This window comes from Cinclus cinclus, chromosome 6 (assembly GCF_963662255.1).
Source record: "Cinclus cinclus chromosome 6, bCinCin1.1, whole genome shotgun sequence".
In the NCBI taxonomy this organism is placed as follows: domain Eukaryota; kingdom Metazoa; phylum Chordata; class Aves; order Passeriformes; family Cinclidae; genus Cinclus; species Cinclus cinclus.
The window spans coordinates 28,322,620-28,446,300 of NC_085051.1; the positions used below are offsets into that span (position 1 = coordinate 28,322,620).

At 41.5% G+C, this 123,681-nt stretch overlaps 2 protein-coding genes across 2 annotated transcripts; one reads left to right on the plus strand and one right to left on the minus strand.

Moving 5' to 3' along the window:
• Positions 1-251: 251 nt before the first annotated feature.
• MAP3K9 (mitogen-activated protein kinase kinase kinase 9) lies at positions 252-49,973 on the plus strand. The gene is made up of 11 exons (XM_062494633.1): positions 252-534; positions 5,554-5,967; positions 26,543-26,723; positions 33,944-34,092; positions 37,475-37,650; positions 39,717-39,957; positions 41,067-41,189; positions 41,897-42,050; positions 47,567-47,679; positions 48,338-49,153; positions 49,492-49,973. The coding sequence occupies exons 1-11, from the start codon at positions 252-254 to the stop codon at positions 49,971-49,973; spliced, it is 3,132 nt and encodes a 1,043-aa protein (XP_062350617.1).
• Positions 49,974-87,755: 37,782 nt separating this feature from the next.
• On the minus strand, positions 87,756-114,760 carry TTC9 (tetratricopeptide repeat domain 9). The gene is made up of 3 exons (XM_062495303.1): positions 114,394-114,760; positions 92,949-93,131; positions 87,756-87,835 (listed from the first exon to the last, which is right to left on the minus strand). Exons 1-3 carry the CDS (start codon positions 114,758-114,760, stop codon positions 87,756-87,758), a joined length of 630 nt encoding a protein of 209 aa, XP_062351287.1.
• Between the last annotated feature and the right edge of the window lie 8,921 nt (positions 114,761-123,681).

Sequence of the window (123,681 nt, forward strand, 5' to 3'; positions counted from 1 at the left end):
GGCAGGAGGAGGAGGCGGGCGCGGAGGAGGCGGCGGATGGGGAGGATGCGGCGGCTCCTCCACGGCACACGCTGCTTGGTCTCGCCCCTGCCCGCGCTGGGCTGAGGCGGCCCCGCGCCGGGAAGCCCCGGCAGCGGCACTTAGTGCCGGCGGGCGCCGGGCCGCATGAACAATAGGCGGCGGTCCCGGCCCCGCCGCCTCCCGCAGCGCTCGGCTGCCGCGGGCGCCTCCCCCTATGGAGCAGCCTCGCCATGGAGCCCCTCACCGAGCTCAGCCAGGAGGGCGCGGGCGGCGGGCCGGTCTGGACCGCTGTCTTCGAATACGAGGCGTGCGGCGAGGACGAGCTGAGCCTGCGGCCGGGGGATGTGGTGCAGGTGCTGTCCCGGGACTCGCACGTGTCCGGCGACGAGGGCTGGTGGACGGGCAAGATCGACCAGCGCGTCGGCATCTTCCCCAGCAACTACGTGAGCAGCGGCGTGCAGGGCGCCGGCCCGGAGCTGCGCGCCCGATACCCGCCGCCACCCGCCATACAGCGTAAGGGAACCCGGGCCCGGGGCGGGGGGCTCGACGCGGCCCCTCCGCCGAGAGGGAGGGAGCCAGGCCCGGTCCTGCCTCACTGTCGCGGGCTTGGGGTGGGTATGGGAGGGGGGACGAGACCGGCGGGACTGCCGAGGTTGTGTGAGGAGCCGAGGCTCGGCCCTCCCGATGTCCCTGGGGGGGAGCTTAGCTCGGTCCGACCGGCCCGGCCCTTCGGTGGGTCCTGTTAGAAGCCGGTGCCGCCGCTGAGGGGGAAGGGAAGGCCCATCCCGGTGGCGAGCGGCCGTGGGAGGCCGCGGGCCTGCCATGGCTTCCGGCGGCGAGCGGAGGGGCTACGGTGTTTCAGCCCCCCTCGCCCTGGGGCTGTCCCAGGCCCCCGGTGTGTGCCCTTTCCCACCCGCGGAGCTATTCCTGCTGCTCCAGTGCCCTTCTGTCTTCCAGACTACCGCGCCGCTCCCTGGGAGGCAGAGCCTCGCTCAATGTGTTGTTAGCGTTTCAGCAACGCCGGGAGCAGTTTCCCATTGTTAAGACCTGTATTTCCAGGGGCTGATAAATTTTGATCAAGCGACAGAATCCTGGAGGGTGGGCAGTGGTGGAGTCACCCGGGCTCTGGTCTTTCTGCCTTTAAGAATATTCTAAAGAAAAGTTGCTGGGAGGGAAGCAGTTGTTTTCTGAAGTGTTGGTTCACTACTAATACTTGTTCAGGATTATCCCACTTACTAACCAAAAGCTTACTATTTCTGACTGAAAAATTCCTAAATTTACTTGTGTTACCAGGTTCCTCTGCCCTCTTAAAAATTCTGTCTAAAATACTTGTGAATGAGTTGTATCCACAGTTTGGATATCTGTGCCTGCCTGAGGGTCACTTGACTATATTGTGATGCTGAAGGCACTGAGGAATTGGTTTGTTTCCCTGAATTTCAGTGCAGTTTTGAAGCCTTTATTGGAGATGGAGAATAGGGCTGTTTCATCTCTACATTTTTTTAGTCGCTGTGTGCAGTTGTGGAAAGAGAAACAGCATGGAATGGCTTTCTAGATCCTGTTTATCTATCACCATTGACAATTCAGGCAAGGATACTTTTTTTGGAGGGGCAGGAAAAGATCTTCATACTAGTAGGCTTTTCTAGAAAGTAAAGGAGTAAAAAGATGCTTTCTCCTATCTAGGCCGTATCTCTAAGGAATACAGCTAATAGCTTTTTTCTTACTTTGTGTTCTGCTTGAAAGCATTTAGGTAAAACTCGGTAATTTGTAGCATTGCCCTTGGGCTTTTGAAAGGATTAGGTGCTGTTCCTTTCTTGCATGCTGTAAGAGCATTGGTAAGTTCCCCCCCCCCACGCAGAAGGAGCTGTGAATGGATGCTTATTAGGTTTTGCTTTTTTGGAGATACCAAAATATAAGAAAATAATTTCTATAAAACTTTTTGAATCGTCAGCTCCCATCCTGTTTTGAATGTTCAAGTTCAGGCTTTGTAACTGGATCCTCCTGTCTTGCTGCCTCTTCTATGGTTTGATAGCTCACAAACTGTTGTGGAGTTGTACCTTCCCCCTTTGTCTTTGCCTTACTCTTCCCATGCCCCAACAGAGCTACACTATTTCTCTTCTGTCAAGTCACCAACCATATGTTCAAGACAAAGTAGAATTTATTGCCCTCCAGAGATTTGTGTAATGCTTAAGTAGTATGTTTTTTTTAAAAACAAACAATGCAGTTTGGACAGTGGTTAAAGTTGGTTGCCATTGAATTGGATTTTCAAGCTGAGTATTAGAAATCCTTTGCAAGGAATGCTATCCACTTTTAGAGCTGATGATGTTAGTTTGATAGCTGTTTGGAATAAGAATCACCATCTACTGTTTAATGCTTCATGGTTCAGTAAATCCAGTTTTGCAGGAATGATGCAAAATGTGGTTCTTGACATGCGCCTCGGCACAGAACCTATTTTTACTTGCTTTCCTAAAGTTTATCTATATATTTAATGAAAATTTGGGAGTATAAGTCCTAGAGGTTCTGCTGCTACTGAGAGCTGTACTAGTTAGCTGGCAATTTTAGCCATCTGTGTAGTGTGCTTGAATCTTGCCTTGGTGAGGACACCATGAATGATAAAAGTAAGCTGCAGAGACTGTCAGGAGTGGGCCATCTTGAGGGACTCTCATCTGTGGTGCGGGCTCTTACACACTTCAGTCTGAATTAAACAGTTTAATCACATGGTGTAATAAGGGCTGATTAAACAGCACCTACTTTGCAGTTGTCAACATGGCCACTGGTTCATGGTGTACAGGCTCTGTAATTGCTAACCAGCCCACAGAAGAATGAGAGCACTTCAATTCTTGAATTCTGTACAGTCCTGTACAACACATCTGCCAAATTACACCGGAATTTAGTTTAGTGTGTTTGGAAATTTGAAGAAAAACAAGTTTTTTTGCCCTAATATAGCTGTATAACTAAAACTATGAAAATGAATAAACTAATTCAGCAGAAAATACCTTTTAAAAACCCTGAACAAAGCATTTTATAATGAGGTTTTTTTTTTCTGAATAAGATAGCCACAAGGGTCAGCTGGCCAGTTTGCCTTACAGAAAGTATACATTTTCAAACTCACTAGGGTCTTTCTTCCAGATAAAAGAACATTCAATGTCATGCATTAGATTTCACGTGGAAGCTGAAGTCTCTCGGTTTAATAGGTCTCACCCCTATTAATTTGTACCTCCAGCAGGGATGTGCTTTTTCTCATGGAAAATGGGTGGTGGCACACGATGTGTTCTACTTTCCAGGCCTTCGGTTTCGTTTGCCCGTTTTGTTCTCCTGCCTGCCACCTTCCTGTCGCTTTTCTCCCCAACATCAGGGCGGATGGATGGAGGGGGGAGGCCGGGGCGCTGCCCGCGGGGCTGTCCCGTCCCGTCCGTGTCTGGTCCCCGTCCCGTCCCCGCTGCCGCCGGAGCTGTCCCTTCAGCACCTGCGGCTCGCTCGGCGCCTCGGTGATGTCCTCTTAATCCGTGAAATGCCCGAGCAGAAAACCCGCTGTGAACAGCCCCTGAACGCTGTCTGTCCGGAGTCGGCAGGGCAGGCAGTCACCCTGGTGGTGTGGGGTGCATGTTTGTTCATTTTCAGTCTTTTAACTGACCTTGTCCCTAGGAGCACATTAATTGAGGATTCTAGCAGTGCTGAAACTATTGACTGAAGAGATAGGACTCAACATCTGATTTCTTTAGGCCTTTTCTTAGTGAGAAATACAAGAGTGACTCTTCATGTATTCTCAGTGATGGGGTAGTCTCACATCTGCAGTTATTGTCATTACAGTCTTGTTCTGAAATTTCAGTGTTTCTGGTCAGAATCTGTTCCTTTCATTTTTTCTAGTAATCTCTGTCTCAAGCATTTGAACACCAAGATTACTGCTGTAGGACTGAAATCTTCTTTGTTGTGCAAATCCTTGAAGCTCAGAGTGTTACCCAAAATATGTATTCACAGTAGCAGAAAAATAAATTCTCTTTGTATTCTAGACTGGAAGACACCTTTTCTCCTTCTGGCAGACTTTCTTGGTCAGTTTTCTATCTTGTTTCCCATTAATCTTTTGTTCATGGAACACTAGGAAAAGCAGGAAAAGGCATCCTTATTAAACTAACTCCTAGATTTGACTAACTTACAAAAGCAAGCCAACTTCTAAAAATCATGTTCAGGAAAGGTAGAGCTCAGACAAAATAAAAGCCTGTAGCTGTAGACAGAAGAGTTTGTATTAACTCCATACAGGTTTGTGACAAAATCTTGTACTATAGGCTTATACATAGGAAAGGCATTTGATTAGAATAAGGAGGCTAGTTTATTTAAATGGGATCTAACCTGCCCCCTTACAAACTTAATTTCCTTTCTACTAGACAAAGCAGGGGAACCATGCCAGATTTGGCATTTCAAATGCAGGAAAGTATTAAAAGACTTGGTGACTTTTTGTTTAAATCTTGCTGCTCTTCCTTTAAAACTTCTTAAAATTTCATTGACTGTAATTGGTAACTATGCAAATGTCAGACAGAGTAGCTTCAGTGGTAGCCTACCACTGTTGTAAATTAAGCCATGTCAACATGTTTTCACTGGTCAGTATGTGGAATTTTCATTCTACATTAGTCAGTGTTGGATGGGTTCTTTTGGCCACCCATATAAACTGTGTTTGGTGTACAGTTGTACAGGTTGCATCTTCTCATTGCTTTTGGTCCAGGTGCAATTCGTGTGCTGAACTGAGACAGCTGCATCTGTAGATTTTTTTTTTCTGTATGATTCCAATTAGCCACGAGTCACTGTCAGCCTGTAAAGTATAGGTGTCAGTGTATGGGAATAGGAAGTTTTTGTAACAAAAATGCAGCATGCATTAATCAAGAAATGTTTTTCTTATTGCTTGCTCTGTACACTCAGTATGTGGTTTGATCCATCTGTTTGTCACGCTGTTGTCAGTAATGTCAGAACTGGTTAACAGATCTCTTGTGGGGAACAAATCTGCAAAGCCTGGGGAGGTGTGGAAGAATAAGTGTGATTTGGGAAGGACTAAATGATTGTTGTGACAGTTCAACAAGAGACATTCAAATAAGGGACCAGTGGAGAAGCAGATGCATTTTGTGTTGAGTTTTAGCTATTTTACGTTAAGCACTTTGTTGTGAACACAGTGAAGATTAGTTGGTGAGTGTGATTTTCATTTTCAGAATTTTGTACTGTGACTGAGAGTTTATCCTTGAGCAGGGTAGGGGCAGGGGCATCACTGTTATGAGGGTTTAACTGTGGTAAGAGGAGGCTATTTTATCACTTACAGTGAGTACTTCATACCAGTTTTATGGCACTGCAAGGTCTGCTTTACCATACTATTCAGCACTAAAAGGTTGTCAGAAAGGCCCCCTGTTTTCCTTTGTTTTGTTTTGGAGTGAAAATTTGCCCTTCCTTCTAGTGGAAGGGTGAGGTCGGCCAGCATGGACCTTCAGCTGATGTATAGGCTGCATAGTTGCTAAATGCTTAATTACATTTTTTTTTTTTTTCCTCTTTCCCTAGTTCTGGAGATCGACTTCTCAGAGCTTATTCTGGAAGAAATCATTGGCATAGGGGGCTTTGGAAAAGTGTATCGAGCTGTATGGATAGGAGATGAGGTTGCTGTCAAGGCAGCTCGCTATGACCCTGATGAGGACATCAGCCAGACCATTGAGAATGTCCGACAAGAGGCCAAGCTCTTTGCGATGTTAAAACATCCCAACATCATTGCCCTCAGGGGCGTGTGTTTGAAGGAACCTAATCTTTGCCTGATCATGGAGTTTGCCCGCGGGGGGTCGCTCAATAGGGTGTTGTCTGGTAAAAGGATACCTCCTGACATACTGGTGAACTGGGCAGTGCAGATTGCCAGAGGAATGAACTACCTGCATGAAGAAGCAATTGTCCCCATAATTCACCGTGACCTCAAGTCCAGCAACAGTAAGTGCTACATAGTGAACAGTCAGGGTGCTGGGATATGGTTTTGGGGAAAAAAAAATCATACAAAGAGGGGAGTAATATTAATATTACTAGTGATCCTTTCTTGTGAACCACTGTATCCTCTAATTCAATCCCAGAAGGGTTTATTTTTATACACTATGGTGCTGCAGATCACAGCAAACATATAAATGGTTTCAATCTGTAGAAGCAACTTAAATGATTGTATGCAAAAGCAACTGTGAATGAAGCATGCTTTGCTAGTAGTTCATATTCATATAGTGTCTAGGTTTTATTGGCATTTTATCAGACTTCTGTATGTTAAAAAGCCTTATTGAACTTAAAATGTATATTATTCTTTCACTTTTTTTGAAGGATAAATTCTTCTTTGTGAAGGTAAATGCTCCTAAGCTTTCATTATACTTGCTAGATTTTGCTGTATAGATGAGATGCAAGCCTGTTTTCCTTATGGGAGATTTAATCCATCCCATCTGAATTGGATCTTCTCTTTATCCATCATAGAGCTGGTGTTGGCAGAAATATTAACTGTTTAGCCTTTTTCTCTGTGTGCGTAGATGGCAAGGGCAAACATAGACCTGCATGTTGGCTGTGTTGGTTTGTATTGGTGTGTTAGTATGAACTCATTATCATTTATGGTTTGAGTTAATAAAAAGCTCTATGAACTGGGTGGCTGGGATGCAGGCATATGTGTTTTCCTTTTGTTTTGAGGTCAGGGACATTAGCAAAGGGGTCTGATGGATGGGAATTTTAATATCTTAAATAGATTTGCTAGCACTGTTAACCATTGCAATGCTGTAAATTTCCAGGCCTTGCACTATCTTCCTATGTTTTTTTTTGCCTCAGATCTTGCGGCCGTGAATTTACTGAGTTGGTTGTGAAAGAGTAAAAAACATATATTAGTTCTTGTGAGTGAGTTTGCAAATAGGAACTCCAGGAGCTCTCAAGTTAGTTTCTACAGTATTGTTCTTGTAGTAACAAAGTTTCCCATTTTGTTAGAGTAAGACAGTCTTAATGTTGATAAAGATTTCCTGGTATCTAAACCCCTTCCCTTACACATGGCAAATATATGGGCGTGTTGATAAATGCTGTAAAATTAAGGATTTATTTGCTTAGTTATTGAATGATTGCATCTGTGAATAAGAAATAATTGCCTTTCAGTGTTGTGCCTTTCCTCCTTACCTAAGAAACTATTTACTTGCTTATTTTGCTAACAGGCCATTAAGATTTTGTTACTAAATGCTAGCTGAACATTTTTGAGGTTTAGAATCGAAGTTATTTCTAAGATAAAGGTTGGTTAGCTTCTAGCACTTCACTGTTTTATTCAGACCAGAGGCTTATAGTTGTAAAAGGGAAAAGCATCAAGAGAACCAACTGAACCAGGGGGATACCCAGTGCACAGTGTTCCCATCCAAACAGATATGGATGCTAGAAAACATCTGGAGCATTAGCAGCAAGAATAAAGGTCTCTTGTCACAATGAATCAGCACAGTGCTGTAAATGGTTGGTGAGAAGTTGCTCCATGTATTACTATGATTTCCCTCATTTGGGAGGAAGCAATAGGTAAAGAAAGAGGAAGAATGAGTGGGAATGCCTCTGTAAGGATTCAGAGATATTCTGTGTTTGAAGGGGAAAGATAGAGAATTTACATGGTGGTCGTGATCAAGAGAGCATCAGATCTAGTAGAGAAATGATGGGTATAAGAAAATTCTATCCCAGATAAGGCTGGAGCAAGCAGTATTATATTTGGGAAGCTAAATAAATGCAGGAGCTGGTACTGGAGGAAAGGACTTAACATATTTTAAGGAAAAATTATTGGTTTGTTTTTCTCTTTGAAATAAGATAAATTAGTAACCTTGGGTATGGGCTTGACATATTGAAACAGCTGTTTATTAAACAAAATGGAGTTCTTCATTCTGTGCTGTGTGGTGGAAATTTAGAAATATATATGCCATTTTAAATGTTTGAAATACATGTTTTTTTCTGAGTTTATCTACAGAGCAAGCATCATAACTATTAGATTATGGCAGCGGTGGAGTGTTTTTGTGGGGATAAGGGATTGTAGGATAAAAACTTCGAGCTGCCTACGTCATGTCTTTCTTGATTACTCTGTCACTGCATTGCTGAAATCCCTTTTCTCATATATAGAATAAGCATCTTAGAAATTTCTCTGCTTTGTTTCCTGTGGAAAACTTTTGACTAGTTTTGTAAAGGTTAGTGGACTAAGTATATTATTGCATCCTGATTAATATATAGCTTGCACTTTGTCTGTTTTTCTGATTAATTTAGTTTTCTCAATTACCGTGAGTAATGGAGAGCAGCTTGTCTCCTTAGCTTTGTGCCTGTAGAATTACAAGCTTGTAGCATTTTCTTTTTACAAATTACCACCCACCAGGTGACAGGCAGTGAGTGATGTGTCTGTGGTGAGGAAAGAGCTTCTGCTTGCAAGAACTTGGAAAGGATTCTTGCAGGTGCATTTCTTACATGCACTAAACATCTACAAATGCTGTAGAGCTGTCATGGGAGCATCAGTTTTATTGATCTACTGGTTGGTACTGCCTGCATTGAGTAATAGATTGTGATTCTTGAACATCTCATCTTGCCTTCAAGCACCATCTGGGATGTGTGCTGTGCATCTGAAGCTGCAGGATGAGTTAGTTTGGAAGTTAGGGAACCAGATCAGGTAGTGGGAAAGAGCAGTGTTGCCTTATTTAAAATCAATTTTTCTACTAGAAGAGAAGAAAATCAGAGAATGTTTTGTTGTCAGAGGTCTGCTTATGTTTAGGTGGGCACAGAATGCATAAGGGCGGTACTTTATGATCAATCTTTTAAGCAGGTCACATTACATTTTGGACATATCAAGTAGGCACCCTAATACAAGTCTGGAAATTACCCCATTATATAAGGATTTGCAAAAAAAAATCCTTTTTGATTTAAACTGTTGCAGCTTGGTGGCCTCAGATAGCATGTACCAAAACAATGCTCAGAATAACTGTCAACATTTCTGGTACTGTAATAAAGAACATAGGGTTTTGATTAGTTTTGGAAATAACTTCAGTTTAGTTCATCTGAACTGAACTTCAGATGATTATTTGATGATTCCAGGAGGTGTCTCTTTGTTGAGATACTCATCAGAAAGCACTCCAAATTACTTGTCTGTTATCCAAGTTTTTTGTTTAAGAGAAGGAAATTTTTTCTGTCCTATAGCTTTTTCTTATTTTTTTTCTTCTTTACATTTTCATAACTTCCGATTTTTATAACTTCTTTCATTTTCATAACTAAAAATGGTAATATATTTAGAGTGTAGGAAAAGTGCTCTGTACATTTACTATCATGTTTGTTTGAGGAAGATTTATTGTAAATGTTTGAAGTTCTGAGGCTGCCTGTTTTATTGCTTTGGGGATGCAATTAGGAAGTGAGTACAGAAGGGTCTTTACAGAATGAATTTTAGTTTTAGAGACACTGAAATTATTTTGTTGAGTCTGAGGTGAGCTGGCAGTAAGTCTGGTAGACAAGTGTTCCAATGGCATTACCAACTCATATGTCAGTCATCTAATGACATGAGAGAAAAAAGATAAGTTAGGAAACTATTTAGTACTGCTGTGTGAGGAGATAAGTAGTTCTCTTTTTATTTTGGGCATTTGATTTAAGGGATTCAAGTTATTCCATATGAAAATTAATCTTATTAATTTGACAGAATCCTTAGTGGCTGCTGCTGCTTCTCTTCATGTGGTGATACTTCCAAACTTTCCTTGGTTGGTGAGCCATTGAACATATGTTATGGAATTCTTAGTAGGTTTTTCCCAGTGTGAAAGCACCTAAATAATCTAAATGCTGAGCTATAGAAAAGAAAGCAACTAGAAATGCCCACTGAAGTCAATATCACTGCACTTAGAACAGCTCTTCAGAGTTTCCCTTTTTTTATCTCTCATCTGTGATTAAAGTCTTATTTCTGGCCAGAGAAAAGCAGCTGGCATATTATGCTTAGGATCAAAAAGGGACAGTCCTGTTGGTTTTAGTGAAGTATTGCAAATAATGAAGTTGGTCCTGTTTATCTGTCACTGTTAGATATGCCAGCATTGCTATAGGAATAAAGCCAATTAACTAATACTGTGGAGAGCTAGCAAAAGCATATTTGATTTTTTTTTTTGACTGTCTCAGCAAAACATGTTTGTTATTTGCACTGAAAGATTTTGCTGATTTTGTGTTCATGCCAGTTAGCAAAGATTAGCAGCAAAGTGACATTGCCAAGGCCAAAGAAAGAGGAAAGGACAAAGGTCAAAATAAACCCCAAGAATTCAGATTCGGCCAAGTCAATAGTTCATCCTTTCAAGTTATTTCAAGTCTTTACCTCTCCTACTTTTTGGACTACTGATGTAAGCTTGTGGTGTCCTGAGATTCAAAGCTCTACCTTTCTAAAAGGATTCCAACCTCTGCTATAGCTTTGCTTACTTAATGTAGTTAAGTTTATTTGTTTCTAAGGATGCCAGTAGAAGTGACTTTCCATATGGTTTATGGGTAGTTGTAGTGTAGTATAGATATTGTAAATCCTAGGATTTACAATACTCCTAGTTTTCTTGTTTTAATCCACTCATAGCTGACACTCTTCTGTTGGTCTTTTCAGAGAAGGAAAAGTACTTGTAAACCTCCTCCTCTGTCTGGCAGATGTGTAGAGAACTCTTCCAGGGTCTGCTGAATGTATGTTGGCAGAGCAGTTTTGAAGCCTATGCAGTTACTATTGCTGCTTCTGGTACTCCAGTGTTGCTGACTAACTCTGCAGTGTTGTACCTTGTACCAGAATGGATTTCCTTTGTCAGTGTGATTAAATGACTGAGTAATGCTTCATGTAAAATACAGTGAAGCTAATTTCAGTGATATCTGAATGGTTTTCACAGGGTGAATAATTGATTTGACCTTAGTTGGGTAGTCCCTTGACCTGTAAGAGGAAAGTAGTAAAAAGGTGAAGTTTTTTTTTTTTTGTTTGTTTTTTGTTTTTTTTTTTTGGGGGGGAGGGGTTGGGTGGTATGAAAGACAGCAGCTTGAGATGAATTTTCAAGGAGCAAAGCTCAGGAAAACTCCTTTATTTTTTTCCTTTTTTTTTCTAATTTAAAAATTGTGTGTAGTGGAAACCAGGTCTTTCAAACAGCCTGAATAGACTCCTAAGGCTAATGAAAGATGACTTCAGGTTTTGCCTTTGTGCAGTTACCTGATTCTATCAACAGGCTATAAGATATTGCTGATGGTGCATAACTCCTAGTTCTGGTTACTCTGCTTATTTTTCTCTTTCTCCCCAGAGTATAATCATTTGTGCTGATATCCTGGTCACTTGTATTGTAGTTTAAAAAAGAAAATCCAAATAGCCATAATATTTTGCATGTGGTAATATGATGAGGAAATTGATGCCATTAATACTACACATTTTCATTGAAAAGAATGAAAAAAAAGTATTACTAGGGCGGAAGATGTAAATTATGTGTTGCTAATTTTTAAGATGTTAAAATAACAGGAATTCACAGAAGTAGGGTGACAGTTTATAGCTTGTATTTTGGTACTTCATTGGGTTTTTTCTTCATTAGCTTTTGTAAATTAGTGAAGCTATTTTCTGCAGATGCTTTCATGTTGCATGTTTCATGTCTTAGTAGATTTCTGAGAACTCCAAAATGAAATGCATCTTCTGTAAATGGTTTTAGTTGAATATGAATTGATATCTTCGCTGTTAGGTGCAAGTCAAAAATATGAAGTCTTTATTAAATAAGTTTGATGTCCACAAGAACATTTTGGTGTCCTCCTGCCCACACTAAGTAGTAAAAAGGCAACTTCACACCTGGAATCTGTTACCTTCACAGACAAGTATGGAAAGAGTACCTCTTGTTTTTAATAAGTGAAATTTTGTCTATTACATTTGAAACCCTAGCTAATATCCTTTTCATGTAATTGAACCACTGTGTACATTTTCTGCAGGGCTCTCTCTCCTCCTAAGAAAAAGTAACTTGGAGTTGTGGTGTTAAGCACTTTATTCAAATGCTGCATATGGAAGCACAGAACAGACCTAAGCACTGTCATGCAGCAGGCGTCCTGTAGGCATCCCCTGAATTCACTGTCTGACCATCTGTGACAGAGCTGGGAAAGATCTGTGTTCTTCTGAAATTTCTAAGGAGCCAGTTAAGGGTGAGAACAGTCTTGTGGTATTTCTGGGAAGCTAGAATAGTACTTTGATCACCACTTTTTTTTTTCTTTTTTTTTTTTTTTTTGTGGGGTGTTTCTTCCACATCATTAAACTTAATTTGAATTCTGACAGACTTCTGTCAGCAGCTTCACTTTTGCTTTTCTTATCAAACAATTCCATTCAGAATTTCAACATACCTGAAACAAACTCACTCTTGAAGCATCAGACATTAAGTGCAGTCTTGCTCTTTGAAGTAATGATTCATCACCCAAGATGCTTCTTTAATTTTAAGTAATACCAATTTTGAAGGCTGTGTATATTTCTTTGACAGGACAAGGGGAATCTTAAGCTGTTTGAAAGAATACAGGGTACACCACATGGTTTTAGGTAGTTGCTTTTTGGTATGTGTCTGCTTTCTAATTCTAGGATAGTTTGTTATGTTGGTGTGACTTTGATTGCCAAAAGATTGACAAAGTTGACTGGTGTCTGACCATTGCTTGTTAATTGTTCAACAGCTAACAGAAAGTCATCCTCAGACCCAAGTTTTTTGCAGATATGAAAAATAAATAGTAACAGAACCTCATGCACTGAGAAAATGAACTATTCCAGTGCATAAAATTTCAGAATTACATTGTTTGGTTTCATCACAGTTTCTTAAGTTCAGAAAGAAGAGCTCATGCCCACAGAACAGTAAATCATTGTGTCCTAGCCTGTAGAATTGTCATTGTGGTGGTAATGGCAGTGTGGTGCAGCATCACTTAGGGTCCTCTTGGGAAGGAAGTAGCCAGAGGACACAGAGCCTTCCAATGAACTGTTTGTATTACTGCCGCACACAGCCCTTCCACTTTGCTTTCTAGAGGCACTGTTTTATTGCTCACACATTTATTATAGCACCATTTTTTATTAAAAATAATAATACCTTCCCAAAAGAGAAAGCATTACCTTGTGCGCATATGGATTCCAAATTGTCTCTGAAATTTTGTATGTGCTTTGAATGCTGTATGTCTTACATATGGATGGGATAATCTTTACAGCTACAAGCCAAGCTCCCAGTTTTCTGTACCTCCATCTCTGATACGTTGTGAAACAGGCTGCTGGATTTTGCTTTGGCCATTGAGAAATATTAAGAATCTCCTGTTTGTATTACTACTGGAAACATCTAAAATGCGAGCACAGCTTCCTCCTTGCCTATTTATAGACTAATTGTTGAGATGTGTAGCAAGTGATAGTGTGCCTGCAGCATCATTTATTAGCAACAGGTAAATACTTTTACCACTAAGATTTTGTTTATCACAACAGTTTCTGTGCTTAAACTGGGCATTCCTGGGAGGTTCCTGGTATGCTATGAAGAAATGCTGGTATGAATAATTACTGTAAGGATGATACATATAAGGGCAGTGGGATCTAGGTGAACCAGGCCATATGGTCCACCTACCACAAAAACACTGAATTTCTGTTGTTTTTCCTTTATGAATATGGGCCTATGGAAAGATGTTAGAGAATAGTCTTTAGTTCCTTTTGGACTTCCAAGTTTAAGGATCCTAAGAATAAGAAAAATCCCTTAAATTTGATTAATAGAACTCAATGTTCCTAATTCTGCTTGTTCAAGTGTTGTCAGTCTTGCCCTGCATTTATTGATTAGCTTTTTCTTATTTGATGTAATCACTCACATAATGTGTGGTTTTGATACGATTATGGTCATCTGGTAACCTGGGAGTATTCCTAATACTTCATCACATTATTGTGTAGCTAGAATCTTTAATCACAGGATAAGCTGGGTCAACAAAATTCTAACAGAAATCTAGCACATCAAAAAGTGAACAGCTTTTTGATAGCTCTATTGAATGAGTAATCTTGTGTAGACTTTCATGTGCAGCAGTGCAGGAATGCTCTGTTTCTCAGTAGCTGGCAACTTGTTCTGCTCACCTGAAGGTCAGACTCTACAGTATACAAGAAACTCTTGCATTTTACTGTTGTTAGATGTAGCTTGTTGTTGATTGTACATCTAAGAGCCTTTTAACATTTGTTTGGATGAATGGAAATGCACCCTGCCCCTTTTAAAAATGTTCTAAATTAAATCTGATTTTAAAAACCCAATAAAACACTTCAGCTTCTGGTGTGGATTATGCTGCTGCCTGTGAACTTCTCATGTCTTTCTTACCTTCTAGATTTTGGAGTACCAGCTTGTTTTATGAATGAGTTGGTGTTGGTGTTATTGACTGTTTCATAAAGATGTCTTAATCAGCCAAAACAAAACAATTTGGGCTAACGTTTTCCATCATGAATTTAATGTTTGTATTTGCCTGTAAACAGCTCCCACTGAACCAGCATTATTATTAAATCTCTTTCCAGACAGTCTCGAGTGACAAATGATGAATGTCATTCATGTGATTTCACTTTTCCCTTTCTTTCCTTGTTGTTGCCTAATACAGTTCTTGATTTGTTGCAGGCTTTCAAATTGATACAGTTTGGCAATGCCCTGTGTTGAGTACAGATGTAATTATGTTTTTTCCTTGGAGTGTTTAACTAATTATGAAGAGTGCAGTAATCCATGCCTGAGCTAGAGGTTGTTCCAATGTCAGCAGTATGGTAGGATTTAGTCTGAAACCAGAGCTGAGCAGCTCTATTTTTCCCAGAAACTCACCTGAGCATTCTCCAGGAGCATTCAAAGTGTTTTGTACAGGTCACTAAAGTGATAAGACTTTTTACAGCCTGGCTAGATGAAAGGATCGATTCTAAATATATCGGGGCTTTGGAGGCCCTTCCTCTCCCCTCCCCCATTATGCATTAGCTCTTTAGAGTTACTGTACTGCATGGCTTAAAATCCAAGAACTGCTGTGCTGTCACATCCATCACCTCTTCTAGGTTGATAGAGGAGGACAGTTGTGCAGCTTTATGGATTTGCTGAACCCTGACTTGTAACCAGTAATTAAGAAGGTATTGATTCCAAGGTGTACGTATATATATTTTTTTAAATATACTGTTGCTGAATGGTTAGTAATAAAAGAGAAGATGTTTGCTTATTACTAGAGGCAATATTTGTGGTTTTTGGCTTTGTTTCTAAGATGTGAAATTTTGAGTGGGTCCTAAATTCTGTCCTCTCCAGGATCTTATGCAACACTTACCCTTCTGCACCGCAAACAGATGTTAGAATAAAAATGCAGTCCTACATCATGAAATGAATGGCAGAGTACCCAACAGAAGGTAGGTAAAGGCTACATGTGGAAAGCCCGGACTCATTCCATGTGCAGAGCTGTTAATCACTTTAAGTACTTTGAATGAAGGATCAAGAGCAGATTGCTCATTATCTGGATACTTGTGCAGCAAAGCTGTGCTGGCTGATTGTGGAAGGTACAGCTAAAATTGCAAATTAGCTTTTGGCAGACTGCTACAATATGAGGTCTCATTTTGGAGCGAATTTTTGAAATCCTTTCCCAAATGTTTAGTTCTGTCCTCAAGACAGAATGCCAGTGTACTGCCAATAGGACTCAATAATTAAAAAAATGATTGCCTGGCAACTTCAGTCCCTTATTCCCTTTGCAATTGTACTGCTTTTTTGATTTGTTAGGCAAACTGCAGACTTGATAGCTATCCTCTGTTTCTGAGACAATGCAGCAGCATGAAGCAGTAAGGCTATCTTTTTATCTAACATTTTGTATTTACCACCTCCAGTGTCTTAGCTGATCTTGGGAAGTTTTGCTTATTTATAGGAGGGGAAAATAGAATTGGAACAATCAGATTAAGTTCAGTGAAACTGTCTTCTATGCAAGAATATTTTTGTTTCATCTATGAATACTTGTCTCCTTGAAATAAGGACTGTTCAAAAGCTAGAGGAGAATGTTGAGTATTTGTATTACTATAGTACCTTCTGTATAAGACCCCTGAAGATTTCACACTGCACTGTATTTCTTCTGAGTACAGTGGAACTTTTGATTATTTTTTCAGATAAAAGTGAGTAGAAAAAGCAGTAATTGTCCCATTCAAGAAGCCAAAGATGCTTATCTGATTTTTCTGAATTAGTCTTAATTTAAAAGTATTAAATACACATTTGCATGAATTTCAGAGCCTTGCAGTAGTTGAAAGCATTTGGTCTGGAAATAGACTAGAAGACAGTGAAAGCAATTTATACAAAGTGCAAATTAGACCTATATTGTTGGGAGATGAGTGAAAAATATTGTAGGCTGAAATTGTCTGTCCCAGTTGTGAAATTCCAGGGTCTATGTGTGTCATAGAAGAAATTGAAATAAAGCTCCACTTGCATAAGTACTGTGGTCTGAAAAACATCCCTTAGAAAGCATATGTGGTTGAGTGAAAAGATTTTGTTCAAAACCAAGTTTCCTGTAACAGATTGGCTCAGTCTTGGACATATTATGCGGTGGGTGGGTGGCAGAGTCTGGATCCTGTGATATTACTCAGTCTTTTATCTGCTCTGGCAAACCTTCGACTTCAGTAAGCCTTTAGCTTTCTTGGGAAATTTGTGTTAAGCGATTTTTGGATAAATTTGGATTTGTTTGGAAATGGAAATATTTCTTGTTTCCTTCAACTCTTGCACCTGAGACTTATGCTGTATTGGTGGCAGAGAGAGGTTTCAATGGTAGCATCTTCCCATTCGGGCCTGGATTGCCCTTAAATCATACCACAGAAATGACTTGCATTATTTAGAACTGAAGCCCTGCTCATGTTTTGCATTTAAGGGTCTCGGAGTGAAACAGCGTTGGCTTTCATAAAGGTTTTACTTTGTTCTTTCATTAAAGTTCCTCTGCCTGTGATTTGGTAGACTCAGTATCTGATCCGAGTTATCTAAATGGAGGAAGTGGATGGGCTGATGCTTATTGACCATCTGATTACTTTTGGTAGTTTGCATTTTGGTATTTTGCATTTTGGTCAGTAAAGCCACAGTAGGCTGTTCTGTTTTTAGGATGGAGGAAGAAATAAAATATGTCCAATATTCCCATCCACAATGGTACACCCGCCGGTGGTCTTTCACATTCCAGCTATGACAGGGTAAACATTAGTTCCCTTCTTCATAGTTTCAAGTTGGCCTTAGTGATGTTGAAAATTATGGTTGTACAGTAGCAGATGAGCAAAAGCCTGTAGGAAAACAAATCTGGTGCTAGGCTGTTGTGTCCATTGGTGCTTCAGTTGCTCTGGAATGATCTGTAGAAACACTCAACTTCCAGCACCTTTGAGGGTTTCAGGCCTTCTCAATGCTACATCATCCAGGTGCTGTGTCTGTCTGTTTGGTAGCTGCCAGTCAGGGCCTCACCTGGGACATCCACCCACTTTGTCTTGAGGTACAGGAACTCCCTTTAAGCTCAGGCTTGCTTGAAGTGTCTTTGTAGTCAGTCTTATATTTGTGGCAAAAGAGCTTCTGATACATTGTTCTCCCAATCTGTTTCAAAGCACTGATATCCACTCTAGCATGCTAGAAACACTATTAAATGGTCTCTATGAAAAACTGATAAAGCTTAAAAATATAACAGCAAAATACATGAGTTGAAGTTGCTTTATCACTAGGTAGTAATTTTTTTTGTAGTCTGCCTAGAACTGTTGTATTTCTATAAAAGAATAGTACTCTGACACTAAAATCTGACTGTATTGTCTCTGCTGGGGAGAGGTTATATGGAAGTTAAATATGCAGCCAGCAATTGTCCGTCAAGTTAGAATTATATCCTGGTATACCACAGATGACAAATCCAGCTCTTTTCTCTCACAGTAGGTTTCCTTGTCCTCTAACCTTCTTCCTTACATATTTCTTTCTGTATGCTTTCAGTTTTCATTACACGCAATCCTGCTCTTATTTCTTTTTGTTTCTTCTTCACCTAATTATTGTGACCATTTCCATCAGGCCTGACATTCATTAGCTAATAGCTTTCTATTTTTGTGTGCCAGGTTGACTGAGTAGCATCACGCACAGATAATTGACTTGATGTGAACTGTGAGCTGGACTATGCAAGAGACTGTCTTAAATTTTTGTGATTTTTTTTCACGTTTCTTAATACACACATATGTTCTCTGGACTGGGAGATGGAGCATGAAGCTGTTGATGTAGCTGTTGTCATGAAGTACAGGGGTGATGGGCAGTTTGGTGGTTAACTCTTGCGGTGGTATTGCAGGGTAATCCCGATTTCCTCGCTATTGTTACCAACTTTTGCCTGTTAAATCAGGAACTTCTTTATTTTCTTGGTGTGCTGGGAATACAACAGCAGAATAGTAGCAAAAGCTGAAGCCAGCTTTTGCTGTGCCTGGCTGTTCATACTATTTTGTGCAGTACACAACAACCCCTTTCTTCTACTTTGATAGGTAAAAGTGGGGTATTTTTGCTGTGTAAGATCACACTGTAGTAGTTCCTTCCTGAATGTTGATCTACTTCTGAAGTGATGAGTCAGCTTGTAATGCAAACAAAGCAAAGGAGTATTCTGTTCAGCACTAAACTATGCAGATTAACTTAATCTCTCTAGGCTCAGAAACCAGAAAAAGGCAATTATGACCATATTTTGCTGCCTTGACACTGTGTTGGTAGTTGAGGAGCCGTTTCATACCAGTTCTTTGATGCTGCTAGCAACTGGATCAGAATATGTTAGTGTTTATTTTTCTTTACTTACTGTTCCACATTGCTTTGGCCTATTGGATGCTAAGAATACTGTCCAAACTGTTCAAAAGTATATCTGTAAACTAAACCATTCTAAAAGAAACAAGCAAAAATCTGACAGTGTTGCTGCATTCCAGGGGGAAAATCTATTTGTGAAGGGATGTTATAATGCATTTCCTCATTCTGCTGGTGTAATGTGAGCAGAACAGAGAATTAAAACAGCAGCTGTTAATTTTGTTGCCAAAATTATTTTCTTAATTTCCCTTGTGAAAAATTTCCTTTGGTGAAAGCAATCTACCTCTTTAAACTATCTTTCTTTGTGCATACTGGAGGTAGTACAGCATTGGATTAAGAATAGGAGGTATATGACTGAGGTTTTGTAGTGACCAACTTGAAACCTAAGATTAATTGCATTTGTTTTAGTGATCGTATTGAAAGATTTGCTGCAGATGGTTTTTTCTGTTTGTGTAGGATAGAGGAACATGTTTAGAAGGAGAGTAGACAGGTTTAAGAAGAAAATTAAAGGAAAGAGATGGAAATGTATATATTCTGGCAGAAGGAAAGAAATTCAGGCTTAGATCTTCTAGCATAATTGGAAAGAGGTAATACAAATAAACTGGGTTAAACAGAATCAAGAGTGTATCAACAATGCAGTTATTTGCATTGCAACACTATAGCATAGTTCAAAATATTCCCAAAACAAAATTTGCTCAGCAGTTTTATAGTTCGTAATGCAGTTGCTAGGAAGTAGAAATGATACATATTAGGTATGGTTTACCCAATCTCTTCTGGATTTTTAAAACATAGGTACAGGTAGATCAAAGGATATACAGCTTTATGCCCCTCAAAAGTTATAAATCTTTATCCCCCTATCTTTTATCTTGTTTTGGTGTATTGTATATCTGCTCTGTCATTCTGGTAGATCTGTGAGTAGTGAAAACATAGCTGTATAATATCAGGAAATGACGTCTTACTTGCATTAAGGCTTTGGGTGTTTGTCAGTGATGTGTTCACCATTGACTTTTCAACTGATTCAATGATTATTAAGGTGGGTGGTGCAAGATGCAATGAAAGATGACCTGCAGCTGCTGTTGTGGGCAAAGGGACAGTTTTATTTAAGATGTACTTTACAGTAGTACCAGTTTGGATTACATTAGCTGTCATACTAATAGAACAATATATTTCTGACAACTTAAAGATGTTTAGACCACTGAGGTAATCTTGGAACAATAAGTAAATTGGTTTTCACCAGATGTCTCCCTAACATCTTGTGTATCGGGGAACTTCTGTAATTGAAATAACTTGCTTATACCAGACCACAGAAATTTATGTGGCTTGAGTAAGCACTTAGCATAGATGTGCCTCTTGTCATGACAGGCTACTGTGGAGGGTAATTTGGACATATGCTTGGAATCCCCTTCTGTAGAGGCTTTGTCTTTTCTCTGACTGTTTGGAGCCTGGGAGGACTGCCTTCTGAGATGCTGTGAGTTAGTTTCATGTAAGCCAGCTTTCATTGTAATGATCCACAGCAATAGAGCGGGGAGAACAGGAAGGAGAAGACATTCACCTTTTGAACATGGGAGACTGTGGCAGGTGTGCATCTGTTGCAAGCATGCAAGACAGAATTTCATCTCTATAGAAATGCTTATTACTTGCCTCCAGGGCAACCCCTCTGTAGTTTTATCTACTAATTTATGGCAGAGTAGTAACTTGGCTAGCTTTTAATTAAAGTGTTGATTTTTGTAACTTCAGTTTGTATTCCTTCAGAATTCATTTGGTCCTCTGTTTTGCGACTTAGAACTAACCAGTGCTTTTGGTATAGTATACAATGTCCTTAATAACAAAAATTTGAAGCTGCAGGTGTCAGTATTTTCACTGCAGTGATTTCTCCTTCTGAAAAGCATCTATCTCTGTAGTGACTTGTGATGATGAGACAGAACTGAAGATCCAGCAGTAGGAATTACATGAAGGTTGAAGGATATTATGCCATTTTAGAAATATTATCCAAGCTGGTTTTTGTATTGCTTTGAATACTAAGGCAGATGTTTTTTGTCTTTCTAGTAAAGCATAATTATTTGGAATTTGGTGGAACAGGAGGAAGAGCCGACTCAGTGTGAGATAACATTGTGTCAGTCGTACTTTGGGTGGATCTGTTCCTGTGATGTTTGTTTTCAGTAGAAATCTTTGTTTTAGCAACAAAAGCATCTAAGTTGGCCCTGGCTCTAGAAAAGAAACCCTCATTCTTCTTGAAGCCACTGATACACAGCTGTGGCTCATGAAACTGAGAATCAAAACCTTTGAGATCTGTTTTCACTAGGATCTGTGTGCTTCCACGGGCTTAATGGCTTTCAGTAAGACTGACATTGGAATCTATGGAAAGCCTGCTTGCTATTAATGTACATACAGAATGGTGTTAATAGTGGGGGAGATAAATTGGTTTCACCTGACCTCAAGAAGTTGGTTTCCATTGCTTTCAACTCTGCTAGGAAAAGCTGCTAGCTCAAATCACAGACAAGCACAAGAGTATCCTGGGTACATTATTAAATGGTGCCAGCATTGACAGAGTTACCGTCCTGTCACTCTGTATGGATTGAAACTGGCATGTCATGCAGTGTGGCTCCTGGCTAGAGCAGGAGCCAAAGCATCATATGGATGGAAGCCTCTATCAAAAAGTTCTGAAAATACGACGATCACAAATTAGGAAATTGTTCACAAGAGTCTGATAGGAAAATATATTAATGCTTCTTGTAGGGCACCAAAGATTTCTTGAAGAATATGGAGTAAGCTCAGTAAACATTTTCATTTCAAAGAAAAATTACTATCTCATCATAACCCAGATAAGAGGAGGCCTAGTATTTAATTTCTACCTTTATATCTCAGCTCTCTAATGTGATTTGATTGACTGTCATCTTTCAGGACTTGCTCTCTGCCTGGCTCTCAAGGGATAAAACAGTGGGGTCAAATCAAGGGTCAGTAATGACTCTTGAAAATCCATATGGTAATAAAGTTCTTAGTACACTCTTAGTGACTGAAATTACACAGCTAACTTGTATGTATCTGGATCTGGATGACTGCCTGATCTAAAGAGGGTCTTGTGAAGAGATACAAAAGGAAATTTGATCATATTCATTCTACACTGGGACACATGGAAATATTGAAGAGCTGCCTTGCTGGACAGAATTTCCGTGAGCTGTAATTAATATCTCATTGTCAAGTGCTTATTTTCCTGAGGACAAGTTCCAAGTCTTTCAGCATTATATGAAAATGTACCTGAGCACTAATGGTTTATTACTTCCGTAAGGACACGCATGCATGGTACACTTCACTGAAGGTTGCTGACCATTTTAATGTTACTTTAAGCCATGGTGCTTTCCTTTGCACTTGCACAGTATGTGAAGAACATGGTGATTTCCTACATTAAGTTGTTTTGCTGCAGCAGTTGGAAGGTGAAAGCTGTCTGAATGTGCTTGTAATACACGATTTGCTTCACCAGTCCCCTTTGCACACTGCTGGTTGGTTCCTACCATGCTACCTAAGATCAGCTTTTAGCTGTGCTACAGAGGAAAAAGAGGAGCAGTAATACATAGCAGACCTTCATCTACAATTTGGCTGGCTCTATGCATGCACACAGGAAGAGATTTCTTGCATGAGCCTTGTTGAAACACGGATAGGCTGATCCGCCCCTCCCAAGCTGACACACGTTCTTCATGTTCCTGCTGGTTTGGATCTGGTTCTTCCCTGGTTGCTTGGTCTAATGTCTTTGCTGCCAAACTGTTTCTCTCTTGAAGACTGGGAACATGAAAGATTTTCTGTTACATTTTCTACCTATTTTAAACCTCTGTATCACTTGGCAGATCTTTAAAATCAGGAGACAAGATTGAGCTTTACTTCCTTGGTACATTAGCTGCACTTTGGTGTAAGTGCTCTATATCTGTGCCTGAACTTGTTTTGGTAGTGTATTAGCTGGATTCCTGGCACCCTGGCTGGATTCCAGACACCCACCAAAGCCTCTCTGTCACTACCCCCTGCAACTGCACAGCAGAGAAAAAATATAACAAAGGGTTCATGAGTTGTGATAAGGACCAGGAGAGATAACTCTTCAAATACCATTATGGGCAAAATCAGACTCAAATTGGAAGTATCAATTGAATTTGTTATTAAAAAAAATCAGAGAAGGGCAATGAGAAGTAAAAGAAGACCTTAAAAGAAAACACCTTCCCCCCTTCCCAGCTCTATTTCCTCTTTGCACCAGCACAGGGAGACAGGGAATGGGGCTTATGCTCAGTTAATCACACATTGTTCCTGCTGCTGCTTAGGGAGAGGAGTCCTTCTATTGCTCTGGTGTGGGATCCCTCCCACAGGAGACAGTTCTCCATGGACTTTTCCAGCATGAATCTATCCCACAAGCAACAACTCCAGAAACTGCTCTCTTCCCTCACAGGGTGAAGTCCTTCAGGCTCAGCCTGTTCCAACATGGATCCCCCATGCAGTCACAAGTCTTGCCAGGAAACCTCTCCACAGGTCTGCAGGTGCCTGCCTGGAGCCTGTTCCAGTATGAGCCTCCTCAGGCATCCATCCACCTGCTCTGATATGGGTCTCCTCCTTGTGGTACAGGTGGATCTCTGTGTCCATGTGGTCCTTCATGGACTGCAGAGAAAACTCTGGTGCCTGGAGCACCTCCTCCTCGTCCTTATGCACTGATGCTGGTGTCTCCAGAGTTGTTCCTCTCACATACTCTCACTCCACTCTTCTCTTGATGCAATTAAATCTGCACAATAACTATTTTTTATTAATTCTTCTTCTGAAATATGTTGCCACAAAGGTGTTACCATTAGTTCTGATTGTCTCACCCTTGGCCAGTGGAACATCCATCTTGGAGCCACCAGGGACTGGCTCTGCTGGACATAGGGAAGACTTCTAGCTTTCCACTACCAAATCCTGGCCGTGTAAACCCAATACAGTTAGGCCAGATGACTGTTAGCTCAGCCCTGAGTGATCAAAATCTGTTAAAAGAGGAAAAAGCACATTAAGTCTGTAAGCATAGAGAGCATGTTGCTTGTTTGTGTTTCATGTATCTTGTTTGTTTTGTCATGGACTGATTCAAGTGCAGAAGTAGAACTTGCAGGAGAGGACTTGCACTGAGTATTAAACAAGGTGTAATTGATTGTAGGTAAAACTCAGGAGCAAATGAAACCATGTTGATTAGTGTAAGCCGAATACATTTGCAGTGTCCTAGCAACCTTTTGTGTGTTCACCATAAAATATTTTTTTTTTAAGGAGCAGATTAAAATGAATTAATATTTCACCTGTTTGCAAGTTCTTCATTGAAATTCAGGCTAAAACAAGAGGGGAGAGCAAGGATTTTTGTTTGAAAATCTGACAGATGGGTGAGGGAGACTTCTGGCACTTACTAGTGAGCCAGTTGATACTGAATAATACAATAAAGAGAACTGAAACAGTTGCTGGAAAGAGATACCATTCTTAAAATTGTTTTAAAAATTTGGATTGCACAATTACTACCCCAAGCAATTATTGCAAGGAAATAGAAAAGGAGCCAAGGATGTAACTAAGGAATCAAAGACTTGCAATAAATCCTTCTCTTTTTTTTTTTTTGTCCTTTTCTGTGGACTTTTGTCATGGTAATTTTTCTTACTACCCTGTAGCTGACAAAAGAAAAGTTCTGGATACAAAAGATCTAGGTAAGTACTAATTATTTTGTTAGGACTTAATACAAATCAAGGTAATTTGATTTAAAAAACCTCTTACCAGGAAGGTATGTACAGAGTATGTATCAGCTGTGATACGTGGTGCTCTGTGCTGCTATTGAGCTCATTCAGACAGAATATGATCTGTGAACAAGAAATTTCCTTCCACAGTTATGGAGGGAAGCAAAAAAAACCCAAAATCCCCTAAACCCATACTTTCTTGTCTCAAAGTTTTGCTTTAATTTTACAACATCACTACATCTCTTTAAATGACTGCACTTAAATTTAAAATTACATTTTGTTATTCTGCCAGTTCTTTAGGCAGAATGGGTACAAGCTAGAAAAAGAAACACTATATACATTTTAGGAAGATTTTCTTGCTAGCAATTTCTTTTAACATTTCATCTGCTTGAAAGAAGTAAAAAAGTTAGGCTTATTTGAAGAAGAGGCTCAAAGGAAGGCATCTTCTGTACCTTGGTTTCTTGTGGTGGTTCTGTTGTGCACTGAAGTATTGCTCTAAAAATGCATATATGTTTGCCAAAATGAAGAGAACAGTAACTCTAGGCCACAATCTCTTTTTCCCTGATTAGGAGAATGGTCATGTTAGAAATTCTGCAAAAGAAGCAAGAACCAGGGGCTTGACCATAGGTCTAATTTCTTCACACCCTGAGTTGTCCCACAAAAATCTTTGTAGTAGTATTTTGTGAATTCTGAAGCCTTGTAAAAGGCTTTTTTTTAATTTTCAAAGATCAGGCAATTTCTTTATTACTAAACTAAAAGCAGTTTTTTAACGTTGTAAATGTGTGTTACTTATAATGCATCCTGAAAATGGTCGTGAAGATTATTTTCTGTAACTTTTGCAGCACATTTGCCTTTTATAGGTCTTGTTATAATCCATGATTGTTTGATTATGGAGGTTATGGGATTTCTTTTGCTTGGTTTTGTTTTTTGTTTTTTTTGGGGGGGGGGTAGTTTTTTTGCAATTGGTGCATCCATAGAAAAAGAAAAAAAACATCCTCATGTTTTCTGAGAACCTCTGTCTGTAGTGTCTGTAATGACATTAAAAGCAGTAGCTGCATAATGATGGTGTGCAACTGGCTTGGTGATTTTTGATGTGAAGTCCTTGGAATAATAGTAGTACAAATATTTTTTTTTCTTTGTGATTCTTTACAAAGTGGCTTAAAATAATTTCAGGGGCTTATGGTTCTGTTAGTTCTGTAAGTTAAGTGCCGTCATGTTCTGTTGCTTTATGGTGTATTGTTGGTGCAACTCTGCAACTCGTGTGATGACTTTGCACTAAGACAAAGAGGATGATGAGATGCTGCTAAAGCAGAGTGGATACCTGTGGGCTCTGGTTTACACAGGGTGGTGTAACAGTAAAACTTCCCAGCTACAGAGGAATATGTTTTATATCACAGCATTTTTGAGTTCTGCCTCAGGGTATTTTTAAAGTTCTTGGATAAGTACTCCTTTGCCACTGAAACAGGGCTGAAAAAAGTAGTTTAGTAATGATGGGGGAGGGAGTCTATGGGTGTCTATATGCGTTCTGCAATTGGGCATATTATTACCAATCAAAAATATATTTTTTCAATAGTGACTTTAAAAATATTGTGCATAAAGCTTCTACTCCTAACACATTTACATGAAGGGTATATCTAGCCTATGTGTGTATCTGGATTTACAAAAACAAGTCCTCTAAGCAGTTCAAGAAAAAGATGCTATTACTGGCTTGCTGAGAGAGGATTAATTAGGAAATGTCTTCCCTTATCTGGATTTCTAGAAGTTACAGTGGTTCACTTCCTCTTAGAAGAGCATTATACAGAATGACACTAGGCACTATATTAAATAATTATATTATTACGTGTTTCTTCTCTGGGGCTTGGTGCTTTGGTTAAATTTGAAGTTATTTGCTAGAGAACTGTTCAGTTGTCAAATGAAGGGATCAGCCTGAAGTAACCTGTAATAGGGTATGTTTGAATAATGAAAAGCCAGGGAAAATACTGAAATCTGGGGGAACTCCAGGAAAATCTTTTTTGCATAAATACTAGCTTTACTCTGCATACCTTTTATTCCCCCTTCCCCCCCCCTTTTCTCCAGTACTGATACTCGAAAAGGTGGAAAATGGAGATCTGAGCAACAAGATGTTGAAGATCACGGATTTCGGCTTGGCCAGGGAATGGCATAAAACTACCAAAATGAGCGCAGCTGGGACATATGCCTGGATGGCTCCTGAGGTCATCCGCTCTTCCATGTTCTCCAAAGGCAGCGATGTTTGGAGGTATTGATTTGGCATTAAGTGATTGGGTACTAAAGAGTGACTAGACCTACCAGGAAGTCTCTTTTATGTGTAAGAATGAGTAATGGTGAACCAAATATTAAAACTTCAAGTCCTAAAAAACGTTATCCACCAGCTTTCCATCTGTCAGACTTACCTTAGACTTACTGTAGAAAGTAAGTGATGGACCAGCTACTGCATGCCTCTAAATTTTGTTGTTCTGTAAATTTTCATTCAGATTATTTTGGGATTCATAATCCAAATCCCCTCTGCTTTATCGAAACCAAATTTTCTGTGCTTATTTGGCTCTCGACTGACATAATCAAAGGCCATAATACAATCTGAGAAGTACTTTATTTTTTTACTGTTTTGCATACAAGATAATGTTGAAATATTTTGTTTTGGTAGTAATCTGTCACTTAATGTATGTGTACACAAACACACTGTACTTAATTGAATTCCCCTTGCTGTTTCAATCTGAATACTATGTTTTTCGCTTTCATAATAATTTTATTAATTATTTCCACCCTTCTGGTCTTTCACATGGGATAATAGATCTCTTATCTGGGTCCATCTGAGTATGTAATCCATAAATAGTAACTTGAATGTATATATTATCTTTTTCATTCAGGCACTGGAGTTTTTGTGAATGAGCTAATTTGGTAGGGAAGAGTGTAAGAGTTGGCCCATATACTTGCAGAAAGTGAGTTTGAATACCACTGTTAAGTGGATTGGTAAATATAGAATTTACTAAGTAGCTCCAGGACAGCAACTTTTCTGGATGCTGGATGACTTAGAATTAATACTGAACATCTGAAACAGATAAAAATAGAGAGAATTTTGTTTTTCTTGTGGAGAAAAAGGTGTTGAAATGTCAGGATCTTTGTCTTCATAGCAGTAAGATTCTGTCGGTGGCCACTAATGCTCCTCCACAAGTGACTGCATGCTGTAAAACCTGTCAGGATAAAGAAATAGCCCAGCTGGCAGACTTGTCTAGCTGTTACAGCAGCTGTTGGGTGTGGGGATTTTTCATTTTCCTTGTTCAGTTTTGCTGAATAGATAATGTGTTGCCTTGTGATAAGTCTGTGAACTTGTATTTTGCACTCTAATAGCGTCGATAAAATTCTGACTGTGTAATTAAATGTGGTAGCCTCTGTAGCTAATCTGAGACAAATTGAGCAAGAACCAGGGTTTTGGTTGAATTCTGGCAGAAATTAAAATCTTATGGCTGTGCACCTTTTCTGTGCATGTGGTGATGGTACTGGTTTGTACACAGCTTGTCAACCTTGAACATAAACTTGCTGTTCTCTAAGTAGTGCCAGGAAGGGCCTTCAAGGGTAACTTAAGAGAAAGGGAGAAGGAAAAGTGGAACAGTTTTCCTGTAATTGTAACTTTATTAATTCAGGCATGCTATGAACAGATCAGTAGCAGTATGAATTACTTTTAAAAAAGTTAAGAATTATTCAGTCAGTTAGTGATTTTCATGAAGGTAACACAAGTGCCTCTAATAGCTGTGCAGAAGTACCAGTTTGGTCATTGATTTAAGGACTGTGAATCATTTTGCAGTGATCAAGGGCTGTAAATAACTGAAATTATTTGTTCGTTTTTCAGAGTACTTGATTTCTACTTTTAATATTCCTTCAACACTTTCTCTTGTTACAGTTACCAGTCTTCCCTTGAAAAGAAGTTGAGTTCCTCACAATACTCTCCCTTAAACAGAGAATCACCACGATTAAGAGAACTTAGATACTGTCTCTGAATAAGCCTTTTCTTTCTGGTGGCTGAAACCTCCAGTTAAAGAAGAACAACATGTATGCAGAGGACAAATGCTTGCCAGTGCAATTGCTACTAGTGTGTCAATGATTGTAAGCCTTAGATTTTAAAAATGCGGTCATGCACTTGTGTAATAAATCCTGTCCCCACCTGAGGATGCAACCTGAAATTCTTAACAGGATGAACTTTTTTATCCTATTAGACTTGCCCCTCCTCTTGTCCAGTTCAACCAGTTGGTTAATCACTGGAGACATAGGGTGGGTTTGTTTTTTTTTTTCTTTTTTTTTTTGGCCTAACAACCTTCCAGTTAGTCTATGCAGCATCAACAGAATTGTCTCTAATGTTTACAAACCCTTTTATTTCAACACCTTTTCTTTAAAGCTTATTAGAATAATACTGCTGGCTGAATTGTTGCCCAGCCTTTGAAGAAGGATCTTGTTCTGCTTGTGTTCTCACTGCAAAAACAGGTGAAGATGCTGGAGAAGATGCATGCTAGGACTGAAATTTCCTGAGTCAGTCTTATCATAACTAACTGGTTCACCTTTTCAAAATATGTGTCAAGCTCCATTTAAAAAGTTCTGTTTCTGTGCTCTAGAATAGGGCTGGCAAAGAACAAGAGTGAAGAATGGCCACACATGATATCAGTCACTAGAGTCTGGGGCTCTATGAAGCTTGTTCATAGTAGCAGTAAAGATTTACTTAGTAAATCTTGCTAGTGAAAACTTGTTGCTGTGAATTTTGCTGTGCTGTACCTGCAAGCTCTATAGATATACAGTAGAAGTCTTGTGCTTATATTGCACAGAGGACAATGAAAATACAGTTTTATTTAATTAAGTCCATTCCTGTAAATCTCTTTGTGCTTATATTTGCTTTGGATTTACAGGGGTGTGGTGAAAGCATGAGTATTGTAGCTCATCCAGTATTGTATGCTAATGTTAGTAGGCATATAAATAAAATTTTCCTGTCATTTGGCTGTTTAAATGTATTTTTTGTTTGCTGCACACTACATTTTTTACTTGTGCTGCTTAAAAGACAGTTGTATTGTCATACTACTGGTATGTGGAATATAAAGACACCATATAACCTTCATCTGAGTTCTCAGTGTTCCTCAATTTAGATATTTTTGAAGCTCTGTCTACTCTGAGACCAGTGAAATAATTGGCAATTTAATTTCCATTTAGGAATGGAATACCAACTCTAGCTAAAACCATCAGATTAGCATGTCTGAAAGTTTCAGGCATTTGGTGCTGAGTGTAGAAACTTCAGTCATTAGAATATTTTGTTTTGAGCAAGTGTTGGTCAGGCACTTCCATCCACAACTGCCCACTTGTAGGCTTCTCTAGTTTCCTGTGTGTAATGAAGCACTGGCCAGACTTCAGTACCTGGCAGATAAGTGCTGACTAGCAGTATTAGGAGAAACTCCCCTGGGAGAAGGACATCCTACTGATTGTTGTGAAATGGATAGGAAGGGTCATCTCTGGAACTGCCAGTTCATTAACATGCAAAATGTCAGCTGTTGATAGCCATAAAAATGTAATAAAGTTTTAGGGTTTTTTTTTTTCTTAATGAAAGTCATGTTCTAGTTTCTGTTGGAGCTAGGATCTCTTTGTTGGGTTTCTAATTCCTTCCTTTTGGGAAGTGTTGAACCTGGGGAAATGGATAAAAGAAGCCTGTGGTACATGAAACAGTACCAGTGAGAAAAAATTACTTGTTTTTTAAAAGTTCACAGACTAACAAGGGAGGTGGCAAAATCACATGGGAAATCCTGCAGACCTCCAGCCTTCCTTGCCCTGAAAATCCAGTGAGTAGAATTGAACTTGATGTTAAATGGCTTAAGGGATTACTGGATCACTGAAAGATGGTTAATTATTCACACAAGTGTCAGTTGACTTGGATGTATGGGTTGTGTCACATGGTTCATTTCATAATTAAAATCCAAAAATTACAACTAGGTGCTGGAAAAATAAATGAGCTTGTTCACTTTTTATTTCTCCCCACTGAGAATGAGTAGTGGCCCTTGTTTCTTTCTTTCTATGCCTTTTTTTTGTGTAAGTCTTTTGATCTGGCTTTTTCCTTTGTACTTTCAAATCTTCTGCTTGAGAGTTAATAGGAAAACATTCTGTTCAGCACCTCTCTTGGTGTTTATTCACTTGGGATTATTATTCAAGTGCCACAAAGCAGTATTCCTCAGTTCAGTGGAAGCAGTATTCTCAGTAATGAACTGCAAGTATAGTGACATTGAGTTTCATCAGAAGCAAAGTGACCTTTCCTGCAGTATACACTTCTAGCATCACATTAGAAGAAACATCAGTCTATTCCTTTTTCCTTTAAAAATTACCCTGCAGAAGAAGTGCTTTGAACACATCACTAGTGCTTTATCTAATACTAGTGTTAAAGTAATAATACAACACTTTGGTAGATTTTACTACCTTTTACTATCAACAGTCATATCCAAACTGAAAAGTAACATGAATGATAAATCAAATCTAGATAGTCCAAGTATACATTCAGTTCAGTTTTCATTTTCTTTGAATGTTTTATAAATCCTAGAAGGCAAAAAAGAAAATGGGAACTCTTTAGACTCTGAGATTTTATTTTTTTTAGATAATGCTCTTGAGAGAGAAATAATAAATTATAATATCAAGAGTATGAATTACATCCAAAAAGAAGCAAAATATCATGTAGGTCAGAAAAATATTATATTCTGCTTAATAAAGTAAAATAGCTGTGTTAGCAGCAAATATTAGATCTTTTGTGATTAAAATCCTTTCTCTAAGTAGGAAAAGTACTGTTAAGGGTGTCCAACAAAGGTAGCAGCAGTTACAGTGAATGTTAAAGGTGTGATGGGGGGAAGGGAGATTACAAGAGTACAGTTTGTGATAATGTACTTCCAAATGGATAGGGAAGCTGTTGCTTTGAAACAAGAAAGCTTAATATCTTCGCTTCGGACTCTTTCATGGAGCAGCTATTTAAGAAGCTTGTAGGAAGACAAGCAGTTTTTCACTTGTTCTTCAGATCTGCTAAGGAGGCTTTTAAGGTTGTACAGTATGAAATGGTCCAAATATATATGTACTTAGGATTCATAGCTTTGCAAGCACAATTAAGAAAAGTTAGTCTTTTACAGTAGTGTCTAACCTCAAGATTATTGACAACATTGGGAATTTTGTGTAAAAACAACAAAAGGGAAGATGCAACATGGATATCTTTTAAGGACGCTGTTAAAACCCTGAGTGAATGTATGGGAAATCCTTTAAAAGAATGAAGAAGACAGTGTAGAAAAGCTTACTGAAAGGCATCTTTTTAACAGCTCGGACTGTATCCAAATGAGGAAAATTGTGCATTGACTTGAGCTCTGTCAAGGTGAACATAAAACAAAATAAAAGTGTTTTGAGGAGAGTCTTCTTGAAGCATAAACCCAAATCCCTTGCTTTCAGTTCCAGCACAGGTGAGAACCCTGCAAGAAAACGTAACAGCCCAGGGGTGAGCAAAATGTAGGAGTGTAAAGAAAATAAGGCTATACCAGAAAAAAAACTCATTCACATGTGTCTGCCAGAATACTCAAAGAAGCATTTTAAACTGAATTTTTTTCTTTAAGGGAGTCAAGCCTGGAGGACATATCTTAGTGAAGTAGAATTCAGAGGTGTTAAAATTGACTGATAAAATGAGCAGTAACAATTCCCAAGATTTGCAGTTACACCCAAGATTTCTACAAGAACATGAAAATCAGCTGAGTTAATAGCTGCACTGTGTCATGTGTTGCTTAAAGCTGGTGTAGTACCAGAGAAATGGAAGGCAGCAGACATGGTGGCAGGTCGTAAAAGAGCTTCCTGAGGATTAGCAAGTATGATCTTGAGTTCTTCTCAAGGGTAGAAACAGCACGAAGGAAAGGAGCAGGGAGCTGGTGGACATGTGAGCATATCTGGGGAAGAGTCAGCTTCTGTAGAAGAAGAAGTAATACCTTATGAAAAGTGAAAATGCTTGAAGGAAATACAGAATATGTGATCAAGTGGTGAGAATTGCTTATACTATATTTGGATTTATAAAGACTTTAAGCAGAATCCTTCATCATAAGCTTTTAAATAAAGTAATTTGATGTGGGAAAAGAAGGGCAGGTGTTTTCCCCCCTCATTTAATCAATTCTTAATTACTGAAGGAATAAATCCGTTTTCTTGGTGGGGAATTCTGTGTTCAACACAATCATAAGTGTTTTGAAAAAAAACTATAAATGGTTAGGTAGCATGGTTGATGATACCAAGTTATTCAGGATAAAAAAATTCGTCTGCTGCATAGAGACAAGGAAACACTTTACTATAATGAGTGATAAAATAAATACAAAGTAGTAGCCATGGAAGAATTTCGTATCTACCATTTATGGGCTCTAAATTTTACTACTGTTGATTCAGTAAAAACACACTGGAGCTACTATGGATAACTTAGCTCATTGTGTAAAGAGTGAGGCAACTGGCAAATGAAAATTTAATAGGAAACAAAGAAAACAAGCAATACCATTTGTGCCTCTCCCCATATCTTTAAAATTGTGATTTTGCTCATTCCAACAGAAGATGTCAAGGTCAATGAAAGATATGAAATGGCTTCTGTTCAGGATAGTAACTAGATTAGGATTTAGTTAGATTAGGATTTGGGGGTCTGGAAAGATGATGATTTAGGCAGGATGTATGGGAGCCTCTGAAATCATGGACAGCATGGAAGGAGCTAATAGGGAACATATGTTTACTCTTTCTTGTACTGAAAGAGCTACAGCGAAGCCAATGAAATTATTAAGTGACAACTCAAAGCACATACATGGAAGTATTTTTTGGCAATGTATCATTAAATTTGTGGAGTTCACTACCACAGAATATAATGGGTGGTAAATGAGTTCAGAAGAGTAAGAGATCAATGGAAGAAAAAACTGTCAGGTCACCAAGTATGAAGAAGCAGTTTCTGTTTCAGGCTTCAAAGAAGCAGAAAAAGTATTCTGAGGTTGTTTTTCATTATATACTTTGGGAGTATACTTTCCAGGACTGTTCTCCTAGAACTATTTCCATAACTTCATATTTTGTAGAACATCTTAAGATGACACCTTAATTCTGAAGAAGTATTTTTTACTTATTTTTAAAAACCACAAGCCTCCAAATAAGCCTGCTTCATATTTTTGCGTGTTTTGAGAGATTCTGGTTTGAAATTAGGAGATTTTTGGTTTTCAGACTGTTCTCAGCTTCAAAGAGGAAATTATTTATGCATAAAAGGTGAAAGTGTCATCTTATTTTTGTCTTGTTTAAAAAAAGCAGGTAAAATAGGGCAGATCACTAGTTTGGCATTCATTATAAGCTTGTCCTGCAAACTGCAATTTCTTAAGTATACCAAATTCCCAGCTTCAGGTACCTTGTTGCTTGACAAAAGCTGTGTTAAAGTCCAACACCTATTCTTTTTTGTTTCCTTCCCAATAGTTATGGTGTGCTGCTTTGGGAACTGCTAACAGGAGAAGTGCCATTCAGAGGAATTGATGGTCTTGCAGTAGCATATGGTGTTGCTATGAATAAGCTTGCCCTTCCAATCCCTTCCACGTGTCCTGAGCCTTTTGCCAAACTCATGGAAGGTAAGCCAGCTGTGGTGTGAGTGTGGTTTGTGCTGCTTCTAGAGTGCTGTTGAGCATGGTCTCTTTTGTTGGTTTTGTTACCTAAGAGCACAGATTTCTCCAGTGGCTTTATTCAGTGGTGCGTGTTATTGTAGGAGCCAGGCCTGGCTGTTAGTGTGCTGTGACAGTCAGTTTACTAACAGAATAATGAAAGAGATTTTTTTACCAACTGGCTTTATAAGAGAAGGGGGGCTATTGCTGTCACCACTTAACTTGTTTTCTAGTAGTGAGGACTCACTAACACCAAAACTCCACATATTTTTGTCTTGTTTGAAATCTTTAACTTGTTTTAAAATTCGTATCTCGAACATCTTGCTAGTAGTGTAAGATTGGTTTGAAATTAAACTTCAATTGTTTAAATATGGCTATTCCAAAACAACTCATATTTTCAGTCAGAATTATGTGATTTTCTGCTTTGTCTGTGGAGGTAGTTCATGCCCAAGGGCTACAGAGGTGAAAGACATACAGGAGTTAAGTCATCAGGGCTGCTGTAGTTATTAAAAAAGATTGTGTGGGGTTGTTTTCAGGTATACTTATGTACACTTATGACCTGGTCTGCTGGCCATTGAAACTACTTGCATGTCTCCTGAGCTTCACTTGTTTACTCTCTCCCTCCCTCTCTTCTGCCGTCTCTCTCTTCCATACCTTCAGTATTTTTGTCAGTGTCCCTATTCCCAAGGATTTCTAGGTGTTTTTATGTAATAAACATTTTTACACCTGTCTGACAGAAAGGAGAACAAAGGTAAAGAGAAATCAAACTTGGTTTATAGTCTTGGTGAGCAAAGAATCAGTCTCAACATGGAACTGATAGTCTTTGGCCACTGGTGGTGCTCTTAGCCTCAGGAAAGGAATATAAATCATGAAGCAAATGTTTCTGATGGATTTTTTTTTCTGCTTTTGGAACACTTTTGCATTTCTCTGGCCTTTTCTTTGGGTTACAGACTTCAGTTAATTTAAAGTAAAAAATTTCATGTATGTTCTGCTAAAAAAGAAATATCCTACTGGATAATAAACAATAGAATTGCAGGTAGAGTAGCTTGGAGGCAGTGAGTGAGAAACTGCATCTGAAGGAATTGATGGAACTACCAGCTCAGTGTTATGCCGGGTAGTTTATTTTGACATGCTTTCCTGGATTTCTTAACTGTAAGTGAGGATTTAAATATAATGCCCTCTATTGGGAAAGTTAGGTAGAGGCATAAGGCCAGTGCCTGAACCCAGCAGTGCAGGGGTGAGCACCCACATGGCTTTGGAACACTTGGCTTCTCCGTGTGCAGGGCAAAGATCAGAACAAAAAAAACCCCATTACTTTCTGCCCCTTCACCTAAGCTGTTTTCCAAACAGGCTGTTTCCCATCTAGGGTGAACACTTCTTCCTCTAATGCTGCTTTTACTTTTGAATTACTGCCATGGTGGTCTTCACTGAGACAACAAAGCTGAACTTTCGCGCTCTACAGAAAAGAGCTGTATGTTACAACTGTCCTCATTAGTGCAAATAATGGCTGATCTAGGCCTCGCAAAATAAAAGCCACAGGCCACCTGCTAGTTATCCTGTTCACTCATTCATGCATTTAGCTGGCTGCAGCATTTTGTTTTACTTTGGGTCATGTTTGTTTTGCCATGCTTAAAACCTGAGGTAAAGAGACAGGGATTATGGCACTGACAATCCAGCTGTAACACCCATTGCGACTAATTGGCCAGCGCCAGGGGGTCATCAGAGCACTCTAACATCCTCAGTTCTCTATTTTGATAAAAGAAGAAAATTAAAAGCCATAAACACAAATGCATTCCAACATGGAACCTGTTGATACCTACAGTTTTGAAAACAGAACTCGCAAATGCAAAATTTCAGTAATGCTAAAATCAAAGAAAAGAACTGCAGTACCAAGCCTTGGATGGTGCACAGGTTTTGTGAAGGGATTTTTATTTTTAATTACAACTGTCTCTTGGTGTACTTCAGTCCACAAAATTGATGAATGAACATATTTTAGGATATCACCTAATATTTTTAAGCATGTTCCCTTTTTTCTGACTTCAAAGTCTAGAAAACTTTTAAGACATTTTTATAATTCCTGTCTTATGCTGCAGTAATGTGTGTCTTAAGTCCAGTGACCATGTGGAGCAGTGCTGTTTGATGAGATAGACTCATGTGTTAGTTACTTCCATTCATGCAGGAAAGCTGTATTCCTTACAAATACATGTGAATGTGAAGTTTTTCTGTTTGGTTGCTCTGGAATTTTGGCATGTGGGCATCTAGCAGTAGTAAAGAGAATAAGGACACTTGCTCAACAAGAACCTGTGTAAGTGCTGGTATAGGACAACATAGAATGAGAAAGCGATTTTTTTTTTCCTGTTGGAGTCGAAATGAGGGGGAAGGAAGAAAAGACTGAATAAGTGCAAATTTCCTATTCGTAAGTTTTGTTAAATCAAATGTTTTGATGTAATGATTTGGGGGATTGTTTGTAGCTTGAGGTGTTACTTCATACTATTTTCTGTTTTCTGTGTTCAATTCCCATCTCTGTAAAACATTGCCTTTTGTGCTGTTGCTCATTGGTTTGCCTTATGTGGTAAGATGGCTACCTTCAATTCTGTGTTTTTAGAGCTCTGTAATTGGCTGAATAATTGCATTAGATTATAAAAGAAAAAAACTTGTTCATCTTTGGTTTCTCCTAAAAGAAAAATAAAAATGTCTGATTAATTTTCTCTCAAATTATAAAAAAGGACCTGTGAAAATAGGAGAAATCAAAATGCACAATTTTATGTCATTGTTTACTTGAGTCTCCTATTGTCACACATGTTCAGCCCAGTTTGCTTTGCTGAAGAGGTTTTCCATTCTGAAAAAAAGATTCATAATGACTCAGTATTAAAGTTTGGCAACAAGAAAAACCCTGACAGATATCCTCCTGCAGTATGGCTGTTAACTCTGCAATGTAACTTATAAAAGAAGTGTTTGCAAGAGCCTTGCTTAGTATTTCTACTCTGTGAACACATACATGCATCTTAAAGCAAAATATTTAAGGAAATAATTTGTTATTTTTAAAAAATGCTTTAAGGTGTGAACTTCTGTAAAATTAAAAAAACCCTATATTTTACTTGATATATTATTGCAATAGAAACTAGAGACCTAGGTAGTTCAAGATTTTAGTGCTATTGGATATTGTACAAGCATGAAAGCACAAATTCCGTACTTGACAATATTCAGTGCAAGCGGGCAGTGGGAAAGCTGGGGTACCACAGGTAGTGTGTTTGCTGCTCTTAGCCACTGGGGATCAGTAAAGTACTACCCATCCTCTCAGACCTCCATACTTAGAGATGTTTGACAGTTGTTTGTGTTTATTCTGTTCTAGATTGCTGGAACCCTGACCCACACTCACGACCTTCCTTTGCCACTATCCTAGACCATCTTACTGCCATAGAAGAGTCTGGTTTTTTTGAAATGCCCAAAGATTCCTTCCACTCCCTGCAGGAAGACTGGAAACAAGAGATCCAAGAGATGTTTGATCAGCTCAGAGCCAAAGAAAAGGTAAGTAAAGAGCATTGCTCCCTGCTTGTGCTCTCTGGATTGTAATTTCCCCAGTTCATAGTTCAAATGGGGATTGCTGTTTCGTGCATCCCAGAGCTAATTTTGTCTGTGCTTTACTGGAGCTTGTATTAAGACCCTGAATAAATGACAGGTTATGATGCACACAAGGGTAGAATAATGAGAAAAATAAATATCCACATCCTGAGCTGCTACTCTTTCTAATATGGTAGTGAGCTTCCATTATACTTCCATTATATACTCCATTATGCTGTGATGAGTTGATTGTTTATTGCATTCGATAACTGTTTCACTATTAGCATCTTAATTGAGAAACCCAATGAAAACTATTAACAGAAGATGTAGGAGGGCTATTTTCAGCATATATATACTCTAGTTAACATTGCAGCTTTGGTTCTGCTGGATTGTTTTCAAGGTTTTGAGCACAACCAAAATGCATAGACTATAATAAACATGAGTGCTACCAGGGGAAAGGGTCCAGTAACTGCTGTAACTGAAGTCCATCTGGACAAATAGCAGGAAACAAAAATGCTAGCAGGAATAACAGGAATGGTGACCATCAGCCTCAAAGAGGAGATGTGAAAAAGCCGAAGTTTTCTTCAAGTATGCTTGCAGAAAGCACAGTTTGCTGCATCTAATTTAAGGTCCTTACAGAGGCTGTCTTTAGTTGTTGGTAAGAAAAGCTGCAGCAGAATCAAAATTACTAGAGTAATAATATATTTGTAAGTTCACAGTCTGTTGCCTGAAAGTGAATTCATAATAAGCAGCTGTCTTGATTTGGCCTCAGAGGTTGTGTTAAGGAGGCAGAGAGAAGGAAAAGAAGACCTTGGGTAAGAGGAAAGAAATCAACTTCTACAAGAATAGTTAAAACATTTCTATTCACCTATTTTAGTAGCTTTTGGGAGAAATAAATCAGCAGATAGGCATTTCCTCGCTACTGTTGTCCTATGGCAAAACTGTGTTGGAACAATTTTTGAAAACCAGAAACTTCAAAAGACAAACAGCTAAGGAGTACTAACTACACTGTCCTCAGGCTGAATACTGTATTCCTCTTTTAGCAGTCGGGAAATAATATATATTTTATATTTATATTTTATATGCTGTTCACTTATTGAGTAAAATGTATCAAATCTCCCTGGTGATGACCCAGGTAACAATGCCATTATTAAAAACATTTAAATTAAAATCTGATTATCTACCTGACGTCTAACTTGAATTCCTCTTTTTTGCCTTCTGCAGTGGACTTGGCCATATGGAGAGAATTATTCTGTAATCAGAATTAAGTGCTGAATTCTTTTGTCCTTGTGGTGAGAGGAGAGGAGTGCAGTGGGATTTGGGGATTTCAAGGACAGTATCAGTTAATTCGTTTTGTCATCAAGGGATAGATAGAAAGGTTTGCCTTATGTGCTTTTCCTAGGACCATGTAGAGATGGCTCTTGAGACTCCACAACCTCTCTGGGCAACCTGTGCTAGTGCTCAGTAATGCAGTAAAAAAGTGTTCAGAGAGTGTCCCCTGTATTTCAATGTGTGTCTGTTGCTTCTTGTTCTCTCACTGGGCACTGCTGGAGAGAGCCTGGCTTTATATTTTTTCTACCCTTGCCTCAGGTTTTTATATACACTGGTCAGATCCCATTTCACTCCACCCAAGCGTTCTCAGTGCTAGGATGAACAGTCCCTTCTCTTTCAGCCCTTTCTCACAGGAGAGATGGTCCAGTCTCTTAATGACCTTCGTGGTTCTTCAGTGGAATCGTTCTGGTATGTCAATGTCTGTCTTGTACTGGAGAGCCCGGAATCTGACACAGGATTTCAGGTGTGGCCTTACAAGTGGTTATGTCTGAATTATAATACTGGTACGAGGGGCCTTGAATGGCAAGCATTGAAGTCCTTGAGGATTGTTTTTGGCTCTCAGCTGAGCCTTTAACCAGTGGTGTTTGCAAGCCATTTGTGAGCACGAGCCATTGAAGCTGTGGCTTCAGAGCAGGTAATGTTAGTCTTAACCCACAGGTTGCAAGATAACCTTTTGTTTCTACTTTCTTATCTCCCTGCAGGAGCTGCGCACATGGGAAGAAGAGCTGAGTCGTGCTGCTGTTGAACAGAAGAACCATGAGGAGCTGCTACGACGACGGGAACAGGAACTGGCAGAACGTGAGATTGACATCCTGGAAAGGGAACTCAACATCATCATCCACCAGCTGTGTCAGGAGAAGCCTCGGGTCAAGAAACGCATGGGGAAGTTCAAGAGGAGCCGGCTCAAGTTAAAAGATGGCAATCATATCAGCTTGCCTTCAGGTTAGTGATGTGTTAGGCTGTGCCAGGTGAAATGGAAGCAACCTGAAGGTTTGATAGTTCCTTACTACTGACCCTTATGCATTAGAAAGGATTTGATGAAAAACACGCCTCTTTGGGATCAATAAACTAAATTTACTGCTCTTGTGGCTAGCATTGCCCAAAGTTCCAAGATTAAGGCCAGAAGTAAATTGGAAATGTTACATGTTTGTTAGCCATTGGCTGTATATGGCTTATCATAAAAATGTGGTGTTGCAATTTAACATGTTAGTACTCAAAAGAATCAGTTTTTTAAAGGATGTATGTAGAAGATGATGGGGTTTGTGCTTGGGGGATATTTTGCATAATGCTTCAGGAGAATCTATAATCTACTGGATTTTTTTGGTGTAGGAATCTAAAAATTACCAAAAATACATTGATAGCTCTGAGACTAAAGCCCTAGATTGGTAGTTCATGTGTGAACTCCTATTAACATGGAAGTGACTTCTGGAAGAAATGTCAAATATTAGTAAGGTGTTGGCAAAGTCACTCTTAAGAGTGGAGATGCTCAGAAATACTGAATCCTTAGCATTTCTACTGCAGATCCTTTAAGGAGATTTAAATTTGTGATAAAAACAGAAGTGTGGGGTTTGTAAATCACCTAGTGCTCATTGTTGCCTTAGGGGTGATGACATGCTTCTTTGTTTTCTGGGAGACACTGGCTGTTCAGAAGAGAAATTATTATAAAATGTGTATATTACCTATGCCTTTCTTTAGGTCTGTAAACACCTATTTTTGGTGGTGCTTAAGAAACTGAGAGGTAAAGTGCACGGATTCATGCAGGGATATAATCTGACATGTCAGTCAACACAAGGTCTGTATGTGTATGTGTTTCACACATACACTAAGCAGATACATTTTCAGGGCTGTGAGTGCACATCTTTGTTCTGAATTCTCAGTGTGTACAATGGGCAAATAGCAATTAGCTGTAAAATTTTGTTTTTACATGGATCCTGTAAGTTGCACCCTTTGAAAGTTACCGTAAATTATTATCTGCTTTTTTCTTGTATTTAAAAAGAGAGGATTTTAACTGTGTCTTTCTGCTTTTATTTTTTTCTTCTTTTGCTAAACAGATTTTCAGCATAAATTCACTGTGCAGGCTTCTCCAACCATGGACAAAAGGAAAAGCTTGATCAGTAGCTGCTCCAGCCCTCCTGCAAGTCCTACCATTATTCCAAGACTCAGGGCCATACAGTGTAAGGAGCTCAATGTAGTATTGAATTTGGGAAATGTACAGTCTGTCAGCGTGGTAAGATGCCAAGAGTCCATATCTAGGACAGGACCGTTTGTTTGCCTTGTGCCTTGCATGTAGGCATTTAGAGAGAAAAATGGAGTGTCTTGGAGATGAAGGGACTATTATCTCCTTTGGAGCTAAAATCATGCTTACCCAAGTTCTTGGAATACTGCTATTTCTATAGAAAATACATTCCTTTAGTTAATTTAAAAAAAATGCTTATTTGCAGAGTAGATCTGTAAACATTGCTTTTTTAAGGAAATAAGAACAAGGGCACTTAATCATGCAAATAGTGTTCCCATAATAACACAGAATTAGGCAGACATGCATGTCTTAGAATTAACGAAAGTATTGTTAACTAATGTATAATGTTTGTATTGGATATCACAGCACTTCTGTGTTTGGTTTCAAACTGGTGGTTCTAAAGAGAAACCAGTGATGGGATAAGGCTGGAGAGGCTACCTATACTTGAAAGGATTTGGGAATGCTTAATTTGGCATTTGGTTGTTAGATTTGTGTTGATAAATGGTCAGATTTATGGGAAAATCACTTTTGTTACTATTCCTGTTCTGGCCTATGTTTTATTCTTTATGTTGCTATGGAACCAATTATTTTAATTTGTGTATCTTTTTTCCTTCCCATTTTCCACTGTTCTTTCCACTTGTGAAGTGACACCTGCTGAAAGCAGTAAAACATGGGGACGAAGCTCAGTCCTTCCAAAGGAGGAAGGAGAGGAAGAAGAGAAGAGAGGCCAGAAGAAAAAGGGACGCACTTGGGGACCAAGCTCACTTTGTCACAAGGAACTAGGTGCAGGGGAAGAGGGGTAAGAGAGGGTCTGGAGGAAGACTCGTTTCCAGGTTCTAAAACTGGTCATCTCCTGGCTCACAGGAGATTTACCTTTCTGCTTGCAAACACCTTTCTGCTTCCAAACTTCTTTCCTGTACCAGAGATGTTAGAGATTCAGAGTTTACATATTTGCATTCAGTTCATTTCCTAGCAACTGATGTTTCACTGTCTGCTATTATATTGTTAGGTGTATTTGTAAGCTGACAAACTTCTTAGTTGTGCAAAACTCTCTGTAGTAGGTTTTCTCTGTTTTAAGGCTTAGCTTTCTGTAGTTCTGTCTAATATCTGAAACTGATTCTCTTACAATTCTCAGATATGCTTTTTCTTGTCTTAAATGCTAGTATATAAAAAGTATCTGATAAAGCCAAGCAAATACCTTTTCTTCAGTCTTTTGAAAAGGACATGTACCTTGAGTGAAGCAATCCTGAAAGTGATTTTTGCAGAAATACAGAAGTTGTACCTCTGTTTTTATAGGTTGTTTTTCTGTGGATTCTTTTTTATTTTCCTTTGTGTGTGTGAATTATTTATATGAGGACTCCAATAAATCATTGCTGGAATGCTCTTTTAAACATAAGGCTATTTTGACCTTCTAAAAGATTTGAATGCTTGGTAAAGTTTAGTGGAGTTTGAGCATTTTCCCCCTGATAAATTGGTGGTTTGACTCTTGGCATGTTTTTAGCAGGGAAAATTAAATTAGCTGGTTATAATATTTATCTTTACTATTGTGTGTTCAGGTGTGAAATGCCTGAAAAATTGATGTTTGCATAGTGCATCAGTATTGTAGCCCCCTACAAGAGGGCCTGGATCTATTAAAACTATATTCTCTCTATAAGATACTCAAGACTTGTTGGCAGGACAACATGAAGGAAGCTTCTTTGCTGCCTGCGCTTTACCTATTCTACAAATGAAGGATAGGATAGCATTCTAAGGGGTTAAAACAGATGTCACACTTCACAATCATTAATGATGTAAAAAGATGGGAGATCACTGAAGCTGGAAAAAAGCACTTCTATCTTGAAATCACATTCTTAGAATTCTGGAAATAGACCTCTTCCATTTTCTGTTAATTACTATACAGTCTAAAGCCCTGATTGCTTTTGGGCACAGACAGCTTGAATGGAGTTGCTTGCAGACTGTGGTTGCTCATAAAACTCTCCTGTTCTCTCTACAGCTGAGATGTTCTGTAGTACTCAGAACCTCTCCTAGGGAGACTTGATATGGATATTGCATTTTGCAGAGTGTCTGAAATATGAGAGTGTTGCTGAGAGGGCAGTATGGCAATGAACCACTCCTTGCTGAGATCATGCCAGACTGCAGACTTTAATTTAAAGGGAGCAGAGCTGCACTAAATATTAGTGACTCAAAAGATAGTTTTTGCTATTTTTTAGTATTTTTAAATTCTTATTTTACAGGGAAAGGAGATAAAACTTCATTGAATATTTAAGGTTGGGAAAGACCTTTAAGATAAACCATCTCCCCAAGTGCCACATCCACACACCTTTTGAATATTTCCAGGGATGGTGATTCCACCACTTTCCTGGGCAGCCTATTCCAATGCCTGACCACCCTTTCAGTGAAGAAATTTCTCCTAATACTTAATCTAAACTTCTCCTGGCGCAACTTGAGGCCATTTCTCTTGTCCCATCACTTGTTACTTGGCTGAAGAGGCTGACCCCCACCTGGCTAGTCCCTTCTTTCAGAGAGTTGTAGACAGTGATAAAGTTTCCCCCAGCTTCCTTTTCTGCAGGCAAAACAACCCCAGCTTTCTCAGCTGTTCTTCATATGAGTGACTTTCTATAGAGACCCTTCCCCAGGTCTGTTGCCCTTCTCTGAACATGCTCCAGCTCCTCAGTGTCTTTGTTGTAGTGAGGGTCCCAGAACTGAACACAGGATTTGATGTCCAGCCTTGCTGGCACTGAGTAGAGGAAAATTATCACTTCTCTGCCAGGATGCCTTTGGCTTTCTTGGCTGCCTAGGCACACTGCTGGCTCATGTTCAACTGCCTGTTGACCAGCATCCTCAGATCCTTTTCTACCAAGCAGCTTTCCAGCTAGTAATCCCCATTGATGAGGATGAGTAGCATTGTGTGGGGTTGTTGTGACAGAAGTGCAGAACCCAACACTTCATGTTACTGTACCTTATACAGTTGGCCTTGATTCATCATCGATGCAACCTGCCCAGATCCCTCTGCAGAGCCTTCCTGCCCTCCAGCAAATCAGCGCTTCCACCCAACTCGGTGTCACTGCAAACTGACTCAAGGTGCCCTCAATCCCCTTATCCAGATCATTGATGAAGATACTAAATAGGACTGACCCAAATACTGAACCCTGGGAAAACTGGGGTAAAGTGAAGAGCTAAACTTAGGATAGAGAAGTCCAGTTCAAGTATTCTGCATAATGTCGTTCTGGTAGCAGAAGTGCTACTGTTACTGATGCTTATGGGATTTTGTGATCCAGGGAACTTTTATCTTCATAATTGTTATCACTTTCCATGTATTCTTCACAGGAGGTAATTCCAAGTTTATTCGAGAATAGCATTGTGAGAATTGGAGTGACCTATAATTAACATCAAGTGAAGGCAGTCATGAAAAGATGCAGTGATTATTCACGCTTTTCTATCTTTGAACATAAAGAATATGCACAGCAGCAGAAGGGTTTTGTGCTGAATTGCAGAGACTGGATAAAGCTTTATATTGGACTAGTTCTGTGGCAGTTCAGTTGTGATCTTACATTGTATTCTTAAGAATATACTGTGAAGTTTTAATTGTCTTTAAACTTGGCATTTATTAGTCACAGACTTTGTATGACATGGGTGGTGGTCGCCCTGCTTTTCACACAGGTTACTAATTTTACGGAAGGTGTTAATGAATGTGACTTAAAATCCTTTTAGCAGTTATCTGTTAAAATCTTGCAAGCTAAATAGGGGTGAGCCTGGCAACAGACATTTTTTAATTCACTACAGTATTATATTAATGTCTTAACATGGTATTACAGAATGGTATTGAGACACCAGAGCTACTGTCTTACAGTTGTAGGGAAATCTTTTGCAATTTGCTGAGGAAATAAACCTTGTCATCTTAGCATTCCTAAAAAGAGATGCTTTTGACTTCCCAGTAGAAAAAGGCAACAGAAAAGTGACTCAGTCATAATACAACAAAGTAAGTAAAAACCTTCTGGTTAGTTAATCTCAATAAATTACAGGTAAGAAGTGTTTAGGTTCCCGAGTTGTTATGCTGGTGATTGAAATATAGTTTTAGTGCTAGTGCTTTCAAATCATTCCAGTTGCTCTTTCCTTAGGACAAGAGCAGACAACCGTTCTAGTAGGAACATTCTCTAAGTCAGCATGTTTTGAATTGTTTTCAAATGCACACCACTATCTAATTAAAATGATGTGTGGCAACATTCTGGACAGGTCTTTGAGGTCTGCTTGTAATTTGGGGGAAAAGAGAAGGAGCAAAAAATAAAAGGGTAAAACTTTTATACCCTTAAGACAAATGTAGCAGGCCTTGAAATTATTCTGGTAGCTATTTATCTTCCTGTTCAGTTTGAGCTGCCCTTTGGCAGTAACAGCAAACCTTCAGTCTGTTCTTTGCAAGGGAAGATTGCTCTCAGGAGTCAAAAGGAAGGAAATTAAGTTGAGTATGTTTCCCCAGCTCTGTGGAAATCTCGCCTTCCTTAGTAATTCTTTACCCATATTGTAAGGGCTTGGAGATTCAGTTTTGGATGTGTTCACACTGCTAACATGATTCATTTTCATTCACCAGCTTTCCCTTAATATGCATCTCTATTTATAGTATGTATCCTAGGTGGACATGTTGCATACCTGGGTAATTTAGATCCAGCATGCATTATCTGGTATGTTGTGTTACACAACTGAGTATACTGTGGGGGAATTAAATCAGAAGAGACCCACAGACTGAATGGCATGTCTGTTACAAAACCCTGTGGTTGTTTGTAGTGACAGATAGGGTTCAGTTCTGTGCTGTCTGGATTCGAGATCGCAGCAGGATACTGCATGTGCCACAATGGTTAATGGGGATGGACTTACAATGCAGTTGAGAACTGTGCAGGATACTTTTAGTGTAATGTCTATACCACAGTCATCAACTAACTGATCATGTGCTGCATCAAGTTACGGTCCTGTGGCCTTGCTATTGCTGCAGTATAGTTTGGCAACAAGTACAGCATCTCTGTTGGGTAGAGACCAGAGGAAAAACTCATACCAAGGCAAAAAAAATACCCCAATATAATAAATTTTTAAAATCCTGGTATGGAAGCTGTCTTAGAAATGCAGAATGATTCTGGTGGAAAATAAGATAATACATATGGTTTTATTTCAGTTTCTCTTTAAGGGAATGATGATGATGAATTGCATGTCTTACCAAAAAAACAGTGCAAGTTGGTAGTGGAGCTGGAAGAGATCTTATCTCAGAGTTTTCTGTTCTTTTAATAACAAGTTGATGCTTTTGTGTGTTCTGTTGAGATCATTCAGACTATCTGCAGATCTTTTTATTCCTTGCATGTAATTTCTGCTTATTCTAAGTGTGTGTGGCTTTTCACCAACACTGATGTTTCATGTTGGAGTTTGTAGAGAAAGGCACCAGAAGTTTTCCAGTTCAGACTATGTTGATAAATGAATAATAAAACTTTGAATATCAATATATCAGGAAGTTGTTCTGCTTACCAAAGTTGTTGACATGTCATGATGTCATGAAACTAGTGCAGGATGATGATAATGAAAACATATGAATAGAGATTACTAATAAGTTCAGGAGCCTGGTAACATACCTTTAGACACAGGTCAAAGTAAGGGCTTGGGTTCTTTTCTTGGGCTTTTTTTGTTTGTAAGTAAAAGAAACAATGACATTGTTTATGAGTTTAGTTGCCCTTTTTTCCATAATCTAGAACTTGTACTTTTAACTGTACTTTAATACAGTGTTTTCTTTATAAGAAAAATATTGGGGTTTATAATACAGAGACATGGCCAGGGACTTCAGCTTATCATTTTATTTGTCCTAGTGAGTGATATTTGAGTTTCATTGTTGATTTGTGTTTCACATGGAAACATTTTTGGAGGTGTTTCCCTCTCCCCTTGCTGAGCAATTTTTTTTTTACCTGCCATGGTAAGATTGCAAAAAGAAACGAAGATTTAAAAAGATTATGCCTTGGTGTAAAAATAAAATGTTTCATCTGATTTTTGTAGTGGTGCCTTCTGTTATTCTGCATTCATATCTTGTTAGTTATCAACAAAGGCCTTTTGACTGCCACAGTGTAACAAACGAGGAAGGGATGTTTTTACTTTTTAGGTTTTTTTTATTTTAAAGTGCTGTAAAGATGGCACAAAATTTCTTGCTGTGGGAGGACTTAAGATCTATGTAGTTGAGGTGGATACATGCATGCCTACCCTAAGTAGATCAATACAGAATATATAAGGAGAGAATGGAAACTGGTTGTGAGCATGGTACATTTTCTCACATTCTTTTACGATTTTCAGTCTGAAAGCTCTGGTAGAAGGATGCAAGCAGTGGTCATCCAGTGCACCAAATCTTGGGAAGATCCAGAGAACTGCACCTGCTTTTCCAGGATTCACCAGCTTAGCAGAGATGGGTAAAGGAATTTCCTGAACTTGGTACTTTCATTCCCACTTCCATTCACATTTCAGTGAACCTCTTTCCTGACCTTCACCTGGTACCTTACGGCAATGTTTTCATTCTGTTTGGTATGCATTTTTCTTGTATTCTTTGTCAAGTGTCCACTTTCTCCTTCTGGATTTTCTTCTTGTTCACTTCACTGCTTGTGCTTTTCCCTCTGTCAAGCTAGCAAGCTTCTGTTACTTCTCCTCTAGCTCCATGCTGTTTCTCAGCTCCTTTCCTGAATAATGATATTTACCCGTGCAGCATGCTTACACCTTTACTTGCAAGGAGCAATCGTTAAAAATGTTTCCACCTTTTGCTCCTCACTCACAAACACCTAAGTTTACTCTCGAAGTTACTGAGGTGTAGGTTGCCTTTGAAATGCTGTTGTGCAATTAATCCCAAGTGGATGGATGCTTCACTAATTTCTTTAACTTTGATAGTGTTTCCAGTTACTTCTCTCAGCCTGTCTTCTTTGGAAACAATAGACTGTGTTTAGGATGAATGATGTTTGTGAGGAGAACAGTTATATCTTCTGAGGAAAAGCTTGTTTTGAACTGTATTTGTGAGACAATGAAATTTACCAGTGAAAATACTACAGAACACAAATTCTGTTTTCATTTGCTTTCCAGATGATGAGGACAGCGAATGTTATAATGGAGAGGGCAAAGTGCACCCTTCACCTGTGCACAATCAGTCATACCTCTGCATCCCATTTCAGAAGAATGAAGAGTGGGATGGCCCTTCTAGTGATGCCAATGAGGAGTCCACCCCTGTAAACTCTGCTACCAGTACCCCACAGCTGACACCCACCAACAGCCTCAAACGTAGCGGCTCCCACCACAAGCGATGTGAGGTTGCATTGCTTGGCTGTGGAGCAGTGTTGGCTGCTGCAGGCCTGGGTTTTGATCTTTTAGAAGCAGGGAAGTGTCAGCTGCTGATTGAGGAAGAGCCAGAGGTGCCCAGGGAAGAGAAGAAGAAGCGTGACAGCATTTTTCAGCGAGCTGGACGCCCACGGAGGAGCACTAGTCCACCTTCCCGGAAGATCTTCAAGAAGGATGATCCCGTGTTGTTGCTAGGCGAGCCATCCACATCCCTCACCCTTCTTTCCCTGTCTTCTATTTCCGAATGTAATTCCACCCGGTCCCTGCTGCGCTCAGACAGCGATGAAATTGTGGTTTATGAGATGCCTGTCAGCCCAGTGACAGTCAAGGCTCCCTTGCCAGCCATTACAAACCCACTGGTCAATGTCCAGATCGAGAGGTTCAAACAAGACCCCAACCAGTCCCTGACTCCCACACACGTGACAGTCTCTTCCCACACCCAGCAAAGCGGACACAGGCGCACACCTTCTGATGGAGCCATCAAAGGGAGTGGACTGATTGTCAATGGGTGCCCAACCAGTGGATGCCCTTCCAGTAGCTGTTTAACTGGAGCACTGGGAGCAGGTAGGTTTTCAGCCATCTTCATTTTCCCTTTTCAGGATAAAGACAGAAGCAGTATAATTACTTGTTGCTTATATGTTCATTGAGATGACCAGCCCAGCAAGAATTGCATGTGGAGGCTTTCTTAACACAAATTGCTAACAGAGTAGTGCAGTAATGGTTTTGGTTGCAGCATCTTCAGATTGCCATAATATTCAAGATACGGAGTTTGTAGATTCTGAATGGAGACTTTCTGCTTTGAATATGTTTTTGCACTGTATATACAATAAGATCTGTAGGAACCGCTTAGCAGTGACATCTAACATTTTTTTCCCTCTTCTCTTGCATTCTGTTTTGGATAGGTGTATTAAAAACACCTAGTCCAAGCAGAGATCCCAGTGAGGTCCCTCGCCTGCCAGACCCCAACCTTGTTTTTCCTCCAACCCCAAGACGATGGAATGCACAGCAGGATCCCACACTAGAAAGGCCCAAGACATTGGAGTTCCTGCCCCGGCCACGTCCTGCAGCCAGTCGGCAGCGGCTTGATCCCTGGTGGTTTGTGTCACCCAGCAATGCCAAGGGTGAATCTTCTGCCAACAGTTCAAGTACTGATACGCCAAGCAATCTGGACTCTTGTTTTGCTAGTAGCAGCAGCACTGTAGAAGAGAGACCTGGACTGCCTGCACTGCTTCCTTTTCAGGTGGGTCCTCCCGCAGAGGAGCGGACACTGTTGGACATAGATGCTGAGGGGCAGAGCCAGGACAGCACCATTCCCCTATGCAGAAGTGAACTTAACACACACAAAGCTGCAGCATATGAACTCAAGCAAGAATTCTGGTCTTAATATGAAACCACTGGGGGCATTGAGCTCCTCTAAATTCAATCCTACTTTTTGCACTGAGAATGCACTTTGAAAACATGGAAAGATGGAGGGATGCTACAGAGATCATATGGTGCTGCCTCTGCTGAAGATGTGTTGCCAGCTGCCTGAGTTTTGTCTGCATTTGGGTGAAACTTGGCAACTCTGAGCTGCTGACTTTTGCTGTGGGGTTTTTCTGTAGTCTTCCCTGCCCTCTTATTGCAGTTTAAATCTGCAATGAGCTAAAATTACCATATCAAACTCTTTTGTTACTGACCTTGTAGGATTTGGCACTTGCAGTAAGTACAATGATATCTATCTTGGTATTAATCAGTATTTTCAAATAATATTCAAATATTACACTATGGTAGACATCAGTGTTTGATGTTTTCCCAAGGAATCCAGAACAGAAACAAATATCTGGAGACTGCCTTCTCTGAAATACATTCAGATCATTAGACAGGCCTGGGAATCATCATACCCCCCAGTGAAAGAGCGGAAGTAGCTTTCTTAAGACTTGTTTGTCCTCTTTTGTTCCTGTGACAGCGTAAGGTGGAGCAGATGGCAGGGGAAGGGCGTCTCCACTGGTGGAGGTCTTTGAGAGCAGGTGAACCAGACTGTTGTAAACAAGTAGGTGTAGTTGATCCTGGTTTCGGGGTAGGTTGGATGTACTTCAGTGGTCTCTTGAGGTCCCTCTCAGCCCTAATTTTTTTTATGACCTGGTGCTTTCCAGATGAGGACTTATGGTATAGCTGTTTAGCTTGTTTTTTTGTTTCAGACTTTCATTCCATCAGTCTCTTTTTTTCCCACCCTGTTTCTCAGGCTCATAGTCAAGTTGCCTCAGCTTTGGGAGGGAGTTAGCAGAAACTTTCTTTAAAGATGTGTTGGCTTGCAGAAGTAAGTTGTGTTCCCAAATTTTTTTCTTTCTATTTTTTTCTTCTTTCTTATGCCTTTTAGGAGTGACCCATGAAACCCAAGATTGTTCTTATGTACACTGGTACTTGTTTAAGGCTGTTTTGAAAATGAGGCTTGTTAGTGGTTGGATTGTGCAAACAGGAATCAGAACATTTGGATTCTGTTTTATTTTGTCACTGACTCACTGTGTGACCCTGGGCAAATAATATAACCTCTGTGCCTGAATTTCCCCATCTGTAAATAATAGGAATAATACCTACCTCACAAGGGGAGGGGTTGGGACATATATAATAGGTATAAAGTCCTTTGAGATCTTTGAGTGAAAGGCACTATAAATATGTAGAACTTTATTCTTGTTCAAATATGTAAAACACTCCTAGATCTGGAGCAAGAACTGACCCCTGTCTGGAAGGAGGAAGTCACACAAATGGGGTGTGCCTATGCTCAGAGTTTTCTGTACAAAGACTTCAAGTATATCTGTGCCACTGCAGGTATGTCTTACTGGTTGTAATGAGAGCTTCAACCTTCCCCAGATTTGGCATTATATATAAGGGATGTGGCCTTTATATGAGTGTAATAGGGTAGTCTGCTTTATTGCAGGGTACAGCATGTCTGTTCACTGTTCTTGTGCAGATCTGTGCTTGTTTTGCTAATCTGCTGATATTTGGTTGCAAATAAGTCATTTGACAGTGCTGCCAATGCAGTGCTCAGCCTGTTGGGGCAGTCCAGTCCTGCTGTGAAGGCAGCAGAGCCAAGTACTTCCTGCAGCTGTCAGCACAGTGAACCTGTGTGTTTAGATGTTTGCAACCTGATTTTAAAAACCAGCATGTGTGGGGAAGAACTGTAAGACTTTTTAGTTCTGTGTGAGGACTGAAACCAGCATGTTCCCATTAGTCAAATGCACCTTTTTTTTCAAGCAATTAGAGTATATTTTATTTTGAAAGGTCACATATTTCTTGTTTATCACATTCCATGGAAAATGGAATAAAATGGCAGAATAATTTTCTGCTGCCCTCCCTATTAAATGCTCCAGAGCTAGCCTTAATGGTGCTACACTAGATGTTGAAGCTGGAGAGACCGTTGACTGTTGAGACAAGGTATTATGATAAGGTAAGGTGGGATTCAGATACCTAAAGAAAACTTACATTTCTGACTCTTGTTAAATTTAGACTTTTAGCATTATTGATTTCATAAGCATCCTTTTACTTTCTGTTTCTTAAAACTCAATTTGTGAGGTAGACACTAGCAAAAAGACAAACTCATTCAAAAGATTGCTAATTTTGATTGTGCTATAAATCTACCTTAACGTAATCTGAGTAAGAAGCTGTGTCAGAGGGATTTAAAAGAAGGACATTAAATATTTTTCATATTCTTCCTTATAATTTTAAAAAGTCTGAAACAAAACTGGATCAGCTGTTCTGAAATGTAATGTTTTCTATCCAAAATGTATCATTATAAGTGTCATAAGCAGTATCATCTGCTCTGCAAAGGCATCACCTGAAATAGCTCCATTGAACAGAAATCTTTGAAATCCATTTACTTGCATGAAATGGGAGGCCACCTTTCTAGGTCACACTGATATAACTCAGCCTGCTAAACTTTCTAATAGCTGGCCAGTTGATTTCACCAAATGAACTTTTAAGGTTTCTGTCAAGTTCCCAGGAAAGGCAAATTGTTCTGTTATCTCTTTTGCTTAAAGTTGAGGATGAAGAATTAACCCCCTTCCCTGCCCCTCTCCCCCATTTACAGAATCACCTGGTGAAGGTGGTATGTAGCTGAACTTTGAGGGGTACTTTGCTCCAAAGAATATCTTCCCTAGAGATACCAAGAGAACGTTGCTACATTACATAACTTGGTAGGACTGATGACAAGAGTCAAGGATCCTGGTCAGGGTTGCCAAATTAGATACAAATGTTATTACAAAGCTGCCAGACAGATTAGTTAGGAGCATATTGGTTGGTATGTGTTTGTTTTGTGTTTTTTGTTAGGGTTTTTTTTTTTTTAACCCTTCTTTGATGCAATTAACTCTATTGAATCTAGCATGTGAATTAACCTAAGGCAGTCTTTGAGCATCCACCCATAACTATCTTCCAGTGGCCAACCTGAGGTGTCAGCCAAGAGGACTCAGTTGCAAAAGCAAGGCTCCTGACTTCAGTAGGTGATGGGGTATTCTCTGGCAGGCAGAGAGGCAGCTCTCAAGACAGAGTTGTCAGGTGTTTAACTTTATGTACTCTGAAAGCTTTTGCAGCCAGTGTCCTAAGGCCCTGAGGATGTGTGCATGTTTAAGCTAGGTCAAAACCTCTCTCTATATCCATCTGTCCCATCCTGGCTTGAATTCTCTGCTTTCTTAATCTGTTGGGGGTTTTCCTTCCCAGCTGTGGAAGGTGAGGTGCTCCAAATCTCCAAAGGAGTGCTTGACTAGACAGTGAGAAGGTATGAGCCCGTCAGCTCGGAAATCTTTTTTTTTCCTACTGGTTGCTAGTATTCCCATTTGTCAGGGAAACAAAAATGTCAGAATATTGGTCATTGACCTACCTTTCCAGTAATATTCCTGAGTAAGATGGTGAAAATCTTACTTTAAAAAAATTCTAGTAAATGTATTGTTTCCTAAATGTCTGAATAAGTTGCACATTTTTTTTCTGAGAAAATGAGAAAAAAATAACATGAAAGTCACTGAGTAGTCTAAAACAATGAAAAAAGAATGGAGAAAATTATGAATACAGGCCTTACAAGGAGGAAGTGGCAGTTTTTTAACTGATAGTAATAATGAGATTGTAGCTGAGAGAAATGCTTGTGTTTTAAAAATATATTTGTATTTTTGTTTAGCCAGTTGGCAGTGTGAATCACTAATTTATATAATAGATGTGCTGATTTAGGAAATAGAAGTTTGTCAGCTCTTCAAAGTATGCGATCCTTGTAGCCTGTTTTGTTGTCCTGTAATATTGGAGAGAAGGCACAGACATAGCAACCAGTGCAAAAAATGATAATTTTTAAAAAAATTTCTACTGATTTCATAGAAATTGAGTGTGGGACAAGTAGACAGAAGAAAGATTTTGTGTCAAAACTAAGGTGATGAAATAGTTACGGATTCTTTTCTATTACTGTTGCTTCTTACAGAGTGCAGAGTGGTCTGTTTTACCAGCAAGTAGGTCTTAATCTCCTCTCATTTTCACTTATAAAAATGTAACTTTTTTATACATGATTTCCCTCAGTTTATTATTGCAATGGGTTGATATTCAGTATGGGGCAGGGGACCTCAGTGAAAATACTCTTTTTGTAATAGTTTTCTTACTAAATGAGTATTTTTAAAGTGATTTTTTTGTTAATGATGGGGAAAGACCTCTTCTGGTTTGGCATGGTTTTATGATGAAATATTTTTCTGTACTTCTAGGAATGGGAGTAGTTGCCTTCCTCTTCATAGCATGCTGTTATCTTAAGACACTGTGGACAATACTGCATAGAGATGTTACTTTGGTATGTCAGAAAACTGGATACCTCTCATTCTGTTGAAGGTGAGGCAGTAATGGTTAAGTAAAGAAAGGTCTTCGCCTTTGGAGAGTTTTGTTAAATAAAACATGACGGGAAACCTCTGACCTTGAGCCACCTTTCTATCCTGAGATTAATTTTTATTTGAAACCTAATTCATCTCTGTGGGATGAATATGGGACCTGGAGTTTCATTGGATGTGTGGAACCAAACCTATTTCTGTGTCCCAAAATTCAGTGATAGCCTGTTATTTTTGCAAGTAATTTTAAGCTAATGTAAATAGGTTTGTTTCTTTTTATTTTTTTAAATGTTTCTCCTTGGAAAACATGCTTATTCCTTTCTAACCTTTTCCATGTACTTTGGGATACTCTCAAGAACTCTTATTAACTCAATGGTGAATAAGGAGGATTGTGTCTTGCAAAGTGATTTAAGTCTTCCTTTTGGCTTTTTTTTTTTGTTGCTGTTGGTTTTTTGTTTGTTTGTTTGTTTTTTGTATGAAATGAGGACATTTAAGTTTGGAAAGATGTCTGATCCTTATCCTGTCACTGAAGAACAGTTTCTTAGCTTCCATGTTTAGAACTCATTTAAGACTGCAATGTGGGTAAAACTGGATATTAAAAGTGAGGGGATAAACATGTGTTAAAACATACTTGCAAGTAAGCAATAAATGCAGCAAATACAAGAACCAAAATATACTCTCACTATCACAGAGCATAACTGACTTCATAGGTCTTTGGTTGATGATATAATTAAGGTATCTATAGGAAAGAATGCCTTCTTACATTTTTTCTTAAGTTTACTATTTTAATACTAGAATACAGTGGTTTGCACAGACAGCTAATATGGTAGCTAGCTGGACAGAAAGGATCTTTAACTAAATTTGCTTTTTTTCTGTCTTATTTTCAATACTGTTTTTGGTTTATATTTTATTTTTTTCTCTCTTTTTTTTTTTTTTTTTTTTTTTTTTTTTTTTTTTTTTTTGCTATTTAACAAACAATACAGTCTTAAGAAGAACTTATTAGCCTCACTTTCACAGTTTCAGGAGACATTATGGAAGTGAATCTGTGGCTTATTCTGGTGTTCCCTCAGTGGAACACATTAGCAGAAAGTCATTCTGCAGTTAAAATGTGCATTTGCTTTTGGTTTTTCCCATGCTTGGCTTTTTAAAACAGTTTTGCCACTGGTCAGAGGTCAACACAACTTCTGAAATTACCTACATCAACTTTATTTTTTTACCTTGGAAGAAATCACTCCCAGGCTAAGAGGTATGTGCTTGATTAACAAGTATCTTGCCACTGGTGACTGGGTAGTGGGTCTGATGTAGCTACTGGAATTATTATCGTTCCTTTCTAACAAGGACCTCCCATTTTTTTGCAACTGGAAAGATTTCAGCATTTCATCAATGTTTGTATACAAGAAATGCATATTAGCTCATTTTGTACATAAGTGAAAAATCTTCCTTTTCTAGTCAGGAATATAATTTTCCTACTGAAAAGGGCTTCTTGAGCTCTGTGGGGTCTTTTTGTTAGTTTTCTTTTTGGGGATATTGTTAATTTTGGGTTTGATTTTTAAGCCTCTCAAACATATATGTGTGTTAGGTGCATCCTAACACATCCTGGATGCCAAGGTGCCTTCCATCTCACATGTCTCCTTGCTGGGGCCTGAGGTTGGTTTTTTGGAGGGACCTCCTAGTTGTAGCTTTCAGTACTGTGTTCTCTGCACATCAGGCCAAACACCATCACAGGAAACATTTTATGTCCTCCCATTTACACCTCTGTGTTGAACCACATGCTATCACTGCCTCTCCCTATTTCTCCATTAGGGTTTTGGCCCCATCCCATCTTGTTGGTTATGTATTCTTGTTGCCATAGTAACAAGTGTAAGGCAGAAAACCATACACATTTCAGGTGTGATTTGACCTGAAAGATTTCCAAACTAAAAGCGTAAGATACAACTGGGTGAAGTGGAAGTGAAGGTTGACAGGAAATAACACAGTGAAATCATCCTTCTTAATGTAAGTCAAAGGACAAAGGGGTACTAGCTACTTGGTAAATTGTTGGCATCATAGGTAAGTTGGGTCCTAAAGAAGAATTTGAGGAATGTGCAGTTATTTAATTTTATAGAACAGTTTGGGTTGGAAGGGACCTTAAAGGTCATCTAGTTCCAGTCTCCCTGCTATCGGCAGGGACGTTTTCCAGTAGATCAGGTTACTCAAAGCCCCATCCAACTTATCCAGTTTCTGATTGGTTTGTTTTGTTTTACCCTGAACTGCCTCATTTGTAGAGATAGAATGGGCAGAAAATCTAAGTTTTGGTAAGAATTGGTATGCAAGAATTGGTATTTGGTAAGAATTTAAGTATGCAGTTAAGGTTGGAATGAGATGGGAAGGCAGAGGCAAACTTGTATTTGCAAATTCCTGATGGAAAAGTAAAACCAGCTATTCAGTTTATTAAGGTTATACTTGCTGTAGATTTTTATGTCTCCAAAATAAACAATTGAGGACAAAATGGTGCATTTTTCTTGATGGTTTCTAACCTGTGGAAGAGCTGATTGTCCAGAGCCAAAAAGGTGGAGTTTTCATATTGGTCACTACAGCTTTTAAAAGTGATAGTCTCTTTTTTCAAAACAGATTTTTTTTTTTAATAATCTCATGTGCTCTTAAAGTGGAGCTGTACACGGTCCTGATTGTTTTCCTGTATTTGTAGTGTTGTTTTTCTAGTGTATCAGCTCCTAATACAGTCCTTACTGTGTCTGAATTCTAATAATGTGCAGGCAGCCCAATAGAACTAATGTTAAGGAACTATGACAGATTTTTAGTGTGCAGTATAGTGGATTTATTAACCCAGCTTGAAGTGGGCTACTGTTAGGTCTGTAGCTGATGGGTCAGATGTGTGCACAGCTAGAGAACAGGGGCTTAGAACAAATCTGCACGAGCAATTCCAAAGTTGTATTTGCTTAAAATAAGCAATTTGAAAAATTATCATGTAGGGAGGCAGGGTAAAGGCCCTTCATTAATGAGAAGTACGTCTATAAGATCTTGTCCATCCTCAAAGTTTAGTTGCCAGGATAGCTAGTGAGAATCTGCATTGTGTTCAATGTAGCCGAAACCTCAACATTAAGACAAGAATAATTCATTTTATATATGCTATTTCAGACTGATTAACACTGTCTCCCATTCTACCTTGATTGTTTTGATTCAGCATTTTCTGAAGAACAGATGTTGAGGTTGGCTAAAACTGGCCTTCTTGTCTTGGAGAGGCATATAGGTCTGAGAGACAAGAAGCATTGCTCTAGCCACGTCCTGATCTTTTGTCCTGTGATCTTAGCTGGAGAGGTTATAATGGTGCAGGAAATCATTCTGGTGTTTTTCCAAGCTTCATTGATAAGAATGCTGCTAGCAGCAATTAAGTTACAGAACAAATCCAGCCTCTGATTACTGTTTGGCATAGCTCAGTTGCACACTGAGCTTCTTGAGTCTAACTATATCTGGAGGTGAACAGAGCTTCTTCCTTGAGTTCTGCTGGAATTTGTAAATGTTCTCACCTTGGGTAATTTGTTTTCTCCCAGGCCTGGTCAATATCACAAAATCAGAGCAGCTAATACCTCTGAGCTGACTTTTCACACTGCATCTCAAGCAGTTGTTACTCCATCAGTTCTGCCATTGCTGTATTTTCAAGGTTATCTTGACAACTATATCCAGGTACCCTAGACTGCAAAGAATATAGCCACAGTAAAAAAAGTAATAAAGAAAGCATACTTAAGAGTGTTTGCCAGTTTAACTGGTTGAATTTGGCCAGTGCTCTTGGAAGAGAGTAGGATCCATTCTTTTGCAACGTAGATCTCTTTGGGGGATGGTTAGGTTTGAACTGCAGAATTTACCTAGATCCACCTAAAGTCCATAAGCACCGGTGCCCGTCATGTTTGGCAGTTATAAGAAAATACCACATAAACCAAAGAGCATCTATTATTACTATTATAGTAATAACAGTTTGTATTTAGGGTAATTAACTTTCAAGGTAAAAGGGAGGAGGCCTCAATTCAGAAAGCTCTTCATCACATACTTAAACGTCACTGAAGTCAGTGGAATGTATTTGTGGGTCAAAATGCACAAAACCCCAGTTGAGCAAAGCTCTTTAAATCTGAATTGGGGAATTGTCCTGTAGATGAAGGACCAGGTTCTTACCTTGATTGTCAGTGTAAGGAGTCAATTAACCTGAGGAAATGTTCCTCAGAAAGCCCCTGGGTAAATGCTGGTTTAATTGCTGACTCTTGTGGCCTTTCCATGGCTGCACATGCCATGCCTATTTGACTGCTACTTCTAACCATAAGCGGGGTGAGCTCTGAGAATATTTTGGGAAGTGGAGTAAAAGGGCAGCAACTTCTGCATTACCAGATTGCTACCTGTAAAAGGACAGTAAGTGGTCACTGGAGGCCATGTGTGCAAATGGCAGTTTAACCTGAGGCCTATCCTCAAGTGTTTCTTCTCATTTTACAAATGGATCCCTCCAGGCTGGTGGACAGACCTGACAAGTTCAGCAGTGATCAACATCCACCACTTTTACTAGAGTTCTAGAATTCTTGTCTGTCAGCTGTCGGCACAGTACATTGTGCTGCTATATTTGATTTCTTTGTCATAAATTCAGGACAAGCTGGAAATATCTGAGATATTTTGCCTGACTTAAGTTGAGAGGCTTATATGGAGTGAGCAGGCAACAGTGGTGGAAAAATCAGGGAAAATACCTGTGCTTTTAAAAATGTTTCTTCTGTGGCTTTGGAAATCCAAGAATTTCTCAGCCAGAGAATGTATTTCCTCCTTCTTTTTATAAGCTACTTCTTTCTTTTGCCTTATTAATCGTGGATCTGCTCCTGCTTCTATTTCAAGCCAGATGCAAAAATAGGTGACCTGACTTTCCTAGGTACAATGTTGTAAATCTGAATAACCAGGTGAGTAGATTTCTCTAGTGTAAGATCATGCCCCCATGTCTGATCCTTTGAGATATGGGATAGTTCCTGCTTGTGTTGAAATCACTGTGTGGAGGGTGTTGGGTACTTCATAAGGAACTCCAAACTCTGTAGGGCTGGGATTCATCTTACAGCTCAAGTATTTCAGTCTGGTTTTGGAGACCTCTGTATGTCTTCTCTTCCGTTTACGGTGTTCAAAAGTCTGTTGCTATGGAAGTAGCACCTGAAGGTATGTTTTGCCCGAAGAACCTGCAATGAAGCAGTTCACGTTAGCAAATGGCAATGTATCCCAGAATTGAGTAAAATAACAGAGGCCACCAAGTTTTTCTTGTTTGTGTGATGAAATGTTGTCAAATTAAGTGATTTGTTGGAGCCTTCCTTTAACTTCTGTACAGCAGTAAGCTTAGAGGAAAAGAAGATTGCATTATTTTTTAAAAAGCTTTATTTGTGACCTGGACTTGTTGCCTCTGACCTTCTTGGGCTTAAATAGTTAAATTATATTAATGTCCAGTTTGTTTCACTGTAGGTAACACATCAGCTGAATACTCTTGTGCATAATCTACTGTATCTTTCCTCTGTTCTGTGTCAATGTATTATGTGTATTTGGATTACAGTTCTTTTTGTATTAAATTATTTTATGTTATAGAACAATATTTAAGTGAAGCAAAGAGCTAATGGAAGTTGTTGATGTTTTGGGATTTCTTTTCTCTTTGCTTTTTTTTGGATGTACTGTAAATTGTAAACCAAGGATGCCAAGCAGGCTTGGTTCAATGGCTAAAATTATTGTATTACAGTGTAATGCTGATCTAGGCCTTGTCTCAACACTAGAGCACACAGACTTGAATAAAACTGTTATAAAAGTGATTGTCTTTAGGCCTTGAGTTCTTGGGTTTGTGCTGCCAATAATTTCAAGCAGATATTTAGAATAACAGTGGCCTTAACTTGCTATGAGGATTTCAGAATTTTTCTGAGTACAAGAAGAAGTTTGTTTTTCTTTACTAGGTACCTCAGTCCTGATTAGCTATTCCAGCTCTGGGTTCTCCATAGGGCTTTGAATTGTTTTTGCAAAAACTCAGTTTTGTTCAGGCCTTGGCACACAGTACCTGTCTGCTAAACTCCTTTTGGCTTTTCTCTGAACCAAAGAATTAATTGCATACCATTTTTATTAAGGCTAATATTTCTTTTCTGTTAGCTTGAGGTTTTTCTACTCTTTATTTAATATCCCAGCTAGCATATTAATCTAAATCCCTGGATGTGGAGCTTCTGCAGTAACATGTTTTGTGCATGGTGACATTTAACAGATGGTTTAGATTCACTTGTGATGCTGTGCCTTTGTCCCTGCCACATCATTCAGTGAGACACAGTTGCATGAACAAGGATCTTTCCAGGCTGTTTTCAGCTGCTATCAGTGTGAAAGCCAGAACAACATGGTTTTGATTCCTAGGTCATATATTTGAATCCTGTCTTATACATATGCTCTTCTCTGCCACAAAGCCATCATTTCACATTTCTCTGCTTTAAGAAATGTAGCTGTATTGATGAAGGACTATGCACTAGAAGAACTTATATTCCATAATTTCCTTTGGAAAAATAGTTTTTTCTAATGCAAGTACATGCAAGAAATCCTTCACCCTTCAAACTGGTACAGAGACTGAACAATGCATAGGGTAGGCTACCTTTAGTCATATATTCCATTCAAAGTGCTGTAATGCCATTTTGTGATAAACTAGGAGGACAGTGAACAGACAGTCAACTAAGTTTATTAGAAATAATAGCATGCAAGATTAATTGCTTTTTCACTTGTTTTAACAAAATATATCTTACAGTGTTTTGTTTTTCAAACTTTTTTCGACTCCTCCCCAAATTCAGACTGTCTCAAACTAAAACAAATATTTCTATCTCCTGTACTATTCTGCAAAGTAGCATTATGACCTAAAAGAATCAAATTTTCTAGCTGAATTTACTCACCTGTCACAATGACAAGGTTACCCTAATGTTCAAGCTGGCCTCATCAGCATCAGAAATCTACATGCATCATGGCAGGTAAATTTCTGCCAGGAACTGCAGCCTCTGCAGAACTTGGCAGGAACTCAAAGCACCGGAGCAGAAGAGGAAAATAAAATAACAGTTTTCTAAGCAGGGGAATCTAGCTTCTAGCAGAGAAGGAGCATCTTAAATGAAAACCGGTGGGGTCAGCATAGGTGCAGCACAGATGTATCTGCACAGCAGCAGATGCTTTAGGCTGAGAAGTTTCAGTTTTTCATTTGTTGGTGTGTAGGCAAGGGTTGGATGTGCAAGTTCTACAGTGACGGTGAAAATTATATGTGGCCTTTAGCTCTGAATGTGCTCAGGTGAGGAAATCACCATGTATTACATTATATTCAGATGGCACGTTCTGAAATAGTAAATGCAAGTGGTGCTCTGAAACTCCATACCAGACCTTGATAAAACTTCTAGTAGCCTTCTAAGGCTATGCATATTAAGGGAGAAGAGGGCAGGCTTTCCTCTATCATGCAGCTCATATATTTTGATTAATTCATCTCTGTTTCTAGTGAAATTGTGACATTCTTGGTCCTTCTGACGTGGAAGTAAAGGGAGAAGATGTCCTACTAAAGCTAGGCTTAACAAGAGCGTAATTAAATGTAACATGAAAAGTTTGTAAGCATATTGCTATCAGGCTTTAACAGACTAAGCTTTTGAAAAACATCTGGAGTGAACATGACACAAACGTCAGAGTAGCTTAACAAGGATTAACAAGCTTTGTCTTCATGCTTGGGCACAATGGACACTGCAGTTTGCTTTGGCAGGGAAAGGAAATAATTGTAACTAAGGATGAACAAAGCTCGGGTGTTTTCAAGTAGACTTCAACATGCTTTGTGCCTCTTTGCAACTTCATTTGAAATCTTATTAAATGGCATGTGATTTACTTGCTGAAAAGTCCTCATTAATTTAACAATGAACAAATCTGAGTGGAATGAAAAGAGGCAGGATCAACTGATAGCACTCCAACACAAAGTAGAACAGAACTATAATCGCTTTACTAAATATAACCGAAGTCTATATACTTCATGCCTGCAAAATTTACTCTGAAATGTATTATTTTCTCCCCAGATCTAGTATCTTAACTTTATACCAAATCATGGGCTTTGAATATTTTTTTTAAAAGCGTGAATGGGGTTACCTGTCACAGATTGCAGCCGGCATTAAAATAACCAGCTCTCGTGGATGTGAACGTCTTACATCATCATGTTATCCAGTGGGGCCCTGAAATAGTAGTTGGAGAAATGCTCATTGTACAAAGAGCTTACTATTTCTGCAGCAGTCTGACATTTTTGCTTTTGGTGATCTTCTTGCAATTGCATCTGGCTATTTACTTTTGCTACAGGTACCCCCAGACCTCGCAGGCCTTAGTTGGAGGTGAAGAATCTTCTAACTGGTGCATTCTAAAGGAGAATTTCTTGATAATGATTTATGACTGTAGCTGTTCTGTAAGGGAAGATGAACTAGAGCAAAGGGTGACAGTAGGGCAATGGCCTCATGGATATTAGTCCCAGAGTACCTGAACAAGGTGAGAGGAGCAGGTCCAGTGACAGTAATGGGGGCCAGTCAGAGTCCAGTGATTTTTTCAGGCAATTCTGTAGTGATAAGACAGGTCCAAGGTCAAGCTAGGAAGGTAGAAAGGGGCCTGGGTGAGCAAGGTACTGGGCAAGTGTAGCTATAATAATCTAGCCAAGGCAGGGATTATGGGCAAGAAAATGGTACGGTACATCCAGACTGTCTTATTTTGATGCAGTGCTTATGACCTTGGGCTCCATCTCAAACAGGTAGTCTTAACCTTGCATCAGACCCTTTGTAAACTTACTCTTCTCCAAAGGTTTTGGTGTGCTTCAGGATGTTGCCACTACATAATCTGAGTAACACCAGCTGAGAGGAATTGCCCCTGAGCAATATCCCCATTAGCCTCTCTCTTGTGACTGAAATACTATGTCAGCCATTACTTGAAGTGCCAGGGGCCTAATCTTGTAACTCAAATAGCCATTTTCTTTGCCAAAGGGTCTGCTTCAGTTTGCTGACACTGACTGTTGTGATCTGCCATGGGAAAGCAGGAGAAGCTAGGAGACATTAAAGATGACCGTGCACTTGGCTTCATCTTCCCGATGTGTTTCCTGTATGGCTCATTACACCCCTTCTTTTACTGCTTTTAGAATGGGGATGTTTATTATATACATACGTCTCCATAGGCTGCAGCACACAATAGAAAAGACTGTTTTATTTACTCTGTGTGTGGGAGTAAATGTTAGATTACACAAGGTTCTCACCTTTCTTCAGTTTTGTTTTATCTAAGGCAAACATTTGCTAAATTGACTAAGATGATAGTTGAGTGTGTCTCTGGATGGGTAGTTAAAACAGAAACTGTATGGGTTTGTGTCCTGGGAAGACTGTGCATATGGGGAAGGAAACCTCTCTACTGGCACCTGGGAAGCTTCTGTGGTTACTACTTGAATCTACCTTTATAGCCAGGTACCTGGTGGACATGTCTAAACTTTTCAGTTCTGGCACAGGAGCAGAAAAGCAGCAGAACTTGTCCAGAAATGTTTGGTAACCCTGGAGCAGAGCCCTTATTTTAATCACCCTTCTCCAGCCAGAGGTGAGTCAGAAGTGCACAAATTCTTGGCCTTCTCCTCTGTGTCAGTCTGACACCAGTCTCCTGTCACTCAAAGACCTCATTTATCTGCACTTATAGTTAGGTCCCTACCTTTGGCTTTTAATGCAGCTCAGTGGATGTTCCATACATTTGTTCAGTGATAGGCACGAACAAGGTATTCATCTAGGTCCTGGCATCAAGCTGAAGTTTGAGGGGCATATAAATTCAGAGTTAAAAGGACAGACAAAACACATGCGTTTGAACATGAAAGGTGTGCAAGATTCTTCACCAGCTATGCTAAAGTGTGGATTAATTTTATCTTCATGACATGCTGGGGAAAGTCAACACTTCATCTCCCTGAAAGCTACCATATGGCCTGGCTAGTTTTCTTCCTTTCTAGAAGGAAGGGTTTTGGCAAACACAGTGCTACTGCAGCTGGGAACAGTGCTTAAAATAACACCAAGACTCCAGCTCAGATTGGTAGCCTTTGGCAGCTGCACTATGGATTGCCAGGAAGAAACTGTTTGCATCCTCAAACTGCAGGGGATGTTCCTACTGGTGCAGAAATATTATTCATTTCTAAATGCTTTGTGCTGTGACAGGCTGTTAGGGAGGTGGATTTACTGTAAAAAGGCAACCCAAGATGTAGACAGCAAGTTCGTGCTGCTGTGAGGCTGAATGACTCAGGATGTGATGGTCTGTGTCCTGCTTAAGGACTTGAAGGACAAAATTTGCTGCAATGACTCTTTCATTTCAGCACTTTAATGCCTGAGAAAGTTTACCACATCTGCATCTCAGTGCTCTGCTGTGACAGGCTGAAAATAAAAGTTTCTTTTATTGCATGAGCATTGGACAATATGGCAAAGAAACCTTGCTCAGAGAGGTCACTGGATTTGATATGCTTTAGGTCCTGTGGTAGCCAAAAGTCATGCAGTCCTATGCTGTAGAGATTTTCATTCCCCTTATCAGTCTCATCACGGAAGCCACTACTGCACTCAAGACCTGTTGTACACCTTGTGGCATTACAAGCAGGTCATTGCACAGACCTGCTCCCATCCAATGGCTTGGCAATCCATGGTTAGCACACATACTCCTCAGTTTTCTTTCTTGTGAGAAAAGGACTCCTGCTCACTCCACGAGGCTCATGAGGACAGACACCTCTCTGTGGGAGTAGAGGACATTTTGTATGAAGCCCTTCCCTTTGCTGGTAGATGGATTGGAGCTGGTGGGTTTCAATTGCAGCTGATTAGACGCTCTTTTTGCTGCTAGTTGCCTCTCTCCTGGGCAGAACACGAGGACACTACCCAGGGAGGCTGTTCGGGCACCTATTCCAGGGCTGAAAGCTTCTTGTCTCCAAGACTGTATTAACTCTAAACAGCAGCACAATGTGGATGTGAGCAGGACCTTACATAACCTTTCTGGAGCTTGTATTGGAAGATCTGGGAACACGTGTACTTTCCTGTTTTATTGGTTTAGTTATATTCCTTGTCCCATTCCCTCATCTTTAAGAGTACTCAGCCCTTTTTAAAAAATAGATTGCAGGTTTCTTGCATGACTATTAGGCAAGAAGCAGTGGTGATATAGCACTCTCAGTGCCAGTTCAGAGCAGTTGAAGGGGAAGTGGGAAGAACCACCCTAGCACTGACAAGTCACAAGGGTCCCCACCGTTGTCACAACTCCCTTTCCATTCAACACTCCTTGTCACTCATCGAAGATTGCTGGCAAAAAATCAAGGCTGTGCCCAGGCTGTTAGGCAAGGCAGCTCTCAGGGGATCTGGGCAAGACAATGATCATCACCCTGGACACTGTGCAGGGTGAGGGAGCAGTTTGGGCTCATCAAAGGGCCACACAGCTCCATCCGGGTAGATAAGGGCTGGGAATGGGAGTGAGGCTTAGACATGGCTGTGTCCCTGATGTCTCTGGCTGATAGAGAGACTTGCTGATTGTTTTCCTGTCAGGGTCCACATGCCTCTTTGGCAGCTGAAAGATAAAAGAGCTTCTGTGGATAGAAAGGGAAACATCCAGAGCTCCCATCTGGGTTCTGCAGCCTGAACCACACTGGAGCAGAGCCCTGCAGAGAAGAGATGATGCTATAAAGGATCTGTGGGATGGAGTAGCGGAGCTCTGGCAGGCTGGGTGGGGACCCAGTCTGTGGGAAACAGGTGTGCATCATGTTCCTGCACCTTGCTGCCCTCCCTTTGTCCAGCATGCTGCTTGTGCAGAAACCACATTTCACCGAGGGCTTGAATTTCACAGCAGGCATTCAGTGACTTGACAGCACGCTGTTAGTACCTTCAAAAGCTGCAAAATGGCAGCTTTCTCGGGAGCCCCTGGGCTCTAGGCATTTTTTGCCAAGAAGCCTTACACATAAGTCAGGAGTGAGTCGTCAGATATAAGGATGCCTGTACATCCAAGTCTGCTGACTGAGCACCATGACACCCTATCTCTTGTTCCTAATTCTGGGAGCAATGACCCCCCTATATCCTTCTTTTCCTCCTGCTGCCATTCTCTTCCCCAATTCCCACCTGACCCTCTTGGATGTGTTTCCAGAGCCTCCTCTGCCAGCACTCAGTTTTGCAGTTTATATAGCTGTGCCTTTTTCTGTATTTTTGAGTGGATAAGATATTAATTGGTGTAGAGCACACCTATTTCCAGCTAAGATGACTCTTTGCATTTATAGGTACCAATCACAGGTTAGTAACAAGGTACAAAATAATAACCAAGATGAGTGTATGACCATCGCAGAACTGGGCTTAGCTCGTGCAGCTTCTTGCAGTTGATTCTGTAATGGCTTCTCAGATTTTTTTTTCTCCATTTTCTGTCTATCAAGGCTCATCAACCTTTTGTCATTTTTGTCCCAGGTACAGGCTAAGGCTTGTGCTGATTTTATCTGGCAGTGAACATCATGATTGAAGTGCAAATTACGTGCTTCCACCTCCCCAAAATGTGTTCCTGGCATTTTTGGTTTCTGTAAATTGTTCACTGGCTAAATTACCCCAATGAACTGTGAATTGTGTTTTCAGCATCTAGTAGGTGGTTAGAGCCATAGCACACCTTAAAACCAACAACTTTTACTTTCTCTATATTCAAGGAAGGAGACCGATAAGTGAAGGGAAGTGCAAGTACACATCAGCACAAGGTCAGACCCTTTGACTCTGCAAGGCTGTACAGCATGTCCTCACTCCTGGCCTTGGGTGCAGGAACTTGTGGAAGCAAAGCAAAGCCACACACTAAAGGATGAGAGGTAACTGGTGTGCTGCAGGCAGCACAGCTGAGAGGCAGCTGTAAGGACATGAAACCACAGCAGTGCACGGCTATGACCTCCTTTCTGGCCGCATGGCCTCAGGACCAGCAGCACTTCTCAGCTACACAGAGTAACTGTGAAGCAGGCATTTCCACATGTTCATTTCCTTTCCTTTAACTACATTATTGGGGGAAATCATCATCACCTCACTATCTTTCCTGTTAGAATTGCTTTCATAACATCTGCTACAGATGTCTCTGGCTGCAATTTAAATGAGTGCACATAACAGCCAAAAAGGTGGGTGTCTTGATTTGAAAGACAGGTGTCTGCCAAGGAAGGTGGGAACCTCCCTTGGAATGGAAAATATATGATTCCCTTCCCTCCGAATTATAATAACTTTGAAATTAAGGGGCTCTCAGGCAACAATAGGGGAAAAGGAATAACAGTTCTTTACTAGTATGTATAAGGAGGCCCACAAACAACAGTGGCAGCACAACAAACAGAACCAGAAACCCAACCTCAGCCTTCTCCTGGCTGTCGGGCACTTTCCCCGTTGGTGCAGTTCCGCTCACAGCCGCCAGGGGCGCTGCTGGCTCCGGGCAGGGCAGGGCAGGTGCTATGGCTCCCCCGTGCCTGCAGGGGGCGCTGTGGTGCGGGCTCAGCAGCCTCTCCCTCACACAGCAATGGCGAAATGGGCTGGAACTTGGAACGTCAGGGACCAGCAGAACCCGGTGTAGCATGTGAGATGTATCAGAAACTCTGCAGATTTAGCAGGAGCCCTGAAGTGTCCTGGCAGGCAGGGGGTGCAGGGTTACAGTACAGCAAAAAAACCCGGAGCAGTGGCAGAGTAAGGGCAGGGCTGGGCAGTGGCAGCCGGGCTCCCCAAGGTAGCCAGAATGGCTCCCTTGGAAGGGTTTTCCCTTGAGGCACCCGAGCAGATGGTGAGGGTCATTTCCAGTGAGGTAGGGCTTTAATAAGGGCCCAGTTCAATGGCTGCTCTTAGGAGCAAAGGCACACCCTTTGCAGTAAGGAAGAAGCAGTACAGGGCTGGGCTCTGGCGGTGGCAGTGAAATCTCCCTGCCATAGGCAACAGCTCCACTCTTCTCAGATGCGACAGCAAGAGAGCAAGAGGAGCCGAGCCCAGGCCCTCATCCCCGACCAAAATCTCATGGTATCTCTGCCCTTCCAAAGAGAAAACTGCCCAGGTAAGAGAGTAGCCACCTGCACCCTTTCCCCCACCTTGGCCGTTTCTCTCCTCTCTTTAAGTATCAGTAGTTTTTGTCTCATAGCAACAAATGGGAGAAAAATCCTTAGGAAAAAAAAAAAAAGAAGAAATCCTAGTCCCCAACAGAGAGAAAAACTTATAACAAGGAAGAGTTGAAGAGTTGAGGATGGAGAATGGTTGAAGGAGATGGGTAGAATTGCCAAGTTAGGTTTGGAAAGTGGTGTGATTAAGGGGCACAGGAAGTGTGGACCAACGTTTTTGTGATTGCACTTGGTACCTTAAATCCTGGTCTTCATGGATCATTCAACAGTTTAGAAAGTGGGGCTAAAAGAAGGTTTAAAAAAATCTTTCCAGATGTGTAAGCTCTAAGCAGTAGATCTAGGAGTCCTGCCTCTTAATTCTCTTCTCTGGCCACAGCTCTCTTCTTTGGTTTTCTGCAAGTGTTTTTTGCTGTAGGTGTACATTAGCTTGCTCTCTTGGACAATTGCATTCAGCTGCTGGCAAGGATAATAATATTAAAACAAACTGTCTGGATGTCTCTAGAGGTCTACAGGGAAGCACAAGATGCCCTAATAAGAGCAGCAGCACTAACAGGAAAGAGATAAATGCTATAGCTAGGTACAGAGTAATGTAACGCAAGAATGAGCCTTTTAATGGCCTGCTAAGAAGAAAAATGACGTACAGAAGTTGAGGATATTTTTTGTTTTGATAATTGTTTCCTAAGAATATGATGCATTCTACCCAGAGGATCAGTCAAATGTTTTGTTGTGAGTTTTGAAGGCTTTAGCTAATAAAAGAAGATTATTGGTGTGTGAGTGAAGAATGATAAAGCATTTCTCTTGGTCAAAACTTAAAACACACAGTGAGTGCCAGGATCCCTCAGCAGGGGTGTATGTTACACAAAGCATTGCTCAACAGCAGTGCTGAGCCCACACAGTCTGAGTCATGGGTCCCCTTATGTGTGCCACCAGAGATGATCTCTGAGCTGTGTTTGCTGTCTCCTGACCTGTTGGGGATGCCAGGGTCTTCCAGCCCCTCAGAGGTATGCATTAGGCTTCCTGAGTCCCCCAGATTCAGGGATGCAGGCAAGTGCAGACAATCAGTGGCAGAGTGGTTGTCTGCCACACAATCTATGGGGCAGGAACAGTGACCCAACCTTAACACCAGTGAGTCCTGAGGGGAACCAAATCATTTGGGGATCAGAGTACATGCAGTCTTTGCTGCTTCTGCTTTTCACTGTATGTGCTAATGCTTTTTAATCCCTGTTCCCATTCTGGTCATATAAAAACAATCAAGTCTTCATGGCGGAGTCTCTTCCTCCCATTTTGCCCCTTATTTTGCTCACATTTCAGGGGGACAGTCCTGAACTTACAGGAGATACCTCTGCAGAAGTCAGTATTGGTACCCCTGCATCAGTGAGTGTGGAGACAGTGAGATGGGTTGGCAGATTGCCATAGGATGTATAGGGAGAGGATGTAGAAAGTCTGAAGCTTTGCTGGAGAAGAGCTGTCATTTTCCCTTTTAGTGCCCTCCAGGAGGCCACCTCTATGCCTTTCATCCTTTTCCTGCTACAGAATGGCCTTTTGTTTGATGAGATCTTGACAAGCCTGGACTCAAAGTGTCCTTTTCAGGGCAGGTACAAGTCCTTCAGTGTATGCTACTGGGTACTTCTTACAGTAGCGTGTTGTGCTGATGTCCTGGGGTCAGCACTCAGAACCTCTTCTGAATAAACAACACTTTTAATAACTTAGGTAGAACTAATGTGATTGGATATGCTGAGAGGTAAGGAGCTATCTAACTTTGCATCTCAAATGCCCTTTGCGAATATAAGCTGGGCACATATTTTAATTGAGAACATCTTCCTTCCTGAGGATTTCATGTGGCTCTGATCAGAGCTGCATAAAGGACAAAGCTCAGCAACATCAGCATTTGAGGGGAGAGGAAAAGTATGCAGATGTGAAGTCTCTGAGATGCAGAAAAGATGAGGTTTGTTGAAACAAAGTGTGATTGAATGTTTTGACTTCATGCAATATTTATCGCTTGCAGTACTTTGTTCCAGATACAGGCCATGATCTGGAGTTATTCACAGACATTTTAGAATACAGTTCCTATGAAAGATGCCATCCTATATAAAGCTGTATTGATTCAAAGAAAAGGAATAAGATTTACAGACATGAAAGGAGAAGGGAAATGCTGGTTGAGAATCAGAACCTCAGAAAAGGATCTGAGGCTGGAAATAGAGTTGCCTGTGGATTAATATCAAATGCTAACATAGAAACAAAAATGGCAAAATAATGTTTGGTGGAGAAAGGAACAGAATTTTCCTCATAACTAAAGGAAGAAAAGTCCGGGAGTTCTCTCTACCCCTTAGGACCCAGCATAGCAGCTAAAGGACGTGAATGCTACAGGAAATGTGGACTGAAGTCCTGAGCTGTCATTGTATGTTACTGTCCTCCACTGAGGGGGAAATGAGTGAGGGGACAGGAGCCTAGGGAACTAGAGGTGCTTTTGCTTTTGTGCACAGAATATCCTGGAACTGCCCTTACCCTGGGAGCTTGTCTTTCATGCTCTTCCACTTATTTCACTTTGTGAAGTACCAGGTGTTCCTAACAGCTACTTGGTGCTGATTTTTAAGTCTCAGTTCCATTTAATGACCCTCTGATTGGCACTGTGGGCTGAATACATCTTTCTCATAACCAGTCTTTGCTGTTCTAGCTCCAGTGGCAGATAAGGAAAGTAATTCCTGACCTCCTCCAAGGTAGGTGTTACATATGACATACTCTCCTTGACAGATAAGAGAGAGAGAAGTCCAGACCTTGACACAACTTTAAATTCCTTCTCTCCTTATGCTCCTGCCCTCTCCTATCTATGTGCAGTCCACAAAGACAGATGATATTCTGGGCATCATCCAATAAACAACCTCTTTGTACCAAAGAACAACAAAATGTAAAAGCTTTTACATGCAAGTCATATTGCCTAGGGTAAGACTGAGGGAAAGATGGGAATAGCTGAGCTGGTGAAAAATAACCAAGGAGGGATGTGATTTTCTGAGCTGGTGAGCAGGTGCCATGTAAAAGACCAGGGATCTCTTGGTATCATGGGATAACGTATGTCAAAGCAAAAATTGGTGAAGTTAATCTGCATGAGGGGAAGTCTGATGTGGAATCAAAATCAGTTTCAGTGAGGGAGAAAATAGCCAGGGAAAGGCTGGAATAGCTATGCACTGACCATCAGAGGCTATTATTCAACAGTCTCCTTTGGCAAGTGTGATATGGTTGAGGGAAATATAAAATACCCCTAAAGTGCCTGTGCATTCATGTCCTTTTTCACACATGCACCCAAGTATGTGTGAGTTGGGGGAGGCACCCAAACCCTGCTCAGAAAAGCACATCCATTCTTTGTAGTTTTCCAGTGTTATATCTGGCATTGCAGCAGCCACTGGAGTACAACTGTGGTGTGCTTCTCAAGCATCATGAAATCAGGAATTTAAAATCAAAACACCTTCTCACTCCTAATGATATTAGCACTCCTACTAACACTTGCTTGTTATTGAATATAGTTCTAAAAAGGTGTTTTACTTGTGCTGAATTATCTGCAGTTCTAAGGAATATCTGCTTTTTGGCTGTAAGACTTGATTTAGATTAAATATGATGACAAATGAAAAAATAGAAGTAAAGCCTTTAGCTGCTGTCTGGATCATACTGCAGTAGATTACTTTCCTAAGATGGCAGGTCCTCCTATAGCTAAAAAGATGTAGTGCAGAGAGGATATGATACAAGCTAAGATGAATTCACCATTTCTCTCTTGTTCCTGCTAAGTCAGTAGGGTTCTGGCCGAGCTTTGGAAATAAAAACTGCCATCTATTTTTGTGATAAATTCTGGATATAATGCAGAGCATGAAATTGGGAAGGAGGTTACAAACCTGATAGAAAGCCCAAGGTAGCCTTCCCTGTAAGAAATACTCCAGCAGTGGAAGGAGAGCTTGAAGGTTTTTGCTTTAGGAAGGGCAGGGCTCTGGCACCGTAGGCAAAATGTGCAAGGAGCCCAAAATGTTTCTGTATGAATGAGGGGTGCTCTGAGAAGGAACATGTCACGCTTTCTGCCCTCAAGGCTGTGGGCTGCAGCATTTCAGGAAGCAAAACCAAGCTATGATCAAACATATTCCTTTTATTGCAACCGATCACAAGATGGCTTTTCAGTAGACATTCAATTATTGCACAAAATAGATGGTTGCACATAAAGGGAAAGTTCTTTTTTTAGACAAAGCTACTCTTCCCTTAGAACTCCTGTAATCAGAAAATGTATTTGTAGCAGCTGGCTAGTCCTGCCTCTGCAGGCTTTTTGAATCTACATCAGACTTTCAAAGGTACAGGTTTCTTAAAGTGTCTCTGAGATACTGGACTCTAATGTCAGGCTAAAGTATGTAAGATATTGCAGTGCAAGTAAATAATAAATAGCACCTTTCCAATGCTGTCACCTTCTTAACAGGAACACTAAAATAATGGTGCTCCTTTCCTGCTAAATTTATCATCCATCAGTGACTGCCAGGTGAAATCCCTTGGTTATACAAGAAGTGACAATTTACACTCCCACCACCCATTCTTCCTTGCCCTCTGCCTCCTTAGCTGCCACTGCCAGCCTGGCTCTCTGCCCTGGGAACAGCCACCATCCTGTGGACTTTTCTCCAGCTCTGGAGCTGCCATGGCAGAGCAACACACCCCCTCGGGACACTTGGCACCGTCTGTGCACTTGTCAGTCACTTTCAGGCTTCTCTTAAAATTTGGCAATGACTCTTTGTGCCATGTTGAAGCCTCTGATTCAGGAAGCCATGTCCCTGTACTTTGAAGGTCATGCTGGGATTGCCTGCCTGTGCTCCTCCAAGGGGATTCCCTGCTCACCCCTAACCCCTCTCTGTCCTAGAAGAAGAACCCTGTTTCGTATGGTTAGAAAAATGAAAGAATTAACCCTTTCTTGGTCGTTTGGTTATGTGCACCTTCCTTTCCTCAAATATGTAGTTGGGACACAGGGGATGTCCAAAACCTTCATGTCCCATAAAATGTTCCATTAACTTCACTACAAGCCTGCCAGGGATATGGCAAATCCATGACTAAATGCAAGTGGCATCAGGATGAATAAGTACAATGACAGTGCTGAGCAAGGCAGATCAATGTTGACCCAAGAAAGCAAGCCACTGCAAGGTTCCTGTGTTAAACAGTGAGGCGTTTTAAGTAAAAGTCTCCATAAAGAAGTACCTGAAAGAGAATTAATGCAAAATCTTTGCAGTGATGGAAAATACAGAAGGTCTGGAATTCTCTCTATTGTTTGTGGAATTCAGCAGTAGAAACTGGGGTAGAGTTTGCATGGAATTGAAATAAAAAGATGTTTAAAGTATCTCCTGCAAGCCAAATCAAACCAGATTATTTATCATAGTTATCATGCAAGTGTATATATGTGTGTGTGCGTGTGTGCCTATCTGCCTATACTGATAATATCTGGGATGTTAACATGGAAAAATATCATTGCAAAAGAAATCTCACTTCAAAGTCAAAGTTTGTTCAACCTGAAATATTTTGCTCTGCTGATAGACCCAACGTGGGCTGAGTAGGCAGTTCTACAGCTGCTACTCTATGTCTGCATAGCTTCAGTAGTGTCACAACACAGGTACAAAATGGGCTATCTCATCTGTAGCCATCCTGAAAGACAGACTGGGAAGTTAACTTGGGTTCAAGTGTCAAGGAAATAAAACTATCACAGTGTTTCCTGAGGCAGGAGCATTACAGGCAATGGTGTGATACGCTAATTTTCTGTTGTCTCAAAGGTGACTATAAAAATGCCATCAGAGGGTTTCTGGTTTAGTCTTTCTCACTTTGTGTCTCAGAAGGTAATGGTGGCAGGATGGTACCTCAGAAGGTGAAAACTTGTTCCATCTGTCTCTGTCATCAACAATACAATTTCAGCTGTCATTGCTTGTGTGACCAGATAATGGAGCTAAATCAGGGTGTTGGAAAACTAAGAGTCAGTTTGCTGTGTTGCTGAGTCTACCTCTGTTTATTGCTACTGTACTGACTCCTCCAGGCAGAATCTCATGGAGAGTTGTTTGAATTCTTTCCTATTTAAACACATATGTAGGTAAGAGTAAATGGAATGGATTTTCACCCTGCAGAGCAAACCCACACCTGCAGAAGGGCCTTTTCTTTCTCTGATATCTAATCCTTTCCTTTGGCAAAGTAAATAATGAGACGCTTTTACAGATCTGATTAAGCCCCGAGTCCCTTTTTAAATGACAGAAGATCAATACTATTACTAAATCCATTAAACAGTTCTTCACACTTCAGTTATGCTCTCTCTCTATGATATATGAGAAAGAACAGAAGGATATTTTGGCTATTATAAAGGAAATGAATGATAAAGCCTCTTCTCATGTTCCACTGTCTCTCCCTGGCTCCAAGCCATCCATATATTCCTAGCTCCCCATCCCTTCAATCTGGTTTACAGGTCAGAAATAGCCATAGACCTGGGAAAAAGGAAGGATTTTGTCTTTCAGTCTCTCTAGCCAGGCTTGAATCTGTCAGTAGTATCTGGAAGTTCTGGTTTTTTGTTTAATTCTGATAACAAATTGGCTGAAGTAGGTACCAGTTTCTGGTTTAGTTTTTAATTTAGTGCCTGTGTTTTGCTGATGCTCCAGCATTCTGGTCAACTTCATGGCCCTTCTCTGGACCTGCTCAAACACGTTCATGTCCTTCTTATACTGGGGACTCCACAGCTAGATGCAGTATTCCAGGTGGGGGCTAAAGAAAGCAGAGTAGAGAGGAATTAATTTTCTTCCCAAGCCAAGGCAAAGGAAGCTTTTTCTGTGTGATTTGATGAGGAACAGAGACAGCTCTAAAGCTCCCACACTGCAGGCTGGGCTCTGTGGATGCTGGTATCTTTTTGCAAGCAGCAATCTGAGGCACGAAATCTCCTTCCAATTTTTAAAATCTGATGCAGGAAGTTTTGGTGTCCACAACATGACATATCTGTGGGGAATTAGCACCTCTGCCCATTCCTTCTGTCAAGAAAACCAGTATTGATGTGACAACACAGTGCCTCCCACCCAGCAGTACTTACTACTTCTAGAGCCTTATCAATAATGGTAAGTACTAAAAAAACTGGGGATACTGAAATCTCTTTCTCCACCAGAAATGGTCCCTCCAAATGAGGTAGTCCTTGAGTATCTCAAAGGTTAAAGGCAAAGTGATACAATAATTCAGAAATTCAGAAGTATGCAACGCGACATACATCTGTGTTTGTCCATGCTCTGATGTCATCAGCAGCCAACCTGAGAGCTCCATCTGCATCCTGCTCTCCACAACCACTCTGTAATTATGGCTCATTGTACATCATTTTTGTTCACAACTTGCTGGCTGTTTTTCATATCAGATGAATTATTCAGCAGCAGACTCTGTTCTTAATCCTAACAACAGCAGTAATAATACTTCATGCTCATAGGGTCCCTTCAAAAGTGTGCTGGAAATGTTATTTGTTGAGTTCTTCCATACCCTGCAACAGAAGATGGGGCTTGTTCAATGAAGTGAGAAATGGGGCTCAGCACACCTCTCTGACATGGGCTAAGTGAGAGTGCAGGACTAGGAGACAAGTCCAGCCTCTATTACCCTACACAATTTTTCTTCCCCTCTGAGCCACTTTCCCGCTCTGTACCCAATCTGTCAGATCCTCAGGTACTCTAATTAGCACTATTTCCTTCAATGTCTTGGGGAGATACCAATATTTGTTTCTTATGTGCTGATTAAAGACAGAAGCACTGGAATGTGTTCATTCCAACCCATGACCTACCAAGCCAAGTCCTTGGTTGCACACACTTTCTCTTGATAGAAAAGAGCAAACAACATGTCAGACATTGAGAATATCTTTCTGGATGTCACTGAGCTACTCACTACTTGTGAGTACAGAATAAAAATCTTATGAAGAGGAGCCAAGCCATAATCTTCACTGAAACCTCTACGAACGTCAATTAGCAATTTCTTTCTTTTTTTTTTCTTTTTTTTTCTCCATCTTTCATCCTCAATTTTCATTTCTGCTGACAATCACCTGGTTTTCTGTTCATGGTCAAGTGCATGAGGTGCTAAAAAACCAAGACTCACAGGAGATTTGGTAATTCAAATCTATGGGCTGCACTGCCTGTGACCTTTGCTTAGAAGGTTTTGAAAGAAACGTGAATCTTCTGCCTTATTTTTCCAAAAATTAAATTAATACAAAACAAGCACACTGGGGTAGGCTGGGGAAAGAGCTTGCAAGGTGTGCTGAACAACACGTGATTTTTGTGCCATTTGTTCTTCAATGTTCCAATCTTGCTCAGGCATTATTAATCCACTTATTTTAGAAGATCTGAATGTGTCTGACTCTACAACATAGTTTAAAGTAGTGAGGAGTTGCTTTGCATGATGAAAGGCACTGTGAGTGATGATCCCAACAGTCTGTGACTCTCAGTACTTTATGCTGAACCTTATTTTTGCTTTTCTTAAAATTTGACCACATACATCCTTTAAAAAGCAGACATCTGTTTTTTCTATAGAAAAGGAATTGTATGCTTGATTTTGTGCAATCCAACTGCTTCTCAGCCACATGGGATGCAATTCAGTAAGGAATGTTGGCTGCAGAAATACAAAAGGACATGACAGCATATAAGAAAAACTGGAGTGAGTCAAAGCAGTCTGGGGTGAGACTTGAACATGAGTCAATAATGTCTTGCTAGTACAGCAAAAATGTAAGGAGGCCTATTATATATCAGGCTTCTGAAATAATGCTTCTGCTCTGTCTTGTCCTGGAAGGCCATAGCTAGAGAACTGTCCTGCTTTCAGCACTGCACTCCAATAAAGATGTAAACCACCTGGAAGAAATCAGTAGGGGAATGAGTAGAACAAGCAAGGAGCCATAAAATTTGCTGAATTGAAGAAATCTTGAAGCTGAAAGATCAGTCCTAGATAAGAGCCTTTCACAAACATAATGACTTACTGCAAAGACAGAGACTAACTTTTTGATCATATCTACTGTAGCTGAAATAAGACGTAATTGGTTTAAATCACTGCAAAGGAGACAATTAAAGCTGTAGTAAGTCTCTTAACTTTTCATCTATGAAGGCAGCGATATTTTGTCATAGGAGGCTTTTGAGAATATGTTAGATAAACATCTCTCAGGAGCAGTTTAACTTGATCTGACCTAATTGCCTTAAGGTAATGGGGTGATATGCATGCTCTTTTGAGGATCTATTCAAGTCTATTTTCAGAGCTGGTACTTCCTCAGATTTATGGTGTGAGATGACATGGCTTGGTTTGGCTTGCTCATCATGAACAGAGCTGTGAAGTCCCTGCAGGGACTTTGTGTTTATGCTGCAGATGAGTGAAAAGGAGAGATCTCATATTTTATTAGACAGCCATCTTTCATTAGTGAAGTGAGTCCATCTGACATCACAAAGATGTAAACATCTGGGATCCCTAGAGCTCCACACAAGTCTGTAGACTAATAACAGGTGGAGTGGGACATTGCTGTCCCAGAACACTGAAAATAATAGGGGTGTCTCTCAACAACAGCATGTCTTAGAAAGAGATTCATTGCCTGAGAAGAAAAATGGAGCTCATATTATAATGGGAACCAATACTGATGATACTGTGGGGTTCTTAATTTTTCTGTTTATTTTAATTTTGACTATGTGCTGTGGTTTAACTCCAGGCAGCAGCCAAGCCCCATGCAGCCACTCAGTCATACCCCCACCACTGGGTCAGGGAGAGAATTGGAAGGGTAAGAAGTAGAAAACTCATGGGTTGAGATAAAGATAGTTTAATAGGGAAAGCAGAAACTGTTCACACAAGCAGAGCAAAATGGGGAATTAACTGAGTGCTTCCCATGGGCAGGCAGGTGTTCAGCCATCTCCAGGAAAGCAGGGAGTAATGTAACATGTAATCACATGTAACAGTGCCTTGGGAAAACAAACACCATCACTTCAAATGTCCCCCTCTTCCTCCTTCTTCCCCCTTTTCCCCCCAACTTTATATACTGAGCATGATGTCATATGGTCTGGAATATCCCTTTGGTCACCTGCCCTTGGCTGTGTCCCCTCCCATGCACTCCCAACTTCCTCATCACTGTTGCTGTATGAAAAGCAGAAAAGGTCTTGGCTTTGCATAAGCCCTGCTCAGCAATAACTAAAACATCTCTGTATCATCAACCCTGTGTTGAGTACAAATCCAAAACACATCCCCATACCAGCCACTATGAAGAAAATTAACTCTACCCCAGCTAAAACCAGCACACTGCGTATGTTGTAAATTACAGGACTTTCCAAACTGAGAGTGTTTTATTCTCAAGTACTGATCTGAGAGTCAAACTATGCAGTTACCTGTAAAATGCAGATTCAGACTCTATTCCTGTGTACAGCTTTTTGTCTTCTGTCATATGGAAATAATTTTTCAGACATCAATCAAATCTCCCAAACTGGCAGCCTGTAGAAGAGTCACTTGAGCTTGCGAGGCTGAGGTGATAATTTGAGTTTGGGTTGCTGTGACATGTTGGTTTGGTGATGCACAAGGCAAGGCTTTCTCTTGCTCAGCCCTTCCATTTTGCTGGGCCACTGGCAAAGTAACTATTTTTCTGTGTTTATATGGAAGCCCAAGCCTATGTGATGCAAAGCAGGCAGGCTTGTCTGCCACAAACATTAAGAAGTGATGCGCTGAGCCCTTCTGAGCTCCAGAAAAACCTCATGGATTTTTACAGTTTATTTGCTGATGTTTGGAGTCCTTAATACTGAGGTTTTAAAGGGCTTTTAGAGAGGCCTACCTCTACCTCACGGTGACAGTACAGGCCCAGCACCAAACCCTGAGAGTTGTTAGCAGTGGGGATGTGCCAGTCAGCTGGCAGACCGGGCTTTGTGACACCCTCATGCAGCTTGGGGAGCTGATGTGAGGGCCTGGCCTCTGGACCATGAAAGGGTCACACATCTGTTCTGCTAAGCTGATGCCAAGACCTTGCTTTTTGTGAGCACCCAGGCTCAGCCCCATATCTCGCTCAGCCAGAGGCCATCCAAGGGACCCCAGGAAAGGGCTGGCATCTTGGCTTGTGTCCTTGGGCTCATATGCTCTCCCTGAGTCAGTGCTCAGAGCCTGCCAAGAGGCAGCTGAGCCTCAAAGACAACCTACTGAATTCAGCAAGCTGTTAGTTTGGATCTAATTCAGCCCCAACAAAGTGCAGGAGACCACCTCTGAGTGAGGAATATGCCATTTGTATGTGGCCATTTCTCTAACCAGAAGTTTGTAGGAACTTCATATAGAACATGAAACAGCTGGGGGTTTATCTGCTGCCAGAAGTTCTGCTGGAACCCAGTACTGCTGCTGTGTGATGTGGAGGAAGCCTGCAGAGGCTGTAGCTCTATCACCTGCTCTTTTCAGGGAGCCAAAAAATATGGTCCATCCTGCACATGGCTTTCTCCTGAGGCTGTTTGAGGCCATGCTAAGTTGCTTTCTTTGGGCTGCCATCACAAAATAACACTGACAGCTAGATCGGCTGCCAACCATCCATTGCTGATTAGGTGAAAATCCTTTGTTCCCAACTCTAAATTCCACAGCAGTCTTTGCTAAGCAAAATCAGAGAAACATTTAGTCCATCTGTTTCATCGTGGATAACTGGAATATGTACTTTTTTCTTGTGGCCATTAAAACACATTTTAATTTTAGTATCACACAGACTGAACAACATTTAGAACATGAGATAAAGATGCTGCTGCAGGAGGAACCAGGTGCAACTACATCTGAGCTTGGACCACTGCTGAAGCAGAAGCCTTGAAAGCAATAGCTCCCCCTACCAAACTGGAACAGCAGCCTGCATTTATGGACAACTTTGGCATAAGAGCTGGAATTTGAAGTTATCAAGAAAATATCAGCCTTGGGAAAAAAGCTGTCATTTGCTTTGTTTCAGGGCTTAGAATAACTCTGTCCCCAAAAAACATAATGAAGATGGCTTAGCACTTCCTGCTAAAATAAGTCTAAAAATGATGACCCTATTATCCCTGTCTCCCCAGCCCTGATGCTGCTGCCATGTATTAAGAAATACATCAGGATAAGGCATTTGGGCTGTCTCTTGGTTCATGATATTGAAAGCAATACAAAGGCAAAAGAAAGGGATCAGCATTAAAAGATCCAGCAGACAGCCACTCTTGAGGTATCCTCCTTTGTGTCCTCAGGATGATACTGGCCTCACTTTTCCTCCCTCTGCCTCCAGAGTCTGAGCTATGGTAGGGTCTGATTACCCAGATGCCCAAGTCCTACTGGGGTGGGAAGACTTGCTATCAGCATTATCTTTTAATTTTTCTACCACATTCCATTTTTTAATTTCCTCTTGCATTTCACTCTTCATGTCTCCCATTTCAAAAACCCCTTCTCTGCCCTGGAGTCAGAGCTCCCACCAGGTCCTTCAGACTTTCAGATATGGGTATCTATGTCTTTTTCTCCTGTCTTCCTTTTCCCACATAAACTCTCATTTGAGATACTCTCATTCTGCTTTCTTGCTCAAACAGGATTCCAGACTCTGAATTGCATGTGCTTTTATTGATTTGCCATGAGAGTTTTCATTCAGGCTGGTTTTCACATTCAGTGAAGCTCTTGCTTCCCCTGGAATACCTTCTCCTTCCTCTCTCTCCATGGGGAGCATGTGCAAGCCATTATGTTCACGGCAGATTTATGGCCAGAGAAAAGCCTGCAGAACTGGTAACTGGTAATGGCAATAATTGGCAACCAAGCGTTTGCCCGGCTTTCATTTCAAGAGAGTCAAGTAGTTATCTCCTGACAGGAGATAAGTTTGGCTCCTGTGGTGTGAGGAGACTTAAGTCAACATGATAGTATGTGCCAGAAATGGTTGAAGTGGAGCAGGTCCTGCTGTGGGATGGACTGGGCAGCATGATGTGGTCAGGTTCAGCTCTGTCTTGTACATTTCTCCCCCTAGGGCAGCACCCCATGACCCCCTCATGCACCCACCCACCCACATGGACATTCTCATATGCATAGACTGAGGAGTGTCTCCATAAATGTTGGGAAAAAATCACTGATTGAGATGATTTAATATTAAATATCACTTCTGTTATTAGTAACGAGGTGGTTTTTCTTTTGTTTGGAAGTGATATTTTTCTTGGCAGAATTCTTTATAGAAAGATATTCTGTCTTCTTCATTGCTCATATTTTGCATATTAGATGTGAAAATTACACAAAGTTAACACCACATCTTTACAGTACTGAGGTAAGCTGGGGTCTAATACCAAAAATGTACAGTTTCAGATTAATCACAGTTTTGATTTGAAGCTGTGACAATAGACAAGAGAACATATGCTCATATGCTTCTGTTAGCTCAGCTCTGAGGAGAAAATAGTACAACGCAGAGAGTACACGGTGATTCACCCTTCCTCTGAGCTCATCTGCCATCTCCTCTGTAGGCTGTGGAGTGCAACAGGCAGCTCTCTGAGTGCCTGGAGTGTGGCTATACAGTGGTCCTGGGCATTCTGCACCTGGGCACATGGAATCACTGAAGATCTGGTGGCACTACTTGTATGAGAATCTGTGTTGGCCCCAAAGCCCCAGCCAAATTCCTCTTCTTATTTCCTGACTGTCCTTGCCAGTTCCACCTGGCTGCACTACAAATTATTTCCTAACCAGTGATGGGGTGCTGCCAAAGGTAGCTACCAGCTGGCACAGGCTCACGTTCCCTCCAGGCAAAAATGTGGTGAAGGGGAGTGCTCTGGAAGGAAAAGCTGTGAAAGTTGGTTTTGCAGAGCTGCTGTTGTGTATAAGACTTGGCTGGCAGTAAAGGAAAAAAGGAGGCTGTGGTAGGGCCTGTGAAGACTCTCTTGGAGAGCAGCATGTGCCCCCTTGTCTGTCTTGTAGCAACAGGTGCATAAGGAGTGAGCATGAAGGTAGAGTAAGAAGGTAATTTCCTGGGCACTACACAGTCTATTTGTTTCCTGATTCCAGACCACAACTGCTACTGGAAAGAGTTTCTGTAGGCACAGTTTTCTGGGCTGAACAGTTTGAGCTGGCCCATGCCATGACAGAGGGAGCATATGTCTCTGGGAAGCGAAGGAGAGGGAAGGTTTTTCCCTCCCTATCTCTGTGGGACCACTTACATGCCCTTCAATCTCACAAGCTGCTAACTGCCTTGAAGTTACATACTGCCGTGGGTTTCTTCTTACGTTTTTATCATGTATCCATGAATTTACCTTCCTTCAATTGCAGCTGTGTGAGGAGCCAGGACAGTGCCTTGTCTTTTCATCACCTTCACTGAGGCAGGATCAAGGCTGTTGTTGGGGGGGAGGAGGAGGGGGTGGTACAGCCTGCAGCACCTTAGTAACGGAGGAACTTCTAAAGAACAATCTCTGGAATCCACTTCTTACCAGCTGCAGTGATCTTAATTAACTGGTTATGCAAATACATGGATAGTATTAAGAAACCTGATCATTTACTGCACCCTCCCAAGCATCCCACCTGGGGGTCAAGTTAGCCCACCACTGTTCCTCCTTATTTAAATAACTCCCACCCAAGCCTCTAAAATACTGTGCAGATCAAGAAATTTCAGCATAGAAACTTGGGAAGAATATCAGTGTCCTTCAGGGTGCAGAGGGAAAAGTGAATAACCAACCAGAGAAGATGGATAGTCAGCAGGTCCTGACTTAGTGAATTTAGTTTGATTTCATCTTTACCCAGTGCGTACCCTCCCTCTTCCCTTCTCCCGCTCCTAGGAAAAAAGCAAATCAAAATGGCATCATCAAGGGACTGAGCATAAAAAATCCAGTGCAGATAAACCCTCTGGAGATGTTATATGAAGCATGAGAACACAGCCACTCCTGGGCCTGCTGGCTGTATTTTGGAGAGAACATTTACACACGTGAGGCTTGCAGAGGAATTCTGGGGAAGCTAAATGGAGATGCACAGCTAAAGGTATTGCTCTGCACTCAAGACCCCCCTTTTCATCTTAAGAGGCTCCTGGATTTCACTAGTAAGCAAAAATATCCAGACCTTTGCCTACTCATCAGTTCCAGAAACTAGTCAAACCCTCTCCCTAATTTTAACAAAGATTTCACCACCCTATTCAAGCTACTTTTACCAACAGCAACTGTTAACACATATTTGGAAAACTTCCACAGCCAGCATCTGTTTGTCCTCTCCCTGCACTTTCAAAAACGATTGTGCAGCAGGAAGGAAGTCTCCCCCTCTTTTGCCCCCTCCAACTGGAAAAATCACATCTAATCTTGCTGTCTTTTTTCCCTGCTGTGTATCCTGCCAAAATTGGGCATTGTTATGAACTGCAAATAGTGTGTCTAAGCCTTTGGTCATTATTTTTTCTAGTTCAATTATCATTCTGCCCATGAATCTGGATTTGGCTCATATTTTGTATCCCATGATCCTCTCATCCCTCTCTCCTTTCACCCTCAGTTCCTGCTTGCTTTCTTACTGTTCTGCCTGGCACCTGCCATTTTGTTCCTGCTGTTTAACCATGAGATGGATGAATGGGCTCACTTCACATGTCACTGAGGACACTTTAGCCTTGCTGGGTATAGATAGGGGCCTGTGTTCATTCCCCTGTGGACATACAGATACACCACCTGGCTGAGCTAAAGCTTTGTTTACTTTTTTGGGGTTCCAGGATGTGTATTTTCACATTGCTACTTGACTGCTCCGCAGAAATATACCATCAACTTGTAGTGGACATGGCTATCTTGAACAGTGTGTCTACAACTCCCTACAAGGCTTACCCTACAAGGGTGGAATTGGGTGGGCTCTGCCCACACCTCCACATCTGGCTGTTAAAACCACTCACTGGAAAAGGCACGTTCATAATTCTCTTGAACTCAGTGTCACTGGATGAAATGGTTGCCAACTCTGTTCTCTCTTTGGTGACTTCCTTCTTCCAGCCTCTGGTGTGAGTGTCACTGTCCGCAGGTGCTCTGGCTGTCTGTATGTAAGGACAACAGTTTTCTGAAGAAAACAGGTTGTTGTGTAGCACCTGAAGGCTCTCTGAAATCTTTTTTTACGCACATTCAAAAACTTCCCTCTTTCCCCACCCTTTGCAGTGCTCCTGGAGGCAAAGATGCTGAAAACTGAGGAGATTGGAGCCTGCTGTGCCCTTTTTTATATTAATATATACATGGTACTGATGCAGTGACAGTACATCAGTGAAGCCATTGTGAGGGCTAAAATTGTTCCCAGACAAAATGACAGTCATCATCCTACATCTCTGGTGACTGGAGAATGCCCTTTCTCTTACATTAAGGTCATAAGTAACAAGCCTGTCTCTGCTTGCATGAGCTTTCCTGGGGCAGAGACCGTTTGCGTAGGTGGTGTCCTCTTCTGCATTGCCTGCAGGATGAATCCTCATTTCACTCCTAGTGAAGAGACACATGCAGCTGCAGGATAAACTGTCATCAGCAATATGAAGTAGGGGAGAGTCACCTCTATTTGAATTTTTCATGTGCTGCGATGTATTTAGAATATTGAAGACTACATGTGCCTGAGAACAAGAACCTTACTAACACTACCTTTTATGCAGTACTAGGTACACCTTACAAGCACCCAAACACATCTCTGACTAACCCTTATTTTCTGGTCTGGTTCACAACCACTTACAGAAACATCCCCATTTGTCCTCCCTGTCTTTACATTGTTTTCCTAGCAGCTGTAGTTCCATTTATTGCTCAGATACCTGTAGTAATGGGCAGGGGTCCTCACTATTTGTGACCCAGATGTGTGAACCAAGGGCCATCTGAAGGTGACTGTGCTGCCTCCAGCAGCCCTTTCCTTTACAGTAGCTGCACACTGTTTCTGATTTTGGGAAACAGCTGCTCTTCACTGCCCACCTGACAGTACAAACTTCTGGTGCCATCCCAGCTTATCATAAGTTTTACACAACCTAGGTATCTCTGTCTTATTTCAGGCACTTATATGTGACTTTTAGATGGTCTCTTCCCCAGCCCCAATGTGAGCTGGATGTGTTCCTGTACTAAAGAACACAACTGAAGTTTTTTCAGAGACTATGACAGAGATTTCATAAAGCCATAGAATCATAAATTTCCTGAGCTGGAAGGCATCCACAAAGTTCGTCAAGTCCAACTCCTGGCCCTACACAAGGCAACTCCAAGACTCACACCATGTGCCTGAGAGCCTTGTCCAAATGCTTCTTAAACTCTGTCAGGCTCGTGCTGTGACCACTTCACTGTTCCAGTGCCCAAAAACCCTCTGGGTGAAGAACTTTTTCCTAATATTCAACTTAAACCTCTCCTGACACAGCTTCATGCTGTTGCCTTGGGTCCTGCCACTGATCACCAGAGAAAAGAGATTAGTGCCTGCCTCTCTGCTTCCTGTCGTGAGGATGTTAGAAGACAACAAGGTCCTCCCTCAGTCTCCTCCAGGATGAGCAGACCAAGTGATCTCAACTACTCCTTACAGAGCTTCCCCTTAAGGCCATTGACTGTCTTTGCAGCCCTCCTTTAGACACTTTCTAGTAGCTTCTTACCATTTTTATATTGTGGCGCCCAAAGCTGCCCCCAGCACTTGAGGTGAGGCCGCCCCAGTGCAGAGCAGGGTGGGACAATCCCCTCCCTTGCCTAGCTGGCAATGCTGTGCCCAGTGCCCCCCCAGGACACAGTTGGCCATCCTGGCTGCTAGGGCACACTGTTGGCTTATATTCAAATTGCCTTTTCTTTTGATGTTTCTCTTGAATTTTGGCTGGAGAACAATGTGGCCAGATACCACAGCTGGAGTGTGGGATGCCATAGTCAACTGTCTGCAGATACCAATGTTTGCTGGAACCAAAGCACACAGCACTTGGCTGAACTTTGTCTGTTCAGCTCTGTTTCAGTTTCTGTGTTTCAGCTGTTGACACTGACCACCATGGGATGGAACCACTCATGTATACCCTGCAACTGGGAACATGTCCTACTGCTGGGGCAAGTCACACTGAGAATATGTTTGTGGCACTTACTGATCCCATTACTGGCAGTTTCAGAAAAGGACCTTTGAGCCAAAGAGACAGAGCTCTCAGAGAAGATCAGACTGTTGGAGAAGGTCTAAACAGGCCCTCTGGGCTGCCAAAATAGGTTCCAAAGCTGTTGGTCCTGCCCTGTTGTCAGCACCACATTCTCCTACAAAAGAAAAAAACAGGACACAGGAAGCACCAACACAAGGTGGGAGAATCAAGACCTCAATCCAATGTCCTAATAATACTTAGCACTGTACATCACTGTACTGTTACTTACAAACATTAACTGATACATCCTCACAACACCCCTGCGAGGTAGGGAAGTATTACTGTCCCTAGTGTACAGATAGGGAAACTGAGGCACCAAGAGGCTAAAAGTGACTTGCCCAAGATCACACAGCAAGGCATTGGTAGAGCCAAGGTAAGAATGGAGACATCCCTTGTTCCCCACCCCATGCTGCCCCCTCCCTAGATAATGTTCTCTGCCTGGACACAGGGAACCAAAGAATCTCTTTTGAAAAGCAATGCCCAGACTTGTTGCCTATGAATAATTTTTATTTGCCTTTAATGAATTATTTCACAGTTTTTCCCTCACACTGTACACCATGCTTTCACAGTTGGTTCAGCACTCTGTGGTGGCCCACAGCCTTCTCCTCCAGCACTGGGACAGCTCAGCAGGGGGTTCATAGGGTGCTCTGTGCTTTCATCAAGAGGATGTTTAGAAAGAGTTTTCACTGACAGTAGACTGGGAGCATGTGAGCTCTCACTGGAGACCAATAACACACACTGGAGAAGCAGGCAGAGGGAACCGATGGTAAAACGGTATTTGCTGTCCCCTGTGGAATGACCAGTGGCTCTCTTGGTTTCTTAGCTCTTCCAAGCTCCGGTGATCACTCAGAGCAGAAACCCTCTGTCTCCAGCTTGCCTGGTCAGGAAATCGTTGTTCTGGGGGCTGCTTCCCTAATAGGTAATAGGCAGTCAGTTCAGGACCAGACAGGCCCCCCCAGCATTGCCTACTCCAGGTATGTGACACTGTCTGGGAACAAGGCTGGCTGTAGTTGTTGTGCTCTTTTGCCACGGGTAAGGGGTACTACCATGGTTGGCAAGCAGCCATATCCAGCGTCCAAGTCTCTTTCATTTCAAAACTGATATTCAATGAAGAGCAAGGGAGAGTGGATGGATGAGGAGATGAAGATGAGGCCGAGCAAACAGGAAAATCCACCAAATGAACTTCTAGGAAGGAAATTTTTCCCCTTGGGCACTTCAGCTGAAGCGGCTTAGTTTTCACAAGGTTTCCTTCTCTCTCTGGGAACATCTACTGAGCTTCATCTCTGTCAGCTGAATGTATCGTATGACATTGGTATCTGCAGGGAAAGAACACACACACAGGTATGGTAGTTACACAACTCCCTGTGGCAGACAGAATACACCTTCATCCCTGTTACATCACAGGGGAGCAGCACGGCTCCAGCGCTGTGGGCTGGAACAGCATCAGCTGGAAGAGGCTCTGAACCAAACGTGGAACCTTTGGTTTTGCAGAGTGTGGTCTGAGTTGTGCTCACCATCCCTGTTGCTCACAGTCTTGCCTCAGCTAGTTTTTACCTTCTCTCTACTTACTCTTGGTCAGCACAGTTGAAATCACACAGCTGAAAATATCCAGGTTGTCCTTGCCTCTACTTGTGGAGCAACATCTCCATTGGCTTCTCTTTCTGCAGTGCTTGTATGCAAGCCCCTAAAGGCATTTTATGTACAGTTATGCTCTGCCTTTTCATTCTCCCACTCTGTTGACAGCCTATTCCACTCTTTTCATGTTTTCCCATAATGAATAGTATTGGGAAGAGTCTCCTTCACATTGACTTTGTATCCCTTCTTCCCTTAAATTTTCTGCTTGGATGTCCTTCCACTATGACACTCTTCATGCAATTTTGTCATATGCTATATGCTGCATACTGTCTTGTCTGTCCTGGCTAATAAAATTCCTAGAGGCACAGAACCACCGATCCATCCTAGTAGAAAGCTGTGATATCCCAGCACTGTGCAGCACTCCCAGCACTGAGCTTCCTTTCTTCCAGCATTTCAGAGCATCAACACACCACAGACTATGCAAGTTTGGCTTTATCTCCTGGCCTCAGCCCTAAGGGAACCTGTTCACCCTGAATCACAGGTTGTTCTAAATGAGTACATGTCTCCAGAAAAAGCCAATGATTCTGCACTAATGGTCAATCCTCTCTTAAATCAGGCTGATTTCTATCATAAGGGTAACTTCACACACACATGGCGCCCACAAAGTGGTAAAAGCCATGCAGTACCAGAAGCAAGTAAAAACACAGCCACTTTCACTTCTGTATTGATTAAAAAATGGTTCTTTGCTCAGAGCCTTGCTCTGACAGCCAACCAGGGCCAGCTTGGTCCACTGAAGTTATGAGATCCTCAGACACCAATCAGAAGTGCAATGCAGTCCAATCAGAGGGCAATCTTGACTCCTCCTCACCCAAACTGCAATGTGTTCCACACCAACTAGGGAAATGAGAAGTGCTTCAGCTTTTAAAGTCACGAACAAATTACTGGGATTATGTCCAGCACTAGTGAGTGTGGGTATTGTATCCCCCAAAGGAGCTGTGGGTGCAAAGCTTCCTTTAAATATGAGGACATCTCTGTTGTGCCCTCTGCCAGTGCTGAATCAGTGCCAGACAGATCAGCTTCCTCCCACACAGAGCTATCCACAAACATGCCACATGGCATCTGTGGGCTGTGGCCATGCTGTTGTGATTTTTCAAGTTGTCTCTGGTGAGATGGGTCTCCCTGCTGAGTCTCCTGCAGATTCAACTGCATCATCCTAGGCACTCCAGAGGGTGGGATTCGATGACAAAGCTTCTTGACCCATTTGGGACATTTTTAATGAGCTAAGAAGTTCTGCTGTTGCTTCTGTCAAACAAGATGCACCAACATCCTGGGCTGTTTAAGCATTAGCATTTCTTACTAGCCCAGCAAATTTTAATGCAGCTTTTTAAAAAGCAGAATTATCTTAGTTGTGCAGCCTCCTGGAATGAAGGAATTCAGTTGAGGGGGTAGCCCTGAATTTTAGGCTTGAAATGAAATGAGTGCAGATGGCTGACTCACTCCCAGCAGTGTAAAGTCAGGGCACACAGCCAGAGTAGGGTCCTATGGTGCTGCCTGCATCTCACTGTGACCTCTGCTCTGTGCACTTCTAGGCTCTGATGGGCTGTGCTGTGGGTACGCATCCCCAACACACTTGGAATGCCTGCCTGGTGCAGGTGAGAAGGGATAGCTGTGTGGGCATGTCAGGAAATCCCACCTGCCTGGGCCCACAGGGACTCAGCGTCTTGCTGAGGGGGCAGAGGTGGGCTCATAATTGGGAAGGCTGCCAGCCTCCTTTAGCTTTCAAGTAAGGTAGTGACTGCTGATGACACAGCTTCACTCACCTGGGAGATTTCCACATGCTTGGTAAGCCATGGGCAAAATAATGTGTAGGCTGACAGAGGGTGGGAGATGCTCCCGTTGCAAGCTACTTATAGATCTCTCAGGCTGGTTTTGGCATGTTTTGCTTACTGTGTGAAGGCCATTGTTTTACCAAGGAAAAATAATGAGAGCAGCACTCTGTTTACAGGAATGGAGCCCTGTCTTTGTTAAGTGTTTTCTACCAAATAGTATTGCATCATAGTAGCTCTGCCTGGAGAAGCATTTCAAAGTTATATGTAAATGTTAATGACAAGACTCTCATCTCTCAGTGGAGAAGTAGTAACCCCTTTGGCTGATGTGGAGATAACAAGTAAGAACAACTCAGATGAGGGGTCAGACCCATGCAAAGAGGCACTGCAAGAGCTCCAATGGGAATGTGTTTCCTGGCTCTTAGGACTGTGCCTGTGTCTCTCTGCAGAGTGGCCTAATGCTATTTTAAAGGTCATATCTGCTTCCCCTGTAGCTTCAGAGACCAGTTGCTTATGTGCTGTGCAGACACCATTGCCTGGGTTTTGTTCCCAGAACTTCTGAGTCGCAGGGGTGCAGGAAGGCAGTGCCCGAGTGCAGCCTCGAGCCTGCCCCGCACGGCACAAAAGCCACCTGGTCCAGGCAGCCTGTGGGATGTCTGAACGTGGGCTCTCAGCACAGGGACAGCAGGGACCACTGCCTGACATTACCAGGCCATTGCCATCTGACGGTCTGATCTCGATCCCAGTCAGTCCCTGCCCTGACAATGCAGCCCTAGTGGGAGAAGGCTGAACAAGGCTTGCAGCAAGGTGCATGTTTAGCTGCCTATGCTGTACCAACCTCTGGACACAGAGCTCATGGAGGGTCCATGCATGCTTTACATGACTTAAAAGCAGCTTCCCTCTCCCTCAGTAGGAGGGTTATACAACTATCTCTTGTTATTTCCATCTGCCTTTGTAATTTTTGTTTGGAGGTGGCACAAGAAATCAGGCCAAATCCAACCTTCCTTTACTCTGGGCAGATAGTGAATAGCCATAAGGGATCTGCTGTGCTGACAGCCCTTTAGAACACTAAACCTCTTTGCTAACTAATTCCTCTTTACCATTCAAAATCTCTCCCACCAAAGAGAATAACTGCCAGTGATTTGTGCCAAAAAACATTCCTTATTAGAAAAAAAGAGAACACACAGAACATGACTGCAATAATAACCAGTGAGCCTGGTGAAACCTCAGATAAAGGAAAACAATCACACTTTGCAGATGGAGATATTTAAAGTGGAGACACTTACTTATTCCAGGTCGCATAATAATTCTTGATAGTGCTACCTGATTCCTATTACTGTGTTTTTTAACAGTCACATCCTTTCTTACTGTACATATTCAATTCTTTCCCCCTGAATGCCCTTCAAATTTTCCATAATCATAAATAAAACAGTGGAACAACAGCCTTGAATGGGCTACAAATAACAGGAAAGAGTCTGATGCAGAGCTGAAGGCCAGAACTGGGTTTTGTATGCATTAAGGGCCTTTAGGGACACTTTCTGGTATGTTTTTGTAGCAAGTGGTATTTGAAGTTGTTGCTGTTGAATAAATTAGTATTTATTTCAAGAAGCAATGAGGAATACCAAATAAATAGTATCACGAGAAGGAGGGTGGTAAGGGAGCACAGAAACACATATTTAAAAGATGGAAGCTAAATCGTTCAGCTGAAAGAAATTTTTTCACATCTGAGCCTAGTCAAAATTTCAAGGTTAGGATAACTTATTTTTCACTCACTATTTTTCTCTTGCATATGCTTCTCCATTTCCTGGTTCTGGCAAGGGCTGAAAGCAGAAGGGCACACTAAACTAAACTAAAATAGGCTAAACTGAGCTTTTAAACACATTTGCTCTGGGAGTGTGGGGTGCACAGCTGTGCTGTCAGACTGCCCGGAGGCCCTGGCCAAGCACAGCAGATGGGACCAAGCACTCTTAGAGGAGGTGGAAGAGGAAGGAGATCCCAGCACACTCCCAACTGCACCCTCCCTGATCGTCTTCCAGGGCACAGCCACTGCAGGAGCCCTGCAGGGCCAATGCCTGTAGGAAATCAAGCACAGCCAGCTCCAACAGCCTCCCTTCCCTCCTCTAGTTAAACAAATATCAGCTCCACCATGCTCTGCCAGGACCCAGGCTTGCCCCTGTTTCACATCCAGTCCTCACTCTTTCCTCTCAGATTCATATGAAGAGCTACTCTGTAGGATTTCTTTGCACATGGCTTCCATTTTACTTTCTTGAAATTCTTTGAGTTCTACAAAATTCCTTTCTGTTTAAAACCAGTGTTGTTTTATCTCCCTATGATTTCTGAAAAATTAAAGCATCACCCTCAACTCTTTCACCTGCCTTCTGAGGCTGAGCAGGTTAGCATAGAGATGGTTGCTCTGGCAAGGCTCAGTTGTTTGGATATATAATTTCATTGGTGTCCCCAAATGAACCGTATGGTTTTGACAGATGGATGACAGATACTTAACAAGGAATTGGCTGATTTCAGGGCAGAAATTGTAGCGTCCTGATGAATGCTTTGTGGGTAAATGTCTGTCTCCTTGATCAAAGCAGAATACTAACCCTTTACTGAGATGGTAGAAGGCTACTGAGGATGACAAATAGTCTTGTGACATTGCTAAGGGGAAGAAGCTTTTTCTCAAAGAGTCAGAAAATGTAAAGGTTGGGGTACACTCTTTCCCCACCCTGCTTTCTTCTTCAAAAATAAGTTAGTGAGGAAAAGAGAGGCAGGATCCCCTCCACACCGACAGCATTCCAGCAACACTGTCATCTTCCAGGTCATACTGCAGCCTTGGCAGCAGTTAATCTTTGGGCACTGTGACCTTGCTGAACCACTCACGAGTGTTTGAAGAAGTCCAGGCAAGGACATACAGTGAGTCATGCATGCTCATCCCTGTGGAAATCAACGCAATCAAGTCAGGGACATAAGATGTGTCATGGAAAGAAATACAAAAGCACTCAGTGCAAAGCCACACCCCTGCTCCATTCCGTACCTGTCGGCTGGCGGGATCTTGCCTCTTTCAGGTAGTAGAGGGCCTTGTTGAAGTCACCCAGGTGGTAAAATGCCACTCCCGATCGGTAGAGTGCCTTGAAGTTCTCGCCTTCCTTCTGGAGCACTTTGAGGCAGTACTCCTTGACCCGCTCGTAATTCACCAGCTCGGCCTGGAGCAGGCAGGCTGCAGGGCATGGGAAGGATGGCACACAGACAGACAGATAGACAGGAAAACATTAGTGCTGGATTTCCCCTTGCTTTTGCTATCTGCACGGGAGAAGAGAGCAGCTTAGGTGAGGGAAATGACTCAGCCCCGTGATTCAGAAAGGGATTGTTAAACACCGATTGTTCGCAATTTAAATACCAATGCTTCTATTTTTGGCATTGAAAAGCAAAGGGATTGTGTTTACTCCCGGGAGACACATAGGCACATGAAACACTTGGGGAGAGAGGGAGAACATAACCACCTCTCCATAGCTCTGGAATGCCACACAGTCTCGTGGCAGTGCTGGCCTCCTTTGTTGTGAAATCGCTTCCCAGACTCAAGGCTAGAGCTCTGAAAAGTACAAAAAGGCAGACTAACAGTTATCTGACAAGGAAAAGGGGGGATAAATTGGATCAGATTTTGTATTTGGCTTAATCCAAGGCTTTTAGGTTCAAAAATAATATGTAATTGCCTTTTACCCAGGAGATCCTGTACAGTTTTGCTATAGGTAACAACAGGCTCTGCCCTGCTGGAATGTGCTGTCAGCAAACCAGAGACACCTGGAGTTGTAGAACAGGGAACAAATGTGCTATACTGCCTGCTTCCTGCTAAGCGCTGAAACACAAGTTCATTCCAGAAGTGAGTTCTGCCGACTTCCTAACGGAAAAGGCAAACAGTAAATAAACAACATGTTGAGGGTTCTGTGTGCTAATGGAAAATTGTTGCATAAATGTCTAAGAGCTGAAGAAAATGCCCACTGTGAGTTTCCTACAACTAGGAGTGAAATAAAGAGGAAAGGGGAAGATCACTGAGCCATGCTTTGCAGCCATGCTCCTGGCTTTCTGTAGCACTTACTCCAGTGGGCTAAACTTCATACAGCTGACCTGAGCGTTAGGAATGGCTTGGGGACCACTGACAAGAATAGGATATGGTGCAATCAAAGTTGTGCTGCAACACATCCCATCTACTGTTGCAATCCAAGGCCACTTCAAGAATGACATAATTTGGGGAAGGAAGGCAGAATGCCACTGCAAGGATCAGCTCAGAGGCTGGCAGTGTCACGTGCCAGAGCATGGAGAGAAATTTCCCATGGCAGGTGGTGTTACTCAGTGTGTCTCTGGCAAGGAGGAGACTCAGTAGTCCTGGAAATCCAAGTCATCACAGGTCAGGTGTCACCAATGAACAGCCAGACTTCATTTCTTGCACGGTAACTGCAGCTGAGAGGATATGGTGCTGGCTCAGAAATATGATGCAGTTCTTCATCCCCTTTCCCCACATCCTTAGAGTAAGCCCTACAACCCTTTCTGTATCACACTTTACTTCATGAGAAGGAGACTGGCTAGCGTACTTCCAGAGATTCCTTCCAACCTAAATTAGTCCAAATCCATTATTACTTAATGTGGACAGAATACATTTCTAACCCAAGTACATCTCCAAAACTTAAACAGCTTACTGGGAACAATCATGAACAGGCTTTTACCACGGGAACACTCATGCTAGAGATGTGTTTAACAAGGACTGCAGAACTAGTCCCACTGCTGGTACGTTGTTAAAGTGACAGAGACATTACTAACAAGAGCTTTGTCCCATTTGCTTTAATAATGGAATGTCAACATATTCTAACAGTTCCTGCCATTATGTGTATAGGTATTTTGAAAGATCCTGATCATTTGTTATTTGATTGCCTGTTAAAAAAACCCCATATATTTCTAAAACCTTAGTGGCATTTCCTTTTCCAGAGTTTCCTATTTGTCACACATTGATATTTCTCACTCTGTTTCTAATGGAGCTTGAAATGACTGTGCCTTGTTTTTATTTATTTTTTTAAGCTATCGAAAAGATGGCTGTGTAAATTTACTGCTGGCTTCACTGCCCTGGAAACAGGATTGCTTTGTTTATCTGCTGACCAGTAGCATGTAGAGCAGCGGCAGTAGCTTTCTGCACACTGCCAATCTGAGCCAGCTTTTCACATTCTGCGGAACTGCCTTTCAGAGCAACTAGGGGGTGGATTTCAGCCTCTCTATTCATCTGCTACCTGGTATTTCCAGTGAGAGTCACAGAAACTACTCTGTGAAAAATGACAGGCGGTCTATTCACGTATATTAACTCACTATGGAATTACTTCACGTATTGGTTGAAAAGAAAAGAAAAACTCTCCCACATCCTGCTAATTCATAAACCCAAATGGGTTTCCAGATATCCAGCTGGGCTCTTTCTATGACTCATACAGTAAAGCTTCTGCAGGGCATCCCCGCTAACTGTGCACGTGGTGGGGAGAAGTCAGCACCACATGGCCAGCAGGAGAAATGTGTGTTTATCTGAAAAAACCGAGCAGATGGATGTGCAGGAAGCAGTTCTGCTGGAAGAGTTGGCCACTTGGAGAGCCACTGTTGGAAGCGGCTGTTGGAAATGAACCTGAGGGGAGTATCTCCCTTATAAATATTTAGACATGCGTGCTTCCAGTTCTTGGTGGCCTGAAATGATCTTAATCAACTGTGATCCAACAAAAATATTGAGGCTTAGTATCAGCTTTCAGAAATGGAGGGGACATGGAATCTTTGTACTTATTACCTAATTCAGTCAGGAGAGAATTGTTTTGAAAATGTGTTGTTTTCTGAAACAGACGTAACTCTGGCTGGGAGTGTTTTTTTACCACATCAAACACCTTAATCATACTCCTCCTAAGTTCATAATAGGCCCCTGGTGAATCCCTCTGAGGAACAGAGCTCTCTCAGAGAGAGCAAATCTAGAAGCTTATCCAGATCATCCTCCTGCTTTCTCAAAACTGAATGGGCTTGATCCTGCACAGCACCAGCTCTAGTAACTCTGCTGATTAGAGGGGTGCTCTTTGCTTGCAGAGGCAAACTACAGTTGCCCATTCCCTGCAGGTCTCATTGTCATTGTAATACAGCACCTGGTGATTACATCTCCCCCACTCAGAAATGTTGCCTGCCCTGCTTCCAGCAGCATTCGATGGTTATCCATCATACTTGGTTATCATTCTCAATTTGGCAGCTGATTCATTGTGGCAGCTTAAGCAATAAGTAATTCTTAACTTTTAAGCCTCTGTATGTCACATAGTAATGAAGAATCCCTATCTGCTATCAAATAAAATAAAAGCCATCTTTAAACTACTGGGTGTAATGTGCCTTGGGAACAGGGAGAAGGTTAATGCTATTAGATCCAGAGGAGGGGCCCTGTCCATCATGCTTCCCAGCTGACTGCTGATGTTTAGGCAGGCATTTCCTTAAGCAAGGAAATAGGAAATTTGGCTGTTTTTCCTTTACAGGAGTAATATTAAGCCTAGATTTGTACATTTTAATTTGTGGATTCAACTCTATGCCAGCCAGCTCCATTTTAGAGGTGCAGTATGGATCTGGTACCAGTAGATAAGTGAGGTAGTTTGTATAGCACAAGGTTGAGCAAAACAAAGATTAAAGCATCTGTGGAGCCAAAATACATCTACATCTTTATCCTTTACCAGCAGCTGTGGTTAGCAATGATGGGAAGTTGTAACTAAAATCCTGGCAGTTGAGGGGTAGAGATTCTACATTATTCCACCCTGAAATAATTTTGAATTTCAGAGTATCTTTTGGGAAGCAATCTAGACTTGACAGGTACCAGTGAGAAGGGATCCATGACAACTTTTTTATTCCAACGGCTAATAACTTTAATTGTTTAGGAAACATCATTATGTTTCTATACAGATTTTTTGTTTAGCGTCAATTTGCTAGCCACACCTTACCCTGAAAAGCCTGTGTATCCTTGTTGTATTGTGACTTTTAAGACTCTGATCAAGTCCTTCATCTTCTCTTTATTAGCTTGTCATCTGGAATCTCTTACTAAAAAAAAAAAAACAAACTTATTTTTCAGCCTTCCTTACTTTTATACTACTGTTCTCTAAACCCTCAAAATGAAGTCCAACTGAAAGTGCTGTCAGTTAGCGTCTTACCACAGAAACCTCTTCTGTGAGAATACCTCTGCAGGTTATGCAAGAAACTCAGTTTGGCCCTAACTTTGGCTTCTAATTTTGGCCGAGCTAAGAACTAAGTCTAGGAGTAGCATGTCCAGGTTTTAACATGGAGATTTTGAACAATATCAAGAGCCTTGCTTAGCTGAGAATTTTCACCAAAGGGCAAATCTTCATTACAGAACAATTGTCCAGACACTTCTTATACTAGTGGCTAAATTCCCATTTAAGGCTCAAGGCCTATCCATGTTACAAAACACTTAAGAGTGGGCTGAACTACTGTGCAAGCAGCATTAGGATTGTGCAAGCATCCCTACCCTGTGGCATGTTCCTTGGGCTCAGCACACTGAGATGAAAATGCCTTTGCCTCATAGGAAAATCTTGGGTTGCAAACTCATGTTTCCCACACTCCTGGCTTGTTCACTTTCACTCATGTAAGCTGGTGGCATTGCCTATTTTAAAGATTTTCTTGTGCCTTTCACTAAAGAGAGAGTCAGCTGCTTATAACTTTCCGGGTCTTTTAAGTTTATGAACTAAAATATTCCATGTGCGATATTTGCCTTTGATGTCTGGTTTTGGAAAATGTCAGACAAGGCTGTTCAGGTAGTTTTGAAAAACAGGCTAGGGAAACAGCTTATTTTTCACTTGTTAAAGATTCTGGTGACTGCCTCTTTGGATGCATCTCATGCCCTCATTGTTTGGCTTTGCAAACAGAAATCTGGCAGATATCCTTTGTGTCAAGCAACTGCCTTCTGTTATCCCCAAGGTAATCTTGAGCTGGCCAACTGATAACCTTCTGAAAATAAAACCAGTATAGCACTGCATACAGTACTCTGCAGAGATATCCTTTAGAATCTGGTACCCAAATCCTTTGAATATTCAGTCCACCCTGGGCACAATCTGATCTAGAAAATTTTGTGATCTGAAAACTTTGAAAAATCTGAAAAATCCTCTTTTTGGCTCACTGGTCACAGGAATAAAGAGCAGAAAGTGGAAACCAAGTTAAGAGGTGTTGCTTCAGCTATGATAGAAAGATAGGGAGGCAGATGCACAGAAAGGGGTTTCTGGTGAAAGCAGTGTATGAGTGAGAGCTGAGGTCTATTGGGAGGTAGAGTCTGGGACGCAAAGTACACAGAGCAGCCAGCCTGGAGACCAAGAGGAGCATTTATAGCAGTGAAATCCAGGCAGAAGAAACCAGCCTCCCTAGCTGTCTATGTCAGCAGCATCTCTAGCAGGTCACTTAACCACAGTCACATCCCAGCTCTGAATCACCTTTTTCCATGCTGGGATATCACCAAGGGACATTAACTTGCCCTTGCAAGCATTCCCTGGAGACTGGAGTAGGTGTCCTGTACAAGAGTTAATGGTAAGTCATGTGGTTGAACCACTCTTATAAACCTGTACAGAAAGGTCTGAATCCAAATGACCTTTATTTTCAACCCTTAGAAGGAAAAAACAGCCTGTATTGATTTCTTTAGTTGTAATGCAGAGAGAAGTAGCTAAATGAATTACTGCTTAAACCTGAAGAGGATCTTCTCCCTTTACTGTAGTTATTCTTGACTCCACCACTAGAGTTTAACAACATAGGTGGATTGTTCCCCTTTAGCAAGTGCTAGGTATTCCAACCACAACAAACTCAACCTGTATTTCACAAATTGACAGTGTCATTCCCAGAAATAACCACAATTAAACTCTTCAAAATACTTTATTTTTTGATATGATCTAGCCTTAAGTATAGCAGTTCACTTAAAATCTATTTAATTGCAGGAAGATGGTTCCTATTCTTGCTCTGGTTTCTACTTTGGGAAACATGATTGATACTTTAACATAACTCCTTCAGGGTTTTATTCAGACATTTGATTAAGACCTTCATATATCATTGAACAGGCTTTGTTCTCACATCTCTTTAAGACTTAAAATAACAGGGCAAAGAGTCCTATATTTCAGAAGGCTTGTTACCCTCCATGGTGATGCTCTCTCTCAGAAAAGAGAAAACATGGTAGTGATAAATTCTGGTTTAAGCATTTGGGAAGAGAAATTATTGGAATATAACAACACTAACAAAACCCAAATCAAACAGAAGGCGGTGGGGGGGAAGGGGGTGTGAAAAGAAGAAAATACTTGTCTTGGATTAGACAGCAACCTTCTAACCATGCAACTAATGCATGTATCATTAATCTATGTTTGCTGCAGACTGTGTAAATGGTGTTGACAAAAAGCACATGGAGTTTACAATGTCCACTGGAAGAATTAGAAGGGATACCATTACTATATGAGACTGAAAATGTCAGTCATATGTTAGTAATTTGAATATAATTAACTTCTAAAATAAATCAGGTAATATGTGATTCATAAGATGATGCTGAAAATGTAAAGGGTTATTTGACTCTTAAAGTCACCTTGGACTCAAATACTGTAGTTTTAATATACAGTATAAAAATAACTGGCTACTGAAATGCGTATCCAAATTTATCTGGTTTTATTGATTCAGAGTTTGTAAACTGCACAGGCTACATGGAGAAGGCACAGCCCAAGTTTTAACTTGTATTTTAACTTGTATTAAATTTTTGATAGATTGGCACTAAACGGAGCCATATAACGTGTGAATGTAAGAAGCCTGTAGTAGAGGAACTGAGAAAAGCATCCATATTTCCACAGAGCTCCATGTGTGCTGTGCCTTTCAAGAATGCAAACCAGCATTCCTCAAAAGAGGATGCTTTTTTTTTCTTTTTCAGAGAAATGCTGCATGCAGTTTCCCTACTAGAGTGAGACACTAATTAGGATCTACAGTTTCCAAACAATCTCTTCCATTAAATATTTATCTTCTTTCTCTATAGTCCAAGCTTGCAAACAAAGAGGATTTTCTGGCTTCTCACCAATAAAAAAGCTAATTATAGACAGCTTGATAATGTCTGGCAATAATCAGATCAGCTGACTCCTAGTTCCCAGACAACCTTAATGGGATGAAAAGGGAATATTCCAATGACAGTACAACTTTACAGCCAGTGGCTCTCATTTATTCCTCTCCAGGTACCAAAAAGGCCTAAACATGCCCGTATGTTTCTGCTTGCAGGGAAACGGGTGGGAAATTAAAATCCAAGCTGTATGACAGGTTGCCTCTCTCCATAGGGAGGGATTAATGCTAAATGAAGTGTGGATCCACAAATGTTTGTAGAGCCCAAAGTGAGCCACCTCTTCCAAACAGCCTTGCTCTTCTTCTCAGCCTGACTCAATTTGTGAACAGATACCAACTGTTCCTCCCCCTCATGCCATCCTGGCAATGCTTTCCTTCCAATACATAGCATGGTCTCTTTCAGTTCTCTGCTGCTCCTGAGTCCTTCATACCCCTTCCAGAAGAAAGATCCCTACTTCATCATTCCAATTAGCTCTTCTAGGAGAGAGAGGCAGTAGCAGTGACTGAAGTATGCTGATGCTTCCACCATGGTACACATGAAAACTTATTTAGTAGCTCTCAAAGCACTTGTTGAGCCTGTTTGTCAGGCTTTTTGTGGCTGGCAGCCCACCATAGGACTAATATGAGCTGTCAGAACAGATCAGTTTAACTTCAGTCTGTGATAGGGTGATCAATCTTGAAGATAAAGGAAAAACAGTAGATATCTTGGCTTTTATGCTAGTCAAATGACAAATTTTAGTGACATTTTCTTAAGCAAGTTGAAGGAGCATAGTCTAAATGAATAAGACTTAATTCTGTTAACAAAACTAAAGGCAACATTAAGTACAGCTTACACAGATCTGTCCTAGGCGTCATGGTACTTAGTATTGTCAATACAGACCTAAATGACAGACTGCAGACTGTCTTGTCAATTTGCAGATGACTTCTAGATGTGAGGAGCTGGTATCTGTTGGAAGGTAGGGGCAGAATTCCAAAGAATCCCCCCAAATTGGTGGTGGTATTCTGATAAAAACAGCATGCAATTTGACAGGGGAAAATTAAAGGTCCTACAGACATGCAGGAGAAAACCCAACTGTCTAAGTTAAGCAGGCAAGCAGGTAGTTGGAAAGCAATTCTGCTGAAAATCCACAGGAGGACCTTGACAATAACAAGTATTCCAGAGAGGACAGGGCCTCACCAAGACAGTGAGGGAAGAGAGGCTAACCCTATTCATCCACATGAAAAGAAAAAAAGCAAATCAAATGCAAAGAAGGATATAACCAGGGAACCATCTGTTCTCTTTGTACTCAGAAAGTAAGAAGAGGGCTTACATTTCAGCTAGGAAAAGCTCTATAGCAGTGAAAAGGGTAAACCTTTGAAAGAGACTGTTTGGGAAAGTTGTCAAAGTTCATAACCTTGCAAATACTTAAGAAAATGTTATCTGGGATATGTCCTATCTGTACACTTGTACCTCCCATGGGTAGGGATAGAACACTCTTTGACAGCTCTTCAGTCCCATTCTTGATTGTCCTGAACACTCAGAGCATGAACAGTCCCAGGATGACCTTGACAGCTGCCTATGAGAAAGTCCTGTTGGAGAATGTCAGAGCAATATCCTGGCCAGACATGGGAACAGGTAAGCATTTAAGAACAGCTGGCATGACTGCTAGCCTTTGCTATGTGTTTATATTCTGCTATCGCAGACTTCTGTAGGTTTGAACAGCCTATTTAAAAGTGTTAGTTATTTCTGTAAGATGATTCTTGAGATAATTCAAGGTAAGTTTGTGGTCATTTTTACTTCCTTTTTGTCACAAATTCAGTGACGTAATACTACAGTTTTCCTCCAAAGGGTCAAGGCGTTGAGAAGCAAGGAATTTCAGCCAACTTTTCATCTGATCCCACATAGCTTCTGTTTTGTAAGAGTATTTTGGCCTACCACTTCCTGTAGTTACTAGTCCTTCAAATCAAAACCAGAACTTACTGAAAATTCTTGGCTGTGGTAATATTAAAGTAGTAGTTAAAATCTAGGTTTCAAGCAAACAAGAATTTTCTGAAGCCAAAATCTGCCTCCAGCTATGTGTCAGCAAATCTTTATTTTACCAAAATAAAGAGCTTGACACGGAGATGATCTTCATATTCCATCTTCTAATCTGCATGTCCTAATTTTTCTTAGCCAGGAGAGGTAGGAGCAAAGTCCTATCAAAGCTCTTAGAGCAAGAGACTCAGCCAGGTTTTAACTACTATGACATTTTGATTCTATAAAACCTAGCTCCTACTGCAGCCACATTAGAAGAGATGGAAATTCCTTTTGTTTGTTTTTGTCAAGGCTGTTACTGTTGTTCTGTCAGGTTAAACACTGGTTAAACACCAGCCCTCTATGACTATCTAGTAATCTTTGACCTGTCTTTGTCTTTTAGAATCAGTGCTCATCTTATCCAGTCTAGTCCAGTCCAGTCAACTAGACATGCTTGGCCTTCAGATCTGTTTTAACTGCAATTTATTCCACTGCCTCTTGTTTGCTTTTACTGACCTTGTGCAGCTTTACTTTCTCACTGGGGCGCCTTCTATACATTGTACCCTTTCCTCCTCTGGCCTCCTATTGCTGTTGACACCCACTGAAGGAATCTTGTCTCTTCACTTGTTTTCACAAGGGAAAAGTACATAGTATTTTATCAGAGATCAGCAACACCAGACAACCATCTAGTAAATGTCTGATGCTCAGCAGCAGTCAACTTCAACAAGTGCTATCAAATATTTATAATTCTTACTGGAATACATTAAATACTGAAATTAAGGTCTTAATGGAATGATGGTATTTTTTTCAAAACCCATATGACACGAAGAAGGAATTCTGTAAATAGGAAAGCACTTTGGAGGACATGGGGGATTTCAAGCTGCTTTCTCTGCTAAAGAGAAAAGCATCCTTTGCTCATAGTAGTTCAAAACAACCATCACAGCAGTACTGTGACATGCAGCTGGAACAACATGAAGGCTCTCTAATGAAGTCAGAGACAGTTGTGCATGCCATGATGGCCTCAAGCCTGGATTACTGCAGCATGCTCAGTTTGGGATGAAACCTAGCACTTTATGCTGTACCACGAACAAGGCACAGTGATGCAGCTGAATAACATCTGTGTGCTGTGCCCTGTGGCGGCTCACGGTTCACCTCCCAGGACACATGAAAGAGATGACCATTGCAGAGTCTGCTGAGGGGTGGAGAGCAGGTTCATCATGTAAAATTCATAGGGACTGAAAGGCTTTTGGATTTTCCTTGAACTCTCTCTAGCTGAAAACGTTTGTCTGGCAAGATGGAGATGTCAAATGAGGAAGAATATTTCCTTCATTAAATTAATTACTTATTCATATGTTTTATCCAGGTCCAGCATAGCCCAAAGCCTTTCCATTTTAATGATGTTTTGAAACAGAGAGAAACCGTTATGGCCTTTGTGGGAGAGATGGATAGAATCAAAGAGGCAGAGGATGCCTAGTCAACTGTTTTCTAACTGAAGAGAGGGATAAAACAAAGTTCTCAATCTTATTTTCCTCAAAAATGCACTAAACAAACTTCCTGAGAAGAGTGATTTGTCAGCAACAGCGAACTAACCCTCCCTGAGCTTTGACAGACCATGTAGAGGCAGTTGAAGCATCACATTGTCATCCAGTTGGGCTTCTAGTGTCCCTGCTTCTTCCCTATCCTCCATTTATACCATATTAATTTAGTATCATTCATACACCTGTCTTCCTATCAAATTGAGCTGGCCAACAGGTTACAACAGGTTTGAAAGTTACTGAGAGGACTGACAGGCAGACAGCAGAAAGCATATGTACTTATGACTCATTTCCTTTGGAAATCAGGCTGAAAACAAGTAAACTAAAGACCAGAGGGATGATTCAAAATATTATTTGCTTGAAAAAGTCAGGGTTTGAACTATGCAGAAGCATATGCCAGTACTCTAATAAGATATCTGCTCTTTATATAAGCTGTGGTGAAATACTTCAGGTAAAAATCTCAGACCACTCCCAAAAGCCTTCATAAACCATATCTGTGCAATGAATTGCTGGCAGTGGAAGAATGAGGTAGGAGTGCATCTCTGACTGGGGGCAGCTTCCACCCCAAGAGTGGCTGTGTTCAGGGAACAGGAACACCAAAATCATTGTACGGAATCAATACAATCCTCTGTCTTGACAGTGCCTTTTTGATTATGCTAAGGAAGGGGAAGATACAGTGTAACAATTATGTGATGAATGGGTTCTGCTGATAAGGACAGTGGTCTGAAAGGAGATCCCTAGAAGATATCTCAGCAATAACTTCAGAATGGAGCTTGTTTACTGCTTTATTAATGGCCCTATGCAAAAGTCAGAGTGACCTACTGACTGTCAAGTTCAAAGATACTATCAAAAGAGATGAGGATGACAGTGTGATATGTAAAGAACTACACAACCTGCTACACATAAATAAATTTATTTGGAATAGAATTTGGTGATACAAAATTTAAGAGCATATTCTATGGGACTACTAAGAATTTTTGCTAGAATTTGTGAGCTCAACAGCTGGAAAAAAGCAAAGAGGAAAAGGATGTGAATACACCAGATGATCAAAGAATGACTGAGTCACTTATGTGACATGGCCATAGACAGGGAAATTAAAATCTTAGAGAAGTTTATTCAAAAATTCAAACCAGTTAGCAGTGGTCCTCAAGCATGAAAATGTAATATTTGCTTTTCAATTTTTATCCTATTTAATAGGTCAGTGAATGTTCTGGTTAGCTATATGTCTAAGCCTTCTTTTCTAACCTTATTAGGTTCTTTAACTCCATGATACCTTCTGGCACTGTACTCCAAGTTAATCAGACCTGGGGCTTAAAAATTATTTTGTGTTAATCTATTAATTTAATTTACCACCCCACCCCATGAGCAAAGTACCTCAGCTGCCTCAGTTTGAGCTCCATCACAGTAGTTAGGGAATGTAAGAAGAAAAATCGATCCACTTGCTTTGTACTTCCAGTAGAGGTGAGGATCTTACACTGTTCTGGTTTCCTTGCAAAATGAACACATTACTGTGTCTTAATTAATCACTGCAAAGCATTTAAGAGGACAGTAATCAAGGATTTGAATTATGTTACTATTAAAAATATACGGTAAGTAAAGGAGTTTAGGGTTAACTTTCCACCACATTGGTTGATGAGAGAATGATTGCTTCAGGCATGGTACAGAGATTCTGATTTGATCCTTTTTTAATCACTAGACAAGAAAAAAGGTGCCTTTGCAGAACAACAGCTAGGGCTGACTTAGGATGGTTCCCTAAGACACTCCTTCTCTCATTCTTTCAGCTGATCTTGCAGTTCTGCTTCTTCATGATCCACTGGGTGGGGTCACGATCTCCCTGGGCAGCTCTTCTTTGCTTGGATTGTTCCTGAAAGTGTGGATGAAACAAAATCTTTCTGCTCTCTCCCTCCCTGGAAGCAGGAGTGGAGAAGAGGAATGTGAATTCTCACAGCTTCTTCCCTGAAGCTGATTGAAAGATTCTTAAATTGTCCTTTATATCATAAAGATGCTTTTCATATCATGGTACATTTCTGGATTTCGTGGTGACTGCAGGGATAACACAGCACAGCAGGGGTAGATGTTTGTTAGTCACATTGGTCCAGGAATAGACAAAGGAAGCACTAAAGGTCTGATGTAAATTTTCAAGTCCAAGACACATACTTTGCTTTTACTTTACTTCCAGGAATAAATTTCCTCTCACATACACTGGAGAATGTGTGGGGAAAGGATACCCCACTGCTTGTTTTGTATTCTCCTCTCCTTCTGCTTCAGGTAGCAGTAAACAGCTTTGCTGTCCAGAGAGGACTCTTTCAAGAAGGAAAAGGCTGAAGATAAGCAGCATCCAACTGAGCTCATCTGAAAGCAGTCTTTAGGTGTTAGCCTAAACCTTACAGACACATCAGATAGGCAGCAAATTTTCACCATTGCCTCACTGGATTCTACCAAGAGGGCCCCAAACTGTCTTGCTTTGCTGAATAAGGTCACTTACAGGAAGAATAAGGTGACTTATACTCAAGGTAACTCATCTGAGTTTCATCAGGTAGGAAATTAGCTTTTTGTCAAATGTCTCTGATGTGGCCAGGCCAGAACAATGTCAGGGGCGTAGAAACTGACAGTTGTAATCAGGGAATCAAAGGAGCTTTGGAATCAAAATTTGAGGAATACTAGTTTGGTGTCTCTTTGGTGGCTGACCCAGCTGTTTCTTCCTAGCAGCTCCCAGGCAACTGGATCGACAGCTAGATTAACAGAGTTTTGCTGTCTGCCACTCTGATATGAAAGGAGTTGCTGTTGCCATTGATGCAGAACAATCTACATGACAGCCCCCTAAACTGGCAGCAAGTAAATGCAGTGGGCAGTGCTCCCGCTAAAGAAAGAAAGGGAATACTGAGCAGTGGCTATAAAAGTAGTTCCTTTAGTAGGGCTGAGATTTGACCTGTCAAAGACTAATGTGCTGGAGAAGGAAAGATGCTGTAGCCTTGCAAGCAACAATCAGTGTCCTGGGTTCTGAAAAGCTTATGTAGCAATGTAAGAATGGTTGTTCTCTGCACCCAGGGACATGTACAGGGTTGCAGTTCCTGCCTTGTGGATGGTACACGTGCGTGAAAAGGACTGAGATGTCACCACAGTCAGGACCCCGAGACACAGGACTTGTCAGGCAATTATGTTTTTTCTGGAAAACATCCACAACTACTAAAGGTTACAAACAGCATGGGATTGCTTTTCCCCCCAGACTTCTGTTGGGAGGCTATTGCAGAACTATTCAGTGATGGTGACTTACATTGCCTAAGGCTTTCAAGTTAAGTATGTGCTATTGTGATGGGCAGAGCTGTGGTCATGGCCACACAGGACAAGTATGTGTTAGAATTCATGGCCCTGACTGGAAGAGTTGGTAATTTTATCAAGGTGAGTGACACAGCATGTAAAGATAGGGAATAGAGTCTCATGCTTGCACACATAGAGTGTTGTAGAGAGGTCACACAAAAACAGGTAACCAGCACCAACTGACTGGCTTCCTGTAAATGTCAAATCACCCACCAAGGGAATGAGGACCTCACTGACAGAACAGAGAAGGGGGGTGTCTGGGAAGGAACAATGCTTTATCAAAAAGTCTGATATAGCTGTATTGCAACTGGGACAGCGAATAAAGGAATTCAAAGGGTAAAGGCATGGACTGTGCAAGCAGCACCAACTTCTATGCTCAGACATATGATGGGAGAACTGGGTACATAGGACAAAGACAAGGAGAAGCAGATGGTGCTATCCTGCCTACGAGCCTCAGGGCAATGGCATGTCAAGAATTTTGGAAAGTGGGGAAAATGGAGCAGATTTTGAAGCAAAGATCATGACATCAGTTATTTCCTATGCATAGTAACAGATGAGTTCTGGCATGTCAAGCTATGACAGCTAAAGACCACTGCTCCCAGCTGTCACTTTTGCCATAGGTTATCAGAGAAAAAAGTATGACTGTGCCTAAACCATTTCCACGAACTGTTTTAGTGCTGTTTCTAGCAGTGTTCTCAACTCCAAACGGCTGTCCTAAGATAGATTTTTCTACTCCAGCACCACATTCAACGTCTGCCATTTTCAGCTGCCTAAACAAGTGCATAAAACCACTACCACCTCTCAGCTTCACTCAAGGAAGTGTGCCCCAGCTGGAGTTATGTTTGGCAATTCCAGCAAAGCTTTCACAAACTGCACAGACTCTACAATCTTTGTTAAAGAGAACAGAATAGTAGCACTCCATGCCACCACAGTAAGATTTACCTGCATTCATCCATCAATGTCCTGAGCCTACTGTTTCCCATCCAAGATGCAGTGCAGAAATTAACAAAAGGAGAGAGATTCCTGAGCAGCCATTAGTAACACCTTTCTAGTTAATGGTAGTTAATTCTGACTATTTTTCAAAGCATTTTTAATCCCCAGTCTTAGTCACTGGTATGGTCATCTGATTAAGCTGAAACCAGAATTAATAAACAGTTGTCTTCCTTCCCTATCAGTTTCTCATCCATGAAGTGAGAGAACAAAGAAGCAAATAAATAGCCAAGAATTTTTCTCAAAAGTTTATTAATTATTTTCTCCCTTTCTTCATTTTGTTTCCTCCATTTCACAGTCCTTTGTATGTTACTTTCTGAGACACAACACAATGTCAGGAAGCTGCCAATATTTATACCTCTCCTTTTATTTACACTGTTTACTTTTACTGTTCTTTTCCTCACAGCAGCTTCTTTACCATCCTAAAAATCCTAATGTGAGAACTCCTGATGATCCTCCATTCTTGGAACATCCATTGCAATCCTAAAGGACAGTGACAAGGAACTTGGAATGTGCTGCTGAACTGATAAGCAATTCTAAGAGAAAGGCTGGAGAAAGAGGTCTGGTGAGACATTTCTGGGCCTGAGCCCAACAGCAAGAAGAGAAGGATGCTCCACCTGCTGAACCATTCAGAAGTAGCCCAGCTCGCAGAAAAGGTGGTAACTATGGAGCTCATGGGTATATTTACCAATTGACTGGGACCCAGCTTTAACACTAGGTTTTACTGAAACAGCTGAAACATCTTCAGCACAGCACTGATGGAAACCTGTGGAGGTGTAAGAGGCTGTGACTCATGGCATAACTCTTGCTGGAGGAAACTCTAGGACAACATTTCAGAAGAGGATGGAGTAAAGCTGGAAGGATGTGCTACTACAGAACTCTGAGAAAACAGCAGTGTTCTCATGGTGGAAAATAAGCAGTACCCTTTAGGTTAACAAATTAACCACTCTGTTGGAGAAACTTTGTGATTTTTGGTATCTCCTGCTTTCATCTCCCATAGTAAGCTGTAGCTAAACTTTGAGGGACCTCAGGTCACCAAGACTGCAGCTCCTCTGGACAGTCTGGCCAGGAGATCTGTACCTTCTCAGTTCTCTGTTTCAGGAAAATGCTGACAAGGTCAGCTAGGATAGACTTCCTCTCATGCAAAGGGAATTAAACTGGTGGTAGAAGTGGCTGCAAAAAAAACCCTGCAACCCGCAGAGCCTCAAGTTTTAAAAACCATGGGATGAATAATGACATATATCAAGAAAAACACATCTCCTGCCTCGGCAAGAGATACTCTCAGACACATATCATTTAAACCAAGGTTGGTGGCAGCTTGCTGTCCTTTCTCCTTCTTTCCTTCTGCCCCCTGGCATCTGGATGTATTTCCATCCCACACTTTCAATGCACAAGAAACTCTATGAACAGGGGAAATTTTTGTTATCCTAAATAAAAAGGAATAGGTAAATACCGAGTATTTCTAAAGAGCAATTCATGACAATGGCTTTAAATTCCACATCTTTCTTAGATACATGTCAGAGTTGGGGCCTATCACTAAAAAACCACACACAGTTATTGATGTTTATTCTCTCCTGCAGTTGCAACTCCCTGGAGCAGTAACAGCATTAGTCCCATAAAACAAGGAATTTCCAAGCACTCCAGGCTGGTCAGAAGTATCCAGAACTAGAGCGTCAGGAAATACCCCCTGCCAAGCACTGAAAATGCAGACCACATCCTGCTGCTCTGTTTGCTGCTGCCCTTCTTTCCTATTGTATGGCATCCTTATAGAGGGTGTTTTTGTTGATGCAGCACATTAAAAAAAAAATCACATCAAGCAACAATCCAAGACTGCTTTAACACCCACAGCACCACGTGTCCTGGTAGAGTCTGTACTTGCTAACAGCTATATACTGGGATGGGCTTTTAGCAGAGACTCCTTTTGACGTCTCCTAGTGGGTGGTCAGTGGAAAGTTTTACCAGCTTTTCTCATGTTTAGTTACATTTTTACTTGGATTACGTATTATAAGTATTTTTATTTGGATTTCTCACTAGAACTACTCACAGAAGACTATGCAATTGGCAGTAACTGGAAGCAGTACCTATATCCCAGCCTGAGGATGCTAGAAGGTTGCTATGGCGCTGGAAGTGTCATGTTCTGTGGGACTGTCACTATGACCTTCACATAGTAATTCTGAATTTCTGCTAGTGTGGGAAGCCAAACATCATTTTCCAGACTGAGATGTGTCTGGGAGAGCTAAATTTTTAATACTCTGTCCAGGCATTGTGCCCTTCTACCAAGACTCCTATAGTAAACTACAGGTACCTGAACGGCAATATAAACACACTACATATATATTTTACATTAATATAATTAACAGCTTTACAATACTCCCAGGAGGTCAAAAATGAAGATGAATAAATTGAAGTTTAGGAAACATTTGGTGAAGATAGTACAGCTAGTTAGCACAGAGAGGGAGGATTAGCAACCAGATCCCCCAGCGCCACCCGTCATCCTCAGATCTCTCTCTGGTGCCATTTCTCCTGCCAGAATTAGCTCTAGAATTTCTGCATGCTTAGGAAAATCAACAAAGGTTTGCTTATCACTCTGCAACATTCCCTCACTAGAAAAGCTTAAAACTGTGCTCACCCTTACCATTTTGCTGCTTTGGCATGACTAGGACTTGTTTCTCTCTGCAGAGTAGACATAGTGCTTTTAATTCTGTAAAATTCTAGGCAGTAGTGGTGGAGTAAAATAATCATTGCATTTAATGGTTGCATTTGTAGTAGGTAAATGACCCCCATCTGCATGCAGTACAAAAAGCATTTGAGCTTGTTCTAGATCAAATATGCTGTGCGAGTGGAAGGGAGATCTAGACCTGAGATGTATTTGGCCAGTTTACTTTTCCACAAGCATTCTTTGTACATCCATCTGTTTTTTAAGAAGAACATAAGCCACTATCTTGTAGAAAACCCAGCTGAATGCACCATCAGGATGACATTGTGGTCCTTGTTCTTTATTTTTCTGAGGGCTGAGAGAGGCAAAAAGAGGCCGAGTGACTTCCTCAAGGTCAGAGACCGTCAGTGACTCATAAAGAAAGGACTGTTTGCCTTACAACCCTGCATTCATTCTGTAAGGCTCTATGCTGCTGGTAGGCTTTTGTCTTTGCCTACCCTAGCAATTTCTGGGAGCCTTGGCCATGCTGCTGCTCTTGCCTCTGGTGACATTCATCAGAATGACTTGTGGTAAAATGATGGTGTATTGGCAGGCCCATGTAAGAACACAGCAGCACAGATGTGAAGGGCAGTCCCTTTAAGGCAAAACTCTTGGAGCTTGAAATGAAGCCCAGCTAGTAGTGAAAGAAATATAAGCAGCTCTGCCAATGGCAAGTTCTGAAAATCCTTGGCTGATTTAAAATATTAATTTTTTAAAAGTCACAAGAACCCAGCAGATACGGGATCCTCTGAAATGGGTTAAATAGTTTAGGCTGTGGGTGTGCTGCACAGCTCTACAAGAGCAGACCTTGGAAAACACACCAAATATTGGAGGACTTTTAATAAATATGAGAGCTGGCCACCCCATCTTACAGTAGAATTGCCCGTTGAAGGTGCCTACAAAAGTGGTGGATCTTTAGGTGGATCTAAACAACAATCTGCACACACATTTCTGCCTAAATTTACCTTCCACAGGCAATGATAGGCACTGACAACCGTTTAGTATTTGCCTGCATGTGCCTACTCATGCAATTGGCCAGATTTTCAAAAAAACCAACCAAACAACCCCAGCATCTACCATGAGATCACACAAAATGCCCCCTGGGTGTATTTCTCACCTATGTGCATATTTACCTGTAGTTGATGCTCTCCTCTGACTCTCACTCTGCATCTAAACAAGTGAATGTGTGTGTGCATGTGTAGCTGTGATGCAAAGCATCTCTGACAGGTGATGTGTGGTGCCCACATGAAAACGACAGCACAAAAGCAAGGTGGGTTTCTCAAATGCCAGGCTTAGAGAGTAAGTGGAGGTGCTAAAAGAACTTGATAACAAGGACGCTTGGATGACAGCTGGTAATGCTACCGGCTATACTTCAGAGCTAAGTGAAAAGCTGCCTTCTCCAGAGTTAACATGTACTGCTGTTATGCTTTCTGCACTATACAGATTTATTTATTTTAGAAACAGCTCTAGGCAGCCAGCAGCACTCAGAAGCAAAACTCCCTGCATCTCCTCTGCTCTCCATGTCAAGTAGCACTGACTTCAGCTGTAACAGTCGGTGCTGGTGCCTCTGCTAGAGCCCACTGTGTAAAGAAACTGGCGCCTTCTGCTGCATCACACTTACAAAATGAAGTCTCACTGCTGCACAGATTGAAGCTGCTATTAGAAATATATACTGTTGTTACACTTCTGGGGAAACTCCCTCTCCTCTCATCCCTTCTCTTTCAACATAAATTCACTGATCCTCCTGCTAGAATGAGAGTTCTGTGATTGGGCTAAGAGTAAAAACACTGCAATTCCAGTTTAACTGCACACTCCCCTCTCCAGCATGCAGGGCATTCCTTTAAAATTGCTTGCAGATAGCTCAGCAGACACACACGAAAGCTATGCATTTCTGAGACAAATGCTGTTCTCTGCTCTGTGCATGCCATCTACTGAAAACATGTGACAACCGCCTGTGCAAAATGACAGCTTGACCTGCTGTGAGGTTATCTCAGGAAAAGCACTGCTTGTAAGTCCAGGGTTAATTATACTCACCTCCTCCTGTGTTCATACTGGTTAAATTTAGGAAAAAATCTGTTCATATCTAGGATAAAGATGGAGAATGTTTCTCACACCAATTCCTACTGCTGACAAGATCAAATGCAACCAACAGTGACAAAAATTACTTGCACAAACATCAAACTGTTAAAACATGAGCTGGACAATGACAATGACACAGGACAACTCCATCAGCAGGAGTCAAGATATTTCTAGCAAGTTCAACTTGTGAACTGGCAGAAAGTGCCTCAGAAGCAAATTCCATCCCTTTCTCCCACTTCATTTACCTTCTACCTACCATGTCTCATTTGTATCTCAGAGATACTGCCTGTGAGCCCTCTTTCAAGCCCAGGAACTCACCAAGCTATATTGTTCAGAGTGTTTTGGGATCCCTGTGTAACCCTGCCAATCTAAATGATCCTTGCCAAATAGAATGGATTTTAATGAACCTGTGAACAGAAATTTGTAGAGAGACAACATTACATCTGTGCAGTTATGGTATCACTCTGAAATCTCACCTTCCACCTACGAGATTCCAATAGGCTTTGAAGGAAGAGTATTTGGAAACATGATGAAAAGGAGCTAAATTGTGCTCCCCATTACATCCCAAAAGGCATGTTGAATGTAAGAGACTGGCATGCATTATGACTAGACGATGCTGGGTTGGTAATTCAAACCATTCAGTTTATACTGCATCTTTTCTAGCACTAGCGAACAGGAAACAAAGCTAACCAACTCTGTCTCAAAAGTCAAAAGCTAATGTCCTGATTTGTGTCATTTTTTTACCCCCAAGGAAATAAAGGGTGGTAAGTGACCCTTCATCCTGGAGAACAGCAGAGATTCTTTAATGCTGCTATTTTGTGTATCTTGTCCAAGTTATGAATGCTCTCTTCACCTGCACCTAGCCACAAGTTTTTGTTGTAGGGATGCTTTCAGGCTTGGAAAGAAAAAAGCCACGCACTGCTGGGGACCAAAAATAATATCTGATCCTGCACATGTTTGGATAAAGCTTCTTGAAGTCAACAGGAGTTCTGTTTCTGTAAGGACTTCAAAATCAGACTACAAAGTAGTTAAACCCCCCACCACTCCTCTCCATCTTCCTGCAGCACTTCTAAACAGATGGCAGGGAGCAAAGGGAGGCATGATCAGATGTCTACTGACCACAGTGATGACTGGAAGCTAGCAAAAAGCCAGGATCGCATTGGCTTTCAACTTTAAGTGCTAAGAAGCAAAAAAATTATTTTTATATCTGGCAGAACTATTTGGAGGTATTGCAGTCGCGCCCAAACCCTTCCCCTTCCTTACATCAAATGTGGTAGGAGTCCGTCTCTCTGTAATACCGTTAATTACAGGCTCCAGAGTCGGAGCTGTGGCGAAGAGACTGAAGGACATCGCGGGCTGAGGGTACGACGCAGCAGGCAATCTTGGCCATTTCACGAGCCACGATTTCTATCAGCCGGAGCACCCCACGCACGCACCGCCGCCCTGCCACCTGTCTCCCGGGGGAGGAGGGCACGGATTCATCGGGGGCGGACGGAGCCGCCCGGTGGAAGGGCTGGGAGTCGCGGGCGAGCCCGAGCACCAGGAGCGGCCGTGCGCCCCCTCCCCAGCGCTGCCCGGGGCAGCACGGCTGTGCCCAGCGGGAGCGAGAACGCGAAAATGGAAGCCAGCGGAAGGGAAGGAGATGCGGCGAGCGGAGCGGGGCGGCAGCGCTGCTCTGCGGAGAAGGGAGGGAGGTGTGCGCGGCGCAGGTGGGGACCCGCCGCCCCCCGCCCGCGGCCCCGCTGACCTGCCAGGCTGTTGTAGCAGTCGACCTCGATGGCCTCCACCGCCTGCCGCTGCTCCTCGCTCAGCCCCGCCGCGGCGGCGGCGGCGGGAGGGCGCTGCCCGGCCGGCTCCTGGCTCAGCAGCAGCAGCAGCGCCTTCAGCTCCAGCAGGGCGCGGTGGTACTTGCCGATGGCCTCCCGGAATTTCTTGTCCTTGTAGCACTGCGCCCCTTCGCTCTTGAAATCCAGCGCCCGTCCGATGAGCTCACCCGGCTCGGCGCTGCCCGCCGCCGCTGCCCGCGGCTGGGCACCGCCGGCGGGGCCGTGCCCATCGCCCGCCCCGCGGCCGCCGGCGTTCAGCTTGCCCGCCGCCGGGCTCGCCCTCTCCATGGCCGCGGTGCCGCCCGGCTCCCGCGCCGCCCTACGCGGGCGATGCCGCGGCGCCCGCCGCCGCGCTCCCGGCCTTGCCCCCGCGCCGCTCCGCGGCTCCGCCGCTCGCTCCCATCCTCCGGCGGCCGCCGCTCCTCCTCCCTCGCCCCGCCGCCCGCGGGGCGCCCGCCTCCGCCCGCCCCCGCCGCCCGCCGCGGACACCGCCGCCCCCCGCTCCCCTGCGACCCCCGCCCGGCGCTCCGCGGGGCGGCGGGGGCGAGCCCCGGGCGTGGGGATGCGCCGGCTCCGCTCCCCGCTCACCGCGCCGGCTCGACAAGGGGCGAGCGGCCGCCGGGACCCTCAGCTCCCCGGACTGGCAGACCCCACAGAACCCCGCCCGCCGTCCTTCTCTCCCTGACACTGGGCTCCCTCCAGCCCCCACAGCTGGGTCCCTTCTGCTCCCCTGTGTCTTGCCTTCCCGTACATGAGGGTCTCACCTCCGTGCGGGCTGGGATTACACCTGCTCCATTCTGCTCCTCACCCCAGTTTCCCGGTACCATCTCCTCTCTCAGATCCCACCAGTGGACATCCACCATCAACGCCTGTTCATGGTCCCTTGAACTGTTTTGGTGTGTGTACTCCATATTACTGGGCAAACAAGTGCCAGACCATGAAATCTCCTGCGCCCTCTGCATCAGGGCAGCAGAAGCCAAGGCCCAGTAATTGCCCTGACACTAGTCACTCAGGGACTTTGATTTTCCTGAAACAGATTTTCCCATGTGCTGCTTGAAAAATGGGTCGATGCTCACTGATGCCTAGAATATGTCCTGGTTTGGGGGTATCAGTGGGGAGTGACTCTCCTGCTGCAGACCAACAGCAGAAAAACTGTGTGCATCATGAGGTATTGTTTTGCTAGGCCTAACACCATGTCTGCATTGAATATTTGAACAGTTGGGTGTATTTTGGGTGCATTGTTGTGCCAAGATGTTTTGTATGTCTTACCTCATGCTTAAAAACTAGAGGATGGTTGTAAAAAACAGTGCATTTTCTTTTCTCAATAAAATGTTGGGATGCATCTCTTCATTACCCATGCAACTCTTACATGTTAAGGCTGCAGCTGCGGTGCAATATGTTCAAGCTTCTCTCTGCAACCATGAGAACATTTTAAAATGGAGACTTGAGTTTCTCCTTGGGGTATGTACAGCCTACAGTGGTGGCATGCAGTGTTGCAGTGCTGGGCAAACTGGGATAGCTTGTGGCATAGCTCCATGTAAGAGTATTAATGCAGGTCTGGGACTGGTGCCTGGATAATTCCTTGTGAGCAGGGCCAATGTGCTGGGCTTTATGCACTGGTAACGTTAGTCCCTGCTGCTAAGTTTCTGGACCTTGTTGAGGTTGTGGTCACAGTGTGGGACAGACACACATCTATTCACATGAATCCAAAGGCCAGAGCCACAAGGACAAGCAAATAGCATTACATTTATTGTGGTAGAAGTACAATTTTGAAAGTGCTTTCACAAGAGAAATTATAACTAAGATATTCAGCAGTGATTATATGATTTCAAGTGTGTTCATTCCCAGGTGCCCTATTAGATACATCCTCAAGAAATCTTTACTTTATAAAAATGGATGCTCAGCATTTTCAGGTACCTCATGCCAAGAGTGAGATAAATTACTTACAAATCTTGCTCAAAGTACATGTGATCTAAAATCAGGAAATCCTGGGGGGGCGGGTGTGGCGGTGGTGGGTATTAGTCACAGTACCTAGAGTGGAATTGATGTGTGGAACCTAAATATTGAGGAAGGAAAATTCCTGTTGGGACATTGTTTTAATCTGTCTGCTAGTCATATAACACAAAGTAAGTTTAAGTAATTGCAGAGGTTTCATTGTACCATTATTGATTGCTGCTTGGGAGAATTCACATATATCTCTTGTGCTGAAATGCTGACTTTGCCAAAGAAAGGAGATTGCCACAGAGGATTAATTGCTGAGATCTCAGCAGCTGCAGAAACTATCAAAGAAGGAGCTGTTTTCTTGGAGAATGATATAGCAAAGTGACATTGGGAGTAGTTGCTTCCCTTTTGCAGTGTTTGCTTGAGCCAATGTATTTACGTGGCATAGATAGCACTGAGACATAAGTGACTTTTTCTCCTCTCCCAACCTAAGGGATCTTTAAGATTTCTTCCTTCAGTTACTGATCAAAAGTTGTAGTATGAAACAAGCTATGAAAAGTGTAAGTTTTCTGACAGAAGAGTTTGGCAGTTGCCACTGGAATTATGGGTGCAGATGTGGTCAGAAATGGCCACAAAATAGTGTTAAAACTGGTGGTCCTTGCATTATGAACTATACTGAATATACCAAACTGTGGCTTAGTCCCAAATGTTGCCTAAGCATCTAAATGAGTTTTCCACCTTGTAGTTCTTCCAGAAATGTCCGAACTCTCTTCCTGATATTGCTGGTGCCTATGAAGATGAATGCCACAACCTTGTAAATCCCAAAACAGACCATAAAGAAATGTCTGAATGATTGTTGTTTATTGGCCAACTTAGACTCTTTGTTGATAGCCAAGGGTGTCCCTCAGCTGAGAGCTGGATCTCTCAGCCAGAGAATTCAAATCTGCCATAAGATGTGCAGGATAACTGGCAAATGTCAGTTTAATCCACCAGATACTTCTTCTTGGATGGGAGTTAAATAGTGTTGGCTGTACTAAAATATTTAGGAAACATCACACCAGTCATAGGGTCACCACATTGACCACAGCATAAGGGACTGCTTTTGTTTGTTTGTTTGTTTGTTTGTTTATTTTTCAAGAGGAATGTAGTTCTTGGAGGGAAACATGAGAAACTGTCACCTTTCCAAGTCAGACAAAATTTGTGCTTGAGAGATAACTCACATTTCATTTAGCATATGATGTGATGTTCAGGTCTAGATTTTAGCTGTCTCAGGCCCACCAGGCTCCTCATACAGGCTTGCTAGTGGTCAACACCTTTAGTGATATTCAGCTTGAAAACATGACAGGAACCTGAAAGCATCAGAAAGAGTAAGTTTATATATTATATTGATGCACTGAAGTGTGAAATAAAGCATACATACATTCAGATAAAATTAAGCCAGTTTTTAGTCATTACTTGTGTGCCATGAGATGAGGTCATGGTATTGGTCACTATTAGCTGTTGTGCCTGTATTTTGTCCAATGGTGACAATTTGTCCAATGTATTTTTGTCCAGTTTTCTGTCCATAGAAGCAGAATGTGCTTATCCATCCCATTCTGTAATAGATGGGGTGTACCTGTCTGTCTGCATGCCCCCAGGTGCTGTATCTAAAACTACTTCAGCGTGCCTGTCTCTCCTCCTCCACACTGAGCTTTCCTTAGCATGTTCCAAAAGTGTACCACTTGCTTAACTGCTTAATTATTATTAATAGTAGTATTATGCAGAGGTCACATGCTTCATAGGATATTTTAGGATCTGTGACTCACTAAACCGTAATTTCCTGTTCACAGGTTACCTGAAGAAAATCGTCTTTGTGGAGTCCTGTTTATGGCTGGAAGATGTGGGGGAAACGGAAAATACTGAGAAAAATACTTGGTGTTACATATATGTCCCAGCCTTCCTCCAGGTGCAATTGTTTCTGCCTGCACATAAGAAGGTTAATTTACAGATTCTCTGCATTTCAGAATACTGTCGTAAGGAAACTGGAAAGGCTCCTGAGACAGTGGAGGAGGCTGGGCACTTGGTCTCTGGTGGGGCATTGAAGAGCTGGAGAATCTTTCCTATGAAAACAGGCTGAGAGAGTTGGGGTTGTTCAGCCTGGAGGAAAGAAGGCTTGGAAGGGGGACTTTATTGCAGCCTTTCAGTACCTAAAGGGGACTAGAAGAGAGTTGGAGAGGGACTTTTAACAAGAGCAGGTATTGTTGTGGCAAGGGGGGGAAGGCTTTAAACTGAGAGAGGGTAGATTTATTGGACATAAAGGATACATTTGTCTATAATGAGGGGGGTGAGGCACAAGAACAGGTTGCCCAGAGAATCTTATGGAGAACACATTCCTAGGGGTGTTCAAGCTGGATGGGGCTTTGAGCAACTTGGGCTAGCAGAAATGTCTGTGCCATGGCAAGTAGGTTAGAATGAGGTAATCTTTAAGTTTCCTTCCAACCCAAACCATACTGTGATTCTTCTAGATGGATGTGAATCCACTGTTGCATTTATGCTGTTAGGTGAGCTTTTTATAAATTTGGACTCTAAGGGTTGTTATGGAGAAGCAAGTTTATATATATTGAAAACTAGGTATCAGTTTGGAAAGCAGTATGGGATGTAAGGCCTCAGTCCAGTTCTTGAGCATTCTTTCGTGTTGATGGAACTGTTGACATATGACAGTTGTTTCATCAAATCTTTCCTGCCAAAGCACAAGTCTCACCTATTTACTATTGTGATGAAAATGGTATCAATCCCTTGTGAGCAGAAGAGATCCCTCATTGCCTCTATTCAGCTGCAGAATTCCCAAACAGCAGCATGCTTCCAGCATACACAGCTGCTGCTGCTGCTACAGTCTGTCACCAGCTTAGTCAATCATCCATTATTTATTCCTAAACTGCATGTAAAGCTCTGCAGCACAGCCTTTTATGTCCATATACAGGGAAAAGAAGATAAAGAACTTCTGAAAGGCCAGGAGAACAAAACCAAAAGGCCTCTGAAATCCTTTGTTGGGGAAATTGTCTTATGTAGTTATATCCAAGAAAGAGAGGAAAGGGAAATAAAATCACATTTAATGGAAGGTGCCACCTTGGTACAAATTTCTTTGATCTCTCCATATCATTTGTTGCAGTCAAAAATTCCTTTTTAGAACATGAGATCCTTTGTCTACAAGTGTCCATCAAATGTAATGCACTTGGAGAGTATTGTGCATGTCTTCATCCACAGTCTGCATTCTGTGTTGGGTCAGTTCATCCTGTGAGCTGTTTGATGCCTGCTGACTGCCTGGTGGAGAATAGTTAATCAGAACTACAGTGAATCTCCCAGGAATAGTATACAATCAAGAAAGAATAGCCCACAGAAATGTTTGTAGACAAATAAGAGTCTCCATGACAAGACATTGCTTGTATGCATATATGAGCAGCATCTTTGTCACAAAAAAATGCTTGCTTACAGTACTAAGAGGTGGATGGTTAAACAGAGCAGCTATTCAGAATCAAAACAAGTGTTCAAAATTCTGGTTTTAGCATTCTGGATTCTTTCTTTCTTTTTCATAAATGCAGTAACAAATTGTTAACTAAGAGGCTTACCCATGAACCCAGGATAGGTCAAATCAAAACAATTTAACATCATTCCCAGTGTTTCTTTTTTGCACTTTAATGAACTATGAGTACTCTGATTTTCAGGGCGGTCACACTGGAAGGGAATGCTGCAAAAAAAAGTTTGAAAAATGTGTTTAACCTCTTAAAATCAGCTGTTGGCTTCCTATCTGCAGGCTGCAGTTATAATCTCTCAAGTGAACTCCGGTGTTATGGGTAGTTCTTGCACTTTACTCAGGCTGGACTAAAGAACAGCAAGGTTGATTCATCTGATGTGTGTGAAAAGAGCAGATCTGGGAAAAATCACAAAAAATCCTACGTCTTGCTTATCAGATGGATATTGAGAAACACAAAGTAGGCACTCCTATGTCTTTCAGCCCTCATTTTTCCTCTATCTTATCTTCCAGCATCCAAAGCTGTCCTAATTCTGAAGGCACATCTTATGCCAGGCAAAGGGGTGTGGTGTGAGGTTTTTGAGTTAGCAGTGACCTAGATCTGACTTGAGAACAATGCTTTTTCTGAGACCCTAAGGAAGCAGACCCTTGCTCCACTGTTAGTTGCTACTGCCCCAGGGAGACCTACAGAGCTGCCTAATGCCACACCACACCATTACAGGCTCGAGTTACTGCACATCAGCTGTTCCACCAGCCTGGCCGGGTGCCTATTCCAACCCTCCATGGAGGTGAAGGCACTGATTCCTGTAATGCTGAAAGACTGCATATCGAGCAGCATTAGTGGGGAATAAGAGATTGCATAGAAGCAGTTACTGCAGGTCTGCTCATGTCTGGCATCCTCCTACTGCCCAGGTAAATGACAAATAGTTCAATGTTAGTAAAGATCACTCAACACCAGGAGTGACCAGGTGACACTTGGTGTTCAGATCTATACAGGAGTGCAGAATAAGTCACCTGGATTTCAGTCTAATGTGACAGTATGTGAATGTAGCTGGAAACTGAATTACTGAACAACACAGAAAAGAATCCTAAAATGCGCTGACTCCCCGTGAACTTTGAATTGCTGGTACTCTGAAGAGAAGCGCCATCCAATGGTCACCAGGAGTAAAGCCTGATCAGTCTGTGTGTCCACATTAGGACTGTTGCCTAGTTTTTACACCATGCTTACATCTTCAGGATCAAGCAGTGATTGCAACTGCATTCCAGGATAAGTGCATATTTATCATTACCTAAAGAGCTCACCCAGCACCCTTGGGTTCAACTCTCACATACAGCTGTAACTCATACAGCTGAATTCTTCTGTATTATTATATAGGCACACATCAAAAGTGCATGTAACTACCTCTAAGCTGGAAAAACTATCTCTCTCTTAGTTTTGTGACTTTGTTTTTTTATGAGATTAAAAATGACACATGGGAACAAATGGAAATGCTTGTGCTTCTAATTGTTTGCTCTGTGTGAGATACAGCTATTTCCAACTTCAGCTGAACTGCAAGAGGAAAACCACAAGCAGTAATTTTATAGAGCAAGCAGACTTGCTGGAGAAGTGTCTGCTTTTTAAACATCTGGTCTGGCAGTGTGTAAAGAAGTTAAGATCTCACAACAAGCAGAGTTGTCTGGAAAGTTCCTAGTTTGGCAATGTCTTTGAGAACCAGGGCTTACAAGAACTGTCATGCATATCCAATCCATTTTCATTGTCCTATGCCATGACACAATCTTTGCTAAGGTAATGGTTCAATGCCTACTAATTTTATCATTCCTGAGGGGTACCAAACCCTGGCCTCTGGGAAGGCTCTTGCTCAGCAGAGTTGATTGGGCTCAGACGTACTTGATTGGGCTGATGTCAAAGAGTTTGTGCTGTTTTCCTGTCTGGTCTCAAAAGTCCCTGCAAGTTGTTGACGGTGATCAGAGTGGCCTCTGAGGAGAAACAGGCTATTTCAGGAAGTGTGGCTGATGATACAGTATATGGTACTGTCCCCTAAGAGAGCACTTAGCCATTCTGTTGGCAGACTGGCAGGCCCTGCAGCTCAGTTAGCTGTGCTGTCTTTGGAAGAGAGGTGAGACAAAGGTGTTTTATGGTCCTGACATTTAACATGCCTGTGCTGGTATTGAGTTCGAAGGGTAAACTGCAGGGCCTGGATCAAATTTCAGTGCAAATGCATTTGTACTTGCTTTTCCAGTTGGATGTAGTTATTCTGCTTGCTTTTCTCTCTCTCCTAATATGCTGAGAGTGCTGCAGTGCACAGCTAAGCAGATGGCTTACTTCATCCTAGAGACAGATCCATTTCTGAGCATGGGGATTCTTGCATCTAAAGAAGTGCTCAAGTGAAACCATTTGAGTAAAAGCTGCATGGAGATCATTAAGCTCATTTACCACATATACGGGCAATTTGCTTACAAGAAAAAGGAAGGAAAACTATGAAAGGGGAATGCTTCTTGCTGTATCTCCAACACTCATCATACAGCATATAGGGTTTTCCTGAGGATGTGCACTCCCAGATTTCCTACAAACAAATTTATGAGGTCTGCTGAGCACGAAGCCCCAGGCAGTGTGGTCACAGACTTACCATCTGTGTGTGATCCCAGTAGCATCAGCCCTGCAGTTTACATGAGGTTCTCATCTTTCAAATTTTGTTGTAAAAATGGTTCTGTTCCCCATCCAGACAGCTTTCCAGGCCAGGCCTCATCTTCCAGGATACAGCAATGATGGAAGTTGGCCAGCACTGTGTGGTATTAGTATAACTGTGTATATACTGGGAGCTTAAATGAACTTTGAGTGAGGAAACATCATTGCTTCATTGTACAAAGAGAAGAGAAGATAAATTCTAATGGATCTTAATGTGTAAAAGACTTTCAAACTCATTTAGTAGGTCTCAAGAAAGGTCTCAAGTGTGGACATGTAGGGATTAGTACTCTTCCTATTTAGTTGAAGCTCACTGAGGTTTTCACTGCAGAAAATTTATTTAGTGGTTCCTACAACGCACTGTTATTGCATTGGTAGGCTGTTTGAAAAGTATTTGTTTTCCCATAAGATATCATGCACAGCTTACATTAACAATATTGCCCTGAGGAGAGTCAGATGAGCAGTCCTTATGGACCTACTTGTCTGTGCACACCTGTCACAATAATTCCTTAGCCTTGAGCAGGAGTGTCCTGGCAGCTCAGGAAATAAAGATTTCCTGGTGATGAGGAGACTGAATAGAATCAAAATGGACTATTTCCCTCCAAAATAAAAATATCTGTATTAATATAGATTTTTTAAAATTACTCATTGACTATGCCTCTACTTGCTTCTCTGATTGCATGTCCTGTCAACTAACTATCCAATGACTGCAGTATCCACACTTCATTTAATTCTTAACCCATTGGTTTTCAAGTAAGTATGGTTTGCTTATGAGGATCAGCCTAGATAAATCTCTCATTGAGCTGTTTCCTTCATTCATAAAGTTGTACAATTATTTGGCTGTTTTTATCACAGTTCTAGGCTTATAAATACCAGAACTGAAAAATGCAGAGTATTTAGAAGAATAAGCTATGCTTGACCTTATTAGCAAGATTGCTTATTCTATACTGGGAGGCTTTGGGAATTTTGTAAATTGTACTGAATAAATTTGATTACAGAAGACTATTAAACAGATAAACACATTCATTTTAAAAAATGGAATTCATATAGAAAAAGAAATATGGGATGAATGCAGCT

Excerpts from the sequence above, each read along its gene's own strand:
- TTC9 (XM_062495303.1), bottom strand. The coding sequence starts at position 114,760 with ATGGAGAGGGCGAGCCCGGCGGCGGGCAAGCTGAACGCCGGCGGCCGC. Across the intron at positions 93,132-114,393 it reads CTGCTACAACAGCCTGGCAG|CCTGCCTGCTCCAGGCCGAG; the intron begins GTCAGCGGGGCC and ends CATGCCCTGCAG. Across the intron at positions 87,836-92,948 it reads AAGATCCCGCCAGCCGACAG|ATACCAATGTCATACGATAC; the intron begins GTACGGAATGGA and ends CTTTCCCTGCAG.
- MAP3K9 (XM_062494633.1), top strand. The coding sequence starts at position 252 with ATGGAGCCCCTCACCGAGCTCAGCCAGGAGGGCGCGGGCGGCGGGCCG. Across the intron at positions 5,968-26,542 it reads TGACCTCAAGTCCAGCAACA|TACTGATACTCGAAAAGGTG; the intron begins GTAAGTGCTACA and ends CCTTTTCTCCAG. Across the intron at positions 26,724-33,943 it reads AAAGGCAGCGATGTTTGGAG|TTATGGTGTGCTGCTTTGGG; the intron begins GTATTGATTTGG and ends CCTTCCCAATAG.